At 33.6% G+C, this 144,179-nt stretch overlaps 2 protein-coding genes across 8 annotated transcripts; both read right to left on the bottom strand.

Annotated features, from left to right (window-relative positions):
* Positions 1-1,617: 1,617 nt before the first annotated feature.
* Positions 1,618-61,847, bottom strand: MYBL1 (MYB proto-oncogene like 1). 7 transcript variants are annotated; one of them, XM_074278806.1, is made up of 16 exons: positions 61,374-61,847; positions 45,695-45,800; positions 45,310-45,381; positions 40,641-40,733; positions 36,134-36,354; positions 28,989-29,166; positions 26,323-26,397; positions 25,326-25,427; positions 16,296-16,526; positions 12,265-12,633; positions 11,408-11,550; positions 10,780-10,894; positions 8,791-8,907; positions 8,600-8,707; positions 5,669-5,848; positions 1,618-4,376 (listed from the first exon to the last, which is right to left on the bottom strand). In XM_074278806.1, exons 1-16 carry the CDS (start codon positions 61,391-61,393, stop codon positions 4,248-4,250), a joined length of 2,259 nt encoding a protein of 752 aa, XP_074134907.1. In that variant the 5' UTR covers positions 61,394-61,847; the 3' UTR covers positions 1,618-4,247. The 7 variants fall into 7 exon arrangements, with proteins under 7 accessions (XP_074134907.1, XP_074134905.1, XP_074134906.1 ...); XM_074278804.1 differs by having other exon boundaries at positions 16,296-16,529; XM_074278805.1 differs by having other exon boundaries at positions 25,326-25,430.
* An 8,593-nt stretch (positions 61,848-70,440) lies between these two features.
* On the bottom strand, positions 70,441-107,803 carry VCPIP1 (valosin containing protein interacting protein 1). The gene is made up of 3 exons (XM_074278810.1): positions 104,797-107,803; positions 99,809-99,895; positions 70,441-76,938 (listed from the first exon to the last, which is right to left on the bottom strand). The coding sequence occupies exons 1-3, from the start codon at positions 107,498-107,500 to the stop codon at positions 76,070-76,072; spliced, it is 3,660 nt and encodes a 1,219-aa protein (XP_074134911.1). The 5' UTR covers positions 107,501-107,803; the 3' UTR covers positions 70,441-76,069.
* Positions 107,804-144,179: the final 36,376 nt, after the last annotated feature.

Raw genomic sequence — 144,179 nt, forward strand, 5'->3', positions numbered from 1 at the left:
TCTATGTGATGACAGCTTTTTTGTTTGGTGGTCAGTCATAATGTGGCAATGTAATATTTGATGAAATAGAGAATAGAGAGCTAGAATGAGAACATAAAAATTAAATTGCTCAGAAATCACAGCTACAGCTTAAAACAGGTTATACAAAAAATTTAGCAGAAGAAATTTTAAAAGTGCTCAATTAGCATTGTCTTTCTATACAGTCCTTTTCCAGAGTTAAAAAAAAAAAAAAAAGTACATAATTTTGGATTTGTGGGGAAACTAAAAAGTCTTAAGGAAATGTCCCTGATCAAGAAAGCTAGAAATATGAATTCTATGGAAGAAAGCATGTCATGACCCTCACATTGATGATTAATCCGTTGTCAGGCAGAAACAATATGATTTTGATTAGTAATTCCTGATTACACGTGAATTTCAAGACTTTTTCTCAGAATTCAAGCATCTATGAATAACATTTAATGGGTCTAGTTCCTACTATTACTATTTAAAAGTTGTTCCCTATACATAATTTATACCACTTTTTGCATGCACGTTCATTGGTCATATACCACAGACCATTTCTGTCCACTATGCACCTACCCATAGCCATTTCAATTACCCACAATTTTGATTCTTATAGATTGATATTCCAAGATTTAAGTCATATGGTATTTATGATACCATTGATAATGTCTGCTCTCCCACAGCAAAATTCTCATTAAGTTTAGATGAGATCTAATTACCAGTAGATAGCTAATTTAAAATGCTCATGTCTTTTTTAACAAGCAAAAAAAAAAAAAAGCAATTGAGATGTTACACAGTGGAAAGTGCTTCTAGTTACCCAAGGAAGATGCATTGAAATGAGAATATCTGATTGGTTGACAAATCACATTATCTTTCCCTCACACCAAGGTTTAATCCAAGCAGGAGTGTTATGTTAAAACTAATTTCATAGGTTTGGAGAGGCCTACATGAACTGATGCTAAGTAAAATGAGCAGAACCAGGAGATCATTATACACAACAATAAGACGACTATACAACAATCAATTCTGATGGATGTGGCTCTCTTCAACAATGAGAGGATTCAAACCAGTTCCACTTGCTCAGTGATGAAGAGAGTCATCTATACCCAGAGAGAGAACCATGGGAACAGAGGATGGAACACAACATAGCATTCTCACTCTCTGTTATTTGCTTGCATTTTATTTTCTTTCTTGGTTTTTCTTTTCCTTCCTTCTTGAACTGATTTTTCTTGTGCAGCAAGATAACTATATAAATATGTAAACATACATTGGATTTAACATGTATTTCAACATATGTAACATGTATTAAACTACCTGCTAGCTAGGGAAGGGGTAGGGGGAAGGAGGGGAAAATTTGGAACAAAAGGTTTTGCAAGGGTCAATGTTGGAAAAATTACCTATGCACATGCTTTGTAAATAAACGAATAATTTATAAAGAAAAAAACCTGATTTCATGCTGAGTTTATATGCAATATATTATTCCATAAATGGTTGTTGTGATCAGTTATGGTTATGTCCTAAGGAGGAGTCAGAAAATAAATTTTAAATGTTTTTAGTGAAGCCAATATCATCACACACAAAAGAATAATTCATCAAACAAAAGAAAATTTCAAGTCAGCTTGTACACAGATGTTTTATTTTGGATGTTAACATAAATCAGCATTGTACCCAAGATTCTCTTACAAAAGATTCTTTTACAATTACAATTGTAATTGTTGTACATTAATGTCAAAACCCAAAGGCAAGATGGAATATTTTATATGCATAGCCCATTTCCACACAAGTTTGGCTGCTACATGTTTATCTAAGTTGTTTAGAACATCTTGAAAAATTATAATGCACACATATATACAAAACAGTAAAAAGGTGACTTAAAATATCTGACATGTTAAATATTGACATCTTGCAAAAGCAACAAAAGCAGTTAGCTAAAGGGCTCAACCAATACCAACTCTAATATATACTATGTACAGTAAACCTTGGTTTATAAAATCTGGAAAACATTAATATTTTGGATTAATGTTCAAGAAAAAGAAATCTTCTATTTTTTTTTTAAAAAGCCGATCTTTCCAGATGATAGACTTTGGTGATGTTAGACTATGTGCACCCATATTAGCTATGGTCTTCAGAGAAAAAAAAAAAAATCAATCTACTGCCCATTATGTGCCACTGGCTCACTGTAAATAAAATGACACTTTATAATTCTGCTATGTCAATTTGTTTTTCATAGTGTAACTTCTGCAAGAAGTTCATTAATAACAAGGAATTAATATCCCCAATAAGTTTGCTAACGAAGTCCAAACTGGTTGTTCTATGTGATATCGATAAGGCATAATTTTAATACTGTATATTTTCTGCACTTCTCACTACAGTATACAAAACTGGGAGGGCCAACATGACTCAAGATTTAAATAGATTGAAATCCTTTTAGGTCTACTGCACAGTAGCTACAAATTCAAACTTTTGATATTTCAATTCCTATCTAACATTAAAACAGATGACAGACCCTGGAACTGTTGCTTTTTTCTTTTAAGCCACTGTAACATTTTCATGTTTAGAAAGATAACCAAAGCTCAACCCTTGGGATTTGAGAATATCAGTTCAGCAAGTATTTTCCTGGTAATGTTTGATCCCCTAAAGTTAACTTGAGAACCTGCCATCATTTGATTTTATCTTTACACACAGTGCATATGGTGGTCGCTCTTTCCGTCTCTCATAGCAGCAAGCTGATTCTGCTATTCTCTATAGCAGCATACTTCAGGAGTGGAGAGGGAGAGAGTGTGTTAATTATAAATAACTAAAACTACAGTGTACAATTCTATTTATCTGTCAGTGTAAATTGACAGCACACCATTATACTCTGCAAGGAATTAACTACATAAAATCTCTACAACAAAAGCAAACCAAGACATTCCTTCAAAAAGAAATAAAATAAGTGCAAATACCTAAAATAGGCAACTGAAGCAACTGTTGTAACCTGTAGAGAAACACAAAAGTTTTATAAAAGGACAAAAGTTTTTCCTGTATAAATAAGAGAATAATATTTGCTCTATTTTTGAAATGCTAAGTAAATATTATAAACTTCTAAGTGCAGATAAGACTTGGTTAGGGACCATGGTGCTATGTTGTGTTTTAACAAAATAAAATGCTCAATTTTAAAACACATGTACAAATTATTATGCTAATTTACATGACCCTCAGATATAATTAAAAAAGAAAAAGTTAAATTATAATTTAGTAAAAATTTTGTAATAACTACTTTATAACCAACATGATTTAAAGGGCATAGTGCAATATTTAGGTAGATGTGACATACAGCATAGAATTTGTATTCTTTGCAGGCTATAACTTATTGCTGTTTCAAACTTCAAGGTCCAAACTTGTCCTTAATATAGCTGTTAAACAGGAAACAACATTGACTTCTAGACACCCTGTATACATATAAATATCTACATTTAAGCTTTAAAATGAAAATAAATTATAAAAACAGACTCCTTTCCAATTTACAAAGTTTTCCTGCCCCTACCTACTGTACAATACATTCAACAAAGCTCTCAGCTCTTCTGAGATTTATGAAGAAAATACTGACTCTGTACTAAAAATGAAAAAACCCTTTATTCAACCCATCTTATTTCTAGTACCAATTTCAAATAAATATATTTAACACTGTAGTTAATTTCACTGTTTTTGAAGAATACAAAAAACTAGTAGTGCAACTTTCTACCCTTCTTTTATGTTTCTTTCCACTGTGTTTCTTAATACATAGTAGAACAGAGTGCTACATAAGCAAATAAGCATGTAAGCCAAAGTACTTTCATCAAACTGTGCATGCTCTCTCACACACAGGTCATGTGGTTTCAGAAATCATAAAGTACTTATAACCTACTCTATAACAAAACTGCAGCATCAAAGAGAGCATCAAAATAGTAGAAAACATTTTATGGAAACGAAATGTGAAAAATTTGCTATTAAAATACTTATTCATGTTCTAATATGCTGCTTTTCTTACTGTTCTTTAAAAACAATTTTTAAGATCCCTTAAAATACTGCAAGATTGTTCTGATAACCCCTTACTAAAATGATTTAGCTTTTAGCCTGCCTGATATTTATTTAAAAGATGTGAAAAATTTTAAGGCCATCTTAAAAATGTTTAAAAACAATTCATTGACAAATTTCACTACACTCGAATTTAGTGCAGAATACATAGTAAAGAAATGGCATGCTTTCCACAGCTATCTTGACCATTACAGTATTAATGCCCTGGAAGTGCTGCTTGCTGCCGTGTATGTGCTCAGGTATCTTCTTGCTTGTTCTGTCATTATAAGTTGATCTTCAGTCTTTCCATAAACCACTGCTTCCCATTCACAATTGGACTAAAAAGAGAAACACACATGACAATAAAGTTAAAATCTGCCGCAATAAACATAGCTGTACCAATTCAGAATTTTAGGTTTAAAAGTGAAGTCATTCATTGTCGGTCAAATTCATAGTTCCCTTGGGGGGAAGGGAAGTTTCAGGATGCTGGTTTAAAGACAGTTTCTTAGTAGTTGAGCTTGAGTGTGAAGCGCAAACTTCAGCAATTCCTTTTCAGGCTTTATTGTGTTGAAGTTTGTAAGAAAAGGATGAGCAACAAAGAATGTGATGTTAAGAAATTTGTTTACAATACAATGGATTTCTTGCATAACAATTCATAAAGAATGGCACAAAGTTCATATTTTACTTATTATCATACTACTATGAATTTATGCAACAGAGGTATCCCTGAAAAAAATATGGACAAATTACATTTCTGTATTGAAAATTTTAAAATGCACTGAGCTTGCTATCTAAAATAACCGTATGTGAATTCTTTTATAAAGCTAATAATTGCCTCTTAGTTAATCTGTTTTATATATCCAGACTTTCATATACTGAGTAGCCAAATTTATGGTTCAAATGGCCATTTGCATATTACCAACAACAAAATTCTCCCAAATGCTTCCAAAAATAAGTTTAACTAATATTGTGACCCAGAGTGACTCTTGGACATGGTGACAGGATATACCAAATTGCAAATGTTATTCCTCAGAAATGCTTAAGTATCTAGAAGGATGCTATTTCTGCATCCTCTCAGACATGAAAAGAAACTTCTCTCTTTAATGCCCTCTCACATTTTCCAATGTGTATCATACCTAAAAGACAATTTTCAAGTCTAGATCTGCAGCTGTACTACAGTTGCTCTGCAGCTGGGAAAGGGGTTTTGTTGTGTGACCTGCCTGCCAGAAGCTCACAGGCGTTCACTGCTTTAGCAGAACAATCGTGTAGCAATGGGGTTGCTGGGACAGCCCCCAACCACACATCTTTTCAGGGCTGCATTTGTTATAGAAGGATGGGTGCCAAAAACACAGGCATGAATTTAGTGTACCATCAGTCAAAGAAGCTTGAAAACCACCAGTGTAGAGTCTTTGTTACATCTCAAAGTATTTAACCTACATATACAGATTTGTAAATGACAGATTCTCTTTTTGAAACCCAGATTTAAACTACATTGTAAAATAGCAGTCAGTGCATCCTTTAGTGATTATTATATTGGTTGCAGTTTAGAAAGAAAAGAATTCATGACCAGTAGGACCAAGTTGATAACTGAATATTTTTAAATCACTAAAAAAATTTTATAAATCCATACCTGAAGAGACTTTTCCAATTTGACACCTTTGGAAGTGCTAGGATTTGGTTTCTTTTTAGTAAGTGTGTATGTTTTGTTGGCTGAATTTATATCTTGTTTTTCTGGTGTCAGGTTGCACCTGTTGTCATGTATTTCCAATAATGGTATCATTAATAAAGATGTTGTAAAGATATTTTCTGACTAAAAGGGGGAAAAAGGAGAAATGAAAATAAAATACCTACAACTAATTAAAATTTTAAAAGGGGATAAAATATAAAATTTGAGCTTGAAGTGGGCTTTATTCCTTTCCCAAGAAAGCTTTGTCTATAATATTAAAGATGAGTAATTGATAGGAATTAAACAAAGGTTTCAGAGATGGAAACAAGAAAAACATAGAAATTTATAGTTTTTGAGAACTGCCATTCTAATAGCATCATACTCTAACCATGAAAGTATCACCAAAAAAACACAAATATAAGCAGTAATGGTCATTTTAAAAACAATCACCTACGCTATACATATGACTCTAAAGCAAAGCTGCCATAAAGAATTTTTTTTCCCTACAGGTTTGGCCTAAAACAACCAACAAAAATTCCCAGCACTTCTCATTACAGTAAAAACACCTTATCCTTTCTATAAAGTTACTCATTCCAAATTACCTAATGCTGTGTTCATCAAGTTTGTAGATGATACAAAGTGATAAAAGAGGCATAGTTAATGTGCCAGATAACAGAATCAAAATTTTAAAACATTTCTCTAAACCAGAACAAAGCAACAAGATGAACATACAGTGAAGAAAGATACCTTTCATTTAGGTTTTATTTTATTTTAAATTGGGCAAATATGCCTTAACAATTCAGATGAAAAAGGTCTGAGCATGGTGAAAGTCAATTGTGGCTTCTGAAAAACACACTATAATCCTAGGCTGCATTAAGTATTAGTCCACTGCATAAGTATTAGTACAGTATTTAAGTCAAGGACACAAGGAATATAATAGTCCTATGGACAAACTATGTATGGAATATTATATTGTGGTTATCATATTTTAAGAGGGACACTGACAAACTAGAATGATGTAACTACAGAAAAGGAAAGTCATATTAATATCATGACATTTATGTCACACTTTTAAGGCTTGCAAGATACAATCATTATTTCATTTGATACTTTCATTTCACCCTATGAAGTAAATACTACAGGCATTAATATTCCAATTTTACAAGTGAAGAAAGTAAATCTAAGTGATTTGCCTATGATTACACAATTAGTGACAGATGAAGGAGCTGAACCCAGGTCTCCCTTTATTCCAGATCTAGTCCTCTTTTGTCTACATTATGCTGTCTCTTGACCATGAAACACAAGAAACATTTGAAGAAACCAAGGTTATTGAAGTAAAGAAAACCAGACCAAGAGGTCTTTAGAATTTCTGAAGAATTGTGGCATTGAAAAAATAGATTTGTTCTGTTTGTGACAGAGGACAGAACCAGGACCACAAGATAGAAATTACTGGGAGTCATTTCCATAAAAAGAAGACCCTAAAAGACAGAGGAGCAATTTTTCAACAGAAGGTTATATTTGATTGGAATGCAGCTTTGATGTAATATTAAGGGAAAATCAAAGAACAGATTCACAGATATCCATGCAATACAAAGAAATTAAAGGAAAAGAGTAGACCCCTATGGCAGATTTATGAGAGAATGTGGACAAGAATTGCACATAATGGGTGGCAATCTACAGTATTGTAGAGAGTAACCACATCGATGATATCATAAAACCAATGAAAAAGATCAAAGAAGCTTCCTTACTTTTTTTTTTTTTTAAGGGTTCAATGCAAGAAGAGGAAGGCCAGAACCAGGTGTTTGAGGTGAGGGTACATAACATTTACAGAGAACATGTGACAGTATTCCCAACCCCTCTCCATTAGGGCATCTAGAAGCATGTACCAAAGTAGGCAGTATCAAAGAAAGATTTAAAAAAGTGACAACAAGCATTTATAATTTACTGGTGCCATTACTTTAATCTGCTAAGTGACTGCATAAACTACCTCATCTTTCTGCAATCTGAAAATCTAGTAGTATTACAGCATCTGATAGAATTGAGTAAAGACTTGAAAAGGGGACAAAAACAAAGCAAAACAAAAAAAAATTTTTTTCAGATTATTTTCTTTTCACAACTTGACTAACAATAACAAACTCTTCCCTATTAGAAGGCCTATACATGTATACCCTAGGGTATGGCTTTGTGAAACTCATTTCTTAAAATGCACTTTTATTCCTTGGAGCACTGACAAATAAATAAAGGGGGTGGGAAAAAAATCAAGGGGAAAGAAAAAAGAAATGCAAATATCCCAGGGCTATTTGTGCTTACTTAGAAGTGGGAATGGTGAATTAAAGTTTCCACGAAAAGCTGGATATTTCTTACCTTCTACAGTAAGCAGTAATAAAAATAAACAATTGATTCCTCAGGTAACAATTTGTGACACATAAGCCTGGAAAGAGTTAACTTCTTTTGTTTAAAATGGTTCTTTTTCTTGTCTTTAGTCTTAAGAACTGAAGCCTAACCATTCCTAAAGTCTGACAAATATTCTATAAGTAAATGCTATGTTCCCCTAGCTTTATTTGTATTATTTGTATAATGGCATATCAGCTAAGACCAATATCATGGAGAAAAGCAATGAAAAGCCCTGGTGCCATTTAGTGCTTTTTATTCCAGACAGTAATAAGCTTTAAGTATCTCAAATGCACATGAAACTGGAGGAACATTGATGATTCTTTTAAAAATTCCATATTGAAAAGCACTCATCCACCATTAATTTCTAATATACTTCTAATCCTGGCTACCTAATAAATAGCAAATCAGAACCTGACATCGACAAAAATAGGCAAAAATACCATGAAAATCAGAATTCTTCTAAGTTTCAAATTTTATATATTTAAAAAGCTATTCACCAACCTGCATATCTGAAATGTTGTCTTCTGTTAATAGTTGAGTACCAGGTTCTTCTTTTTCCCAATTATCTAAAACTAATGATTTTCTGACTTTCTTCACAGAAGAAACATGCTGGAATGAACAATTTATGAGGGAAGAATTATTACAGAACAAAATGGATATTGATTTAAAATACTAAAACATTCTGAATTTACCTCTTGTTTGCAGCTCTTATAGGCAGAGTCATCTTCCTCTTTGAGGAATATGTCTGTTCCAGTTTCTTCTTTTAAAACCTCACGAATATCTTCCTCTAAGAAGGCAAGTGGCTGTGACTGGATTTAAAGGATAAAAAGGTGTTCTACTAAAGTCACTCTTTTTCTCATAAACAATCAGTTCCCTTTGAAAATTTACCACTATTTGTATAATTTTCTCAAAACCTAAGAATTTTTTAAATTGAAGAAAATATATACTAAAGGACTACATTTTCTGGCAAAAAAAGGAAACAGTATTTTGAGTTAATAAAATCTATTTTGTGAGAACATTACCTCACCATTTCCTAATCTAATCACACTTTCCAGATATATTTTTTAAGGAAAATATGGGAATATTTTAGAAATGGGAAATTGTGGGAAATGCAATACAAATTGAGCTAGAAAGAAAATTAGCAAAGGAGGATAAATATAGGAAAATTCAAAGCTTTATTTTTTGTAAAAAATATCACAACTTTATTCATCAATCTATTTCTTAGGCTAGAGCAACCTCACTGAATCTGTGAAGTAAAAGTCACTGGATAGCTGTCTTTATTAGCAAATTGAAAACACATTTTTCTTACAAAAGCTTAATACTTTTATTATAAGCTTTATATACTTTAAGGAGCCAATTCCTTCAGCTGACAGAGTTTCCAACTTTTAGTGAAGACCTTTTTACTGGAGATGTGATTTAACTGGTAGAGCAAATTCCAAGATAAAGAAACTCTAGGTGAAGGCCTTCAATTCTCTGCAATTCAAAAGTCTTAATGAATTTCCTCTAGTACTAACCTAAAAAACTAAACAAAATTAAGTGGTTTGTTCAAGATTACTCAGCCCATGTTGAGTATCTCTCTGGAGAAGATACTAATTTTAAAATTACCTTGTACCTACCAACTAATAACTAGGAATAGAAAACTTCCTTAAAGGTTCTTAATAAAATGACAAATGTAATTATAGTTCTCTATGTAAGGAGTACTTTAATTAAATAGCACAGAGATTTCAATTAATCAATATTTCAAGTAGATCAATTAAGAAAATAAGATTAGCACTTGCAAAAACTCTCTCTGGAAATTAAAATGAGATTTTAAAAAAGTCTTACTTAGAGGAAGAGGCATTGAGAAAAAATTCATCTTTTTTTATTTTTTTAAAGGTAGAGCTAAAAGATAACAGGCATCATCTACCATCATTTTAAATAAAGTCTGTTTTAATTCAATTCTTCCCATGAAATTGCATTATTAAATTTCTATTCTACTTATAGGTATTTCTAGTTTTCAATATAAGTCCTAACCAAATGTCACATATACCTCAATATAATTTCCTAACCAAGTTAATTGAATAATTTTAAGCAGTAATCTAAAAGAAATCAGTATTTTAAGTCATGTCTCCTCCCCTCCATTTAATTTCACAGAGGTAGAATTAATTACCTAATATCAATCATTATGAAAGTTTTTGTCCATGATCCAAAACCTTTAAAAAATTATTTTTACAAGGAAGTGCTAAGACATATAATGACAAAGCACCATCAGAAAATTTAAGAAATTTGGTCAAAAGTGCTGTCAACCTGATAATGAAGAAAAGACTATGAGAAAGAGACTATGAGAAGAAAAGAATATGTTCAGATGTGATGAAATTATACAGTGTGGATGTATATGAAAAGAAATTTCCTCTTTATAAAGATAAACTTTTTCAATGGGTTTTTATTTCCCTAGATTAAATGACATCACTCAAGCAAACTGAAAATTCATTGTAATAACACTTCTACTAACAATCATTATACAGTTGGTAACTACTCTTAGATTTTTCCTATCAAACCATTATAATTCATTCTTATACTAAGAAAAAGTCCCTACCAATCACTACACACACACACACACACACACACACATATACACGCGCGCGCTCACGAGTGCACACATGCACTTATTTAATCTGGACTGAAGAAAAATATATACTTACCACAATTTTTAGAGGTCCATATTTTTTCTCCTGAGCAGCAAGAGCATTTTTAAAAGGAGTTGGAGTTCTTGGTGTGGTACCTAGTATAGATCTTCTAATTGTTGGGGTTCTAAATCTATCAAACAGATGAATCAAAATCACATTAAAAATTTTAATATCCTTACTCACATTATTTAACTTTTTTTTTTAAACAAAAACTTTATTGACTACAAAGATTTAGAATACAATAGGGAAGGGCAGTTAGAATTATTTTACTATAAAGTTGAAAGAACAAAAGAGGTCATCTAATTCCAACTTCTCCTTAAATAATGAATCTTATCTATCTCCTCAATGTTACCTAATTGCCAGTTGTTGCTATTTAAAAATTTTTAAATTTAAAATTAATTATTTTAATAATTTAAAGTTAATTTAAAAATTAAACATTAAAAATTTGCTATTTTAAAAAGTAATTCTTCCAACATATAGGACAAAAGAACACAGCTGCTTTTTAAAATTCCTAAATACAATGATTTTATGGGATTATATAAATGTATAACACATAAATTACAAAGCCATTTCAGTGAATAACCACTTTAAAAGTCCCTGCTCACTTTCTCTGAACACTGAATACACTTAAATGTTCACTTACCCTGCATTCTCCTTTTGATCTTTGGGTGTAGTTTCCTTGTGAAGAGGAGTTGTGATAAGTACTTTTTGGCCACAAATTGGGGTTGATGTAAATGCAGGATTTTCAATATTAAGCTGTTCATTTCCAGGGCATGTATTGAAAAACTTAAAAAAAAAAATAAAAAAAAAAAAGAGGGCGGGGGAGAGGAGCACAATTTTAAAATAATTTTATCTTTGAAAATCCTCATACCACTGTTAAAGGAATGTTAACACTAAGTGGCACCTGTCATACAATATTCACATAATAAAAAATGGTCTACATATAGGCCTTCAGAATATGGGTGAATTTTTAGCTTAGCAGAATGCCTGGCACATAGTTAAGTGCAGAATAAATGTTTATTCCTTTGCCTACATGGAAGATTTAAAATAGGGCATGGACAAATATTGAGAATGTGTGGATGAGTTACAATCTGTTACATTAAAGAGAGTGGTCATATTAATGTTATCACAGATTCAATGAAGTATTTCAATACATCAAATATGTGTAATTTTAAATTACTTTCTTCTTCCTCTTAAAATATATAAGATTAGATGTTTCCTCTAAAACAAAGCATAGTACTAAATATTCTTTACAGATATATAACAAAATTAATTCATAAATGTTTCATGCCTTCTCTTGGTTTTTTTTTCATTTTTATAATTCTAACATGTGGCTCTATGATTTCTCAGTTCAAATCAGACTGGAAACTTAGCCCTCGTGTTGTTCAAGAATTTTAAATATGCATTTTTAAATCTAGATCCATGGATTACAATATCAATTTTTAGCATAATCAACAACTACTAAGGACTTCTAAAATATTTAAATAAGTAACACTATACCTGTGAAGGAGAAAATGGTAGTGTTTTCACTGGTGTATGTTTTAGTGCAATATTGACAGCATCATTAAATGAGCCATCATTGAGTTCACCAATTGGTGACTGACCAACTCGCATTCTTCTCTTCTTTCTTAAGATAGTAGGTGGAGTACTGAACTTAGCCACATTTGGGGATACTGAAGGAATAATTTCACTCTCTCCACTACTGAAATTGTTTTTTTTTCCTTCCAGTACAAGACTGACATTAAACTGACATTCCATAGCTCCTTCACTGTGCTGAATTCGCATCAATTTAACTGGGGTGGGTTTAACAGGAGAAGCAGCAGCATCAGAAAGATCAAAACTGGTAACATCACTCCAAGCTACAGGATCCTGCAACACAGTAAGTTATTATTAAAGTTAATTTGATAGGACATTTAGATATAATCTTGAACACTAGTTGACTTTATTCCCAAAGGGTCAATAAAAGCACTTATTTCCATCATTAACAATCTACTTTAGTTGGATATTTTTACTATTTAAGAACAATATCACTTAAGTTCCCAGTTTTACCCTCTTTACAATCTGGAATATTTTAAATATATCACTGACATTGAGAGCTAAGTATGAAAGTATATCAAAACAAATAATGTTAAAAATACTTTATCTGAAAGGGAGTTCCTTGGTTCTGGATGAGCTCATTCTCAGCTTCCTGTTCAGAAGATCTGAAATCACTGCCTGATACAATACACTTCTCAATACTTTAGAAATGTATTGTTTAGTCATGTCTGACTCTGTGACCCCACGGACCCTAGCATGTCACTATGTGTTCAAGTTCTCTGCATGATACTATCCATCACATCCTGTCTTTTTTTTCTTTTGCCTTCAATCTTTCCCAACATAAGGCTCTTTTCCAATGAGTCTTGTCTTCTCATTACGTGGCCAAAGTGTTTCAGATTCTTTATTTGATCTTCTAGTGAATAGCCTCAATTTTTAAAAATATTTATTGATTTGATCTTCTTGAAGTCCAAGGAACTTCCAAAAGTCTTCTTCACCAATACAATTCAAAATAAAGTATTGTGTGGTGTTCAGTTTTCTTTATAGACCAATTTTGATAATCATACATTAATAATGGAAAAACCATAGCTTTGAGCAGAGACTATAGCCTGTGCTGGCCAGGTAATTTGTTTTTTAGTGTGCTGTCCAGATTTGTCATTGCTTTTTTGCAGTGAACTTTGAGTCCAAGACTATAAAATCTAATACTGCTTCCATTTCTTCTCTATTTGCCGGGAAATGAAGGGACTAGCTGTTATGTCTTAGGGTTTTTATGTTAAATTTCAAGCCAGTTTTTGCAATCTTGTCTTTTACTCTCAGCAAGAGGTTTCTTAATTCCTCTTCACTTTCTACTAGCAGGAGGCTATTTTTTACATATCTGAGATTGTTTATATTTTCCCCAGAAACCTCAACTTTTGATTCATCTAGCCTGGCATTTCACAACATATATTCTGCACAGTAGTTAAATAAATAAGGTGACAACATAACAGTCTTCCTGTATTCCTTTTCCTATATTAAACCAGTTCCATGTTCCCAGCTCTGTTGCTTCTTGGCCTACATACAGTGATAATTCATATCTGAGATGTCATAAAACAAAAAAGTGAAAAGAATTTCTGCAAGAAGAAAATCATCCTTTTTACTGAGGAGTTTCATTGTCTATAATCACAGGAGTCTTTCCTTCTTCATATGATGTGGGAGACAGTGATCAATTAGAGCCACTATGGAAACCCCTTCCTTCCAGGCAATGCTGCCCTTTTCAGGTGAGACTTGGCACTTGTCTTGTAAGAAGCTCTCACCAGAAGCAATGTAAATTATTTTAATGTGACCAGTCAAGCTCTTTCAGAATCTGAATGATAGACCAGAGTATGTGCACAGATTTTGAGATCCATGACAACCACAGAAGTTTTGGCAGCAGCATTTTGATAGCCCACTTCCCCTTCATCTGCTCTTCCCCAAGTAATTTCCATTTCCCCCTTTCCCCAACCATACTGTGTAGTTAAGAGGATAAAGCTGTCAACAGTCTAATGTATCCCTTCACTGGGGATGCTAGGAGTAAACTGAATGGACTGCAGCTGGCAATCCAGACCAAGCTAAGCTCAAGAAAACTATTTTGGAAGAAAGGTGTATAAAATTATTATAGTGAAGGAATTTTAATCATAAAAAATTATGTGAAGACTTGTAATGATCCCATATTTTGTATGAACAAGTAACTATCTCTCTTGTATGCTTCACAGAAGAATGTTTCACTCTATTGGCTTGCCTGCATGTAAGGACTTATGGTACATGCTTAGGAGGCTGATGAGATCTGCTAGAAAAGACAGTTCCGGCAGATCCTTCTGTATTGACCCAAGCAGTAGCTACTTATCATGTCTCATTTCATTCTAGCCTCATGTGTAGTTTACTTTATTTTGCCAGAATCATAAAAGTGAAACACATAATGCCTATTGCCACACTGGCAAAGCCTACTTGAGAAACTATGAGGATTTTCTTCCACCTGATTGCATTAACTCATTAAGGATTTTGGGTTCTGTCAAAGACTACAAATACAATCCTTTCTACAAGAATCCCACAGAACAAGAAAATCTGCCTGAAGAATTAAGAGGAATAGATTTCTTCCATCAAAAACAATGCTAAACTTTAAGATATGGTATGAATAAAAGGTATGATCCTTTTCCTAGAGAAGGTCAAGTAGGAAGAGTTACTGGGTTGTTTGTTTTTTTTTTTAGTTTGTTGCCTATTTGGGAAAGTAAGAAAGTGGAAGGGTCAAGGAAGATTGAATTATCTCTAGTTTGTGTCAGAATTTTAACTCTTCCAAATGGAAAGCAAAATCAGTTCTGGGACCAAATGCTTAAACTTGAAATGCTATTCTTTTATAACCTACAAAACAATGCCTAGGAAAATAAATGGCAAGATGATGCAACAAATTAATTTGTCAGTAATAAGCTATTTTGTCAGAGTATTTAAGCTGCAAATCAATTTTGTAATTCAATAGTCGTTATTTTTCTTTTTTAAAAGTGTAAATTCTAAGTAATTTTAACTGTTCAAATATGATTGTAATTTAATACCACGTAATTCTTTGAGTTTTGTTTAAAGATCCAGTCACAGGTACTAAGAAGTGACCTGGGAATCAATAGACACTGAAGTTTATAAAAGCTATAAAAATCAGTCCTTAATCAATAACTAATTTAAGCTAATACTTTATATTTCAAATAATATGGACCCAGGAATAGACTTTTTATTTGCTGTACAAAGACCAGCCTAGTTAAGTTCAAAGAGCATCATGGTTAGTTTGGCTACAGTGATGAATTTTTGGCTCCAGGAATTCATGAAAACTCTACTAAAACATGGAGGGCTTGTGATCTGAGTTGGGAGATAAAATACCCACACAAATGGAAACCATAGTCCCTTGAAATTAGCAATCATTTTTTTAGACAGTCTAACTTTTTAATTTTGTAGATGAGGGAATAGAGACCAAGAGAAGTGAGTTAACCAAGACAAGCGAGGTGACCTGCCCAAGGTCCTTTGGCTTCTCGGGAATAAATATTGGCAAAGGCTTGGTTCGCCAGCACTATGCTCCTGGGCACACAGGTCACTGAATGTCTCTGGGCCTGAATGTCTCTCACCATACTGATCCTCAAAAGGCCTTTCTTTTCTATTTCTGATTTTGTGAAATTTCCCAACTTCTGAAAAGCAGTTATGGCTTCTTTTTTTAAACTATTTTCAGACAGACAGACACAGAAATAGAGACAGAGTGAGTGTGTCATTATCTATTACATTGGTTTGAATTTCAGAATTTTATTTTTAGAAAAATTTGAAACATGCTTTGAAATTGCAACCACAAGAAAAACAACAATCCTCCAATGACCAACAATCAAACAAAAAAGTTTAAGAAAAAAAGAGAAATATACAGTGATAAGAATTTAATATCTATTCTAAATGGAACCTTTGCAAATAAACCTGATTATTGTTTAATGAATTGAATTATAAAATATCAAACTTACAGATTCAATGAGTTCTAATGTCTCTGCAAATTCTGGAATTGTCTGTAGAGATGACAACACTGCATTGGCTTCCACAGCCAGGAATTTGGTGGGTGAATTCTGCTGGGCAGATGCATTCTGATTTTCATCCATACTATAAAACTCACTAGTTTGCTCCTCAAGACTATTTAGAGTATTAGACATGCTATCATCCATAAGGAAACTACCGGACCAGCTAGAAAAGCTTCCCGTCTGCTAAAAATACAAAATAAATAACTGTTATATATCTGTGATTTTAAATGCACATGTATCTAACACATATGGATTTAAAGCAAAAAGTTCCTCTTAAAACAAATAAAGTTCCTCTTTATTTGAGTATATCATTTACATTAAGTTATCATTGTTCTCCAAAATCAGCATCAAAGAAAACAATTTTAATAAATTGTCAATTCTCTAAATGTTACTGTTAATGAAATACTTTTTAAAATTTATAAAAAACATGCTTTCTATTAAATTTTCTATCAAGACGGACCTTAACAGCATACAAAATATAGAATTTCCTATTTTTCCCACAGTCTAGAAAGCTACTCAGAAGGCAAAGTTGATCAAAAATAATTTTAATGGCTTGCTTTAGCCTATATAAATGTGGATTCATATTTCAACATTTCTTAACAGATTTTCAATATGATTTGCCAAAAGAAGTTTCAGAGGACTTAAGAAAGATTCAATGATAGTTCTCTTAAGCATCAAAAATGAAACAAATTCAAAGACCAATTAATTCAAGGACTGTTTTAAAGGGTACTATCTTATACAATTTCATATATAAAATTAAGTTTCAAAACATTTTAATAACTTTGATCTAAAATGTTGATGGATAAAGTAGGAAAGAATGTTACTAATGTTCTTCACCAACATTACAAAAATATTCTAATTCACAGCACTTTGCTTGTGTGTGTGTGTGTGTGTGTGTGTACACACACACACACACACACACACACACACACACACACACACACACACACTATCCTTATACCAAGTTTAACACAGCCAAGTAGCTTCAAAGTAATCAGTAATTGATATTTGGATAAATTCAATATTAATTTCTCTAATCTTTGCAGTTTCTCCTCAAAACTTCCATCAGTTAATTTTTTTCTAATTGCCTATTTCATGCCAAACAGACAGCCATTATGTCTTAAGAGTGCTACCAACTTAAATAGAATTATGTTTTCCCAACTATCTCTTTCCCTTTTAGCTAACTAATCTATTTTAGTACGGATAAAACATAATGAAATGCTTGAATGATTAAATTGATTTTTTTTTTCCTAGAAGCCAAATGGTTGGAATTAGTGATAGTATTAACATCAATAAAGGGGTTAAAAAAGTACAAAAGGTAATGGCAACATAACAGAAAGATTTGCTAAACTCAAGAAACAACATACAGTTATAATCTAAGTATACTTATGCTAAAATATGCAGGATAATTATGTAGACTGGCAAAGTATAGCCCAACATGTCTATTAATTGTATGGAATGGGTTGGATTCAAGACCTTTTACAACTGAATTTTAATAAAAAAAAAATGGATATAGACATTTTCCCTGAGATCAGAAGGGGAAAAAAAAACCTACTCTATTTAAATGATGGGAAATAAGAATTATTTTACAAATTAATCCTAAAAAGAAATATCTTTGAAGTAAATAGAACCTATCTACCCTTTTTTCTGGAATGATTTTTCTTGAGGAAATTTCAATCCAAATATTCTTAAACCAAATAAATAACAATAGTGGATTTTAGATATCAGGTTAATTAATAAGAATTTGTGTAATAATGGTTTTGTTTTGTTAAAGTGCAAATTATTATTTAAAATATCAGAATATGGGGCAGCTAGGTGGCGCAGTGGATAGAGCACCAGCCTTGAATTCAGAAGGACCCAAGTTCAAATCTGGTCTCAGACACTTAACACTTCCTAGCTGTGTGACCCTGGGCAAGTCACTTAACCCCAGCCTCAGAAAAATAAATAAATAAATAAAAATATCAGAATAAGACTAATGTCAAGTCAAATATGCAGTTTTTTTCCTCAATAAGTTCAAAATTTTGGTGTGGTTTAGAGATAATGACATTTTAAATTCTTCCATTCACCCACAGAGGCAGCAGCATTATGTAATGGAAAACAAGTCCACTTCAGAGGCAGGAGGTTACGAGGTTTTAGTTGGACTGCCCAATGCCAGCTCTGCTTCCCTCTGGCAATTCTCTAAGACTATAAATTGCAGAGAAGGTCCAGATTTGCACAAGTAGAGGAAATTTCTTTAGTGGCAGTTCCTTTTCCAGTAAAATCACAGGTCTGTTACTATCTTTTTTTTTTTTTTTTTTTTTTTTTTTTTTGAGGCTGGGGTTAAGTGACTTGCCCAGGGTCACGCAGCTAGGAAGTGTTAAGTGTCTTGAGACCACATTTGAACTCAGGTCCTCCTGAATTCAAGGCTGGTGCTCTATCCACTGCGCCACCTAGCTGCCCCCGTCTGTTACTATCTTATTCATCTAGTTGCCTATAATTTGCAACTTCAAATATAGTGTGCTTTCCCCACAATCACACATTCCAATCCAATAAACATTTAATTAGGGCCTACTATATTTTAGGCACATTATTAGTAATAAAATATTTTAATGAAAATTTTATTTTCAATAAATACTAAATATCTACTGTTTTTAGGAGTCCAGTTATCTATCACCAGTTAGTTCATGATGTCAAATTAATAATTGTGTTGTTTCAACATCTACCTAGTGATAGTCCATAATCTTATTCCCTGTAATCACCCCATCACTGAGCTTTGTGGTTCAAAATAGATTATTGTTAATCACAATCCCAAACCAATAATTAAGATAAACATTTATAATTATTTTAATAAACTCAAACCTTCTTTACAATTCTAATATAGTCACTAAAGAATAAATGTATATTCCTAGGATTCTAATACTACCCCCATCAGTCATATAAGCTTACAACATCAAGCTATGATTTCAATTATCCAGAGTTCAGAAGTTATTAACCTCTCTGCAAATGTTTGATTTCTCTCTTATTTGTATGCAATATTCAATAAATATCCATACAAAATAATTTCTTTTTAAAAAAGTTTTCAAAAAGCCTCAAAATATTAATGATTTTGCATTACTTACACAGTTATATTCTCCCAGTTTACCTCCATTTTTCAATTCAATTATATATAACATCTACTATGTCTAAGGCACCAAGTATCTGAAGCCAAAACAAAACCAAACAAAATGATACCTGATCTCAGGAGGAGAAAATGGGGAAATGGAAGAGGGCAAAGGAAAAGAGTTTTGTACAAAGTTAAGTAAATAGAAATGTGAACAAAGTTAAAGTAATTTCAAGAACAAAGTAATATTTTCATTCAAGGGGTTTTGACCTTTTTTTGTGTCAAGGCCTCCCACTTAGAATGCCTACACTCTCAACTGAAGGAAATGCTAAATTTTTGCGAAACTAGGAGTATCTGTGAAAATAAAGATAAATATCTTTTTTTCCACACAAGACAGATAAACCAGTGCCAACACAAGCAAAATAACAGGTAGCCTCCATGATGATGAGAAATGTTCCAGTGATACATGCATTATGTAGGATAGTGATCACCAGCAAGAGTGAGAGCCTTGAAGAAAGCCCTAAGGGGGAAACCTTTGAAGTCCATAGGATTAGAAGAAATCAAAAGCATAATACTTTTCAGATCAAAATAGGCCAAGGATTAATTAAGGTCAAACAGCACTGGATCCTGATCTAGTCATTTGAACCTTAAACATACAAGAACCCAAGAGTCCCTAATGTGAGAACATGGAGAGTTCACCTCATCCAAAAATGAAACAGGCTATGAACCCTGGCACAAAAATGCCCAATTAAGGCACTAAGTTTAGAGAAATAAAATAATGTTCAACCCACCAAAGTGAAAAATTCTTATAGAAACACTTAAAATAGAAGAAACTAACTTTATAACCGCAAACACTCAAGGAAAAAAAAATCAATTTTCCTAAAGAACTACAAGAAATACCTAGAAGAAATGAAAAAAAAAAAGATTAAAAATGAAATAAAGTTTCTAAAGAAAAAATTGAAAAGAAAACCTAGTTTAAAAGAGAAATGACAACCTCACTCAAGTTAACAGGTTCCCTGAAAACTAGAATCAACCAAACAAATCAATGACAGTATAAGTGTGTTAAAAAAAAAAAAAATCAAAACAACAACAACAACAAAAAAGGTATCTGGAGAACAAAAAGAACAGAAGAAAATTTAAGATATTCAACATGAAAAAACAAATGACTTAGAAAAAGAGGTCAAGAAGTGAAAATTTAGGAATCATCAACCTCCTTTAAAGCTGTGATAGAAAAGAAAAAAAGATATATGCATAAATGAAAACTGGACAGATTTATTGGAACCAGAGGACAGAAAGAACCCACCAATCACCTCCTAAGAAATAAACCCCCCAAAAGAAAAGTCTAAGGAACATCACAGCCAAAATCCAGAGCTACTAAGTTAAAGAAAAAAATATTTCATATTCAGAAAGAAGCAGTTCAATAACTAAGAGTCAACCATTAGGGTCATATAATTTATAACCTCATACAATAAGGCAGTTTCTACTAAAATAAGAGACTTGGAACACAAAATTCCAAAAGGCCTATAACCAAAAAATATTTTAATCAGCAAAGCTGAATATAATCCTACAAAGGAAAAGAGAAATTGCAAACATTAGTGATTAAAAAGACCAGAGTTGAAAAGAAACTTCAAAATACAAACATGAGAGTCAAGAAAAAAACAGAAGTTATAAGACAGTAATATAGTGATAACATTCTAATAGGAGACGAAACAAGTGTTCCAGCAAAACCTTAATGTCTTCACAAAATATCAAGGGAATTAAATGAGAAAAACAGAGGATCTAAGGTGGATTACTTCTGTTCTGAGGATAATGGGAAGGTAAAGTGAACATACATACTCCTGTAGAAAGCTGAAAGAAAGGAATAGAACTTGCTATTTTTCCTGATATATATGAGGAAGATATAAACATAGAGGAAGGGGTGAGTGAAATAAGCATCAAATGGATCTCACTTATCTGAAACAAAAGGTTAAATATACATATGGATAATCATAGTTTGGTGTAAAAAATAAGCAAACAAAAAAGAAGATTAAAAAGCAAGAATGTTGGGCAGAGGAGGAAAGAAGAAAGGAACATTAAGAGGGAGAAAAATAACAGGAAAGAAATAGTTAGAAGCAAAACATTCTACCTGATCCTGAAGGAGGGAATTCAAAGGAAAAATAAAATTAAAATCTAATGGATTGCCCATCAATTGGAGAATAGCAGGGTAATGTAATGAATATTATTGTGCCTAAAGAAATGACAAGAGATTATTTCAAAGAATCCTGGCTAGTAAAAACTAATGCAGAAAGTAATGAGAGGAACTAGGGGAAAAAAGTATACAAGTTCAAAAATATTGTAAAGAAAAAAGAACCTTGAAAGGACTTTGACCACAACAATGACCAACCATGTCTCCTGAAGATCTATGATGATACATGATACTTTCTGACACAGAGGACACATATAGAGAGATACATTCTTGTCCACAGCCACTAATATGAACTTGTTTTCCTTTAGCATTCTTATTTGTTACAAGGCTTTGGAGTTTTTCCTCTCAAGTTTTAACAAGGAGAAAAGTTAAGAACAAGAGAAAAGTTGGCAATAGTGATGCAAAAAAGAGGACCACTGCAACATTTTTTAAAATGCAGAGAACAGAATGAGCAGATAAGCAAGACAGTTTTGAATGCTAACTTGTAGAATTTATTATCTGTTTTTAATAATTAACAAGCAGTATGAAATGGAGAATCAGTTTAGCAATTTTTTTATTGTCCATTGTATATAAAAATGTTTTAAGGGGAAAACAGCTTATAATTTTTTTTTTGATTGAAAGCAATGGGGGAAAAAATTAAACCCCTCTCCCCAACAAAGAGGCGATTAGAAGCAAGAGTACCAATTAGAAGGCAAATACTCTACTATCACTTAGCAATGGGAGAAATGAAATATACAAGATTGGATATGTATAAAACAGATAGAAAGTAATTTCAAAGGAAAAATGTTTGCAGCTAGAGGAGATCCAAAGAGGACTCCTCAGAAGTAAAAATCTAAACTGGGTCCCAAAGAAAGCCAGGGAAGCCTAAAACTATCAGGAAAACCAATGGCCCAGGTCAGAGTTTTGGCAGGAATTTATTCTTAGTAGGTATGACTTAGTAGGTAGGGATAAAGAACCAGCAAAGGGGACCAAGGAGAAGTCAGATAGGAGAAACAGTGTCACTGAATCCAAAAATAACAAATACACTGCTCAGGAGGTGATCAACGGTTTCAAAAGCTATAGCTGTCAAAATTATGTGGACTGAAATAAGTCCATTAGATTTAGCAACAAGCTAACTTTAAAGAGAGCAGATGTAGTTGAATGACAAAATGAGAAGTCAGATTACAGAGAATTTAGAAAAAACTAAGGAAAAGAAGTAGAGGCAATGTTTACAGATACTTTTCTCAAGAAATTTAACCAAAATGGGAGAGAAACAAAGAATGATGATACCTAAGCCAAGATGGTAGGACCAATTAAAGCTGTGTGGGTGGGGGAGAAGGGAGTTTAAATAGGAGAGATAAATGTATTTGTAAACAGCAAGGGAAGGAGCCAGTAAAAAGGAGTAGACCAAACATAAGAGAAAACATGGGAATGATAGTGGAAGCAATCTACTGGAAAAGATGGTAGGTAACAGGATCAAAGATGCATATAGAAGAATTGGCCTTACACTTGGGTGTAAGAGGAGAGTATGAGATGACATCTGAAAAATGAGGAGGAAGGGAAAGAAATGGGATGAAAACCCATGTTTAAAAAAAAAATTATAAAAAGGAGATGGAGGAAGGGAAAAAGGAATAGGTTTAACTATTATCTGTAAGAACTAAGAGATCTCTTAATCTTCCTTGAGCTACCATCTATCCCAAATTCAACATATCTAAAACACTTCCAAAATGGAACTCATCTTCCCCCTAAAACCTTCCCCTTCTTCCAAACTTCCACCATCACTTCCAGTAACTTAGATTCTCAATATCAATTTCATTCTAAATTTTACCCCACATATATAATCATCTGATCTTTCAATTTCTGCCTTTACACCTATCACTTCCAATTCCTCCTCTCTCTACTTATACAATCATCTTAGTTTAAGTCCTTATCACCTCTAACCTCGATTATTATAAAAGCTTTCTACTTAATTTCCCTTACTTCATGTTTCTCATCAAACTATTTAATTCTATCAATGATGCCAAAACAATTCTCATTAAGTATAGATCTGACCAAATTAAATCTAACTAAATTAGCTATAGGATGAAACTCTTCTGTTTAACTTTTGTAGCCTTTCATTACCTGGTTCTAATGGACATTACTTTCTTCTCCTTTTCTCTCATATTCTGCAATCCAGATAAATTGGTACATCATCTGTTCCTCACTTGAGACCCTCCAGCTTTCATCTTTTTGCAATGGCAATGAAGTGTCCCTCCTGCCTAGAAGGTCCTCACTCCTTAGTTTTGCCCCAGCCTCCATTTCTTCCTTTAAGACACAGCTCAAGCACCACATTTTTTTTTTCTTAAATTTTGATTGAGCATGTCTTAAAGCCCTATTTGCCTCAATTTCCTCATCTATAAAATAAGATGGAAAAGGAAATGGCAAACCACTCCAATATCTCTGCCGAGAAAACCCCAAATGAGGTCACTAAGAGTTGAACATGACTGAAAATGACTGAATTAAGCACCACTTTCTGCAAGAAGCTTTACTTGATTTGGCCAGGGGCTAATGCTTTCCCTCCCAAACTCCATGCTTAATTTATTTGTATTTTTTATGTATTCATTTTACATTTATTGTGTACATAGTTATATGTGTATTTATTTTCCCCATTAGAAAGAAAGCTACTTGTGAAGGACTCTTTCATTCTTTGTACCCTTAGCATCTGGCACAGTATCTGTCACAAAGCAGGTAATAAATGAATGCTTTTTTATTGTTGTTGAAGATTGAAGTTGTGGGAATAAGGATAAATAGCCTGATATAAGAAATATTGTGAAGAAAGAATTGACAAATCTTGGAAACTGAATGAATAAGTTAGTTGAGGGACAGAGAAGAGTCATGGGTAAGCTCAAGATTTTGAATCTCAGGGATTGAAAGGATGATTATATTATCCACAGAAACAGCAATAAAAGTACACCCAAAAAAATTCTTATAAAACTTATAATAGCACAAAGAGGTTATATTTTTAATATTTATTACACCAGCTAGCTTTCTTGAAACCATAGAATTGTTGAGAAGTATACATAAAGAGGTTCATATCATAAGTCATATATCTAGAGTTGTGATTGTCAGAAATCACTTAATCCAAATTAATCACTTCCCAAATAAAGAAATTGAGGCTGGAAAGTTATATAACATAACCAAAGTCACACACAATTAAGTAGAAAGCTTTCATAATAATATGGGTAAGAGGTGATAAGGACTTAAACTAAGATGACTGTATAAGTAGAGAGAGGAGGAATTGGAAATGATAGGTGTAAAGGCAGAAATTGAAAGATCAGCTGATTATATATGTGGGGTAAGAGAATGAATAATTTAGAATGAAGTTGATATTGAGAATCTAAGTTACTGGAAGTGATTGTGAAAGTTTGGAAGAAGGGGAAGGTTTTAGGGGAAAGATGTGTTCCATTTTGGAAGTGTTTTAGATATGTTGAATTTGAGATAGGAAGTGGGTTTGGAATTCAGGTTCTCTGACTGCATAGCCAGTACTCTTTCTATCATATCCCTGCCTTGAAAACCAAGCAATCTATCCCAAATGTTGAGAATTTAAGGAGCTATTAGTCTGTTTTTAAATATGAATACAAATTTATTGTCATATTTTCTAGTTGCTGACATTGCCATTAGAATATAAGAAAAAAAAAAAAAAGGCTATAAAGAAGTTAAAGACTCCATTTCTAACCCATACAAGGTTACTCCTTACCGATGAAACTCGCTTTCTTCTAACTTCATTCTCTGCTGACATAAGAAGCAATTCAAGCTCTTTTATTTTCTTTTCCTTATCAGGATCATCATCAACAAATGGCTGCTGAAAGGAGTATTTAACAAAAGCAAAAGAAGAAAGGAAATAGCAAAATAAAAATAGCTATAGTTACACTACTGCCTGTTCCACATTATTTTCAGAATTATCTTCAGGATGCTTAGAAAGCCAATTTAACCAATTAAACCTAATTGTTCTAGGTTTTATAGCAGAATACTAGTAAATGTTTTCAGATTACACATTAAAGAAAAGGTATATTTAAAATGAGCAAACCAATGTTACCAAGGTGAAGCAACTACATTAATTTAAAAAAATTTTTTTTTACATTATAGTGAATTTAATTTTTTTTTATTTTAAGCTGTTTTCTGTTACTACTGTTGTAGTAGTAACTACTTCTGTTACTAATAAGAGATGTATGCCATTGCAAGAAAACACACAGAAGATAATTTGAATTGATCTCAAAAATCAGAAATACTTGGATTCAATTACCCTGACATACAGTGGCAATGTAAGCCTGGGCAAGTCATTTAATTTAACATTTACTCAAAAAACTCTTTCATATTATTTATTTTGAAGCAGTTTCTAATCTTGATTGGTGCAGCATATATTTCCTTACTGGGAGTTCCTTATACCAATAAAATATCACAGCTTTTGGTAAAAAATAAATATACTGATCTCGAGCAAAAATATTTTTATAATTCAATTACTTACAAGTTTTAAAAAAAAGGAATTCTCAAGTTTTTCAAATATTATAATATTTTTAAATTTTTTATTGGGAAATTTACTCTCTAAAACACTTTCACATTACTTCCTTTGACCAATCCTCAAGTTAGGCAGAGATGGTATACTATGCTGGTTATATAGAAGAGAAAATGAGCTCTATCAGATTTGCAAAAACAGTAGTATATCCTTTCCTTTAAAAAAAAAAAAAAAAAACTACCTGAATAAATGCAGAAGAAGTCTGAACATGTTCTACACAGTTGCCTTCTGGTGACACATACTGATAGCCTGGGATCTAAAAATAATCACATTAGATTTCTTAATACATTACATACATTTTAACATTAAAAAATAAACAAACTATCACTGTAAAATATCAGGATTAAAAGTTGGGGAAAAACTCTCAAAGTTTCTAACCAATTATTTCCTATGTATTAACTGAACCTTTACAATTCACCAATATAGAACATTTTGATAAATTAATTTACTGAATGAGTCAATGGAAGTAAAAAAAAAAAAAAAAAGGTTATTTGGAGGTCTAAAATATGCAATTTTAACTTTTGATCTTGAATTTCATGATTTCTGAAAATTATGTCCTTAAATTAGAACGTATGTTAGAAAAGATTTTTGAAACCTTTCCTTGATTTAATGGATAGATCTGAGGTCAGTCTTTGGCCCAAATCAGCAAATTTTACCTTTACACAAATTCATGTTATTCTTCCACCACAAATTTTGAAAAGCCCCCATTTTGGTAAGGTGGGAATCCTGCAACAACCTAGCATTCCAAAAATTTATAGGGACTGAATATGCTTATATCACTAAGAAGAGGTCAGGCTGAAAAGATAAAGACTAGAGACAAGGCTTCACCCCATTCCATTCCCAATATAGAGAGAAATAAGTTTTAAAAACATATATTTAAAGGAATGTTTGTCCGAATGCTTGAAGGAAACCAGTAGAAATATATAGCACTATAGACACTCTGATAACACATTAACTGAGGCTTCTTTTACTTCCCCTACACCTTTTCTAATCATTGTGGAGTTATTGGAGAATCTATTGCAACAAAAGAGAATATATATATATATATGAATTTTTTTTAACTTATCTAGATTCCAAAGGAATTTATTTATGGATTCTTTCTTACTTTTTTGATGGCTAACACATATGACTACTTGCTATACATAGTCCTTCCTCCATATGAAGTTTCAAATGCCTCTTATTTTTTTTCAAATAGGATTGTGGGAGTTTTTTAAATTAAAATCTACAAACTCTTATCTCCAATTATGGTTTTTTAAATTATTTGTATCTTTTTTCTTAAATTCAATTAATTTCTTTAATAGCTTAGCATAATACTGGCATATACAAAGTAATTGTTTAATACTTTATTTAGCAAATGCATATTTGTCATTCTAGTTGAAGAATAACATATAAGCTTGAATCTAAGTAAAGGACAGGATATACAGGTTTTAATCTAGTAAAGGAATAGGATATATCAGTTTAAATCTAATTGAGGAATAATATCAATTCATACTAATAAAGAAGACTTGAATAGAAAATAAAATATGTGTCTATGGGCAAAGTAGTGTACATAAAATATAAATAATATTAAACTTAAATGTCTGAACTAATAAATTACTACTTATGTACTTTATTACTTCAAAATATCTGTGATTTCAAGGGCTCAGATTGCAACTCTATACTTTAGCATAAGTAGTTTTTACCTAAAGTAATAACCTGCTGGTGTTTAGCTAGCCTAGTGCATATATGAAGGACTTTCCAACCCTGTAGTACTTATCTGAGCTTTAGCTCAAGTGGTTTAGATCCAGGAACCCAATGTTACTTCTTTACTATTTTAAAAAGGATTTCAACAGAGATCTATTTTTTATAATTATCTTTATCTTTATAAAATAATATATCATTTTCCTCTAAAATTTCTTTCATAAATTATGGCTAAACTTTATTTCTACTAAAAAGAATAAAAATATAAATCTGATGAAATAGAACAACTCTAATTACCACTGATATCTCATTTTTCAGAAGGCAACACTTCAGTCTAGACTTCATCTATTTTTTTATCTTATGGATTGACAGATATCAAGAAAGGATTATATAAGAAAAAAATTTATATTCTAAAATTTTAAAGGTAGGATATTAGATATGCTTTAATTCACAAATCTCCTCTTTACAGATGCAGAAACTGAAGCCCAGAGAGATTTATTTATCAAATGCTAAGTAGAATATTATTGTAGTTATGCAATTTAAGGGGCTTTAGGAACTTCCCCAATTTGTTGAACTGTCTCAGTAAATTTACAAACCAATTTGAAAAAATGACTTATTAAATTCAATCAAGCAATTAGTTATGTGGGAAGGGAAACATTCAATCAAGAAATCAGTTGCTGACTAAATTGAACTGGTATTCCCAACCCTTGCCAGATATTCATAAAACCTGATATTTAGAGATAAGGTGAGATGCCATCAAGACTAAAATACAGTTTATATAGACTATAAGTCAAATTTGCCTATCATTCATCCATCCTACATAGATCAAATGAACTACAATATATACATACCACTTTTAACTAGGTAAGATCAAAGCTTTAAATAAGGGGGCAAATTTAAAATAATATTTGTCTATGAGAAAAACATACTAAAAATAAAACTATCCACTAATATCTAGCTAAGATTATCACCTGTAGCATTTATCTCTTTTACAACTTTCTTAATCCCTCCCCCCTCTCAGTTTGGAAACTTAAAATATCTATTCTCTTTTCAATACTATTAAATAATATTGGACTTGCAATATTGGACCAATAATATTAAGAAAACAAATCTCTTCCTATATAGCAACTAAACCATTTAAAAAGTAAAGATATTAAAAATATGTGCCTGAACAGGTATGTAAAACTGATTCTGGGTTTGCAAATGGTCCATAGTCGCACAAGGTTTGTGTTGAAGTTTTGATGAAGCGGATCGCTCCGATTTGATTCCATCTTGTAAGTAGCCTTCCTGTTCCACTTTTCTTCGCATAGTAGAATTCCAATGATTTTTAATAGAATTATCAGTCCTAAGAAGTGATAGTGCACAATTAAAAATAGGGGAAAAATGGGGTGGAACAGGATTTTAAGAATTTTTAAATTTTAGAAATTATACAAATTATTTTAAAACTTAACTTTTTACAATTGCTGAAAATAAATGTTTTATTTAAAAAGGTCAAACCAGAACTCTAGAAGAAAATATATAAATATTTCAAGTTCAAAATTATGTTAACAAGATGGCATACTAGCCCTGGAATCAGAAGGATTAGAATTCAAATCCAGCCTTAGATGCTGTGTGACTCAATCATTTAACCCCGAATGCCTTCAAAAAAATTATGCTAACAAGGCAAAAGGACAATAAAATAAATCTTACAATGAGGAAAACACTACTTTGTAATAAGTATTCTATTATCTAGAAATAAAAATCAAGAAGAGAGTTCTGCGTTATTTATTTAAAAGTGAATTATAAAACTAAAATATACTGAATAAACAAGAGGTAAATTTATATGATCAAAATAAAAAACATGCATATTAATATTTGTAATTTACCAAATGAGCAACATTTTGCCTATTACAAACATCTGAGATACATCATTGCTTATTATTGAAAGCTAAATAATTAGTATAGCTAATATTTATATAGTGCTTACTATGTGCCAGGCACTGTGCTTATAAGCATTTTATAATTATTATCTCATTAGATCCTCAAGACAACTCTAGGAATAAATACTATTTATATGCACATTTTACAAAGGAGACTATATTTGGCAAACTGCTTTCAATTACCTCAAACTGCTTGATACTGCAAAGAAGTCCATCTACCTCTTTAATACACATATTTTTCCAGAAATATTACAAAGTTATAAGTTCTAGGATACCACAGTCTCATAAGAATTTAAGTAATTCAAGGAAAATAAGACAGATGCATAGTAGGTATAAACCAATGTATTATCAAAAGCATTTTTGTAGTAGATCACAAATAATGGGGAACTCTGGGTGAGGTACAAGACCCTTTAGTCCAGTGGAACTCTGCTTTAATTACAACACAGCTTGTCATGCTCCCTGACTTCTCAAGAAGGCCAAGATGCCCCTAGGGGCGATGGGGAACCAAACCAGACACATCAGCAGAGTTCCACTGGACTAAAAAGTCTTATACCTCACTCAGAGTTCCCCCCTATCTGTGACCCTCCACACATTTTGTATACAGGAATAGGGTACAGGAATAGGATATGAGATAGTGAAGCAATCAGAATTAGAGATAATAGATGGATAGGTCAACTGGATTTGGTAGCTTCAAGACACAGAACAAGAAGATGCTCAATATGTTGGGCAAGATTTTTTTCCAAGAATGCATAGGTTAAAAAAGACAAGAATTACACAGGAAAAGAAAGTGTAGAGAAACAGTGAACTACATCTGTGGTAGTAATTAGCAACAATGACACCTCAAATACATCTATGATTTTATTAAAATAAGATTTTAAAGCTCTTTGTCATGAGGATTTTTTAGGTTTTGAACCAAAAAGTTTTTACTACTACTTGCATTATATTGGAGGGAAGCTGAAGGGTTCCATTTTTGCATATTCTCACTATTCAAGAGGAATTATTTATTGGAGGAAAATGAAATGGTAGAAAACGCAACCGATTAGATAGACTTCACAATTCTTATCCCCAATTTTTTTCTTTTTTTTTTTTTTTGCTGAGGCAATTAGGGTTAAGTGACTTGCCCAGGGTCATATGGCTAGGAAGTGTTAAGTGTCCGAGTCCAAATATGAACTCAGGCCCTTCTGACTTCAGGGCTGGTGCTCTATCCACTGCTCCACCTAGCTGCCCCATTTTATCCCAATTAAAAAATATATATATATACATATATATATATATATATATATATATATATATATATATATATATATATATATATATTTTTTTTTTTTTAAGTTAGAGATAGCAAGGCAAGACTGCAAGTGTCAAAAAAATTATAATCAAATATTAATTAATCTTCTCATCTGAAATAAAAGATATTCTAGATCATAGATCAATCTACAATCAACCAAGAAGTATTTAAGAATCTACTATAATCTGTAATAGGTACTGGGAATACGATTAGAAAAAAAATCCTTATTTTCAAGGATGAGAAGAAATATTAAAGAGACAAGGATCTTGGTAAGAAAAGATAATGTTTTTGTACATTAAGGCTCAAGGAGAAAAATTCCATTTTTTTTCAATATATATACCTTTTACTGCACATTCATTAAATATTTATTGATCACTAATATATACAAGGCTCTATGGAATATGCAAGTCCAAGATTTGAATTTCTTCCAGAAAGAAAGCAAGATTTATGTATATATCAAGTATAAAATGGTCTCTACATTACAGAAGGTACAAGACTTTCCATTTAATCTGGGGAAATAAATATTCTTTAATTCAGGAGAAAAATAAAGGAAAAAACAAACCTGTTCCCACAGACTTCTTAAGAATGAAGTAGCTTCTAATCCTCTCAAGAAATTATCCAATGAGAAAAATTATATTAAGTACTTTTACAAACTAAAAGTTCAACTAAACAAACTATTAAAGTGTCAGTCATTATTATTACAGCATAAGGAGGATCCAGAGTTGCCACCAAGAGGCAAGATTTCATTTCAGTTACTGCATTAAGAAGAAATGTGTCAAGGTGACGACAGAGGCAATTCCCTGTAGAAATGGACATAAGTAAAACTATATAAAAACATTTAGAAAGTATTCTTTTGGGAATGAGATGATATATATCCTCTTGAAACTTATCAGAATGAAAGACTGTATCTTCTGGTGATTCACATGTAAATGAATAAGAAGAATTAAAAAAAAATAATAATGAAATACTCTCTAGAGATTTTGAAGATCCAGGCTGCAAAGTGAAAGATATATGAACAGAATATATGAACAAAACTTGTATTTTTATAATTGTAGCCAGCTGAAGGTAGAGAAAAGAAGCTATGAGAAGTAAATAGCTAAGAAAATAAAAAGGGAACTGGAGAATCCAAAGAGGTAATGAAAAACTTAGAATTTTCCAGTCAAAAAAGGGTAATTCAATACTTCTAGGATCTATGATTTCCTTGGACTGAGGATTTCCTTCACTGATAGATGGACTCAATCCATCTATGACTCAAAAGAATTTTTTTTTAAAGAATTGTTTTAAAATTTCATTGCAGTCAACCTACTAATGAACTTCAGAAGACTTAGCTAGTTTGGTCTTCAAGGATCAGACACACAATTCATTAGGTTATTAGTCTTTTTAGCTTGATAAGACTTACCTTACTTAATAGTTATAGCACATTTCAGAACCCAAAGTCACTTCCATGCCACTGAGGCATGAGAACAGAAGTTAATGAATATTCAAAAAATATACAATAATTACTTACTTTAGAAATGCATAAATTTGGAGAAAAAACAATGAAGAGCATTTGAAATAAGAGAAATAGAAATGATATGTTGGGAATATTACTACATAAAAAGCTACAGGAAATGAATAAGAAATTCCTAATGTGCATAATAAAACTGGCAGATATAACATAGTGGTTTTAGGGGATTTCAATTAAAAATGCTGTATGTCTCTATTAAAAGTTTAGAATACTTAAACAACACAGGACTTAGATTTGCTACTAATTTCATCTCTCAAAATATGATAAATTAAAAAGCTACCTGCTGAATTGGACTTGATTTTGTACAATAAGAGGGAACTTATCAAGAGTACTAGAAATTAGGAGAATCTGGGGAACTTATTATTCATCATAAATGATGAAAAACTCATTTGTCTGGCATATTCAAAACTGTGCTTAAAGGGGAAAAAACTATTTGACTTTAAAAAGATTTTAAAATATTTAGATATAAATTTGATAGGATCTGTTGGTCTATGATTTTAAAAGGGATCTCTCACTTCAAGTGAGATGGGAGGCTCTATAAAGTGAAACTCTAATAATAATTACAAATTACATCTATGACAAAGGGCTAAAGAGTCTAAGAACACTGAAAGACCTGTGGGAACTTTTTGATGACCTATTTTTAAATGAACATAGAAAGCAAACAGAATCAAAAATACATAAATGAGAACTAAGAAAGAATGGAGTGATCCTATAAATTTAAGTGCAAAACAATAGAAAATGTTTAAGTAGAATTTAAAAATAAGATTAAAGAAGAGAGAGAATTCCTGTTTAAGTGACTAGGATGATAACAAAGAGAAGTAAAACTAATCAAATTTTATTTCGCTTCTATTTCCTCTATGAAGGAGAATAATATATGGCCTGGAAAGGAAAGAACAAAAATGGTTAATATGAGATTGAAATATATAATTAAGAAATAGACGTAAACTAGATCCTTAAATAGGTTCCAGTCACCTGACTTGGGCAAACTCCATTGTTACTGTACAGTCATGTCCAACTCTTTGGTATCCTATGCATCACTGTCCATAGGGCTTTCTTGGCAAAGATACTGGAATGGTTTGTCATTTCCTTTTCCAGTTGCAAACAGAGGTTAAGTTACCTGCCCAAGGTCAGATAGCCAGGAAGTTTCTGAGCTTGGATTTGAACTCAGGTCTTCCCAGCTTTAAGCCCAACATCTTATTCAATGTGCCACCTGCCAGACCAGGGTATTGAAAGTATTTGAGAACAGGGATTACTGAACCACTGCTGTTGATGTGGAAAATAAGAGAAGTGCTGCAGGAATGAAGATTAACAAAGATTTCAGAAAACAGTTGATAAAGTGGAAAAATATAGCCTGGCAAACATGAAACTGATTATTGGCAAAATATTAGAAGATTATTACAGGGATAATTTAGAAACACAGAGAAAATATTTCTAACCCTTTACTAAAAAAGAATGCTATACTGAGGGTCATGATGTTGTTCAGTTTTTTTTAGTCATGTCCATCTCTTTGTGATCCCATTTAGGATTTTCTTGGCAGAGATAGTGGAATAATTTGTCATCTCCAGTTTATTTTCCAGATGAGGAAACTAAGAAAGAGGGTTAAATGGTCCCAAAGCTACTAAAAGTATCTGAAGTTAGATTTCCTAGTCTCATCTGCTGACTCCAGCCCACTATACCACTCAGATGCCCCGAGGGGTATTGAGGACCTGGAGTCAAATCCTAATCAGAAATTCATTACCTGTATAATCTTGGGCCAATGAGAACCTTTTTGAGTCTCAATTTCCTCATCTGTAAAATGGAAATAATAAAATTCCTCTAGTATATATCTTACAGGGTTTTGAAATATTTAGATAACAAGGTACTGAACAGGTTTTAAAATGTTATATAAATGTTAATAATATTGTTATTTACCACAGTTGAATGACTGGACCCAAAGAATGGTAAAAATTTATCAGCCAACATCAACCTGGAGAAAAATTCCTTAGAATGCTATAATTTGGTCTTGTTCAATAGTTTTTGTCAATAGTTTTAGCTAAGGCATAAATAGTACATTCATCAAACACACAGATAGTACAAATCTGGGAAGAATGGCTAATAAATTGGATGACAAACTGCTTCAAGAATGAAAGCTATCTTGACAAGCTGGAAAGAAGGGCAGAAATTAATAAGATTAAACTTATTAGGGATATAAAGATCTATGTAGAATTAGATTTAGCTCTACAGAGATCTATTTGTATGTCTAATCTATATAAATAGGCTATACTTGAATTCAATTGCACAGCCACAGGATGAGGAAAAATACTGTTAGAAAATAGCTCATGTGAAAAAGTCTTAGGAATTTTTAAATAGACATTCCATTTTTCATTAGAAATTGACAAGCTAGGATATGTGAAGATATAGTTGGGCAATAGAAGGCCCAATAGAACATACTGGAGAAAGTAGAAAATATGAAATTTAGAGGAGCACACCATAGTAATCATTAAATATCAGGAAGAAAGATGTAGATTCTTCAGACAGAAATGACTGTGAGGCAGATTCCTATCTTAATATGATATGAAAAACATTTCCAAGGTGAACTGGATGACCAATTGTCATTGCCATAAGTAGGAATCACAGTTCATGAAGGTGTTAACACTAGACAAACCTCTGAATTCTTTTTCAGCTCAATGACTATGAAATGTGTGTAAGGCAGAGTTCACAGTGGAATAAAATAATGCATTAGAAGATGGGAGTTTTTATTTTGGTTTTGATAATCACAATCTCTTGAAGCCATGATTTCCTCATTTGTCAAAAAGAATGACATATCTATCTATTCTCTTCTTAGGATTATAGTGAAGATCAAATGAGATAACATTTGAGAAAGTGCTTTTAAAACTATAAAATGCGATACAGATCTAGCATATTTAGATGTTTAGACCAGAAAAACTACTTCTAATATGAATTCCCCCTCTCCCCAACAATTTTATATTTTTGTAATGTCTCAAATTATTTTTAAAAATCTGAAGTGTTTCAATTCTACTGAGCTATGCATTAGCATCAAGAGAAAATTAATGCAATAACAAATTTTTAAACACACACACACACAGCATCTAAGCTTTTTGTTTTAACCAGTATATTGCTAGTTACAGAGCTGATACTGTCATTATAAAAGAAGTAATCTTTTGTATAAGAATTATATCTAAGATTTGAATTTTTCCCATTCCCATTGAATCTATGCTTGTCTAAAAAGTATCTGCTTAATACCGATCTGTTATCAGATAAAAAGAAAAACAATATATACATCAAAAAAATCAGTCTTATATGCCTAATTGCTACTGAATTGGTTCTAATACTACTTATTTGAAAATTATGCTTACAGTATAAAAGTATTTACTTACAGTAAAAAATACATTAAAATGAAAAACCCTAAAAGATTGCTTACTTTTAAAAAAAAGTTTAATTTTAGATTAAGATCCATAGAAAGCTTTTGAAGATGTTACTATTTAATTTTTCCTCTAAGTTTGCTTTGTCTTATAATATCATGACAAATCTTAATAAAGATTACGTTTCATTACAGAAAAAAAACAAAAAAAAAACACATATACATTTGCATAAGCACCTTCCAGGAAGAAGTTTGGCGATTTCAGCCCAACGATTTCCCAACCGTTTATGTGCTTCATAGATTATTCTGTCCTCTTCTTCTGTCCAGGAAGACTTCTTTACTTCAGGATTCAGATGGTTATGCCACCTCTCTCGACATTGCTTCCCTATTCTTCCTTTTAAATGTTTTGCAATTAAAGACCAGCGCTTTGGGCCATATTTCTGAACTAATTCAATAACCTGAAAAAAAGGAATATGTTTTAAAAGTGGAAACAAAAAAAATTTATAATTAAAATTTGAATAACATCACTAAAAATTTAATGCCCAATTGAAAAGCTCAACTGTAACTAGCCCAACAACTGTGAAAAGCACTTCTTCAGATTTCCAAAATGAAAATATGATTAATACAAGTGCTTATAGTTGATCATTGACTAGAGAAAATGTTTAATCAAACTGTAGTACATGAATGTAATGTAATATTTCCATAATGTTTAAAAAAAGAATTCACAGGACCATAGTAAAACATGAGCTTAAGTGAAATAACTCACTTATGATACACACAAGATTAAAGATAATAAATGAAAACAAAAAGAAACTGAATACTGTGTAATTATAAAGACAAAAAATATCAATAAAAATATTAAAACAACTGCTTTAGAAACTAAACTTGATTTGTTTAAATTTACTTACTATAACAACAGTAATGACATAAGAATTTTTCAATCCGTTAAAAAAATTTATTTTCACTAATATAATTAACAAATCACTTTCAGAGTTTAAAGTCCTTAAATTTCTCCTATTCTATCAGTAGGTGTTTTCTAAATCTTAAAAAAAAAAATGCTAATCAATACCCTCAACCCTTCAATTAGATTAGTATTGAAAATAAAAAATTAATATGACTGTCTACATCCATAACCAGCTACACCATTAAAATGAAACACTAAATTAGAGTCAGTTTTTTCCTTCCCTACCCTCCCAACCCCAACTTCTCACCGAGAATATAGCAGAGTGAGGCAAAAAAACACTTTTCTCAATGGTTTATGTTATCATTAAATTCCTGCTCACAAAATCTTTGTCTGAAACAACTAACTGCATTGTTCAACAATAATATATTGGTAAATATCTATTCTTAATTACAAAATGCAAAATGGCCATGACAATTAGATGGCATATGCACTGTTTCAATCTTAAAGGTCTATGTTAGTACTTCTCAAACAATAGATTGGTGAAGCTCTTTGTAATTATTTAGTGGTATTAGAAAATATCACTAATCAGGAAAAGCTAGACCAATGTTCTCAAAATGTGCCCATTCTTCTCCCCTGCCAGAATTTACTATTATTATATTATCACATTATTCCCCATATGGCTCTCTCCATAATATCCCCAATCTCCTGAATGAATAAGGGAAAATGAGATTATCATTTTCTATTTCTTCACAATTTAAATATCTGACACAAATTCTGAAATAAAAGTATAAAACAAGAATGTATTTTATGGGACAGCTTCAATCTAGTCTATATCAAAATGGTATCAGGAGACTAAACTGATTCTATGGACTACCTTGAGGATTTGGTGCTTTCTATATAATGGGAAGCAGGGGAAGCAGGGGAAGCAGGATTATATGAGTTCAAATTTTGCCTCTGACACACATACTAGTCTTGGAACCATGGAGAAATCACTTAACTTCTCTGAACCTGTTTCCTCATCTGTAAAATAAGGAGAATAATACCCACACCACCTAGTCCTAGGGCTGCTAAGACTTCAAATGAGAGAATATATATAATACCATGTAAATATTAAAACACTACATTTAAAGCATTAGACATTTAGATATTTAATTGTGTTTTTTAATCTAAAGTGTCCTTTCTTCATCGTGTAAGACTACTCTAACTGTAATCATCCATTAATTATCATCTTAGGGAGATAATGCATATGTTTACATGTATATACACACATATAAATATTACAAAGAAAAAAGGGAATAGAACTTGGAGTCAGGAAAAGATAAATTTGAATTCTAGCTTGGTCACTTACTAGATGTGTGACTATAAAAAAAGTCACTTCCCTATGCCTTAGTTTCTTTATCTGTAAAATGGAGATAATACTATCTCAAAAGTCTGTTGTGAAAAATATCAATAAGAATTATTTTTATTTTTCCTATAGCTAGAAACAACCCTCATCCTCTGAATTAACAAAGCACTTTGGACTTCAGATTAAAGTTAAGTATTTTTACCCAGTTTTATAGAGTCTTGTATAAAGTTATTTACATTAACAATTTTTATTTATTTATTATTTACATTCACAAAGACGGATTATTTCTTATTCTCCTTTGTGTCCTCCTTAATGCCTAAGGGCACTCAAATGTTTGCTAAAATATGAAAAGGAAGAAAGAGATTCAGAAGTAGATTTAAAAAAGACAAAAAAGACAGAAGTCTAGAATGAAAAGGAAATGAAATACTAAGAAATTGCATTGTCATCATTATTACAATTTTTGGGGACATTTGCTCATTGTGATTCCCACTATCCAGTATTTAATTAATTATAATAGAACTGCATTTTTTGCTACTGTATTTTAATCTAAAGTGCCCCCTTCTTTATCTGATAAAAGGCTGCTAATATTGTAATAATCCATTAATTTTCATCTCAAGGATATAATGAACAAAATTTTGTTGTGAACAATGCCTACTATATAAAAAAAGCACTTACACATATAGATTTAAAAGCAGAAGTGGGTGTTGTTTTACACATTAGATTACAATTCCTGAATAGTAAAGTGAATATTTATATATCAAATCATACTTTCCCCAATGATTTCCATTAGAGTTAGAGATGCATTTCAAGATAAGCGTACACACTATAAAATAAAATAATAAAGAAAATCACATTCAAGGATCCTGAGCACAACTTCAAAGAGGATATTTTTGTCAATATACAATTAACTTTCCTATACAACTTTTAGAAGGAATTAATGAAATGAAAATTCAATCCATATGATGACAGCATAGTTGTTAATTCAAGAAATTTAACAGAACTCTCTAAATTAGAAAAAAACAATGGAAAAAAATTATAAAAATATAATTCAAACAAAACAGATAAGGTCTGTTTTACTCTTAAAAGAAATTTTAAAATATACAATGATATAGAGAGGCAATATGGTAAAGCAGAAAGAACATCAGACATTCTGGTGACTTTGGGCAAAGTCACAACCTTTTAGAACATTACTTTCCCTGTCTACAAAAAAAAAATCTGATGGTTTGTTGTAATGACCTTTATGAACAAAAACATACAAATAAACACACATGTGGTATTATATTACATTTCTATTCAGAAATATTGACTTTGATTTACATATTAGGGATCACCTAATCTAGTCGCCTCATTTTACACATGAGGAAAAACTCAAAGCACTTAAAGATTTTTATTTTTTATTTTTTTGGTCTTAATGTCTCACAACTAATAAGTAGCACAGTAAGGATTCAAAACCACATCTTTTGAAACTCTTCCCCAGAGTAATCTGTGATTGAATATTAAGGAGGAGGATGCTTGTGTTGATGGAAACTTTCTCCTAATTGAATAATAAAGATGGTATGTCCCAAACTGCAATAGCAGACACAGAAGAGCCCAGGCCATTTTCAGGTCAGCTAAATCCAGCATTACCCACAGATCTATCTCCTGTGCTCCAAGCCATCTTATTCCTACCATGGAACATAGTACACACTGATCAATGTGTATTAATTTTTACTCTTGTTTAGGTAGTTATAAATGCTATAGGAATAACTAATTTTTAGATAATTCACATGACATAGCAAGACCTACAATATGAATTTAACAACGTGACAGAAAAAGATTATATGGTGGTGTTCTTATTTAAGTAAAAAACTGTCCTTCAGTGAAATATGCAAGATATTCACTTTGAAGAATATACTGACCCCTCTAAAAGGTAATCACCAATCTGGTTCTCCTATCTGTTTTGTGTGTTTGTAATCAAACTGCAATCACAACCTCCCTTTGGTTTCTTTTGGACCAAGTTAAACTTTGAAGACTTTCCAATCTAGCACTGTCAATGCCCCTAATCTCCTTTTAGGTTCTCTTCTACTCTAGTTCTTTTATCTGACAAAACACTCTCTGGATTCAAAATTCCTGCTTAGTTTATTGTTTTATTATATTAGATTTGTTTTTCTTTTTTCTCTTTTAATGGCTGACAATAAACTGCAAATGAGACTAAGAAAAGGTGAACAAACTATTAAAAATTGACTCCTCATCACTATAAACTAATGAAAAAAAAGGTCGTATATATAGTTACCCTCTATTTAATGAGATATAATATGAAGAAACCTACATTTCAAAAGAATAATATGTACTAATATTTTATTTTGTAGCTTAAAGGAAGACTAAGACATGAAATCAAAATAAACTGATATTTTGTATAACAAGACTACAAATAGCAAGTAGAAAAACAAGATCTTATATAATTTTACCTACTATTTCTTCACCACAGGGGGGGGGGGGAAACATGAATTTATTACCCTCTGATCTTCTTCTTTAGTCCATGGACCTTTGATTAATTCTGGGTTTAAAACTTTCTGCCATCGATGCTGACACTGAAAATCAGATCGGTTCTGAAACACAGTTTTAAAATTATTTAACTATGAAATACTTTCCTTCCCACAACAGTATTTCCCCAAACATGAAGGGAAACCTAATCTCAGAAATCCTACAATTTGACAATAATAAATTTTCACACTTAGGATTCTTATACTGATAATATTTTATGCACACACATATGTATTTATATGTACAAGTATATGCACCTGTGTATATATGCACATATACATCTATATATATGAGAAGTTTTATGACTAAATATTTGTTCTCTTTATCCCAAGAACTTAATCTATACAAATGTTGAATTAGGATGAAGTATACATGGTCATCTCGCTATTAATCTACTCTGAAAGCAATAGGACAAAGCTAAGTTAACTATTACAGAGACCTGGGAACCAAAATTACAGTGCACAAGCATGTAGATTTCAACTCAATGAGAGCAAAAGATAAGGTAATATGAAGGACAACAAAAGAAAAAGGAGACAAATTGGTTTGTTGATAAAGGTAGTCTTGGTCCTGGCAAATGTGAACATGTATTCAGTAATAATCTATGATAATACTTTACTTCTAGGTATGATTTTATAAGATGCCAATAAATGCTTTCTAATCACAGCTTCAAGTATATCTTGAAACAAGGTAGATAAATTCTCAATTCTAAAATTCAAACCAACATAAGGAATATTATCAAATGAAATGAGCTCCTGTAATATAGAAAATACAGTTTCTTAAAACAAACCAATTTGGCAAGAAAAAAAGTACCAAACCATGTAAGTCAACAAGAAAATGACTTGCTCAATTAGAAAATGGCAACATTACAATACAAAGTATTTGGATTTTACTATAATTTTTAACTGTATTAAACTTTTGTTTCCAATGTATCTCTCAAATACTGGCGTTAACATATTTAGAGAAGAGAAACAGATATTTTAAAAACTTCAACAAGATAACTTTCTACAATTCTTTAATTGCAAATTATATAAATAATATATATAAATAAAAATTAAATAAATAAAAATACACAATAAACATATAAGATTCAATTAAATGGAATTAATGCATCAGCTCAAGTCCACTACAGTAGTGTTCCTGTCTCAATCAAGACCAAAAAAAAAAAAAAAAGGCGAGGGGTGAGCTGATAGATGTAAATCACAGCAGGTAGAATTTAGATATAAAAAAAAAATTTTTTCCAAGAGAGGAATTTTAGACTAGCTATACAAAAAAAAAAATAGGAAAAGGAGTAAATATGGGAGTATATAGCTTCCTGCCTCTCCAGATATTAAGAATACTTGTCATAAAAACAAAGAAATGTATGCAGTTTGGAATTCAATAAATATTGGTTTAATTTTTTAATGTTATAATTATGACCCTTTTTTGGATTAATTTCAATAGACCCGAATTTCTCTTTTTTCAAAACATGTGGTGTTTCCTTCATAGTAGACATTGTCATAGTTTAGTAGTTACTAAATTAGTACTTAAATGCAGTACAAATAGGTGACTCAGTGGACAGAATACTAGTACAGGTATCAGGAAGAATTTCAAATCTGGCCTCAGACACTTTACTAGCTGTGTGACCCTGGGCAAGTCACTTAATCCTGTTTGCCTTAGTTTCCTGATCTGTAAAATGAGATGGAAAAGAAAATGGCAAGCCACTATAGTATTACTGCCAAGAAAACCCCAAAAGGAGGTCAATAAGAGTTGTGTCCAACTGAAAAATGGCTGAACATCATAAGAAAGTACCTAAATGCACTGTATTCTTTAACATTGAATTCTAGTTTTATCACTGTGTAAAGTGGGATAAATCACATTTATCTCTGTGTTTCTGCCATATGTAAATTGGAAAAAATATATGCTGCTCCCTGTTGTATAGGGAGTCTCAGGACCTTTATGTCACCAAGATAAAATATTTTAAAACAAATAACATATATGAGACACATGTGAAATTGCTTTTACAAGACCTACCTGGGAAAATTTGATCACTAAGTTTATTAGGATTATATGTAAAATATGAATGAAAAAGCATAAAGATTTTCAGAACAATAAAGTGCACGCATTTTGTATCTTCTAATTTGTCAGAGATTTCTTTTATTTACTTTCTGACTCTCATTTATGTTCTGAGTACTTGGGTAAAGAAGGTACATTAAAAATATTTTCAGTTCAACAAACATTTATTAAGTAAAAATATAAGTTTTATTACTTTTACAACTTCTCACAGCATTTGCAACTATTTCATTTTTACTTAAAAGAAGCACAAATACAGTGTTTTACAACATTTGTAAATATCATGATTTATAAGGTATATTATGCATTTTATGCCACATTGATTTGCATTTGCCAGAAATGTAAGAACCTTTTAGTCTTTCATAATCTGCCTCCAAATTAGCAAAGCAGATCTAATTTTTGAAAAAGCTGACCGTGCTATATAAAATAACCAAACCCTGATGCTTAAAAATCTTAAGACATAGTTGAAATAAAATTCTTAGTAGTTCTCCTAGTTTTTTACTAGCTTTCAAAATTTCTCTGCAATTAAGTTATTTATCAAATTAAAGTGTCCCCCTATTTCCCTGTGTCATAATGATGAAAGAATAATAACAATATTCTCAAGATATACAATATAAACTTAATTATAGTGAAACTAATTTAATTCTAAAATGCATCATTTTTTTTAAAAAGTCAATTTAATTGAATGAGAATTTATTAATCCCTCAATACATGCAGCATATTATGATAAGTGCTGAAAATGGAAAGACAAAATCATCAAAACAATTCCTGCCCTCAAGAGCCTTAAGTACTACTTTGATGGGAGGGAAGGAAGGAAATAAGGCAATACATATCTGACTAAAAGAAAATTCAAGCAGGGAGAGGACACTAACAATTAGAGGAATCTACAGAGCTTTCCTTTAGAAGAGAGCACTTCGTTTAAGCTTTGGAGGAGGCTAAGCAATTTGATGGAGCGGCTGTGATAAAGTACTTTCTTTTTCTTTTTTTTTTTTTTTTTCTTCCTGAGGCTGAGGTTAAAGTTAAGTGACTAGCCCAGGGTCACACAGCTAGGAAGTGTTAAGTGTCTGAGATCAAATTTGAACTCTGGTCCTCCTGAATTCAAGGCTGGTGCTCTATCCACTGCAACACCTAGCTGCCCCTGAAAAGTACTTTCTAAGCATAGGAGATAGCCTATTTAAAGAGAGAAAATACCAAGTTCCAGTTAGCAACAATAAGTTACAGTTTGACTAGAAAAGAATATATAAAAGGGAACAATCTAATCTTAGAAAGAAAAGCTAGAGTCGGAATTGTGAAGAGCTTTATTTTTACTTTGAATTTTACTTTAAATTACTGAAGATTTGTCAAATAGAGAAATGCACAGAATCCTGATTCAGAAAGATTATTTTGACAGCAATGTGGAGGAAGCATTAAAGAAGGAAAAGTTTAGGGGCAGAAAGACCAATTAGGAGGCAAATGTAATACAAACATACTGAGAACCTGAATTGGAGTAGCCCTTGTTGAGGGGGCATAAAAAGAGAGATTTAAAAGACGTTTAAAATGAGCTGAGCAAGTCTTAGGAGTTGATTGGACATAAAGAGTTTAAGGGAGAGTGAAGAGTTTAAAATGATGAACTAAGTGATTGGAAAGAAGGTTGCAACCCTCAAGTAAGGAAGTTTTACAGATTAAGAGGCTTAAAGAGCAAAGATGTTGAGTTCAATATTGGACATGATGTAAACTGTGTCCCCTTTAATCTTTGTGGGGACCCTGATGTAAACTGTGTCCCCTTTAATCTGTGGGGGAAGGGTTGGAAAAGCCCTAATGTAAAATGTAGAAGGGTGGTCCTGAGCCTCAAACTCTCTCGGCCTCTGGGAGGGGACCCACTATCTTCTATCCATAAGGGACAATCCCAGATAAGTAATCTCATTCAATTGGAGATCTTGGCTTGGGGAATAATTACCTCCCTCTATGGAATGGAAAATTAGTCCTTAATTTCCGCAGCCTCTAACCTCAGCCTCAAACCTCAGCAGGCTAATAAAAGACTACTACTCTGAACCCCGAATCTTTGCTAATGCCCTTCTGGACTTAGCCTGCTGTGTCTCAGTGTAAACCTTTGCAGAAGTTCTAACAGGATTTTGCTCACTGATGAAGATATTTTCTTCTCATTGTAAACCCATCTTTGCTATAGTCCTAACAGGATTTTGCCTGCTAAGAAAAGCGTAAATAAACCCATTCTTGACACAAACCTCCAGCCTGTATTCACTAGGGTTTGCAAATTCTTTCACAATGCCTGCTATCAGCCAAAGGGGATCCCATTGCTGTCAGGGGATCTCTCAACCCTCAATTCTCACACCTCAACAGACAAGTTGAATTTAAGATTTCTAGGAGGCAGCTGATGCAGGACTATGGCTCAAGAAAGAGGTTAAGGCTAAATATATAGACTTGGGAGTCACCTTCATAGAAAATGGTAATTTTCAGTTGCTGGGAGAATCTGCATTTAGTAAATAATGTATGTTCTTTGAGAAATGTGCTCAATCTCAACTACATTATTTGGTTTAATGCTTAACATGTCTAACCTGGTATGACAGCAAACAATTTAACAAATATTTCACTTACTTGAAGGTGACTAGCAATTAGAGTCCAATCATCTGTTCCATGTTGTTCTACCAATTTCTTTAGCTTGTCATCCTGAGAAAGAGATGCAAATTAGAATTCAACAAATTCAAGATTGAGAACAGAAACATTTCAGTCACATTATTGCTGATGGTTATATCTGGAAGAAAATGTCCAGACCAATACAATTGTACTCTCTGCTGATTTGATCTTTATATTAATATGAGGCTATTCCTATAGATACTTAAGGCAAGAAAAATATGCATACCATTGGTTTTAGGGTGTGTTTTTTAAAAACATCTTACTCGTATATCAAGCACTGAGCAATAAACATAAGTATAAAATACAGTCTTTCCCCATTCTACATAAAATTCATGTCAAACATTACCTCATCCCTTGTCCATTTTACTCTGTTCCAGAGCTTCTTCAATCCTTTTTGCTGTGGTACTTCATAATCATGATCAGCATATTGAAGGTCATCATCTTCATCCTCACTATTAAAGTAATACAATTCCAAAAATCAAGTTTTGTTTAACTTTGTAAAGCCAAAGGACTTAATAAGATATCTATCTATATATTGTTGCTCTTCTTATTCAAAAGAAGATATTGTTATTGCTACCTTTGTGTGCATAAGCAAACCATTAGATTAACATTTTCAGTCTTCTGCCTTTCTTTGTTGTGAAATGCAAACTTGCTCTAGACTTAATTTCTTCTTTTTTTTCCTTAACATTTACTCAGTAAGATAATATTATAAAAACTAATTAAGTCCTTACATAGTACAAGAAGATAAGGGCAGGTATAAATAATCTTGTATTCTCAAGATTCTGATTTTCTAGAGTGCTTGAAAAAGAAAGAACCAGTGACCAGCTATGACTATTGAAAGATTTCTTCACCTCAAGGGGTTCAAAATAAGGGGGGGGGGCGCAGAGAAATTTTATATAAATAAATATATATATATATATATATATAAAGTGTGATTTACACTATTGAATAGAGAAATGTAAATTAAGACACACACACCCCCAGATTGGCTAAGATGACGGGAAAAGGTAATGATAATGGTGGAATTATGAAGTAATCCAATCACTCTGAATAACAATTTGGAATTATGCCGAAAAGGTTATAAAATTGTGCATAGCCTTTGATCCAGCAGTATCACTACTGATCTGTATCCCAAAGAAATCATAAAAGAGAGAAAAAGATCCACACATGCAAAAATGTTTGAAGCAGTCCTTTATGTAGTAGCAAGAAACTGGAAAACTGAGTGGATACCCATCAATGAGAAAAGGCTGAATAAATTATGATATGTAAATATAACTGTTCAATTGAAATGACAAGCAGCTGATGTCAGAAAAGCCTGGAAAGACTTATATAAACTGATGCCGAGTGAATCAAGCAGAACCAAGAGAACACTGTACACAGTTACAACATTATGTGACAATCAATTGTGACAGACTTAGTTCTTCTCACCAATAAAGTGATTCACAGCAATTCCAATAGTCTTGGGATGGAAAATGCCATCCACCTCCAGAGAGAACAATGGAGATTAAATATGGATCTAAGCATAGTATTTTTTTTTCCCCTTTGGATCTGATTTTTCTTACACAGCATGACAAATATGGAAATAAGTTGAAAAGAAATGTATATATTGAACCTTTATCAGATTACTTGCTATTTTGGAGAAGAGAAAGGTAAATAAAGATGGGAAAAAACTTGGAACACAAAAGTCTTACAAAAATGAATGCCTAAAACTAGCTTTAATTGTATTTGGAAAAATAAAATACTTTTTTTTTTTTTGTAAGTGTACTTTAAAAGGGTCAGGAATTTACCTCTACATAAATGTACTTCTTGAATTTTACCCAATATTTTTCCTCACCCAATGTTCTTCCTCAATTATAACGTAAGTTCCTTAAGTACAGGAACTTTATATTTGTATTCCCAGTGTTTAGTCCAATGTTTGGCACATAGTAAACATATTTGATAAATGTTTATTGACTAATTGATCAGAGATGACATTTTTTGGTGATTTGTTTTTTCCATTTAACAAGAATTCTTTTCTCCTTTCTCAACCCTTTCAGAATTAGAAAGAAAAACAAAACCTTTGTAACAAATACAAATAGTCAAGTAAAATAAATCCCCACACTGGGCAAGTCTTAAAATATATGTCCCACATATGACTTTATATCCATCATCTCTGTTAGAAGGTAAGCATTGTGCTTTCTCATTTGTTCCCTGGAACTATGGCTTGATGAGAATGCTTAAATCTTTTAAAATTATGTGTCTATACAATATTATTATTGTATAAATAATGTTATATATTGTGCAAAATAAATGTATATATTGTATAAATTCTATAATTATTGTACAAAATATATAATGTGTATTTTCCTGGTTTTGCTCATTTCAGTCTACATCAGTTAATGCAAGTGTTCCTATAAAACCACTTCTTTTATTATTTCTTATAATACAATAATAACATTCCATTACACTAATAAATAGGCTTAATTTATTCAACCATTTCCCAGTTGAGAATACCTAGTTTTTGGCATTGCTGGGTCACATCAGTATGCAGTTTAGTGATTTGGGGAAGCATAGTTTTAAATTGTTTCCCAGAAGAGCTATACCAATTCACAGTGCACTAATGTACCTGTTTTTCCTGCTTAAGGAGCTCCTGCAATTGTCATCTTTGCTTATCGATGGGGATAAAGTAGAACTTCAAAGGGTTGCTTTATCTGGCATGTACCTAATTATTAGCATTTGGAACATTTTCCCATATGGTATTGATTTCAAATGGCTTGGATTTCATCCTTTAAAAACTGGTTTACTGAATCTAACCATTCTGGAGAGCAATTTGGCAGTATGCTCAAAAAGTTCTCAAAACTGTACATACCCTTTGATCCAGCAGTGTTACTACTGGGTATCCCAAAGAGATCCTAAAGAAGGGAAGGGACCTGTATGTGCAAATATATTTGTGGCAGCCCTTTTCATAGTAGCTAGAAACTGGAAATTGAATGGATGCCCATCAATTGGAGAATGGCTGAATAAGTTGTGATATATGAATGTTATGGAATATTATTGTTCTGTAAGAAATGACCAACAGGATGATTTCAGAAAGGCCTGGAGTGACTTACATGAACTGATACTAGGTGAAAGGACCAGGAGATTATTATATACTTCAACAGCAATACTATATGATGATCAATTCTGATGGACATGGCTCTCTTCAACAACGAGATAAACCAAATCAGTTCCATCTGTTCAACAATGAAAACCACCAGCTACACCTAGTGAAAGAACTATGGGAAATGAACATGAACCACAACATAGCATTTCCACTCCCTCTGTTTTTGTCTGGCTGCATTTTTTGATTTCCTTCTCAGGTAATTTTTACCTTATGTCTAAGTCCGATTTTTCTTGTGCAGCAAAATAGCTGTATGGATATGTATACATGTATTGTATTTAACATATACTTTAACATATTTAACATGTATAGCTCTGCCTGTCATCTAGGGGATGGGAGGGGAAGCAGGGGAAAAATTGAAAAAGAGCGTTTTGAAAGGGTCAATGCTAAAAAATTACCCATGCATAAATCTTGTAAATAAAAAGCTATAATAAAAATAAAAATAAAAACTGGTTCACTAATGCTAAGTGAAATGAGCAGAACCAGGAAATCATTGTACACAGCAACAATAAGATTATACAATGATCAATTCTGATGGATGTGATTCTCTTCAACAATAAGATGATTCAGACCAGTTCCAATGACCATGTAATGAAGAGAAGCATTTACACCCAGAGAGAGGACTATGGGAACTGAGTGTGGTTCACAACACAGCATTTTCACTCTTTTTGTTGTTGCTTACTTGCATTTTATTTTCTTTCTCATTTTTTTAAAGTTTAACTTGATTTTTCTTGTGCAGCAAGATTATTGTATAAATATGCATACATATATTGGATTTAACATATATTTCTACCATGTTTAACATATATTGGACTATTTGCCATTTGGGGAAGAGGGTAGAGGAAGGGAGGGGAAAATTGGAACACATCATTTTGCAAGGGTTAATGTTGAAGAATTGTCCATGCATGTGTTTTAAAAATAAAAAGCCTTAATAAAAAAAATAACAAAAAAAGAAAATCTATTTAAAAAATTTTAAACTGCTGTTCATATTCTTATACCTTTTATCAACTAGCAATTAAAAGATTAGATCAGTCACTCAACCCTTACTATGAAATTGCCAGATGTTTTTTCTCCAGAGATCTAACTTAAACCTATTACACTGAATAAATAGGACTTTTGATTTGGGAGATAAATGGAAGTATGCAAGAAAGTAATTTTACAGTAGAAAACATAAATGGGGAAGGGCAGGAAAAGATATAGTGGTGGAGATGATGGCAAGGATAGATTGAGGGCCCTAGGCACCAGGGAACAGAAGATGTAAATACAGCAAAGACAACCCACTTTGTAATTTTCCCTAAGTTAACTCTTGGAAAAAAGAGATTTCCCTTGCTTACTTTCACAAGCAGCATAGAAGGTGTTATAAAGGCAATTTTCTGCAATGCTGATAGAGAAGAAAACAAGTCTAGAGACATCTTTGATGAAATGCTAGCCCAGAGAAATCTTCCTAAAACTAAAGAATAATATCTTAATACATCTATTACTATTCTTATCTACTATTCACCTCTCACTTGCCCTGTAATAATCAAGAAATCATTAATGCTTTTTATGCCAGTACTCTCAGTGATTCCAAACTGCTTGATGTGGTTCAACTTTTTAACACCTATGTTATCCTAGTGCTGCAAATACTGGGATACCAATAATCTTAGAAAAATCAAAATTCTAATAACTAAAGGGAAAATTTTTTTTAAGCTCTGGTTATTATACATAGATTTCAGCATAATCCTAATGGTGACTTTTGTATGAAATGTGGTATAAAAGATATCAAGATCAAATATAACTAGAAAAGGAGGAGATAGTCATTTATTAAAAATAAAACAAGCACAATAAGTTTTCTGCCAAGTTGCAGAAGTGCCCTTGTCTGAGCAAGGAGCAATGATTTGTGACCATGGGAACGTATTTTGGCCTGAGAATCACAGCATAGTTGCTTGTAAGCAGGGATGTCTTACCAGGGAGGGCCTCTCACCTGTGAGTGAGTTGCTGGATTGGCTCTCCTCCCATTGGCAGATATCATCCATACGCAAAGCCCATGAGCTGCTTCTCTAAATGGTGATTGGGAGATTGGGGATTGCCTACTGTTCATGCACTGATCACGCCTGCAAAAATGTATATCAACAAGGCTGTATGACATAATAAACTGGAGCTCTTTTCACACTCTGAGTCTCCTGCCTCATTCATCTTACCTTTGAGATCAAAGGGCTTATATTCTTTGAGCTCTTAAGAGGAGGCAAAGCCAGAGAGCTATTAAAATGTTCATTTGACCCAGCAATACCACAAGGTATGTATTGCAGAGATCAAAGAAAAGGGAAAAGGACCAATATGTAAAAAAAAATTATAGCAGGTCTTTTAGATGTACCAAAGAATTGGAAATTGAAGGTATGCTCATCAACAAGGACAGTGACTGAACAAGCTGTAGTATATGACTGATGGAATACTAATGTGCAGAAGAAATGACAAATGGGATGGTTTTAGAAAAGTCTGGGAAGAATTACATGAATTGATGAAAAGTGAAGGGAGTGGAGTTAGAACACAGTACACAGTGACAGCAATATTGTAACAATAATCAAATGTGAAAGACTTGGTTATTCTGATCAGTACAATGATTCAAGTCAATTCCAAAAGACTCGAAGAAAACTACTATCCACCTCCAAAAAGAACTAATTCAATGGAGATTGAAACATAGTGAGGTAATAATTTAATATTTGGAATGCAAAATTCTGAAAGTGAAATCAAAGGATTATTAATTTAGAGTTGGAAGAAACTTTAAAACTTTCCTGCTTTCTCCACTATACTCAAATAGGGATATTTTCTTTACTATCCCTCCCCTTTTTAATTTTCTTTTCTATGTAGTCTTTTCTCTTTAGAAGGTCAATTCCATGAGGGCAAAGGCTGCATTTTATTTGTATTCTCTGTGCTTAGTGGCTAGAGCTAGTGTTTAATAAATTCTTCATGACTTGATCTTACTAAATTGCTACAGTTCCTCCTCCATTTGAGAGATGGCAGAGAGAAGCCAGGGAAGTTCATGACTTGCTCAAGGTCACATACACCATAGGAATAAAATTCAGAATCCAGACTACAAATTAATTCCTTTTTCACTTCACAGTACAGTATTATTATATAGTATTATTACTGCTACTGAGATATAATCCTGCAAAACTGATAAAAAAAAAAAAAAACAGCAAGCAGATGCATCGCAGTACTCTCCAATATTCCTTGCCTTTACATTTCCATAATTTTACAATTCAGAGCAAGTTAAATGTTTAAAGATTCTTCAATCACTCTCCCATAATGCCTACTGATTCTCTACAAAGGATATAAGGCATTACTGCATTCTGATTTCCTCCCTGTAGGCAACACTGATAATTACAATTGATTCACCCTCACATATGAATGATTTCTTTTCTTTTCTTTTTTCCTTTTTAAATTGAAGCTTTTTATTTTCAAAACGTATGCAAGGATAATTTTTAAACACTGACCCTGGTAAAATCTTATGTTCCAATTTCCTCCCTCCTTCCCCTCCACTCCCTCCACTAGATGGCAAGTAATCCAATAACATATCCTTTTAAAAGAATCATCATGCCTTGATAAATATAGAAATATGTTTAGAAGAATTACACATATCTAATCTATATTGGGTTGGAGAAAAATTTGAAACACAAGGTTTTGAATGATCTTTAAAAATATGTATTTGGAAAAAATAAAAAATTATTTAATATGTGTGTGTGTGTATATATATATACATATATACACATATAATAAACATATATACAATACACAATCTGTTACTTTGGTAAACCAAACAATTTAGATACATTTTGGCATGATGGCTATTGTCATCAAGTGGGGGAAAAAAAATTCAAGTATTCACTATGAAAGGAAGGCATAGCCCAGGCTTTATTCTTTCACTGTCTTTTCTCCATTCTGTTTATACTTTCTATTTCTATTAATTTATCTACATTTAATAATTATTTATCCCACAAATACCTAAATTTTGATCTCATATGAACTATTGTCTAGCCATGTGCCAATGTCTTGTTTATCAGCTGCAAATTTTTTAACCCAAGTGTAAAGTTTTATACTAATTTGTCATTATTAAATGTGTTCTATCATTATATAGCTGTTCAGAACCTCTTTGAAAGAGGGTTTGGAAATATAAGATTGCAAAATAATTTGTCAAAAACTGCCTTGTAGTGAATAAAAAAATAATTTAACTGTCCAGTAAAAGATTAGATAAACAAGATGCAAAAGGAATAGTGTTGTAGCCATCATATTTTGTAGAAACCCAAGAACACAAAGTAAAAAAGCAAGAAAAAAAATTATTCTTGGAACTTAGGAGCAACATGGCAGAAAACAGATTTAGATTGGTATCTTCTACCACATACCATAATAAATTTCAAATGGATAACAGAATAAAATATGAAAAAGCCAAATATTAAAAGTCAAAAAATGTAGTAATTTTTCTTTCATACTTTTGGAATGAATGTCAGCAACTACCTATGAAATATCATAAAAATAAAATATATAAAAAGTTTTCATATTAAAAATGTAATTGGAAGTAGAAAATATAAAGATGGGGGAAAATAAAGCATCTTAAATCAAAGTGTGACATCCAAAACTATAATTATAACTCATTCACCAAAAGATAGTAGTCAAAGAATGTAAAGTTACCAAAATAAAAATTAGAAATTATAACATAAAAACTATCAACAACTATATTAAAAATGTCCAAACAATTACTAATAATGAAAAACATCAAGTAAAATAACACTTATAACCTGTCAAATTTAATTCCATATGTTTTATTAGCACTTACTAATTGTAAGGCACTAGATACTAAGGATACAAAAATAAGCCAAAAACAGTTCCTATCCTCAAGGAGCTTACTACTTCTACCATAGCAAAGAAATTCTTAATCTGGGATCTATGAATCCCCAAAGGACCTGTAGATAGATTTCCATAAACTTGGATGGGGGAGGGAAATCACATCTTAAATTGAAATTTAATAGGCTTCCTTTGTAATCCCTTTTATTTTTATGTATTTTTAAAACATTATTTTGAGAAGGGGGTATGTCCTATATACCCCCTTCTCAAAATAATGTTTTAAAAATACATAGCTAGATGGCTAAGTGAATAAAGTGCTAATCCTGAAGATAGGAAACCCAAATTCAAATCTAATCTCAGACATTAGCTGCATGGACAAGTCACTTAAACCTGTTTGCCTCAATCCACTGCAGAAGAAAATGGCAAATACCTGCAGTATCTTTGCTAAGAAAAAAGAATGATCCATGGAGTCACTAAAGAATCAGACATAACTTAACAAAAATCACTATTTCATGACACAAAAAAATTAAGAACCCTCATGTTAACTGAATACAAACATATACAAAAACAAATTCAGTACTTGCAGAATTGTAGAGGAAGATAATTCTGTTGAGAAAATCAGGGAAAATTTCATGGAAGAGGCACCAAAGTTTAGTTTGGGTTTCACAGTCAGCAAATATTTGAGGGAAAGACTATATAGTAAAGGAATCAAATAGGAGTACAATAGAAATCTGTATGTTGTTCTGAAACAAAATGTATCAACAAAAATTTTCTTTTAAAAAGAACCATTTAGGAGTATGAACCACTTCATAGAATTCCCAATCCCTCTATTTTTGTCTGGCCGCATTTTTTTTATTTTCTTAATTTACACTATTTTAAAGTCCAATTCTTTTTGTACAGCAAAATAACTATATGGACATGTATATACATATATTGTATTTGGCTTATACTTTAACATATTTAACATGTATTGGTCAACCTGCCATCTGGGGGAGGAAGGAGGGGAAAAATTGGAACAAAAGGTTTTGCAATTGTCAATGCTGAAAAATTACCCATGCATATATCTTGTAAATAAAAAGCAAAAAAGAAATAATAATAATAGTAAAAAGAACCATTTGGGATTCTGTTTGTCTTACAGTGTTAACTTTCTTGTATTACTTAATAAGCAAATCATATATGGTTCACCTAAGTCATTAATAAAAATGAGCTATCAGTGCAAACTAACCAGTCTTTATCACTGGACTTGACCTATTTTTGGAGATCTAGACCACATGACATTTCTACCTAGATTCAACAGTATCAAATTAAAACCATTATTTCCTCCCAAATCCTCTACCTCTTCTGATGTATCTATTTCTATAAATCACTATCATTTTTTCAGTCCCCACCATAGTGATCCAAGTCATTGGTCCCTTGTCATGACTTTAAAAAGTTGAGGGGGGGGGGAGGTAAGGGGGAAAATGGTGGAAGGGGATGTTGAAGATGAGAAGCTTTTGAATCCCAAAACTAAAGATCTTGGCCTACAATCCTGACAAAATTCTGAAACATCTTATTAAAGGCATGTAAGCATTTTAAAAATAAAAGGACATTTGCCAAGAGTTATCATGGCTTCACCAAGAACAGGTCATTCCAGGATATTGTTATCTTTTGTTTTTGTTGAATGTCACAAAAATTACTTCTCCTTTACACTTGCTTTTTGGATTTCAGTAAAGCCTTGACAAAGTCTCTCATCCTATGTTTATGGACAGTATAAGAGGCAGCATAGCACACTGGGCTTGGAGTCAAAAGGCCAGACTCTGGCTCTGAATATGACCCGGGTTAGTCACTTATCTATCATCTCTGGGTTTCAATTTCCTCATCGGTACAATGAATGAAACTCTAGGATGCTGTGATACAAGATTCAGAAATATGGGAATAGTATGAGTGACTATATCCAAAGAGATCCTCAAAGACAACTAGATAATAATAGAAATAAGATCATAAAAATGTTTGCCTCAATCGGGGACATGTTAAATCAAATCTCCTCTATTTTTCTGCCTTTAAATAATACACACACACACACACACACACACACACACACACACACACACACACACACACACTCTCTCTCTCTCTCTCTCTCTCTTTTCACATACACATTACAATTAGTCAGTCCTCTACCAAGGCAATATTTTCTTCCTAAATAAATTCAGTCAATTACCAAAAGGGGTAGATGTTAAGCTATTATTAAATTAGAACAAATAACTAATCAAAAATAAGGGAGGGGGGGGCAGAAAGAGCACAGCAGAAGAGCAAAATCATTTTTCTAGAGTTATAAAAGCAGAAATAGAACTTGAACTCAGTCTTTTAATTTCCATTCAGAATTTAGTTCTCAAAGGTACTATGATTTGATACAACTGGTGTGGAGGAGAGGTACAGGAAAGATTGTTATAAAAGAAAATACTAATTTTATAGTTAACCAGTCTGAGAATAGAATCTTAAGTAAAAATTAATAAGGTTATCAAAGAAGAATAAATACAATATTGCTTAATAAATGCTTAGTGATTAATGAAACCAGTTAACTATGATTTTAATTTGAGATCATCAATATAATTATGCCTCTAGAAACTGGAAAATGAATGGATGTCCAGCAATTGGAGAATGGTTGGGTAAATTATGGTATATGAATGTTATGGAATGTTATTGTTCTGTAAGAAATGACCATCAGGAGGAATACAGAGAGGCTTGGAGAGACTTACATCAACTGATGCTGAGTGAAACAAGCAGAACTAGGGGATCATTATACACTTCAACAATGATACTGTATAAGGATGTATTCTGATGGAAGTGGCCATCTTCAACATAGAGAAGAGCTAATCCAATTCCAATTGATCAATGATGGACAGAATCAGGTACATCCAGAAAAGGAACACTGGGAAATAAGGGTAAACTGTGAGCATTGTTTTTTTTTTTTGTTTTGTTTTGTTTTGTTTCTCTTCCCAGATTATTTTTACCTTGCGAATACAATCCTTCCTTTGCAACAACAACAACAACAACAAAATTAGGTTCTGCACATATATATTGTACCTAGGATATACTATAAGATATTTAATATGTATGGGAATGCCTGCCATCTACAGGAGGGGGTGGAGGGAAGGAGGGGAAAAACTCGGAACAGAAGGGAGTACAACGGATAATGTTGTAAAAAAAAAAAAATTACCTATGCATATGTACTGTCAAAGAAAATGTTATAATTATAAAAATTAATAAAAAACAAAATTAAAAATATACATATATAATTATGCCTCTACATGTAAAAAAATTGAGCAAATAGCTAGCATTCAAACTTATCCTTTATATTCTATCTTTAATTGATACTAGTTATTCTCCTTAAAGAAGTACCCATCAAGGTAGCTAAATACCTAATGTAGAGTTAGTGGAATTCTGGTTATTTCCTTTCCAAACAAAAATAAAAACAACTTTTGATTTAAAAGTATGGATATAACTAATTTTCTGGAGATTTTGAAGATTATAACTTTAGATCTTGAATAAAAAGTCCCCATGTCTAAATACTTTTTAGTTAGTAATACACTGGCTTCAAGTGTGAAGGTGTGATTTTCATCTCATTCCAGCAAGGAAGGTGACTAGGTTCATTTATCAAAGTGAAATTAGGCCATCTTGTGGCCAATGTTATGTATTGCATTCATATAAGAGCTGTCATCCCAACCAACACCAATGTGTAGCAAAGGACTTGTCTTCACATATTCCAAAGTGATCCTTTTGACTAAATATCAGAAGCAAACTAAATATTTAAAGAGGTTATAACCAACCATGTAAAAACTAAATCTTATTGATTAAACTAATAATTCAAGTCCCAGTAAAATAGCCTGAAAGTCAGGGCAGCTAGGTAACGCAGTGGATAGAGCACCAGCCTTGAATTCAGGAGGACCCGAGTTCAAATTTGATCTCAGATACTTAACATTCCTAGCTGTGTGACCCTGGGCAAGTCACTTAACCCCAGCCTCAGGGGGAAAAAAAATGGCCTGAAAGTGCAAAGAAAAAGAAACTAAAAGTATGTGTCTGTTCAAAGATTTTCATAGCAGTATTACAGGCAGTTGCAGAAAACTATTAAAATGCCTAAATGCATAACAGGTAAAAGGGTGAAATAAACTGTGGTACATCTATATGCTAGAAGGCCAAAATGCAATTAAAACCAATAAATGGGTTGAATACAAAAAAATCTGAAATGACCTTTATGAAATAAGAGTAGGGATGGGGAGCAGAATCAGAAGAATAAATGATATACTAACTACAACAATATAAAAGTGAATTAGAATGAATAAAAGAATGGACAAAATCTTGATGAGGATTTAGGAGTGAATGAAAACTGATATTTTACACTTTAAATAAAAATTTAAATAGTTACTTTGAGAGCTAAATTGATCTTCAAAATTAAATTTCTAACAAAATATTTAATTAAAAAATAAACCTTACCAATAAGAGACTCTGTGTAAGTGTATGCGTGCACACACACACTCATTTTATTGATGAAAAAAGTCAGAAAACTAACAAGTCAGAAGACTTGTCCAAGGCTAGAAAGATAGATAAAACAATGACTAGAAACCATTCACCCTTTTTCCTATTTCAGAGTTCTTTTTTTTTTTAAACCTTATACCACAGGCAGTATCATATACAGGGTATTGAAAGTCACCCAGGAGTCACAAAGTACTGGATTCATGTTCTAACTCGGACACAATAGTTGTGAGACTGTGGGCAAGTCTCTCAATGACCTAATAAACTGTCTCAAGACAAAGTTGCAGAACACTTGCAGGCCTATATCAATAGGGTGTTAACTTACAGAAGTTCAATGAATGAAATTACAGGTCAGACCACAAGCAAACAAACTACCAACCTGACTGGAAATGTTATACTGAGAAGTGCTTTCTTTTCTCTCCTCATATTATTACTCCTCCCCACTGAAGGATTTGCTATTGCCTTATGACTAAAAGTGATTTCATTTCTGAGAAATTTCAAGTGTGACTCAACCCAAGTTAATAGTAGAAAAGTTTTCTTTTAATTCTTTGTCTGTGAAGTTTTATACATTTGCAAAAGTTTAAGAATTGAATGACCTCTTATGGTTATGTTAGATGTTTTATCAATACTTGTAATTCTACCTATGCATCAATTCACTTTGAAAGAATAAGATCATTGAAGAGATAACTGAAAGAAAACGATAACAAAAAGTGCTATTTCCTGATGCTTAATAATTTTAACTAATTTTCTGATGTTCATAAAATATTCATATCAAAAGTACCTTCTATATGTCACACCTGAGGTAACACAAGGTCTTCACTTAAATTGTATTTTTTTACAATTTGCATTCAACTATGTGATCTTATGCAAAATGATTATGTGATAAATATATTTTAACTGTTAGTTACAGAATGCCTTTGGGAGATGTGCTACATTAAATCATTGTCTAAAAAAAAAATTCCAATTACAGAAGGAAGGAAATAATCTGCTGTGGCATCTATCATTACAGATAGTAAACACTTCCTATGGATGATGAACAAGGGCACACTTCCTCATTTTATGGTATATTAACTTCTAAGCTAAATAAGTTATATTTACATACACACCAACTAATTTTATTCTAAATATTTATGGTCCAAAGCACCTTATTACAATATAGAAGCCTAAGAAAAACATCATTTTCTGTAGCTATTCTTGCATTCCATTCTCTTTCACTCTCCCCAAGAGGTATAGTTTCTTTTTTGTTTTTAATCTAAGTTTAATTACTGTAAAAGATTTATGACAGTTTCTATTATTTTCTATCAATTTAACCTCAGCAGCTTCCAACTACAATTTCTATTTTAACTTACTTAATAGCTAGTAAGAAATTAAAGTCAACAATATAACTAATGTAATCAACATGAGAAAAGAAACAAGGTAAACAAGATATCTTTATATTTTATACTTTGTATACTAGAAATATGAAACTTTCCCAACTATAAGATGGTAACTTATATTTTTTGCTATTATGTTTGAAAACAAAAGAATCAAGTCCTTTGATAACTTTTTCACTCACAAATGATTGATGGAATTTGAGTAAAAAGAAAAAAATTTAAATAAAATTAATGTCAAAAATAATAGATATAAAAGCCAGATAAATAGAAATTTAAACTTAACTACTATTTATTTGATAAACTCACTTTATTCATTAGATTACCATTTTTTAAAAGAAATTTATTTTCTACAAATTCAATCTGCTAGAGTCAAGGTTACTTCAGGGTCCTGAAATTCTAAAGATTCTTTTGCTGTTAGTTCTCTGTGTTCAATGTTTTGTAGGTTTCTGAAAGTAGCTTCTGGTTTTTAATTTTTGTCCCTCTCAGCATTCTATGTATAAGGTAATCAGTGATTTTTCCTATATTATAGTTACATACCACCATGAATAAATGTATGATGTAGAGAGGAGTGCTAGGCTAGACCAGATGATATATATTATCCTTTCCAATTTTGATTCTGTAAAGTAGGAGCTTAAGAAATTACATTTCACTTTTTAAATAATATAAGTTGTAGTAATAATATGTGTGATTTTTCCCAAACTGTGTTTTTAAGGGGACCAAAAGTAAATAAGAATATTAAATGTCAGAACATCACCCTCAGGGCAAATCTGAGGTTGTTATATAGCTGGAAAAAAATAAAAAGACATTCAGATTGCTTAAAAAAAATCTAAAACATCTCTTTCAGGTCACTAAACAATACCAATTAAAAAGATTAATTTTTTTTTTTTATTTACACAGTTTAGGGGCAGCTCCAAAACTTTAAAGAATAAGGACACTAAAGAATAAGACTAGGTCTTGTCTTCTACTGAAATAATTCATCCTGTTGTGAATTCTTCAATAACAAAAATGTGTACTTCATAATATATGTTTAACACCTAGGTAGTCAGAGACATAATACATTCAAATATTAACTATCAGAAATACTGTTTTACTTTGATACCACAAGCAGTCTGAGACTTCTTTACAGAGAAAACTAAGGATAATAACAAAAGAAGAGAATACACAAGTGATTACAGAAATTATAGAATCTAGAAGATAAGATTTTTAAGATAGCCTACTCCAACTCCTTTATAGATAAGGAAACTGAACCACAAAGAGAGGTTAAGTGACTGGCCCAAGATCACAAAGGTGCAGCAATAATTGTGGACCTACCGACTTACTCCAAGTCCATCACACCTTTCAGCCTCTCAAATTCCCTTGGACTCTTCTGGAATTGATGGCCAAAAACCTCTCAGACCCCTAGTCAATTATCATACCCCCAAAACAATGAGTCCAATTCTAAAGTGGTTTTCTACATCCTTCCAGGGAGAAAGTTCAAGGGAAAGTGGCACCGTAAGCTCATTAGAACATCTGTCTTGTAGTACCAGTGGGTTCAGTCAGTCATGCAATTAAATTCATTAAGGCCACGATATCCACTTAGGAGGCAGTAAAATATGCTGATGTGGCATTTTTTTTTATGAAGCAAAGAGACTCATCATTCAACTACTTGAGGTTGTAATCCCCCCCCCTTTTTTTTTACAGCACCTTGATTCATATTCCGGTTGTCCTAGCAGAATTAAAGAAACTCCGCCCTCTTTTCATCTCCTGGAGTATTTTCTGAACCGAAGCAAAGAGTATTTTACCCAGGAAGAAGCCCCTTGCAGGATTAGGTGTTCTGACAGCTGCCTGAGCCCCCGAGGATGGGGCTGGAGAAGTTTAACCCAGAGGCAGTGGGGGGATCCTGGGGACTAGGATGGGCTAACCACCCCCCTGGGGCAGCCAGAGCCGGGGGAGAGAGGGGGGGCCAAGGTCATTTTCACTTTTTAAGTATTTTAATGACAGGGTCCACCACCCACCACCCACCCCACAATCTCCCACAGACCCGCGTCTGAGCCAAAGATGGGAGGAGGAAGTAAGCGGGACGCGGGGCTACGGAAGGGGTCACGGCCGCCCGGGGGGAGGGGGTATAGAGCGGCGGAGCCCCCACAAGCGGAGAGGTGAGGCGATGCCTAAGGACGTGGGCAAAGGGAAAGGAAGTCACCCACCTGCGCGACCTTTTCGCCATCCTTCAAGTACCGCATAGGCACGGGCAGGACAGGGGACGCGGTTGTGCCTCCTCCAGCCTCAGACGAGAACGGGCTTTTCTCCCACCCTCTCTCCTGCCTTCGCTCCCTCCTCACCGCCCCCCCTCCCCGGACGGAGGGCGATGGGGCGAGTCCCGCCGGGGACGGGCGGGCGGGGTAGGAGGGGGATGGACTGTGACCTCCCCACCTCGCACCCTGGGGCTCCCGGGTCCCGCGTCTAACTCTGGCCCGTCCTGGTGAGGGATGCCAAAGACATGTCACCGCAGAGTGTTGCCTCTTTCCGCCTCCCCTGCCTGGGTCTACGCCTGCTCTAGGTCCGGTTCAGCGCCCGACCCGACCGTCACCCCGCCCTGCCCGCGGCGAGCAGCTCTGCGGGGCGAGCAGCCTCCTGCAGCGGGTTTTGTCAGCACCGCCGAATCTCGCGCCCAGCCTCCCTCTAGAGCCGCCGTTTGAATCTGCGCACGCGGCCCCGAACCTCATTGGCTGGGGCAGCCGCACGCGAGCGGGGTGGGGGAAGAGGTGGGGCGGGGAGAGCGCGCGCAAGAAGGGGGGTGGGGGAGAGACCTCGGACCGGAGACTAAGACGAGAAGAAAAAAAATCTGAAAAGGCTATGGGGTGAAGAGACTCAGGGGGTACAGAAGGGGGCGCCTGGAGCCTGAGGAGAAATGACAAGGCTGGGCTGACTGGGCGAAGCCCGGGAGACCGAGAGCGAGCGGGAGGTGGGAAACTTTGGCTCCCACTAGGGGACGGAGCACGGGGGCACGGACGCGCATGGAGATCTGGGAAAGCGAGTTCCTGGCGTTTTCCCGGGGGCGGGGAATTGCGGAAGCGAACTCGGCCCTTACCCAGGCGCTGTAGCGCTAATTCCGAGGCTTCAGCAGAGCCAGTTTACGCAATCCCTTGCCCTTGTAGCCGCTGCCTGCGGTCTCTTCGCTTGTTTCCTTGCTGGGTGGGCAGCCGAAACTGGCTCCTGGTAGGTAAGACGTTCCGACACACACCGCCATGCGGGAGTCAGGCGTGGAGCTGCGGGCGTGGCTGGTCCTCCCGGAGCTAAATGGAAATTACCTCTAGGACCTGAGCGCGAGTCCGCGTACCCCAAGGAACTTATGCCGACCGTCCTTTAACCTATCTTAGAGGCTAGCAAGTGGGTTTATTACCAAATTCAAAAAAACCTTGCGCTCTGAGAGGAAGATTTCTAAAGCAATTGAAGCTCCCATTTAATATATTTTTTTAAGCACCCTCTATTTTCTGGGGACATTAGACTACTAGTAAAGTCATTCGACTTTTTTCTTACTTAAACGTAAATATAGAGTACTCCAGAAGTCAGATGTCACTTTTCATCGGCAAGGCAGCATGCTCTATTGAACTACTTAGAAAAACAAAATTTGCGTGCTATATTTGCAAAACAAAGTTGCAGGTGCAAATGGACGTTGAAAGGTCTTTTTACCTATCTGACAAAATCTAAAACGGTTGCACTTTTTTAAACTCTGGGTTTCGGGGAAGCCTTTTTGAATTAGAAACTGGCTTTACAATTTTAGCTCTATTTTAAAACTTCCCTTTCGCTCAATATGCCGTCATTCAGTAAATGATTTTTAATCCACGTTAAAGTCCTAATTTGTAACTCAGCTGATGTCATCCCCTACCTGAGGCCTTTCCTCAATACTATTGCCCACCCTAAAAATTTTGTATTTACAATAGAAACTCCTTGGGCTCAAGGACTGATTTCATGGTTTGTTGTTTGGCTGAGGTTTTGTTTTTTCAGGAGGTAAACCTTAATCATAACATGCTTTTTGATGTCTTCTACGTTCTGTTATAATCTGAAAAATATATTTTAAAACAGTTTCATCTAGGACTGGTTGGAGATTAATGTTCTCAACCATTCTTCTGATCTTAAAAGTTCTGACTCCCTGGAGAAAGATAAGAACACCTTGCCAAGATGAGTGAGGTGGTACAAGGAAAGATTGTTAGATTTTATTAGAGTTAGAAAGACTTGAGTTTGAATTCTGCATCTAGCAATTACTAACTATATGTTCCAGGAAAGACACTTGACTTCTATTTGCCTAAGGGATAAATAGCCCTTGCCTCCTGAGGTTATATGAGGATCAAATGAAATAGGATAATTTTAAGAGTTTTGCAAATCTTAAAATGTTTTGCAAAACCTTGTTTTTGCAAACCAAGTTATTAAATGCTTCATAGTTACTATTATAATGTTCATCAAACCTTAAAGCTCTTCTACATAAATCAAAGTAGGCTTTATCTTAACCTCTTACCCTAAATTTCCTTGAGGCCCAGCATTCAAGTGGTGGAAGATAGTTTTAGCCAATAGTACCCTAGTTCCCTTCCAAGACCTGCTCACATTCACTATTTATTCCATGCTACCTACAGAACAAAGTGGAAAGGTATACTGGAAAGGAGAAATTTTGCACATGGTGATCTTATATATCTTCTTTTCTCAAATCCTTCAGTTTTACAAATAAAGTAACTTGATAATTCCCTGGCATGCTCTATCAATTTATTAAACACAACTTAAATGTTTTAGCAGAAAATAATAAAATTGGCCCATTAAAAATCAAAACTTTTTAGAAAATGCTCGTTGTTATTTTTGGAGGTGTTAAATATATCAGACAGTCTTTCACGTGTGTGTGTGTGTGTGTGTATGTATAAAAGCCAATATTTACTATTTAACTGCAGAAACTCATCAAGAGAAAATTATGAATATATGTTTCAGGAAAGGAAATAAGCATGTATTTACTATGTTCTAGGCATCATGGTAAGTGCATTACAAATATTATCATGTTTCATTCTTACAACCACCCTACTTAGGTGAGTGCTGTTATCTCCTTTCTACAGTTGAGGAAATTGAGGCAAACAGTGATTAAGTAGAATCATTCAGCCAGAGTCCAGTATTTACTTTGGCTTTTAAACCCTAAAAATCTGGTGATCCCACGATGGGAGACTGATTATAACACACTGTAAAAGCATTCTAGTATATATGCAAGCACATTAAAAATTGCCACATTTTTAAATGCTAATCTTTTAAGCCTCATTCTGTGTTTCTTTAAAATTGCTTAGAATCCCCAATCCTCCCCTTCTCAAACTTAAAAAAATGTTAAAATCCTACTCAGATGCACCATCATGGTGTAAAGCTGCCACTGAATTACCAATGCCATTTAAACAGAGCACAAGCTCAGACAGGTCCTCCCAAGTATAGGTTCAATTAGATTGTAGATCTATAACCTAAGACCTGGTTCAGAGAATGTCACCAGATTGGATGATGAATTGTCTGGCCACAGCAAGTTTCAAAAATCTGCCAAGTGATAGAGGGACTGCATTGTCTATGGAGAATGACCACACCAATGAAGTCACCAATTCTTTAAGTATTCAAATAGTTATGCTTTTATACACATATATAAATAGTACTCATTAGCCTGTTATGCCAACATGATATAAATGTACAGATGTCTTGTTACTATGTTATCAACCACAGTTACTATGGGGAGGTGTAAACAGAATAATAAAAAGTTGACTAGCTCATGTTCTTGATGCTCATAAAAGCACTGTTTATTTTCATATATATATATGTATATATGTACATATATATATATATGTATATATGTATATGTACACATATATAATAACAGGAAGAAACTAATCACCGGTAGGTATGAGAGTAACGTTAGTCTCATAAGTACCATCTTCAGCACTGCTTTTATGGTATTGTAAATAGGAGTATAAACAGAAACCCCTGTTCTTGTCTTTCACAACTGCAGAATTAGAATTCCTATTTGTAGAAATTGAATTATGGAGATATCAAAAATATTCATCACAGATATTTAATTTAGATAAAGGGAGGAGCATAGCTCCCAGGATGCCTATGTAGTGGTCCGGTATTTGGGGTCCTCTGATTTGAGCCCACACCAACCTCTCTGAAGATCTTTTATTTATATATATGTTGGTTTTTAGTCCTCAATGTCTTCCTCCTACAATTAGGTCAAGTGATTTTTGCTTATGATACTTCAAACTGCTTATAAGGCATACCAAAAATCCTCTTTAAAATGGAATCAAGTTCCATTTATGAATAAACAATTAAGAGTAAACATTATGAGTAAACAATTAAGAATCTGGATTTACTTCAAAATGTAATTTTATAAAAATATACATTTTAATATATTCTGGTTTAAATTTCTAATCTTTTAATTTTAACAAAATAAATTCAATGTGATCATACTTTGTACTATAGACAGGGTCAAATTGACCATCCAGATATACATATAATTTTCATTAAAGAAACATAACTTTAATACATTTTTCTCCTAATTAAAATCTCCTCATAGTTATCTGCAATTAATCTGTTATTCATTTCACCTAACAACCAAGAAAGCCATTGCTATACTAAAATCTTGTAGGCTAGATGAAATTGAGAAATAAAATTAGTAATGAGTTACTGGGCATAAAGGTACAGTGTCTATATACCTGCATGTAGCAGGACTTTAATGTTCAATTAAATACTTGTGTTGGACTAGGACAACTAAGAAGCAGAGATAGAGCCATGCTATTTCATAAAATCAGAACTGCATAATTTTTCTCACTCTTACAGTTATTATTACCAATTTTTAACAGCTATTTTAAAGAGTTCCATATATAGTTACCACAGTGATATAATGAAAAAAGAATACCAAACCAGGAGTCAGGCCTGAGAAATTTGAGGCAATCTCTCCTCATTGGGGGCCTCATTTTGCTTACCTGTTTGTTACATGAAGAGATTGAACTTCATGATCTTCAAAGTCCTTTCCACCTCTAAATTCCATGAATTCTGAGTAATCAAACACCAGTATTAGGAGACATCAAAAGTATATTATCGATCTTTATGTAATTTAAGAGGCAATGTGGTGTAGTGAAGAGAACCCTGAACTAGAAAACAGGACTTGGGGTCAATCTCTGAAAAGAACTTGCTTTTTGATCTTGTCTAATCACTTAAAACTTACTCAGCTTGTTTCCTCATCTCTAGGTCACTAAAAACTCAAGATACCTCTGGTTCTACCAAAAAAATTTTTTTCTTTGATTTACTGTTTCTCCTCTTATTTTTTTCCCACTATAATCAAATCCCTTGACCTTTATTATTTCCCCCATTCCTGACATTCATTTTCTCTAAAATTCAGACACTACATATCAAGACACAAAACAGTCTTTCAACAACTTTTTTTTTCTTTACAATACCTTTGGGATAGAACACAGATTAGATGATAACCAAATTCTTCCCCATAAATGTCTAGCATGGTTTCAAATGAGTGAATAAGGGTTCTTTTGGCAGAGGCGGAAATGGGACTAGGTATAAGGAAAAGGAAAGAATGTCTTACTATTTATTGCCCTTCAATTTTCTGAGCAATACCTTCTAAACAGTTGGAGTACACTCCTCTACCATATTTTCTGCTATTCCTTTTCATTTCTAGTCATTAATAAGCCCCAAATTAGTATTGTAATATTCTTGGTCGTAATGGGCATGTTCAGTGTTAAGATTTCAATCTGTGAGGAAGAGGGCAAGATGACAGGAGTCTCAGTCTTATGTCCTACAGTCCTCAGGACATAATACTTGAAACATGTTTTTACAAATTAACTTAAAAACATGAAGGGGCATTATTAGTCAATTTTTGTTATGACTTTTTCCCAACTTGTTTTTTTTTCCTCTATTAGCCACAATCCATCCATCTAATCTCAAATTTATAATCTTATCCACTAGTTAAAAAGTGATAAGGGTTTCCAGGTAGTAGGAATTACTAGAGAAAATCTGAAGCTATATCTATTAAGTAGGCGATTGAAGTTACCATATCTTTAAAAAGGTACATATTAATCATGTCATTCATCTAAAGCCTAACACTCAACATGTAAGCCCTGCTGATACTGAGATTTTACTCAGTAGGTTAGGACAATTATTATCAACCTACTAGGAGTAGAAAAACTCTTATTTAAAAAAAAATTGTCATTGGAAACATAACCATGTATCTCACTTACTCCATGCCCAAAGTGTCTCAATAGTCCCTAATCCTGTGGCATGAAGAATAAAATGCAAATTCCATAGAACTGCTATTTCATGTCTTCTAGAATGTTTCCAACCTACTTTGAACACAATCTGCCTTTCAGCCAAACTGAATTACCAGCAGTTGCCTTTTGCTCTCTGTGCATTTACCCAAATTATCACCAATACTTGAAACATTCCCTCCATACTGCCATCTAGTGAAATTCTTCAAGGCCCAGCTGAAGTGGTACCTTTGAAGAATTTTTTAGACTCCCATTCAATGTGACCTATTCTGCCTATTTTCTTGTAGAATTTTAGATATCTTATTTGAGTTTATATTACCTTAAACCATACTTATATTTTCTTATCTCTCTCTCCATTTAATTACTTAGTTATCTTTTAATCTCTAGCACTTATCACAGTATCTAGTGCATAATAGACATTTAACAAATGTTTGCTGGATTAAAATTGAAATTTTCATAGTTTAATTTTTAAGTGAAAAAGTCAATTTTGAGTATATGAGAATTTTATAATTCTTAAGTGACTCCTTTTTTATTTAAGGTTTATCACAAGAAAAACATGCTTTTGGCATGAAAAGAATACAGATATCAAAATCCCAAGAAAGTGATTTATTCATCCAATAAACATTTAGTACCTACTATCTGTAAGGCACTGTGCTAGTTGTTAGGGATATTCCTGCTAGACATAATGACATGAACACATATAAGTACTAAACAGTCAGGGGATGATGAATGCTATGAAGTTAACAAATGGGAAAATTTCTTATAAGAAAATTTGAGGACAGAATTATTTTAAATTTGCAAATTGGTTCATCATATTTGTTTTTGTACATTTTTAAAAAGTCTTGTGAAGCTACTCTTCTCACAACACCAAAACCATTAAAGAGATTGTTACTTAGGAATCAAAAGTCTCAAGTTCCTTCCCAGAAAGTTTAGTGGACTGTGCTCCACTAAGAGAAACTAAAAATCTTAGCTCAATAATACCTACTGGATTTTCTAAAAAGTTATTTGTCTCAACTAAAGTCATAAGCATTTATAAATACATTTACTAGGCAAGTAAAATATTTTAAGGACGACCACACTCTATGATGGGTAATTGTATAAAATTATCAATATTTATAATATGCAGAATATAGAATTAAGTTCTCCTGGGAACATTACTGAGGGGAAAAGATCAATAGCCCCATTTAGTATAGAAAATAGGTTTTTTAAAATCCCCAAAATCTGTACTATTAATATGAAGGTGAATTTAAACATTGATTATCAAATTTATACTCTATACCTGAGATGTTCACAACCTCTCCTAAAAGGAAGAGAAATGAAGAAAATGAAGCTGCCCATTATTGGGAGAAAAAAGAATGGGTCAAGGTGAAAAGGCTACAAGATGCTGGGAAGTGAAGCTGAAGAAAAGCTATAAAAAGTAATTTTCCCTAGGTCTGCAAAATAGAATTGCACCAAATTTATGTAGATTAAAGTAAGTCTAAAATATAATTGTAAATCCAGCCTCAGACATGGAATACTTCCTAGTTGTGTGACCCTGGGCAAGTCATTTAACCCCAATAGCCTCAGCTATATATATATGGAATTGCATAATTTAAAGTGTGATTTTCAGACACTTCTAAGTGTCCTAAGGACGTGAAGTTGACAAATTACAGAATCTTGAACTATAACATTAGTATAGAGAGTTCATGTAAATCCTTATCTCTTTTGGCAAGTGTTAATAACAAAATGACCTGCCATAGCTTTCTATTTATTTGCAAAACAAGAACAAAGAACTGTATAAGATTTCACCCCTTTACTATACAACTATGTAGACAAAGGGGCTTATTACTGTAAATCTGAATTATAGAAAAATAATGCACATAATTCATGTACTCACTGGCTTATGAATACACAATTAGCATCAGTTTTTCTTTTTATATTTTAAGTCTAATTATTCACTGCAAATTGAGACAAACTTATTAATATTTACTATTGCTTATTAATGAATTTGGGTACTATATATTCCTTTAAGCATGTTATACAAGAGAAGTTGAGATTGAACTACACAGGACTTATACCACCTATTTCATTCCTTACCCATCAGTGCAACACATTATCATTTATATTAATACAGAACAGCCATAAAAACACCACCAAGGAGTAATTTTATAGCATGTTTCTTGTAATTGTTCCAGTCTATCAACAATGTTACCAAGTTCGTGTTCACCTAAGAAAATTATAAATGACAGTCCACAAGCAAGATTCATTACTTTATAGCCTCATTTTGTAGTATTTTTCTTTCCCTGCAAGCAGAACTGACCAATATGTGAACCTGACATAAATTCTGAGATTTTCACACATTTATTTGACCTCAGGCCAATGATTATTTAAAAAAAAAAAAAAAAAAAGAAAAGAAAAGAAAAGAAAAAGCCGGCCAAGCCCTGGGTTTAATATGAAAAAACTTCAACACCACAAAGTCTAAGCATCTTCACATTGCTGCTTTGAAAACTATATACAATGTTATCTTGATAAGAAAATAATTCCTTCAGGTACCAGGAGAATTTTTGTTTTTTATGGGGGGTTTTTATTGTTTTGTTTTTTAAATGAATGAGGTCCCTGAGGTGATGGTCAACTAGATCTGAAATATATAGTTACAAGGAAAAATTATTTCCTTACCATTATATATATATATGTGTCCTCTGAGCTGATAAGTTTTTTTGATCCAACTATACTGTCTTGTTAGCCTTTTCCCACTTTGAGACAAATAGCAGGTTCTTAAAGCCTGATTAACTGGCAGACTGATTTTGAATAGGATACCAAATGACCAATTGGTAAGGCAGCTGGTCTAGGTTAAGAGAGCCATAAAACAAAGCTAACAGATCCACTTAATGATCTAACCCATGCTTCTGACATTTATTGTTGTGTTCTCATTAAGTGAGCTTAACTAGTCATGGGCTTTTCTCTAGTTAGTAGAAAAAGGTAAAGGATTACAGTCATAAAACCATTATATAAATTTTTGAAGATACATCAAATATCAGCTTTATTCTAATAATTATCAACCATAAATGACTAAATAAAATTTTAGGCTTAATGAAATATCAAGTGATTTGAATAAGTTATTTCCCTATGATTGCTACTTTATCAAACATGCTAACTCAACACTATTGCACTATTTATTCTGATGGGCATACAAAACAAATCGGAGGCAGCAAATTAACTTATCAAACGTTATTATTCTAATGTATTTTAGAACTTGTTATTGTTTAAATAGACAAATGCAGGATTCAGTTTAGCTGAGATGGGAAAAACATGTAGCCTAATAATTCCATAGCAACATTCTGAAAATTTTTCATGTCTAATCAAGTTTTATAAAAAAAAATAACACAAAATCAAAGTCCTTACTTTAAAGCAGGGATTATTAACCTAGAGTCTATTAAATTTTTAAAAATATTTTTATAACTATTTTAACTAGTTTCCTTTGTTATCCTAATTTATTTTATGCATTTAAAAACATTATTCTGAGATGAGAGCTCAAAAGCTCCATCACAATGCCAAGAGTTCAGGACACAAAAATGGTTAAGAATTCCTTGCTTTGTAGCATACTGTCTTTGCTATTGTGTGGTATTTCAGAGCCAATATTACCAATATTTTATGGCTACATTGCTAAACTTTTTTTTGCTCCTGATTTAAAAATTAGATTTTAAAAATTCAACAATTAGATCTGCATTTAGAAAGAAAATGTTTTAAATATTTGTCTCTTTATAATACCTAACTTACAGAAAAATATAAAACAACCTTTGATGCAGTAACAATTATTTCAGATTATTCAAATAGTTTTCATCTATCACATATTAAGGCATAATTCCAAGGAAACTTAAGAATTAAAAATGATTACCAAAATTTGTGAAATGTGGAGAAGGTGGGGAAAAAAGCAGCATGTTTTAACTTATAATTTTAATATAGCAACCAAAGAAAACTCCAAATACTGTACAGTGAAGTGTAATATGGTACACTATATACTGTTATAATACACTATCATTACATTACAGATTTAAAAAACCCAAATGTAATTAATACAGCAATCACAAATAAAACAAATCAAAACGTGCTAGATAACAATCAGTGCTGTGAGGGATGGTGTAACTTCTATGCTAATTTCTTTTAGTCAACACTTAAAGCACTTGCTGTCTTCTAAATATATACACTATGACTTCTTATTTATACATATTTTAAATAACATTTTCCTCCAAAAAGTGCACTCATTCGTTCTTGGCAATAATCCTCAAAGTCAAATAAACCTGAAAATACTAATAACCTTTTCAGTCTTTTATTGCTCTACCACAGGCATAAAGGCTCAGAAATGGGATTCTGAATTTTAGAAAGGATGCAAGATCTTAAAATGTAAAATACTAAGTAACTGATATTGACAAGGAAAAATAACATCAACTAAAAAGTTCTAGTTTTCCTTTTCTTTTACATGACAATAATCATGTTAATATTGTAATATAAAAGCATAAAGATTCCATAATTTTTAAAAATTCAATGTCAAATATACAAGTAATGGCATTTTCTTCAGTAATTCACATTTTGTCTGATTCCTGCTGTTTTGGAACAAAGCTAAAACTCCCACGATTTATTATCCTAAACATATGAATTAAAACATTTAACACTTCTATGTATTGTCAAAAATGGCAGAACTTGCTAAGCTATCTGGCAAATCTCATGTTGTTAGTACCCTTTGTTATTTTATTCACTAAGCATACATTTAACTATGATGATTTTTTAAAAAAACCAACAGTTCCGGGTCTTCTGGTCCTCAAAATAATAAAATTCTTACAGAATTAGTAATGATGGGCATTAGAACAAAATAATTTAGCAAAACTGATCTAATAATCACTAGCAGTCTTACTTCAGAATATCTATTTTGTTACTAATTTTAAATTTTATAAATAATTTTAAAAGGCCATCTAAATTCAAGTTGTAAAATTTGGCCCAAGGGGGAAACGTAACCCAAATGTAAATTGAGAATTTTTTTTTCATCTCAAATTCTTCTCTGCAGTATTTTAGTAATGAACCAAATCAAAGTACTCTTGAATAAAACAAAATGATATAATGATTTTAAAAAATAAAGATTTTATAATTGCATAAATAAAAAGTTCAAGTCAATGTCATGTTTTTGTATGATTAATATGAGAAGTGGCATGTTAATGTTGTGCCTAAAGAGTCAGACATTCCTAAGTGTTAATTTATAGAAAAATGTTGGCTAGCAGCTTATATGAGTAATTAACCATGTAAAATAATACTGTTATAAACTTCTCCATTTTATAGCTAACAAATGATATATCAGTGATGCTCAACAGATGTCAATACTGACTGGTATGTGAAACTACCAAATGATATTCCCTGAGGTACAATGCCCTGCAAAAAATTACTGCTCACCTTCCATTAAATTTGGTACTTTCAAAGTTTCCAAAAAATCTGCTGTTTTTCAATTCTATCTCAATGGTAAGCAGTAAGGCAGATTTGGGGGAGGGGAGAAGACAACCAACCAATCAACCCCTATACTGCTGCAAAGCAAGAAGTTATCTTCATATCTTCCACAGCCAACAAAAGCTGCTAAATTTCTTACCTACTTAGAAACTTCCCAAGGAATATTATAACTATAGTGAAAAGAAAAACAATAAATTTCAGGCTTTTAAACTTATTCTTAAATGTATCATCTTTTCATAGTTCAAAATTCAGTTAATAATAGATATTTTCCTACATGGCATTGTGCGTGCAATCTTGTTGTTATATATGAATTTTAAAAATTCAACTGGCTTCCCCATACTCATTACCAATATTCTGGTTGTTTTCAGATATCCCTGAACTTGGACCATTAACAACAAACATGATAAGTTTACCTATAAGAAAGATAACTGAAAGGGAAAATATGTAGAAATTAATTTAAAATTTTAAACCAAACTAAACACTGTAAAATAAAACTTAGTTTGAAAAGTTAACCTAAAGTTATGGCATAACTTCTAAGAGGACATAAAAATGCAATGACCACTGCAAGACTTTCCAGTTCACAAAGTAAAAATTTGGTGATCATTTACAGTGATTCCCATGCTATCATAAAGGGTAGGACTAAGATAACAATGCTAAATTCTACAATAATCTATTTGATTATTGTACACGTAAAAGAAAAAGGATGACTGTAATTAAATAGAATGAGACAAAATAATTATAAAGAACCTCTATTTACTGTGAGATTTAGTGAAGATCTGTCATTTTGCTTATCTCTATCAGGCAGCACCTATACCATTCAAGACCTCATCTGAGGGAAAATCATTTCTAGGAATCTGATCACTTCAGAGCCAAGCTTTTTATTCTTTAAACACAAGAGAGCCCAAACTACTGATCTAATGTCCATACATCAGTGTAATGTAAGCAGCCATGCTGTAGCAACAGAAATTAATAAAATGTCTGAGATTATGACCAAACTCCTGCTTTGGCTTGTACATTCTGATTCACATTAGATATGCATGAAAACTTAATGAGAAGTTAACTTTGTGTTTGTTTTACTTTATATTCAAACCGAATTTGTAAGTCATCAATCCAACACACAAAGTCACAAGTGAAGAAAATATTTTTGTGTTAAAGAAAAGGTGATTCTGTGATTTACCTGGAAGCAAGGAATTACCTTGTTAGACAGTTTCCCTGTGGTAAAAGAAGAGGAAATGTACATTTTAGTGACCAAGAAAGCCAAAATAATTATTGTGGTTAGATACTGTAGTCTGTAGATTTATACATGAGTTCTTATACACAAATGTGAAATGTTACTTGGTGGTTATATTTCACACTTTATGCAAAAATAATACATACTATAAAATTATTAGTTTTAAATCTCCCTCAACTTACTCTCTGATCTGCAGAAAGACAAATTCTTCTAAGTAAAATTTAGAAACCAAAAAACCTGAAAGTTTCCAAATTAAAAAAAATAAACTTGATAAAATTAACCCAAACATACCTCACTCAGTTTAGTTTTAAAGTGTTCAGATTCTCCAAAATTAAGTGACTTCAAATGATGTACTTTCACAAAGAGAACCTTTTTTTTTTAAACCGAGAAGCATTAAAGTGCCTCAATTCCTTATGACCAAAAAAAAAAAAAAAAAAAAAAAAAATAGATTTTAAAGTTATGATAGGATAACCTGTGGATTTTTTCCAAATTAAAATATAATTTTCAGGGACCCGTTTTACATGTACAAACAGAAAGAGTCAAGCCTTCAATGCTCTAGAGGAGAGACTATTAACATAAATTTTGTCTTTCATCTATTCAAACTCAATTTCAGTGAACAGAAGAAGAATGTAAAAGCAAAATGCACATAACAGAATGCAAATCTGCAGAATAAGAGGTAAAATAGTGCAATACCATGTCAGGATAAACATTCTTTGTCTTATGGAATAAGCACGACAGCTGCTTCTCAAGGAAGCTGGCACTAAAGATTTCATGAATACACTAAGTGAATGCCAAGTTGCTCAAGGTATAATGCAGCAAAATTTGCATCACAAATTCAAGTGAAGCCAACAAATAATGATCCTATGGGCACCCCAAAAAAAAACACCCCCCCAAAAAAAACAAAGGAAACATTTCCTGCTTCCAAGAAATTTCAACAAAGACACTTAGCATATACAAGTTAAATACCATTGATCAAATTTTTAGAATAAAGCAACTCATTAAAGAATAATTCTCATTTGATAAGTTCTCTGTGACTTGACAAATTTTGAAAATTGGAGATTATGTAACTCTTATCTACCATTATCTATTGCACTTCCTACCACAACACTCTCTAACCAACCTTTCTGTGAGATTAAAAAATTAGGTGGCATTTGCCTTGCTTAGGATTCAGCAGACAATATTAACATGCTACCGCTTACTAATAGAGCACCCTACTGGCTGTGTTGATTCAGACAGTAACATAACGGAATCAAATTCACTTTATCATTCTAGAATAGCTTTTTTTGTTTTAACCTTGCTCAACTGGCAAAAAAACTGTGTATCATTACAACCTATTTCCAAGTTATTTTAATCAAGAATACATACTCTATGAATGTGTTTAAATCTAAGGAAATGTCAGGTTCATATAAAGTGTCTAATATACTGTATTATGAATTTTAATATACAGTTCAGTTCTGGTTGTTCTCAGATTTACATAAATGTATTTTTACACTATAATAAATGTCTGGGATAGTTATTTGGAATAACATTAACTTTAACAAATTTAATTTTTGCCCAGTTCTAGCTTTTTCAATAATCTTAGATACTTTTAGCAAGAGAACTTTCACATGTTTTAAGAATTAAGACTCTCATGGAATTAAAATTACAAAGAGTTTTCAATTACCCACATCTATAGCAGAAACTCATTCTCAGTGCATCTTCTAATAACTAATTTACAGGTAATTCAGAGCCAGCCTGGGCAGGAGTATATTAAAAGCTATTGCCAATCACACACTTGCTATCATGCACTGAATAACAAGATATAATCTTTGAAGTATACATACAAGATTTTTTTCTTTTAAATGACTAATCATGTATGTGGTCCAGCCAACAACATTACATATTCACAATAAACATTCTGCCCTTATAAGCCCCTCACTAATCAAGAATGATCCATTGGCTCAGTTGCATTAGTCATGTCAGCATCTTGACTATCCATCTCTTCAGGTTCCTCCACAGAATTTCCTTTTTGTGCTTTTGATCTTGTGGCAAATGTTGTTCCTACTGCACTTGCCACATTTCCACCAGTTGTTTCCACATTCAAATGTTCAGTACCACCAGTTACAGTAAAAGATTCAGGTAAGCCAGCCTGAAAACTCCCAGATTTTGTTGATGAACTTACAACTTCTTTCCTTTGAGGAAAATCAGTTGGTGACTGCTCTGTGTTCTGATCCCTCAAGTGCCTGTCCATTGAAGCCTGGATAGATGAAACCATTTCCTGCAACTTTTTTCGCTGGGCTTCAATCAAGTTAGGATCCAGCTGCCTGCTGTCTCTCATTGTTACTACTCCAGGAGCTATCCGAATAAGCTCACTGTTACTAGAAGGTGCTGTGAATACAGAAGGATCTGGTTTTGCAGAACTAGAAGCAAAATCTGTCGCGGTACTATGTTTTCTGACAACTGGACCTTCTCTAGCTCTCTGCTCGAGGTGGGGGCTACTGGATGCAGTTCCAAGAGAATGCCCTTTTCCTTGGAAAGCAGTCACATTATGAAGTTGTTCTGATTTCTTTTTCACTACTCCACCACTACCTAATTTCAAAAGACCATGTGATGGACTTGATTCTCGACTTCTTGAAGTAGTCTCTGCTCGAACCTGACTTGCAGCCTCTTTCACTAAATCTTCAACATTAGGACCAATGGGAAAGTGCCCTGCAGTATCCACACACAATTCCAATCTATCTTCGGAAGCATTGTAGACAAAGGTTCTACCAGGAAGATGTGGGAAAGTGCAATGCTTGCCATCAGTCATACCTGTGAAGAGAAGAAAAAAGTCAGAAATTTAATTTCTTCAATTCTTATTTAAAAGATTAGTAAAAAAGCATTGTTACCTCTGAAATATAGTGAAGCTTAACTACATTAACTCAGTAAATGGTCAGCAGCTTTATGCAGCTTTTCTATACCTATTAGTTGAAAAACCAAAGAATTAAAAGTAACAAGGACATCCCATCATATAGAAAATAAACTTAAAATATGTATTCATAAGCCTTTTATCCACTTAAAAGAAAAGGAAAAAATGATAAAGGAAAAGAAAAAAATATGTTAGGGAAATATGATTCAATTGTCTAAAATTCAAATTATATCATTTTTATCAACACATAAATGGACAGTTGCCTAAGACCATACTGGAGAATTGGAGTATTTAATTTGTGGAAATTTATGAACCTCATAGGAACATAACATTGGACAGGGAGATAAAGAGAAAAAACATGAATGAAGATAAACAAGAAAAAAATAAGGCAACACAGTGGTAAGAATACATAATGGAGTCTGCGCCAAATAGGCCAAATAGAAGAACTAGATGATGCAATTCACAACAGGGTACCTGGAGCCAGCTTACTTGCTATTCTTCTATTTCCCATCTCTATGATATAGCACTGACACTGACATCCCTATCCCACCCCTACCCTAAATATCTTCTTTTTATCTCAGCCTCTGGATTATCTCTGGCTTCTGTCATGACTCAAGTCAAATGGCATCTTCCAAAGAAGGCCTTTCTGATTTTATTTCTATCTCCCAACTCCAAGCCACTTGAGCCTTCTGCTTTAAGGTGACAGTAATGTATACCTATTTATTTACAAGCTGTTTCTGCATTGGCACATAAATTCTTTAGGGGCAGAGACTTTTTTTGTATTTTTAATGTTCTTTGCATCTCCAGCTAAATTTAGCCCTTATAGTATCTAGCATATAGCAAACACGTAACAGATGTTTATTGATTGACTGACTATGCAGTTCTCCAGAATTCTGATGACAAAGGAAATGTCTAAAGAGAACAATGTGACTAAACAAGAGATCTCATCAAAGGTACTCAGACTTTTGAAGGACAGTGTAAAACACGGAAGGAGGAACAAATATGAATATTAAAAATTATATTTAATAATACAGGAAAAGCCTCATTGATCCAGGAAGCCAAAAAGAGTCAAGGTTTGCAATAAATACTCAAAATAACAACAAAAAAGGATTTCTTCAGCTATAGTGGGTCAAAATTAATATGAAAGAGAGATATATACTTGTTGCAGAAAGATACGAGGGAAGAACTACTGAATTCCTATTTTGCTGCTGCTTTTTTCTATAAAGGAGAATGATTATCAGACTGGAAATTATAAAATTTGTAAATGTATAAAATTTTAATACGGAATTAGAATTCAAAAACATAAAAGAGATAATAAAGTGTCTAATTGCCATTAATAAGTATAAGATTTCCTGGTCCAGTGAAAAGTACAAACCTGGTAATGAAAGCACTTACAGGTCAGTAATTTTTCATGAATCCCAACAACAAAATCAAAAAGTATGTTGTATTATTTGAAGTGGATAAATATTATCTCAAATGTTGAGAACTAGGTTTGACATCAGGGGACCCTGGATTCAATCCTACCACAGTAGTACTATACTTAGGTGACCTTAAGCAAGTCTTTAACCCCTTTTCCTTATCAGTAAAATGATTTAGTTATTAAATGCATGGCCTAAGGCTCTTCCAGCTTTATGAGCCTCTCGAACAAATGGCCAATGAAAATTAAGTCAATCCCTGGCAAGATCCTAGAATTGTTCTAGAAGGGTTCATTGGCTTGTGATCTGGTAGAGACAAAGTGATTCCTTAGAGGCCAGCATCCCTTCATTAAAAATTCCATGACAAACTTACCTTGTTTTCTTTTCTGGAAGGGTTACTATACTAATACACTTAGCACTTGGTAGGTATAGAACCCTTGGGAAAATCCTGGAGGAGATAGCAAGGTGACATCTGAACTGGACTTTTAAAAATGGGCAAGAATTTTTTTAAAAGCAAAAAGAGAGATTAGTCTAATTATAATGCACAGTGTTAGCAAAGGCAAAGAAATAAAGTAGCATGGGACACTCATCAGAGGACATCTAAACTTGAGTCTTCACTTCACCACTTAGCTGTCTTTAGAGAGAAACACCAATGCTCTGCTAATGGAACTGGACATCTATTCATTCTGGAAAGTAATATAAATAGACTAAAATATTCATATTCAATGATTTCACTATAAGATATAATGTTCTAATGAGGTCACTGAAAGAAAAATTCCATAAAAATTTACATGTGAACACCAGTACTTTTTAGTAGTAGCAAAGAACTAGAAGCAATGTAGATGTCCATTAAACAAATAAACTGGGAAAACAAACGTAATGGAATATTATTGTGCTGCAAGAAAAAACTAACAGTATAAATACAGAAAAGTAAGGAAAGACACATTGACTGATATAAAATGAAATAAGCAGTGCCCCCCTCCAAAAAAAATTCCAACATTATACAATTAACAGCAATGTAGAAAGAACCGTAAAACAATCAATACCACATATAGTGAAATTTTAAAGATCAACCTTGTCCCCAACACAGATATATGAGAAGCTATATTTCCCCACTAGTCTTGGTATAGGTTCTGGTCCATAGATGCAGAACATTAAAAATAACATGAAATTTTTTTCCCTAAGAATTGGTCTATTTTGCTCATTTTTTCCCTTCTTATTCCTTCTTTTATTTATTTATTTTTTTAAGAGATGGTTTTCTTGGAAAAGAGAATAAAAATTTATTTTAAAAATATACATATATATGTATATATATATATATATATATATATATATATATATATATATATATATATATATTTGCCTATAGAGATGAGAAACTGAAAAGAATTCAAATTGAAAATGATAAGTGGAAGAGAAGATAATTCATAAAAATCCATTAAGCCAGATAACACAGAATAGCATGTACGACACAAAATTATTCAAAATGAGGGGCAGGAATAAATCTTACATATTAGATATCTAGGCTAATAATAAAGTAAATTATTTTAACACAAGGTAAATTTAATCTTACAAATTCTCATGATATGTAACTGGAATATGACTATGTTCAGAGATGCTGGGTTTGTCCTTTCTCTAAGAGGATCTTGGTATCAGGGAGATGATACCATTGGTGGTTCCAATGGTGGTACCATTGATACCAAGTGAAGTGGATTTAAGTGAAAGAGGGCTATGCAAGGTTTCCTGCCTCATTTTCCTCTAGGTCTAGTGGCTAGATATAGATTAGGACAACTGCAAATGGCTTTTGAGGCAATGGGAGACCTGGGCCTTTTTAAGCTAATGTTCTCAACAGGTCTCAGTTTGACTGAAGCATCATCCATTCAGTGATTAAGACTTGTTATCAATTGGGCAAAGAGTCTCCTCTTTCCCCTAGTCAAATAAATAAATAGGAGGGAAACAGGGTTTCTGGCCAAAGCAGAAATGACTGCTTTCATTTACATTCAACTTGACTCAATCAAGACCCAAACAATGACCAAATGAGGCTTGGCCTGGGACCTCTAGAGGCTAATCAATGAGAATCAGAGTGGTTTGGGTTTAAGGCATAAGGATCATGTTAGAATTTGACATGCAAAAAGTTGATAAAATAGAAGTGGTAGAATAACTGAACCAAATATCATTCAAGAGAAAAATCCACAAACTACAAAGGAAAAGCATAGTACGGAATATTTGAATGAGAAACAATGGAAGAAGTAATAAGTTATTATGGTGAGACTACTTAAACAAAATAAGAAAATGAATGTATCCAAGAAACTCATTACAAACTGAAATGGAGGCAACAAAGGGTAAAGATAGAGAACTTCAATTATCCAAGTATCTTCTCAAACACTCCCTTTTCTAATAGTAGAGCAGATGATTAATTCTTGATTTGTTTTACAATATTTCATTTTTCTTTTTTTCTTTTCTTTTTTTGCATTTTGTATTTTCTTTTTTTTTTTAATTATAGCTTTTTATTTACAAGATATATGGACAATTTTTCAGCATTGACAGTTGCAAAACTTTTCCCCTCCTTCTCCCCACTCCCTCCCCCAGATGTCAGGTTGACCAATACATGTTAAATATGTTAAAGTATAAGTTAAATACAATATATGTATACATGCCCATACAGTTATTTTGCTATACAAAAAGAATCGGACTTTGAAATAGTATACAATTAGCCTATGAAGGAAATAAAAAATGCAGGTAGACAAAAACAGAGGGATTGGGGAATTCTATGTAGTGGTTCATAGTCATCCCCCAGAGTTCTTTTGCTGGGTATAGCTGGTTTAATTCACAATATTTCATTTTTCAAAAGATTAATAAAGTGTATAAAAGGAACTCTTATTCTTAACAGGATTCTGATCAAAGTGACTGCCAGAGTGGAAATGATAGGAACTTTATAAAGAAAAGACTAATCTATCCTAGAAAGTTCATGTCATATAAAGGAAAGGGAAACCAGGCAAATCTGAAACATACTTAAAACTTCAGTCAATTTCAAATTGTTCAGTTTCAAAGAGTTCAGATTGAATAGGTTCCCAGAACCTAAAATTCATAAGAAAAAGATGGAAGGATTGAATAGGAAGAATACTATTCTAATGACAATTTCAGTAAAGAGCAGTATAATGAGACCAATATGAATATCCAAGGAATATACACTGATCAAGTTAGATTTTTAAAGGGCAAGAAGAGAAAATGGAAATAAAGGCAACAATTGAAAATGTTAATACTATGTCTAGAGGTCTAAACCTCAGAAGCAGCTGAAGCTAGTAATGAATGCTAAAAAAAAAAAAAAAAAACTTTAAAAAAAAGCTATGTTGGAGGCAAGAGTAACATCAGTGAAAGAATGGGACTGCTATTTAGAGGAAACAGATGTTAACAGGTGGGGATAGGGCATTATTTTACTCCCACTTTTTTTTTTCCTAATAAAAACAAGAAAGAAAACAAAAAGAGGTTACTGGAAGGTAAAAAAGAGAGAGAGAATAGTATCTAGTTGATCTCAATTAAGTTTCAAATACATAGGCTGAAATAAACGTCATATCTGTTTAAACATATGCTACACACATCCAAATAAATTAATATCTTTCAAAAATAGAATAGTCCAATTGAACCTAAGCTGTTGTTGGTGATTTTTGAATAATCATGAAAAAAAAATCATGGAAAAGGAATCCCAGAATTGAAGACAGCCAAATGTCAATTTTTTTAAAAAGAAAAACATAAATTTTTCAAACTACAGAGAAGTAAGCTTTACTGATACCTGGAGGAAATTAAAGAATGTATTTTAAAATTAATAAACATTTAGAAGTAAAAGTAGTAATCACTAAGACCCAATATAAATTAATCAAGAAGAGGTCAGACCCAACTTTCTTTTTTTGACAGAATTACTACACTAGTGGACCAGGTAAATGCCACATACAAAGATTTTAGAAAACATCTAACAAAGTCTCTCATGCTTGCCCTCTATTTGTAAATAAGATGGAGAGACAGGCCAAGTGATAGCAGAGTTAAATGGATTTAAACTGGTTAAATGAATAGACCTAGATCCTAGAAAGTTGTAATTTCAAGAGTTTTAACTAGCAAAATGGATAGAAGTCTCTACTGGAGCATCAAAGAGATCTAGTTTATCAGTGATTTGGATAAAAGAACAAATTACATGTTTATTAAACTTAAAGAGAACAAAACCTGAAGAGGCAGTTAAAAAACTAAATAGCAAGATCCAAAAAGATAAATCTAAAATTATGAAATTTAATGAAATAAATAAATGTAAAACTTTGGGGTTAGTAATAATCCAAGAACAGGATATGAAACAGTGGCTAAACCACAAATCTGTGTATAAAACTCCAGCAAACTTAATGGACTTCAAATTCAATACAAGTCAACAAAATGACATAACAACAAAAAAAAAGCAAATGTCATTTTGAACTTTACTGAGAGTACTGTTGTAATATCCCTGGTCAGACTACATCTAGAGTACTGTGTTTAGTTGTATGTGCCACATTTCAGGGAGGTAAATGATAAACTGGAATAGGAAATGATGATAAGAATAGGAAACGTACCAGACAATAACATGAATTATGTCTAGTGCCTGCTGCAGGAACTAGAGAGATTTAGCAAAGAAGAAACGCTTTGAACGACTGTCTTCACAAGTATTTGTAGCTCCTTCATGTGGAAAAGGAGCACAAACCAGTCTTGAAAGTCTGACTTAACAACAGATTCTGGAGGATAATCTAAAATTATGTCTAAATGGACATAAAACTATGCATATCTTTGTACCAAATAATAGCACTACAAAGTCTATATCCCAAAGAGATAAGAAGTCAAAAAGGAAAAGAACTTGTATGTAGAAAAAAATAGAGGTGGCAAGGAATTGGAGATTGAGGGAGTATCCATCAACTGGAAAATGACTGAACAAGAAAGATATTTTACATGATATGTATATGATGAAGATTTTTGAAGGAATACTATTTTACTATAAGAAAAATGAACAGGATGCGCTCCAAAAACCTGAACTTACAGAAACTGATGCAAAATGAAATAAACAGAATCAGGAGAACATTGTATACAATAACAACAATAACCCTATGATGATCAACTGTAAATAACTTAGCTGTTCTCAGCATACAAATGATCCAAGACAATCCTGAAGGACTTAAGATGAAAATGCTATCCATCTCCAAAGAATAGATGGAGTCTAAATGCATATCAAAGCGTTTTTTTATTTTTCTTAGGTTATTTTGTCTTTTTCTTTCACAACATGAATTAAAAGAAAATATTTTGCATGACTCTACATGTATAAGCTATGTCAAATTGCTTGCCTTCTCAATGAGGTGGGGAGAAGAAGGGGGGAGAGAATTTGGGACTCAAAACTTGAAAAAAGGATATTAAAGTTGTTTTTTTCATGTAATTGTGGGGAAATCATATATATATATATATATATATATATATATATACACACACACACACACACACACACACATAATATGTGTATGTATTGTTTATTTTGAAAGCAATAGGTAGAAGTTTCCGAGAGGCACATTTCAATGAGGTTCCCAAGCCAATATTTAGCCATACTAGATCATTATAATAAATCTATTTCCTTCTTTTGACAGACTTGGAAAGGGATGTAACAGTCATCCGCCAAAGTCATACTGCAACTTAAGCTAAGGTTTTTTTCTTACTTTTTCCAATTAAACTATTTATCATTTTTAACTCCCCATTTCTTTAAGCTTCTTCTAAAAATATTATTAAATTATATTAAGCTGTATGCACACCAAGGTTATGTGTAAAATGTCAAAATTAAGCAACTATTTCATATTTTCAAGATTTTTTAAAAACAGAAAAATCTAAGTAAGTTAACAGTATCTTTCAAAAATAAATGAAAAAGACATAAAATTACAAAAATCCTGATAGGGTAATATGATAAAAGCTTGTATATCAAGCTTGTATATAAGTAGGAATATAAATCTAAATGTAGTTGTATTCTTTTCTATTTAATCAGTAAACAATTATGAAGCAAATACTGTACTTTCTACTTAATAATCCTTGTCCTGAAGGTATTAAAAATCTAATGCAGAAGAAAAGCAAATTAGCAAGGGGAAAGAAAGGATACTGTTTCTTTTGTGAGTATAAGAAAGGAAAAAAGTTGGATAATGCTCCTGAGAGGTTTAACATAACTGAAGAGAGCTTCTGTCTAGAGGGATGAAGTCTTAATGATGTGGGATATTAAGTGATATATTGCAAATATTAGGAGGTATATCTAATTATGGGTTTCTGTTCATTTTAAAGGGAACGCCTGACATCCATTTTTTAATATAAGTTTATAGTATATATATGTGTGTGTGTGTATATATATATATATATATATATATATATATATATATATATATATATATATATATATATATATATATATATATGTTTAGAGTTTTCAAAGTATTTATATATAAGATTTCAGAATAATTGGGATGTATTAATTGGCTCTTAATACCACAAAATTGTTATTATAAAACAATTATATCAATTTTTCATTACCACACTGATCTAGTCCCTCATCACCTCATCCCTGAATGCTTGGAAATAGCCTGCTGGTCCCAGCCCTGAAATCAGAGGACCTGAGTTCAAATCTAGCCTCAGACACTTAATACTTCCTAGATGTGTGACCCTGGGCAAGTCACTTAACCCCAATTGTCTCAAGAAAAAAAAAAAAAAAGCTAATTCCTTTAATTCCTCCCCTCAATCCCTTATCCTTTCAACAATCATATCCAATACCTAGCTACAAATAACATTTCCCTTTCTTGCTTGCTGTAGTCTCCATGTCATCTAACTATAATAAACATGCTTCTCCAATACTAAAAAAAAAAAAATTCCCCTCAATCTTTCAACTTCTTTCAGCTACCAACCACTGTTTCTCCTCCCCTTTTATCCAACTTCTGAAAAATGGTCTTTATTCTAGGCCTCCACTTCTTTACTTCCTTATTGTGTACTATTTGGTTTTTTGTTTTGTTTTGTTTTTAATTGGATTTGATTCTTTATGACCCCATTTAGGGTATCCTTGATAACATTACTGTAGTGGTTTGCCATTTCCTTTACCATCTCATTTTCCAGTTGAGGAAACTAAGACAAATAGAGTTAAGTGTCCTGCTATGAAGTGCTAATGGTAGTTATTAAGCAATTAAGTGACTGAGGCCAGTTTTTAAATTCAGGAAGATGAGTCTTCTTGACTCCAGATCTGGGACTCTGTCTACTTTACCACCTAGGTGAACCTCCTACTCTGCCCTAAACCTCTTTGCAATCTAGTGCCTATCTCCTAAACACTACTAATACTGCTGTCTCAAAGGTCATCTCCTATCTGCCAAATCTAGTGGCCTACTTTCAACCAGAAAGGCTTCTTCATTCTCCTTGACTTCAGGACAATGCTGACACTATCATACTCTCCTACACTTTCTTCTTTTAAATTCAAAAGCTTCACTCTCCTTATTCTTCCAGCTTTCTTCATTTGCTTTACTGACTTCCCATCTACTAGGATGGGAAGTTTTTTAAACCCACGGTTTAAATATGGGGTTCTATAACTGAATATGGGGATCACAAAAAATTTGGCATTCAAAAGCTTCACTCTCCTTATTCTTCCAGCTTTCTTCATTTGCTTTACTGACTTCCCATCTACTAGGATGGGAAGTTTTTTAAACCCACGGTTTAAATATGGGGTTCTATAACTGAATATGGGGATCACAAAAAATTTGGCAACAGTAAAAGGTATCAAATATTCTTCCAAGATTTAATTCTTTATGTAAAAATAAACAAGAACAACAATCTCATTGGTATACACATTCACTTTCATCTTTAATAAGTGGCAAAATGATATTATGCCAAGTAATTGGTTTAAAATAAATTTCTTTATGATTAATTATCTATCAATTATTGTTTGATTTGTAGAACTATTTTATATACATATGTATATGCCCAGGATCACATAAAAAATTCTCAGACAAAAAGGAGTCATGAATGGAAAAAGTTTAAGAAGTCCTGTTCTAAATGACTCCTTATTGAAGAATTGGTCCCTGATTCTCCTCTCTACCCTTCCCTTTATCAATCTCATTGACTTTCTTGGCTTCAACTACTGTTGCCTTGGAGAAGCACATGCCTAAATACTTAATGGGTCATATAGCTTCACCAAGATATCCTACTGGCACCATATACTCAACATGACCAGCCTGAGTTTATTATATTCTCTCCAAAACTGCTTCTTTTTTCTGATTTTTCTGATTCACGTAAAATTTCCTGGTCAGAGAAAAAGTCTAAATTACTATTAAAAGATATGTTAATATTATGTAATACTACACATATATTTTATATATTTCTGAGTTTCTAACCTTTTCTGTTTGTGATTTCTGCACAACTCTCCAAAAATTCCCAATTAATTTCTTATGCTGACCCATAATATATCAAAACCACGACAAAGAAAGTTGAGATGTGGAAGGGATAATGGTATTTCTATCAATAACACCATTTATGATATTCCCCATATACTCATTGTTCCAGGAAATCAATAAAAAAAAAAATTATTTAAATACCTACTGTGTAACAGGAACTGAACTAGATGCTAGCATACAAAAACAAAAAGAAACAGTTCCTACCTCCATGTGCATACAACTATCTGCGAAACAAAAACAAAGTAATTTGGCGAGAACATGGTAAAGTAGATAGAAAGTTAGTCCTAGGATTCAGATAAAACTGTGCTCAAACACAATCTCTGACCCATACTGACAGTGTGGCCCAAAACAAATCATTTAACCTTCCAATGTCCTAAGTAATGCTCTAAGGCTCAAAGTTGCAAGTACCTGAACTGTACTGCTATAGAGAATTTTCAATCATCTTGACGAAATCACAGAAGTCATTAAAAAACAAACAAAAAAAAAAAAACCAGGGGACAGTTAGGTGGCACAATGGATAGAGCACCAGCCCTGAATTCAGGAGGACCCGAGTTCAAATTTGAACTCAGACACTTAACACTTCCTAGCTGTGTGACCCTGGGCAAGTCACTTAACCCCAGCCTCAGGAAAAAAACAAACAAAACAAAACAAAACAAAAAACCCTAGAGTAAAGTAGAGCAGCTCAAGGTGTGGTCACTCAGTCAAAAAGTATTAAGGGCTGACATGGTCCCAAGCCTAGTGCTAAAAAGCAGGGATACAAAAAAAAGAGAAAAAAGACATTCCTTATCCTCAAGTTGCTGCTAGGAAGCAGCATTTGAACTGAGCTTTGAAGGAACTAAGGATTCTAATAAGTGGAGATAAAGAGGTAATCATTTCAGGCAGAAGGAGTAGCCTAGGAAAAGCACAGAAACAGGAGATAAACTATAAGTAACAGTAGGAAAACTATTTTGGTTCTATACAGTATATGAAAGAAATAACATATACTGAAACTGGAAAGATAGGTTGGAGTCAAGTTATCAGACGTATCAGAAGAGTATGAATTTTATCATAAGGGTAACAGGGAAACACTAGAACAGTTATTGTTGTTTTAACTACTATATACTGTTACATCACTTTCATTTCCAAATATATCCTTTCCCTCTCACCTTCCCAGAAAGCCATCTCTTGGAAGAAAAAAATTTAAAAAAAATTCATCAAACTTAACCCAACATATCACTCAAATATGATAACATGTCATATGTTGTACCCAATCCCCTTTATTTCTACAAAGAAACAAGGAAACATTTTCTAATCTCATCTTCAGTTTCAAACTTGGCCTCATGATAATTACACAGCATTCAATTTAAGTTTTTCATTCTATTTAATTCTTAAAAGTCATTGTTGATATGTTTTCCTGGTTCTAATGAACTTTATTTTGCTTCTATTTGCATGTTTCTTTATATTCTTAACATTTGTAGTTTCTTAAAGCACCATGGCATTGCATTACATTTACATATTATAGTAAGCATTCCCAATCAATGGGCATCTACTTTGTTTCTAGTTCTATGCTGACCAAAAAAAAAAAAAAAAAATATATATATATATATATATATATTATAAATATGACTTCCTTGGGATATATACTCAGTAATAGGATCTCTAAGTTATAGTTATAGAATTTTTTAATCATTTTCTTAACAGCTCAACATTACTTTATAGAAAAGTGGACTAAAACACACCTTGACTAATAGCATAATTAGAGAGCTTATCTTTCTATACCCATCAGTGAACTTGGGGAGAGGACAAAGTTAGGTTTGGAGAAGAATTGAACTCAATGGTTTCTAAAGACTTTTACAACTTTAAACAGATGATCCTCTGATCTGTGGTCTATAAAAGCTGTGGGTTTCCTACATACCTATTTTGAAAAACAATGCCTGCTCATTTATTCCTCTGAAAAGAAGTTTTGTTTATAGATGCCAGACCTGAGAAATGTAATTGTTAGGAAAGGTGAGAGTAAGAAAAAGAAAGGTAAGAGAAAGGAGAGTATATTGCATTGAGCATTTGAAGAATATTGGCACTGACTCCAGCACCATGGAGAGATGCCAAGCTGCTAAATGTGGTAGTGCTGTTTATGATTTATATGTATATCACACTTCAAAATCAAGTGAAAAGAAATGTTTATCGTAACCAAATTGTTTTTTTTTGTTTGTTTGTTTTGAAGGGGGAAGAGTTCAGTTTGCTCTTAGAAATTTTGTATTTAGATTTTTTTTTTAAATCTAGTGTTTATCTGATTTCATCAACTAGACTCAAGTTCCTCTTGTGCTTCTACATCGCCTTCACCAACTAACCTATATATACAAAACAGACACTCAAAATTACTTCTTAAGTAAACTACATTCCAGTTAACTGAGGCTTCTACTATGTATCTTGTTCTACTTTAAAACAAAGATTCAACAATTCAAGACTTCATTTTATAAAAAGAAAGGTCAGACTAAAAGAGATTAAATAATTTGTTCAAGGTTATATAGCTTATTTTAAAAAAAAAAACAAAAAAAACTGAAGACTAGAACTCATGTCATTTGCCATCTAATCCAGTTTTTTGAACAATAAGATTATAAAGGGAAAGTTCCAGTGGTTTATTAAGGAAAAAAGGTAAATGTTCTGGTTTGTTGTTGTTGTTTTTAATTTATCCTAGGTCCACAGTCATCGATACTATGAAAATATTTAAAGTATCCATCATTAGTAGTGTCAGAATGGAGTAGAACATCCATGTTTTATCAAAGCAGTTCATTCTTACAGACTCTGGATCCCAACCTTCCCCACACCTTTGGTTTTACTCTTTTTTTTTTTTTTTCTTCTTCTTCTCCTTGTCTACCAACTGATTAAGGCACAATTTGTTTAGATAAATAACCAAACTACAGTAGTGTGAAGAAATTTCAAGGGGGGGGAAAAAATCTGAAAGTAGCTTTTGTAAGACTATCTTGAAACCAGTTTAAAGCCCTTAAGCGTATCAGACATACCCTGTCCCAATTTTGGGAACAAAGACCATTCTTCTAGCATGTTACCTTACTTTTTTTCTTCTCACCTTTAAAGGTGGTTAGTGTAAGGTATATAGAAAAAGAATGGATATATTTAAAATATTTGGATTAGATCTCAATCTACTACTTTATTACTCTGTGGCCTTGGATAAGTTATTTAAGGTCTGTGAGCCATAATTATATAACTTGCAGAATTCATGGATCAGACTAGATGACTTACTGCTCTAATATTCGGAAGAGAAATAAAATGAGCTCCCAATTTCACTAATATTTTCCTGTGGTTAAAAAGAAATGACTTTCCAAGGACACTTCTCCCTTTACTCAGTTGTTATCTTTCTGTCTCCGTCCCCAAGAATCCTTCTTTATTTTTTCTGTGACTGAGCCATAACTATTCTCCAACATTCTTCTAATATTACAACCTGGAGACTTGATCTTCTAGTCTGCCCTTTGTTTTGGGGGTCTTGGTGTTTCCTAGCCCATCTAATTTGATTAGCACAACCTGCATATTCTTTTTTTCACCATTGCTGCCTGCCTTTGTTTTCTCTCAAAGCCTTTTTGAGCTTTGGACTATGCCTTTGTCCTATCAAGACACTTAGATTTCTGGATAAATTGGATTAAGGTCCTTTTTCCAGCTCCTATATTCCACTTCGGTTTTGTGATTTTTTTTTTTTTTAATACTGTCTCTCTCACTCAGAGAATTCTCAAAATGCATCAAGTTCACCATTCTCTTGGAAGTTCCTTCAATTCTCTAACATTTGGAAAGGGAATATTTTGACATATCAGTGTTTAATTTTTCATCTCTACCCTGTATCCTTAGAAAAATTAGAATTACATAGAATGTAAGTTACTTGAGGATAGGGAATATTTCATCTTTTTGTCTTTGTATACCCTAAAACACAGCATAGCATTATTATATAGTAGGTATTTCACAAATACTTGTTGAATTAAAACAACAGATTATATAGTTTCATGGCTATATAATCATAACTACATATATATGCATATATATAGCTATACAATTCATACAGCTACACCTAATTAACCTAATAATATAAAAGTGTTTCTTCATTTCTAATCCACTTATGTTGATTATCAAAAAAAGGATAAATGTAAATTCATTTTGTAGCCTATTAACTTTAAAGCTAACTTATAACATGGCGCTTTTTGTGACATTAAATTGTGACTAATAGTCATACAACTCATCTGCTTTCTATATTTAAAACCATCACATCTATATACTAGCAGCTGGCATTTATATGATGTTTATAGATTAGTTGTCAAATATAAGAAAGGAATTATTTAAGAATAAAATTTAAAGACTACCAATACTTTGGAAAATTAAATATACCCCAATATGGAATGATTCCCCATCCCCACTGAATACCAACTAGGAAAAATAGTTTACAGAACAACCACCTAAACTTATTGTCCTCCCTGAATGACAAATCTATTTCTTAGCCTTCTAAATAAATAAATCTGGACTTCCCTAGGGCAAGAGATAATATTAATTTCTGAGTTCCAATCTTTATACTTACTTTCATAACTTTCTGCTAGATAACAGTAAATTAACTTCTTCTCTACACAAACCAACTGTGGCTATTAAAGAATAAAAATTATTCTTAGTAATAGTTTCTAATATCCTTTTAACTCCCAACTATTACAAAACCTAATATAGTGAATGCCTTTTACCTGACATAGCCAGGAAATGGGCCATTTTGATTATTGTGGTGCAAAAAATTAACACATAAGTATCACATATGGATTACCCAAATTCAAAGAGTGAAATTACCTTTACATAAATAATGAACATAACTTTTACAATTTAGAAAGGTAGTTTAAAATCCTATAGTATGTTGAATTTTTTTATAAACTTCATCATCATACTGACCCAGTACTTACAATGGCAATAGTTCAGTTCAATCCAGACCACTGGATATATGTGAATGTGTATGTGTCTGTGTGTGTGTGTATACATATACATATAAACACAATACATACATTACACACATATATATGTAATGCACATATGCAAATGTATGTATATGTGCATAAATAAATGTGTAGAGACAGTTTTCCTAAAATGAAAGAATATAGATCTGACCATGTCACCTTCTATTCAAACTCCAGTTCTCTACTGCTTCTAGTTCAAATAGAAAAAATATAATTCTACTTCTGTTTGTCATTCAAAGCTCTTCTCAATCCGACCCCTTCCAAACTTTCCAGTCTCTTGCACAGTACATCCTCTCTATGGTACAGCCATACTGACCTACTTGTTATTCTCCTACTTCCACTCCTTATGCCTGAATAGGGCATACAGGGAGGCAGAGCCAAAATGATAAAGTGAAAACTGAATAAGGCATACAATATTCCTCTACATTTCTGACTCTTGAAATCCTTATATTCATTCTTTCTTTCTTGGAGGCAATCAAGGTTAAATGACTTGCCTAGGGTAGCACAACTAGTATGTGTCTGAGGCCAAATTTGAACTCAGGTGCTTTTGACTCCAGGACCAAGATTCGATCCACCATGTCACCAAGCTGTTCCCTTGGTTTCTTTCAAGACTCAAATCATCATCATCATCATCTGCTTAAACCTTCTCCTGGTCCCCTAGCTGCTACTGCCTTCTCTTTAAAGGTCATCTTGTATCTACTTTATAAGTATCTTGGATGGAGCTAAATATATACATGTTGCTCCCTTCATTAAAACTAAGATTTTTGAAGACAGGGACTATTTCAATTTTGTCCTTGAATTCTCACTGTTTGGCAGTGATTGGTACATAATAGGCACTGAAAAAAATGCAAATTAACTAATACAATCCTTATCCTTAAACATTTTACAATTACATTGAGAAAATAAGGTTTATATAGAATAACTAAGCTAAAAAGCAGGAAAATATGTGATAGAAGTATAATTTGAAGTCAGAAATGCAAGGAAAAAACATCACAAGTTTAAAGCTGGAAGGAACTTAGAATTTCATCTGGTCCAACCTCTTGTAGTTTGTCCTTTATTCTCAAAGAGGACCATGACATCAGGGAGGTGATGCTGACAGGAAAAAGAATCAGATATAAATGAGAGAGGCCTGAGCAAGCTCACATGCTTCACCTCCCCTTCCAGAGCAATGAGTCCAGTGGCCATTTAGAGCTCAAAAAACTGAAGATGGCCAGGAATGCAATGAGAGACCTTGCCCTTTTTTGGCTTAAGGTGTTCAACAGGTCTCAGTTTGACTGAGGATGCATTCATTCAGTGATTAAGACTAGGTAAAAAAATTGAGGCAAAGAATCTCTTCTTTCACCTAGTCTAAATAAATAAATGAATCTGGGAGGGGAAGACCCTCAGGGTTTCTGGCCAAAGCAAAAATGACTATGATTTATATTCAATCTGAGTCAATCAGGACCCAAACAATGACCAAAAGGGGCTTGGCCTAGGACCAATTTGTGGCTAATCAACGAGAATCAGTCTAACCTCTATTTTACTGTTGAGGACACATAGGCACAGAGAGGTTAAGTAATTTGCCTAAGGTCACACAGGTCATAAGTGGACTATGTTAAGAAAAGAAAGGATCTTTGGTGACTGAAAATTATACACTGACCTGATTTATCCTAAAATGACACCTAAATTAGAATGTTGGAAAACACAAAGTCTAAGCTAAACTGTACATACTCTTTGATCCAGCAGTGTTGCTACTGGGCCTGAATCCCAAAGAGATCACAAAAAAAGGGAAAAGAACCCACATATGCAAAAATGTTTGTGGCAACCCTTTGTGTAGTGGCAAGAAACTGGAAACTGAGTGCATGCCCATCAGTTGCAGAATGGCTGAATAAGTTATGGTATATGAATGTTATGGAGAATTATTGTTCCATAGGAAATGATTAGCAGGATGATTTCAGAGAGGCCTGAAGAGACTTATGTGAGTGAAATAAGCAGAACCAAGAGATCATTGTACATAATAACAGCAAAATTATATAATAATCAATTCTGATGGACGTGGCTCTTTTCAACAATGAGGTGATTCAACCAATTCCAATATAATTGTGATGGAGAGAGCTATCTGCATCCAGAAAAAGGTCTGTGGGGACTGAATGTGGATCACAACATAATATTTCCACCTTTTTTATTTTTGTTTGCTTGCTATTTTTCTCTTTCTCATTTTTCCCTTTTAGATCTGATTTTTCTTGTGCAGCATGATAAATTTGTGAATACTTGCTATCTAGGAGAGAGGGTAGAGGGAAGGGAGGGAGAAAAATTTGGAAGATTTTAAAAGGGTAAATGTTGAAAAATATCTATGCATATATTTTGAAAATAAAAAGCTACTGTGTTTTTTTTAAAGTTTGTTATAAGACATAGAAATTATACATAATATTACAGACACACACATACACATATACATATAACTTTTATGTAAAAGTAACCACAAAAGTTGCTCTGATGTATATTAAAGTTTCTACAACATTAGAATATCAAAGAAAGAAGAAATGAGGAAATGTACTATATTGCCTTTCCTTAGAGGAATGTGGGATCATGGGTATGGAATGTTGGATATGCTGTCAGATATGTTTCAGAGGTCTAATTATTCATTATATAAAATAAAGCATCTTTGTCAGTTTTTATAGCCAACTTAACTCAATTATATCAAGCTTTTATATTTCATAACTATCTCATCTTTTTAATTTAAAAAATGCATTTTTTCAAACTTTTCTCTTTCCATTTAAAAATTTTTTATAATACTATAACTTACTACAATCTAGGTAACTATATAACTTTCCTTTTTTTTTTTAAAGTAGAGGTGAGAGGCAAATCTGTACCTGTGATTTCATACCTAGTGTGGTAACTCCTCAATGTAGGTCAATGACTCATCTGTAACTTAAGAGTCTTAGTTGCCTTAGGGCACTAAGATGCCTTGTCCATAATCACATAGTTCATGTGAGAAGCAAAACTTTGAACCCAGGGCTTTGCACTATTTAAAAAAAAATAATATTCTCTTTTCACATATGTACAAAAAACTTAACAGAAACAGTATAATTAAATAAAAAGCCAGTCTGAATTTGTGGTTCAAATTCAAAGTATTTTTAAAATGCATTTCACTAACAAACATACAAGCTATCATACTTTTGCCTGTTGTCACACAGAAAAATTAAACTTTCTGAAGCACACAGTGAAAAACTAAAATCTTTGAAAGTAACAATGAAAAATGGCTCATACTCAAGATTTTATGGAGTTCTCATCATTTCTCATCTAGTCTGCCCTCACTATAGCTTCCTAATTGGCCTTATCCACATTCCAAATCTTCACATAGCTGCCAAAGTGATAGTCCTCAAGCACAAGTCCAAAAGAGTCACTTCCTTGTTCAATAACCTTCCATGACCCCTTATTACCTCTGTCATCATATGTAAATTCCTCTGTTTGGCATTTAAAGCCTTCACAGCCTGGCTCCAACCTACCTTTCCAGCACTATAGATTATACTTTCATGAATTCAGTGGTCCAGCCAAACTGTTGTTCTTCCTGTTTCTCACTTGACACATTATCTCCAATTTCCATGACTTTGCAAAGGTTGTCCCCATGCCTATAATGCATCCCCTCTCCTCACCTCTGAATGAATGAAAAAGTATGTATTAAGCACTTACAGATGGCCAGGCACGATGCTAAGTAGTGAGGATACAAATTAAAAAACAAACAAAAAACCAACAAAACCCAGAAATCTTCAGCCCTCAAAGAACTTTCATTCTAAGGGAATACAACATATAAAGAGGAATACTGGCCAGGAAAAGGAGAGATTTTATGGGACAGAAAGAAAGGAGGGATGGGGTACAAGGGAACAAGAACATAGTAAAATTGCTTGATGGGATGTGAAGTTGAAATATGATCTGTTTATCTGAGGCCAATCAGTACAGTAGGTTAATTTGTATAAGCAGTCATCAATCAACCACTATATGTGTTTCTTCTCAATAGAAAAAAAACTTCCTTAAGGACACAAACTACTTCATTTTTATTTTTTGTCTCCCTAAGATATAACTGACACAATAAATGTTTGTTGGTTAATTTTATTTCTAATCCAATTGACTAGATTGGGGTGGGGAGGGAGAGGTTACAGCAGAAAAAACACTGGCTCTACAGTCAGAGACCTGGGGTTCAAATTTTGCCTCTGATGCTCATTACCTGTGTGACCTTAAAACAAATCACATAGTCTTCCTAAGCCAAAGTTTCCTTAACTATAACATGAAGGAGTAAACTAGACTGGCTGATGTCTGAGATCCCTGACTCTTACCTAAGATCCTATGATATATCTTTGAAGCATTTTTGTGTCTTTCCAAAACTTCCTGTCTATACAGTTTTATGAAAAGATTTGATTTTTTATTTTAGGACTGACTGCTTTGTTTAATTAAATTCTGTATTTTTAGGATGCATCTTTAAAAATATAGTGAAATTACAACTGATGATCTCTCTCTAGGAACTGATATCAGACTCAATGTAGATACCAAATGGCTTTAGCCCACTCCAAATCAGAATTGAGCAATCCATCAGCCTCTGCCTCCCTGGGAACAGGGATTATAATCATTTGCCACTCCATCAACCCCAGTACTTTTTCTGTAACTTATGATTTTAGAGAGTTGCCAACTAAATGATTTGCCCAGGTTCACATAATCAGTAGTTGTCATATGAAGGACTCTAACCAAAAATCTACATTCTCGCAGACAGACTATAGACATGACAGAAAAGAATGCCTCTACAAATAAAAATAATATTAATACACCAAAATTTTTGTAGCAGCACGTTTTGTGGTTGCAAAAAACTGCAAATAAAGTGAATAATGTAAATGCCTATCATTTGGGAAGGGCTAAACAAATCATGGAATATAATGGAATATTACCGAGTTGAAAAAACAATAAATATGATGAATACAGAGCAGCTTGGAAAGACACAAAGTGATGAAAAGAAACTAAACAGAGCCTGGAAAACAATATATACAATGAATTACATCAATATAAATAGAAAGAACTACAATCAAAACAGAATGTTATAAAATTAAAAAACTCAAAGAAGATCTAGAAGAATTTCCCCCACTACTTTAAAGAGGTTAAAGTCTGTAACTTATGTATGTCCTAATTTTTTGATAAATTGATCGTTTTTGCTGAGATTTTTTCTTTAAAGAGAAAGTTCTTTCTTTTATAAGGGATGGTTCTCTGGGAAGTGAAGAGGGGAAGGATCCAAAGGGAAAGCAGAAAATATAAAAACAAAAATATGAATAAAAGCTATTTTGAGTATTAAAAATATATCCATATATAAAAGGGAGCTAAAGTACCTAACACAAAGAAAGTTAAATTCTCCCTTGCAATTTATTTACATTAACTTTCTTTGTCAAGTTAAAATTGGTAAACCCTTCCTAATTATCACAAATCCTGAATCTTGAAAAAAAATTCAGACCTGCACTTTAATATAGTTAGTGCCAACCTGTTTCAGATTCTATAACACAAAATTTAATGTTTCCTTACAATTCTAAGTATAAATTAATGGTGTTTTAATAGCAAAAAATAAGCATAATTTAACATAGTTCTTCATCCTTATACAATCTTGTAGATTTTTTAAAAGAGGAGAAGCTCTATTGTCTCCAAAGTATTTAAGACTATTTTTAGCTTTATAAATACTTATAATTTATAAATATTTTTGCTTTTTATAGTCAAATCTTTTGCTATTGGAAAAATGACCTAAAACATACATAGTCCCCTTCTTTCTGAAAATGCAGGGGGGGGAAAAATGAAGAGTTGCTGTTCTTTCCAGTAGATATTTTCCCCACTTTTTAGGTTGCTCAATAGCGAAATAACTACAACTTATTTCTATCAGGTTAAGAAAAACAACTTTTTTGGTAGGTTAGTGTGATTTTCAAGAACTGATAATAATGAATTCCATCAAAACTAAATGTAACTTTAAATTTCTTCCATTCAAATCTTAGGGACCCAAGAGAATTGCAGAGCAAATAAGTCCACATTATTTCTTCAATCACTCTACCTAACAATGGCACAACTAGTCAGCTGCTTCTTCAAGCTTCATACCATTCTGAAGAGAAATATCATATCAATAAAGTTCTATTAAAATTAATTACTTAATTAGAATAATGTTTAACCTTCTCCCCATACTTATAAAAACTTGATTTAAGTTAGTACACATTAAAATTGTATCATTCCCCAGAGAACCACCTTCATTCATGGTCATTTGGATCATCTGATGTTATAATGAACATATTCATATTAATTTTATTAATATATTTCAACTTTTAAATTATAGAACTACACTTTTATAGCCTGCTTTGTTACTGTTTTTGATTAGTAGTTTCAGTCGTATCCTACTTTTTGGGATCCCATTTGAAGTTTTCTTGACAAAGGGACTATAATAGTTTTATGATTTTTTTATCCAGTTCATTTTACAGATGAGGAGCAGAGGCAAAGAGGGAAGTGATTTGCCCAAGGTCACAGAGCTAGTAATTACTGAGGCCAGATTTGAATTCAGGGAGATGATTTCTATTGACCCTGTACTCTTATCCATTTCTCCACCTAGCTGTTTTAACCTCTGTTTAGTATAGCATAGAATCTAGAGGATTTTTTTTTTAATTTTATTTAGTTAAAATATTTTCCCAAATTCCAAAAATAACACCAAATTTCTTCCATACCAAAAATGAGTCAAAGCACAAAGATCTCAGGATACTTGTTATTATGGATCTAATCAAACTATGATAGCTATACTACATGCTAATTGTGGTATGGTTTGGGGGTTTTCCAGGGTAAAGGGGAGGGTGAAGGGAAATGGAGCTATATAAATAGAAAATAGAGCATACAACGATCTTTTGGAACACTGGAAGAAAATTATAATTTGTCAAGTGAAACTATCCCATATGCATTGACCGATCTACAACATACATTGCTATCATTGTTTTAATGACAAGACTACAAGAAACAGATTAGGAGACAATCTTTTAGGGAGATTCAATTACAAATGGCTGGGTTTAATGCAACAAAATTTCAATAATTTACTTTTTTTTTGCCATATAGCTAAGAACCCTCATAAGAATAAACATTAAATAGGTATTTCAACCCAAAACATAATCAAGAAAAAACTAACAAAATGAAAATATTACTTTAAGTGGAATGAAAACTATAATGTAAAGTTTAATGGGACCCAGATAAGCCAAAAAATAAATGGTGATTCATAAGACCAGAGCTCCAAAGGATATAGAAGCCTGGACAATGTCTCTAGAATTCAGAGAAAGGTTTTAAATGTTAGTGAGCAAAGGAGAAAAGGATGTGTGGCCTATGACTCTAAGCATATGTGTATATGTATATATAATACACACACATATGTATATATATGTATACACATATAATATTGCATGTTAGATTAAAGGTGGAGGGAAAAGTTAATTAGCGATTAACAAATTTGGGCCAGAAAAATTGCAAATATAATAATTTATGATTATATTTTTTTAAATGCACATACTTTTTGGTTCTATTTCTATCACTGGCTTTGCTAGCTTTTTATTCTATAACCATAACTTTCTAATTTGGGGATATAGCTATTATCCCATGGACTTTGTCTGACAAGAGATTTAAAAAAAAAAAACTACTTAAATTTCCTGCTTCTGGCACTTAACAATTTTTAGATAAGGAGAAAGTAAGAAAGATCAAATTATTTAAACATTTTTAGCGATAAGACAAGAAAAATATCTGTCCAGCAGACATCAGTGTAATAACACATTAACTGATCTGACTGTTACATATTGATAATAGCTAAATTCCAGATTTTTTTTAAAGGTATACCCATTTAAATGCAAACTTCCCTATTATAAACATGACTTGAGTAGATACAAGAATAAAGTTAGAAATAAATTGTACCCATGGTTTTCTTCATTATGTTGTAGAATACCCCACCCTGTTGGAACAAGTGAGGAAGTCCCTTCGCATGAGACCAGATATCTTCTCCTGTAGAACAAAAACAGATTCAGAGTCAATATTGGTATCAGAGTCTATAATACCTACTAGAATTCATTTTATTATATCAACTAGAACAACAAAAATAATTATTTTAGAATGAGATTTTTTTGATGAAACCATTTTATATATATTCACAGCTAAAGAAAACAAAAAGTTTAAACTAGATGATCTCTAAGGTCTGTGGCAACTCCAATATTCAAAACAAAAGATTGTCCTTACAACAGTCCTATGAATTATGCAATGCAAATATTATTATTCCCCCATTTTACCCATGAGAAAACTGAGGTTCAGAGATCAGTGATTTGCCCACTAAAAAATGTGAAAACTAATAAGAGTTATTTAGCAATATATAAATGTGAGCAACTACTATCAACTATTGCTCAAAATAAAAGGGCCAAAAAATAAAAAGCAATTACTTCTTTTATAACTTCCCCTAGCAAAAGTTGCTTAGTGCTACATAAAGCACTCATGATTCTACTTCTGTTCTTGCATGGACTGCTCTCTTTTCTCATCTCCACCTTTAGATTTTCCTGGCTTCCTTCAACTCCCAGCTAAAATCCTACTTTCTCTAGGAAGCCTTTCTTGATCATTTCAACCTTAATTGAAGCCCTTCAATAGGCTTTATATGTTTAATACAGTCTCTTTTCTAACTCACCAAAAGCATTTTCTTCTTCCTACAGAAAACGCATATCTTGGACAAATTCTCTAACTCCACTTATAATTTTGTCAAATATAAATGATATTAATGAAAAAGTGAGAACTTGGGTTAAAAGCTAATCGTATTCTCAAGAGACCCATACTTTGTAATTAACTGCCATTTTCAATACTCCCATACCTTCTCTGGCTCTTGCATCAGCCCCAGAAATCCAACAGAAGGAATTATTAACCTTTTTTCCCTGTCCCTTCTTACTTAAATTGTCTATCAGATATAAATATGGTTGGAAAATTAACAATTGGATTTTCAATCAATTTCTAACAACCACTTTATAATTTTAATTAGGGTCAAAATGGTATAGTTGAAAGACTACTGGATTTGAAGTCAAGTAGCATAGGTTCTAATCCCAGAACTGCTTATTATAGTCTACATGACCTAGGTATGGCACTACATTGTCCTGGGTTCCATTTTCCTCATCTGTAAAATGAGAGTTGTATTTGATGATGTCTAAAGTCCCTTTCAGTTCTAAATCTACCATTCTATGATACCATACTTTTAAAAAAATTCAATAAACAGAACCCACAGTAGTGGCATGCCAAGTTCTAATCTAATTCTTACACAAATGAAGTGTGTATCCTGAATAACAGTAAAAATAGTCAAGGACTTAAAACTAACTGCAAATTCATAAACTGAATACTATAATTAAGATCTGATTATAAATTAAAGTTTGAGACCTAAAATTAACAAAAAATAAAAATTTTAACTATTTTGTGAAACTTAGTGGTGAAAATTTATAATTCAACATGTTCTAAGACTCACCAAAAAAATGAATATGGCTATGAACTGAAGAATCTATAACCACTAAAAAGACATCAAAATACAAATTTCTACTGCAAATAAGGAACATGTTTCTGCTACAAAAGATTTTAAAGATTAATTAAATGAAGAAAGTAATGTAATTTATTCTCTCATTTCCATTCTCTAACATAGATTATTTAGCTAAAATAGTTCCCAGGAATCATCTGTTTGCCTTTCTCCTTAATATACCCAACTTCTCAAGTACATCCTCTCTATGCAATCAATGTCAAAACAAAAAACAACAAAAGACAACACTGTGCAAATGCATCTTAAATTAGACACAAACTTTGTTAATGATATTTTATGCAAAGTTATGAAAGTTTCCCTGCTAGAGGAGTACACAGAATAATCCACAGAAAGCCTAGGGAAAGAAAGTGAAGTACAATGAGGCAATAAAGTGTCATTTTAATTGTAAAATTGCCTTTCACCCAATATTTTAAAGAAAAATTCAGAAATATAGTGAATATATTCATGTACAAATACTTCTACAGTATTCCCAACACTGGCTTTGTAAACTTGCCTGTGTCTACACAATTTCAAGGGATTTTAAGATATCAAAAATCATAGTAAATTAATATCACTTAGAATAGAATCCACACTGCTCTTTGGGAGTTGATATGGAATCAAGAAAAAGTTTATAAGTTAAATAATGGAAACATCTCTCCTTCCTAAAAAGTTTATAGTCACTGATATGAAAATTGATAAAACACAAAAGGTATACCACCATTTTATACAATTCTAAAATAAATTATTTTCATTCTCACTAAATTAGCATGTCACTTAAAACTGAATAATACAAGAGCAGTGAAACTGAACCAATAATTCAATACAGTACACTAAGTAAAATTTGGATTTAGAAGGCATTTTAATACTGTACTCAACAGTATCAAAGGATGCACAATTTACCCACTGTTTCATTTAAAGACTGTGAATAAACATTCAGATGAAGAGATGAACTTTATCTCATAAGACATGACATTTTTCAGGAAGAATCCTGAATTTTTTGTTACCTTTTTTATTGGTACTAAAACACCACACTCTATAGAAAAAAGGTTAGCTCTACACTTTGGCTAATAACCAATATTAATCACAGGGTAGATGCACCTGAGAAAGGGATGCTTTTCTGATGCAACTATAATGAATTTCATATATGGTTATTCTGAACCCAAAAATTCTATAAAACAATAACATGAGTCTCTTGACTATTAATCATCGACTTTTTTTTTTTAATGGAATATGCTAAAAGCTATCTGTTTTAATATAATATCTTTACATCATCTATTATTTTTAAGGGACATTTTTCAAAATTACATAATGCTGATATTTGAGGGTTTTATAATTTTGCTACATGGAAAATATGTTAGACTTTACCTAATAAAAGTTGTAAAGTCACAGGAATCCTTCAACTCAGGATGGAAATTAAAACGAAGTGTAGTAGTAAAGTGCCAGAAGCACCATAATTATCACCAGCTTTACTCAGTTGGAGTCATTTAAGAAATAAAACATCCTTCAAACTTTGTCTCCATCCTGAGCTCCATTATTTTATAGCCTCTTCAGTCGAGGAATCAAGTGTTCTCCATTCTTTACCAAACATACTCAAGATAAATAGGGAATGTTAGAAAATGTTAGAACTGGAAGGGACCTTAGATATCATTTAGACCAAGTGCTTCATTTTACAAGTAAAAAAGGAAGGTCAAATGACATGTTCAAAGATACATGTAGTTAATGACAAAGTTAAGATTAGGACTCAAAACTATAAACACACATCAAAAAAATGTAAATTTTATTAATATCTTATGTTGCATTTAAAGTTATAATAAATGGCCTCTTGAAGTTCAACAGAAAAAATACTGGATTTGGAATCAAAAGACTTGGGTTCTAATCCTGCCTCTGCCACTTACAATTACAATTTTGAGTAATCACCCTAGCTGGACCTCAGTTTCCTCATATATAAAATTAGAAATTTTAGAGTAGATAACACTTAAAATCCCTTTTGGTAACAAATCTCCAAACTTAAGTTTCTATATTTAAATATAAAAATTCATTGAAGGGGATGTTTATAAGCAATAATGCCATGTTTAACTAATATTTGTTTTCTGTAAACTTAATAATTAAAGAGTTACTCTAGGTCTAATTCAACAATTTACACTTCCCTTCAAATCCACTGAATTAGAATCCTTTCTGTAAAATCATTAAAAATTTGGAGAAGAAACAAACTATGACAAAGTTTTTGTCTAGGTAATTTTATAAGATCATGAGTCGGCTTATAGAAAAGTTTGGACTAGACTTTAAATTTCCTAAATTAATACTCTGTCCACTAAACCAATGCATTAATAAGATTTTAGTTTCTGTAACTTTTAGAATCCCAAAATTAAAATTTCAGGAAGAAACCTGGGCCTCTCTCTAAAAAAAAATAAACATTTAGTAGCATTTTGGTGAATAGAACCATTTATGACACTATGCTTGTAGAAATCAGAAATCTTCCAAGAAAAACAAATTAGGAAGTAATAGAATCTACATTTGTTTTCTTCATATCATATCACCATGTATAATGGTCAAACTACTAATTAAAAAAAAAAATAAGACAAATCTAAATTTGTTGGCAACATATCACTGCAATGCTATAAACCTTTCTATTCAAACTTGCTAGAAAACAAAATTATTACCTAAAACTTTAAATTACATTTCACTGGTAAGAGATTTTTCATTAATTTCAGCTGCATCACTGGAAAGGAAGTTATTCTCTCTCTAATATATTTCAAAAACAACCCTACCACTAACTACCTCTTTCTCTCTATGGCACTTTCATTACAATCAAAGACAGATTTACTGAGACTAATGAAAGACTTAAAAGCTACTAAAAAAAAAAAAAAAAAAAAAAAAGAGAGAGATGTGAACAGGAGGTAAGGACAGGAGGTAAGAATTGGAAAGAAGTTAAGAAAACACCAGCATTGAATTAGATGGGGGTGGGGAGGAAATATCAACACCAGAAACTGCAATTCATCAGACAGGAAGTCCTGAATCACCTGACCTAAGCACAGGAAAACAAAACTAATTTAAACAAAAATCAAAGGAAAAAAGGTGGGTAGACTCAACTCAACTGCCATCTAAACCTTCGAAGAAAATGAAATGCCAGACATGATATTTAAAAACTACTGCAAGTACAAATTATGTTGTTCTAAGGAATCTAAGACAGCAAAAGCACGTCTTTGCAATCTGGGTATTTATTCAGGCATGTCAAAGACCTAAAGCAAAACTGTGTTTATCCCAAGCATATATGATCTGATTTTCAGTCTCAGGGTTCTCAAGAACAGAAGGGGGCATTTTCTTCATTTTACAAAGAAGATATATGCTACATAAAGTAAATTGATCTTACCCATTAATGTTGCCAGAAGACACAAGGAGTACATTTCCTTGTCAGTCTGCTCCTGAAGTTCCTTAGAAGATATTTTGCTAGTAACAGCAATATCTTCATGTTTCACAATGTGTGCGGAGTGTGCTGCACTGGGCTGACCACCTTCTTCTTTACCTTTTAGTATTTCTATTGTTATTCTATCACCATGTTGTAAGGGCACAGGCTCCTTTTCCATTCCAGCTTTGGGGGGCATTAGCTCTTTAGGAGGAAAACCATATCGAATACATTGTAAATATGGAGGAATATCAAATTCTCTGGCTATGCTTTCCTGAAGTTCAAAATAGGTTGTTGAGGGTTTGAGTGTAAGCATTGACTGCCGGCCATCATTTGTTGTTATACGGATCTTCTTCTCCTTAGTAGATACTGGTGAATAAGGGGTCTTGGTAGGTGTAGCAGGAGCAGATGATGGACCATCACGAACGATGCTTGGGGAAACAGTTCTAGGTTGGGCTTTTTGTTCTTGTTTTAACTTCTCAGTTTTCCGTTTCTGCATTAAAGAAGCTTGTTCCGTAATGTTCTGTTGAATAGTTCTTTCAGTTTTACTCATATTTAATTCTTCCTTGTGCAAAGTTTTTGTTTTCTGCCCTGTAAGAATAATTTTAGTTGGAAGTTGAGACTCCAAATCTTGACCATGTTGTACATCTTCAACTCTCTGAACATGAGCACCATCAATATTTACAGGAGTGTAGTCATCAGGATTCTTTTTGGCTGTCTGATGCAATATGGTGTGGACAACTTTCTGAACTAGAATTTCACTCCCAAATTCACCAGGGAAATGTTTGGTAACAAGTTTCATTGCAACATCATAAACATTACTATTCAAAGACACATCACTTTCATACTGGAACCAATACACTGTTTCTCTGACCACTCTCCCACTCCATTCCAAAGTAATAGGAAAAGCTTCAGGCAGATTGTCATATTCTTTACCTTCCCAAAAATGTTTGAATCCACAACCACATTTGCCTCCAGTGGATCTAGTATTAGTTCTGTCTCCATCCAAATATACAACAGAACCATCACCTCTAACTCGTCGAACTGATGTACCATGGCACCAATTACAAGCTGTTAGACTACTTAGATTGTAGTCTGGTACCAGAACATCCTTCCCTGAATCATATGAGCACACCAGACTATTCAAAGGGAAACTATAATTTTTGTCAGGTCTCAGCTGTCCATGGGTACTTTTGGCAAGGTTATACAATTTTCCTCCTGGGCACAACCACTCAGAAGGGACATGGAGTTCAGAAAGGGCACCACAGATCAAACACTTGTGAAGGCGATTATCCATCACTGCTTTTTTTGCAGCTGCTGTTACTTCTTCAGGTTGAATTCCTATTACCCCAGTTCTCCTATAGAAATATTGATGAACATCTGCAACTAAACTAGGATGAATACCATGCTTGTCCATGAAGACTTCTTCCATAGCAGCCACAAGTCTCAGTAAATATTTGTCCTGCAAACTTCTATCTCCTCCAATCACACACCCACCATCCTCCTCAAGTTTAATATATTTTTTAATGAGGTCCTGAGGCACTCCCCATGCTTTAGGAAGTAGCTTCATAGGCAGTTTGGGTAAAGCAGCCCCTTTTATGCCAACCAAAGGAATATAGTGGTTTCGGCCAGAGCTGCTCCATGCAATGCAGATTGGTTTGTTCAAATGGCCATCTCTACCAGTGCACTTCTCTGCAGGGATGAGTCCAGGAAGAAAAGTGGCAGAATAGTCCCCAGAGCTTCTCATGCCACTGAGGGAATCCAGGAGAATAATGGGCCGGTGTAACACATTGGCAAGGCCAAAAATATGGATGTTCCTCAACCCCAAAGGTACACCCTCAGGTGGCACAAAAAGGGGGTCACATTCGTTGATAATGTCCTCCCACTCAGCAGCATCAATGAAGTCGTGAAAGAGGGCTTGATAACGAGCCAGGTGCTGCTGAAAGTGCTGCTTAAGATTCTCTCTCAAGGCATGCCAGAATAGCTCCCGGCCCACTAGAGCCCGGGACACAGCATGCACCAAGCAGTGTCCGTCCCCATCTACATGCACTGGAATCAGGCACTCCTGACTCCGGTTGGCCCTCTTAATGTCCTCCAGGGTATCATGCAAATAGAGCAGACTTCCAGATCGGTCCTTGCCATAACCCACAGTGTTGACATGCTCAGGCTCAATGAGAAAGGCGCGGTCGCCCAACAGGGCGCAGTCAAACAACTCGCCCTGATTCATGTCTCTAAGGAGCTTAGCCCTGCCCGTCTGTTTGTCCATCCCATATCGGGCCAGGATGGGCGACAGCAGTTTGCAATGATAGTTGGAGAGGCCCAGCACTTTCACCAGCTCCGTGTTCTTCTTGGGGGCCCCCGTCACCCCGAGCAGCGCGTTCCGCAGCAGGTTGTGCAGGACCACGTCCGGGTCGGTCACCTCCTCCACCCCCAGCAGCTGGTGCTGCTCGTGCCGCTGCCCGCACTCCGTGCACTCTATGCTGGCCGAGCCAGAGGCCGGGAAGAACAAACGCGCCTGGCACTTGGGGTCCGGGCAGCTCCCGGACAGGATGCGTCGGTCCTTCCGCTTCGCGAGCCCCCCAGGAGCCGCCGCCGCAGCGGCGGCCGCCGCCGGCGCCTCTGGAGGAGGAGGAGGAGGAGGGGGAGGCGGTGGCGGCGGCGGCTGAGACATCGCTCTCCGCTCTCGGGTCTCGCTCCGCGCCCCGGGCGACTCCTCAAAGGCTCATAGCCCTGACCCGCACCGGCCCCGTTCAGCCCGGCCCAGGCCCCGGCTCGCCTGACTGGCGATTCGCTTTCCTCTCCTTATCAGCCCCACTACCGACACCTAAGTGAAGGCGGAAGCTCAGGACGCGGCTTCTCTAATTGCTTCTTCACTGTCGTAGCCGTTGCCCCGAACGTAACGGCCTCCACCCTACCCCGCACACTCTCACACTCTCTCTCCCTACCCCTCTCTCACACACAGACATACACACACGCCCTCCCGAGGAGAACGCGCAGGCGCGGCCTTCGCTCTGCCCCCTGGGAATTAGAGTCTACCAGCAGTATGCTCTGACCTCAGGATAATGAAGGCTTGGGCCGGGTCAGGACTACGAGTGCCGTGAGGCAGTGCGGCTCAGAGCCCGGCGAAGAAAGAAGAGGAAGGGGAAAGTATAGAACTATGTTAATGCAAGGAGAAAACAAGATGTTTCGCTTTGCCTGCCGGGAGGTGTAGTCTAAGGCCGCTCCCTGGTCCGCCTGAAGGCGCAACCTTGAGCCACCGAGGGACCACATTTCCTAGGTTGCCCTACGGTGGTACCTGTTGCACTTCCCTACCGCTTTGCAGGATTGGGAGAAGGAAGGGTGCCGGTGAGGACCCGGTTTTATTTGCCGGGAAATAGAAAGGAAGTCTTTTGTATTCACAACACCTTTAAGTGAAAGTATGGGTAGTTCGAGGTGGAGTTTTGGGGAAATGAACAACCAGGGAAATTTTAGGCTGAGAAGGTTGAAAGGAGTTGTGGACCAATGCGGGAAGAAGAAGAAAAGAAAGGTTTGGGATTTCCCTATGGGCTCGAGGAGGGGGGAGAAAAGGGGGGTTTCTCCCTGGTCTTTCCAGCGTCTCAGCTCTTCCTATTCATTCCCTCCTCCCAACCTGGGCGGGGACGCCGGAGGGAGCCTCTAGCTAGGACTGTCTCTCCGGGAAATGAGTTCAGTTTCTCTTCCGATTCTTCTTTTCAACTCACTACATAAAGGTCAAGAGAGCTGAGTCATTTGGGACCAGGGAAGGCGTGGGCTGCCAGGAGAAGGAGGGGCAGCCCGGGCCACCACCTGCTCCAGGGAAGAACGCTGAGAATCCGACTGACTACCATCCGAGCCAGTCGAGCCTCGGTCTCCAGGTGGAGTGTTTGTTTACCTTTAAAGAGTTATTACGAACGCTTGCCACTAATTAGGATCGCGGCCACGGTCCTCTGCGCGTCTATCCTAATGAACGTTGATAAATCAATCTCTCTCCCTCCCCCTCCTTCCCTCCCCCACATTTGTGTGTGAACGTGTACACTTACAAATATCTGATCTATCTATATATCTATCAGGTTCACGAACTGTGCTGTCATCAGCACTTCACTTTTCTGGAACAAAGTTTATCTTTATGGAAATGCTGATGTTGCTTTCTGGAGACTTAGATAAACTGCCTGAACGTTTCTGTAAGTCTTGGCACAAAATGTAGACAGAAAGTACCGAGCTTGAGGTCATGTGAGCTTCAGAGGCTGCCAAGGAAACTGCCGGTCCTATGAGCTGCTTTGACTCGAGTCACATGAATATTATGAAATGAGTGCTCTGGGAGGCAGTTAGTTGTTCCCCCACTAGGATCTTGTTTTGATTCTCAACTAATTTAGCCAAAAAAGAAAAGAGGCATGTGGATCACAAAAGCAAAATAATTCCTGTTGTCTCTTAATTCTTCCTTTTTTTTTTAAAGCCCAAGTTATCTTTTTTATATAGTTTTACTATTTCACTTACCTTCACAGAATTCATTTTTAAATGCATGCAATTGGAGTGATAGTGCTCCATTGCCAAACTTTGCCAAGTTAAATAAATTCTTCCATAACTAATTGCTGAGAATTAATTCACTCTATTTTCTGTAGATGTCTGTCTCACAATGCCTGGCGCGTAGTAGGTATTTACTAAGTGCTTGTTGAATAAATGATTCCATTTTAAAAATCTTGTTTCTAAACAATTGTGATGTTGCATGTATTTTTTTAAAGCATCGCTGTAGTTTGTACAGTTATATGATTGCTTGTATATAATCAAGTAATAACTAACAAGTAGTATTTTAAGGCTCTAAGCATTTTGCATATAGTCTTTTGATCAAATCTTAGGTAAGTAGTAAAACTGATTAAAAACGAGCAAGGGTGCTGTAATAACTTCTTTCAAGAATCATATTATGCTATATTAATTTAGTAATATTTAATTTTTTCTGTATTCTGAATTATAAAAATAAGATAAAATATAATTGTTTAAAACTGACTTTCAGGTTTATGTTTTGTATATAAGTATGTAATATTGTGTGTGTGCATAATACATAATGGATAATACCCAATATCCTATAAATAAATAAATATAAATAACACTTATAGCATACAGGCTTGAAAAATATAACTTTTAGATAAAAATATTTTATCTGTTTAAATAATTTTTAGAAGTTCCAAATCCTTTTTAAACAAAAAAAATCATTACATTGCTCTTGAAAAAATACTTATTACAACCCCCCTTACCACTATTTAATCAGTTTTATTACTTGCTTAACCTCCCTAAAGCACTAAGATTATCAGAACTTTATTTAGTCCCTTTTCCTAAATTCTATTACATGAGTTGTCAAAAACTTCCACAATATCCTAGTAGAATAACTAATAATATATTTTATTCACAGAACTTCAGATTTAGGTAGGCTCTCAGCCGTCATCATCCATGTTCTGCAAACTAATACTGAGCCAAAACTGTTTTCTTTTTCAAGTAATATTTTGGTCATATGGCATACTACCACATTTTCTTAATTTTCAGCATATATACATATAAGTATAATCAAGAGGATAACCACTGAAATTAAAGAAATAACTTGAACTAGTTACTTCTAATCTAGAATTGTATCAAAAAATACTTCTTGGAAGAAGTGCTTTCTAAAAGAAGAGACAGATCTTAGTGTAAATTAATTGTATAGGATGTTCTGCAATGAAGGAATGTCTTCAAAACAGGCTAATAAAGAACAGATTAGGCCATAAGGGTTAGCAATCCTCTTTCTTTTCTCCTTTCCCCTCCCATATATTAAATGGGTTTCAGGAGAGATGATATTAATTTATTTCCCTGGCCTAAGAGATGATCTAGTTATTCAGTCTGTCAGGCTGAGGCCAAGTGACTTTGCCATGGTAACCAATCCAGAGCACTATCCAGTCACCTTGACCCCTGAACTACTTAGCTATGTGGTGAAAGGAAGAGAGGAAAAAAGGATTCCAGCAAGACAAGATAGGTTTTTGAGTCTCAGTATCAAAGGAAATATTCTACCTATTGATGATAAGGAAAGGACGTAGAGGCAAGAGGAAAGGGATAAGTCAAGAAATATCAGTTCTGGGAATTTTCAGCCTCTACCTTTTAGAGTTTAATGCTGTTTGCCCCCTCTTTGTGGCAGTTGTCTATCTTCTTAAATCTCATAGAATTTTGTAACTCTCTATTTTTTAAAAAGTAGCTTCATGTTGTAGTTTCCTGCTGTATTGTTAGTTCCTTGAGACCAGTAGATGTCCTTCCCCTGGAAATACACCTTACACACAGATACTTAATTTTTTTTTTTTTTAATAAATAGTTCGTGTTGATATAATACTTGATAGTTTTCAAAGTACTTTCTTCACAACATCTCTGTGAGGTAGATATTACAAATAGTATCATCTCTATTTTATTTATCTATTTAACCAAAAAGAAGCCTAAAACTTAAAAGTGCTAAGTGATTTGCCCAAAATGACCCAGCATTATATAATAAAGTAAGCACTGAAGCCCATGTATCCTACATTTTTTACCAATTGTACCTAACAATTGGATTGAATTTTTCTTTTTTTTTTTTATTTAAAGAGTTTTTCATTTTTCCAAATCCATGCAAAGATAGTTTTCAACATTCACCTTTTCAAAACCTTGTGTTAACAGGTTTTTCTTCTTCTCTTCCCTGCCATCCCTTCCCATAGATAGCAAGCAATTCAATGTAAATTAAACATGTGCATGAATTGAATTTTTCCATGTATCAATAGGACTCTATTTTCTTTTGCAAACCATTGTTTCACAGGGAGAGAAAGAAGTAAATCCAAGGCCCCAGTGAGATAAAAGGGAACTTAATAATTAATTTCATTTAGTTGACTCTTATGTTTTTAAGAATAAAATTTCAGTTCATAAGCTTTTGTAATTAAGAATGAGGAACACAAAAATTGATATTATGCAATGAATAATAAACATGCTTCATTTTCAATTCACAGCCAATTAAAGGGAAAAGGCTGAGAAATAAAGAAAAGAATAAAAGAGAAGTAAAGTAGACTAGGGATATGAAGTAAAGTAGACTAGGGATATGAAGTTAAGCCAAAGACTTAAATTTGAGCCACCTCACTCCTCTTCTAGGCTCTTTAGCTTCTGGCAAGTTCTTGTTAAATACATATGGATTTGTAACATGATATAATAGTAAACAAAGAAAAAAAATAAATATTATTTGCCATTTATTATGTAACAAACATTGGAGATGCTGAGTGAAACATAGAAAATCATAGATTTAGAACTGAAAGAGATTTTATAGGTCATTTAGTAATAATCCCCTCATTTTGTAATTTAGGAAACTAAAGCCCCACATTGTCTCTCCCTTTTATGGTCTCAAAAGCAGGAACTATCTTTTGCCTTTCTTCATATATCCTCAGTGCTACTTGGTACAATAACTGGCACATCCTCAATAGATACTTACTGAATGACCAAATGATTTGATGTTTATAGATTGTAAATGTTGGAGCCAGGAAAGGAAGATTCACCCTTTAAGTACTTCAATACTATATGTGATACTTCCTGCACATATTCCTTTGATATTTCAACAAGTCTATTTCTCTGAAATATGAGTGGCCTGTTATGTATTGATTACAACTCATCAATACCTCTTTATCCAGCATAGCTCTTTTCTGTGTCTTTTATATAAATCCTCCATAGAAGATCCATTCAATATCTTAGAAGACTTCCTTGAATTCTTTTCCTATTTTGTGTATACCAATATAACATGTAGGCTATCTTTTGTCCCTTCTTTTCCCTACATAACAGGCCCACACCAGATATGTTTATCTTTAATAGTATTGTAATTCACTCAGACCTCATCTATCATTCTTTTCCCATGCAAATCATTAGCAGAAATATGCTACATTTTTCTGAAATTCTGTGGTTGACAGCCACATTGGATTACCAGAAAAAAATTGGTATTAAAAGAGTTGGACTTTTTTAGAAGTGGGCAGCCAGATTCCATTAAAAGTGCTATACAAGTTTCCCAAATGCACTGGAGCTTGATCCCAACATTTCTGGGCCTGGTTCTATATAGATAGAGAAAGATATAGATAGATCTGTAATACCTGTGCAAACTTTACTAAGTCATATACTAAAGTTGTATTCCACTGTCACATGACAACATGAAGGCAGATCTCAGGTATAAAAGGCTATGCTAGTAAAGCATAGGGTTTGGGTAAACAGTTTTCATGCTAACCTGCTGAACAACTCTGTCTTTTGACCTGGCATTCATAGAGGGAAGATCCATGCCCATTCTGCTCTCTGTAATCACAGGATACTGGAAGAACAGGTACTTCTCTTGTTTGATATTTAGCAGATTGATGCCTATGTCTCCCAGTACCTTATCCCCACTGAGCTAAATCTTCCTGTGTTCCAGTCCCTTGCTTCCATGGCCCTCAAGAACTCCAGTTCTATTATCATATAACAAGCTCCATCTTAGATCTTTTCTTATTTTTTCCCTATCATTTTGTGTTCCTATAAATCATTTTCTCCCTTATCAGTGCTAGTTACTTGTCTACTATCCCTAGACATAGTAGGCAAATGAAGATTCATGTTCTGTGTTCCCTATCACCTCTTCCAAATTCTTCCTCTGTCACTGTTACTCAATAAGCTCTCTTTTGGGGTTCACTCCATTTGTTTATAAACATATATATGGGACATTTAGATGGTGCAGTAGATGGAGCATTGGCCCAGGAATCAAGAGAACCTGAGTTTAAATCTGGCATTAGACACAATACTTACGAGCTATGTAGCCCCAGTTGCCTCATACACAAACAAAAAAGAATGAATATAAACCTATATGGAGTCTGATTTTTATCAGTTTTCTTAACAGCCTCCAGATCATTTTTCTTCATTTTTTAAGGTATTGAATATCTAGTTCAGTTTTTCCATTCCAACCCTTGCCCTCAAACTTAGAAATTTCAAAGCTTAAATTCATGGAGATGGTACAGGTATGAGCGATAAAGATATTCAACACATGATCATCGCTGTGGGTAGCTGTTGTGAAGATATACACACCATGGAAATTAAGGATGTTGATGAACTGAATGTCAGGAGAATTTGAGGAAACATCAATATGTATACAGAAGTTTCTAAGTGCTCCCAAAATGGTCTAATTCAGAGCAAAGTCAGTGTCACCACTCTGGTCTGAGCTCTGCAAGTTTCTAACCTGGATTTAAGTCTGAGCCAGAGTAGACTACTGCTGGACTTTACCCCTATTAACCAACTAGAAAGCTCCGTTGACTCAGAGCAGCAGAACTGTAAGCTCTTCTTTGGTCTGGGAGGTTCACTTTGGTTCTTCCTTTGCAATCTGGACTAGAATTTGAAAGTGAAACTTTGCTTTGTGCCTAAAGTTTGAGCCACAACACTTCTTCGAAGCTAGCTCCTGAACATCCTTCTTTCTCCATATATTGACCAGGGCCTTCCTGTTGTAGAATATCACTGCCACATTTAGATTCCCTTCTATTTTTGTCCAGGATCTATGAGCTGGGACTGAGTAGTGAAAGAAAAAGCTTCCACTTGTCATAATCACAGGCTACTAGCATATGCCTAGGAGATGGGTCTGAGCTCACTCTTCCCCCAGTGTTGTAGTGCTCTGTGTACATCACAGTATAGTGTGCCCCTTGCCTGAGTCCAACTCCACAGACCTCCCTGCCTGTCTCCATAGGCTGAGTTAGATTGGACAGAGATCTCAAGCAATGCCTTTTCTGGATTTCCCTATCAGGATTTGGTTTGCTTCACTTTCTAGAACTGTTAGAAAGAGTGTGTGGAGAGAAGCTCATGACATTCCTTCCTACTACTCCACGATCTTGGCTATGCTTCAAGTGAAAAACTTTGTATCCATAAGTAAAATGGATCATCTCAGGAGGTGGCAAGTTTCCCTCATTGGAGGTCCCCAAGAAGAAATAGACATTTCTAAGTTCATCTCCTTTTCAGGGATGTCATAGATATGCATCCTGTTTAGATATTTAGTTGGACTAGGTGATTTTTGAGGTCCTTTACAATTTACATTCTAATCAGTGGTCCCTGATTTTGAGACCACCTAGGAAAATTCTAAGCAGAAGGAAATTATCTGGGATAAGATCAATAGAGAAGAGAGAGCCTGAAATGGAGTCTACTTTCTACAGAACTCTGCAGAACCACACAAACTCAAATTTCAGCAAACCAAACTAGTAGCTTAGTCTTCAATAAATCCAAAGATTCTAGTTAGTGAGGTCAAACTCATTATTTGACCAAAATTACTAAGAAAACAGAAACAGTCTGGCCAAAGTTATGTTTAGAGCAACACTTCACACACTATGCTCATATGACTTGGATATAAAAGGTCACATAATAAACAAATCAGAGTAAAAGAGAAATTACCTTTTAGACTTGTGGGTAGGGAAACAGTTCATAACCAAACAAGGAACAGAAAGGATCACAGAAAATAAAATGGACAATTTTGATAACATAAAATTTAAAAATTTTCCACCAACAAAATCAATGTAGCTAAGTTTGAAAAGGAAATAGTTAATAGTAATGAAAAAAACAAAACTTTAAAGCAAGTTTCTCTGGTAAAGGTCACATTTCCAAGGCATATAAGAAAATGCTTCAAATGTATAATAATAAGAGCTTGTCTGCAACCAGGAAAGGATAAAAGGATATGAACAGAGAGTTTTAAAGGGGAAAAAAAATCTAAGCTGCTATCTTTATAATAGGAAATGCTCCAAAACATTAATTATTGGAAATATGCAGTTTAAAGCAATCCCGATTTTTCTCTCTCATGTCCATTGTATTGACAAAATTGAAGGGAAAGATAAATGAAAAATGTTCTTGGAACAGAGCAAAAACATTGATTCATTGTTGATAAAACCATAGCAAGAGGTCACAGTGCAGTGTAGAGAGTCAGAAAGACCTGAGTTCATATCCAACTTTAGACACTTCTTAGCTATGTGATCTAAGGCAAATTCTTTGACATTTTTTTGCCTGTTTTCTTAACTGTAAAATAAGGGTAAAAGCACTGACTTTGAGGGGTTGTCATGAATCTCAAAAGAGATATTTATAATGCATGTAGCACAGTGTAAGGCACATAGCAGGCAGTATGTAAATACTTAGTCCCTTATTGATGAATTAGTACAGTTGTTTTGGATTAACAGTTGGGAACTATTCTAAAAAGTTACTAAATTGCATAATCTTTGACCTAGCTGTACCATTACTAGTCCTAAACCCCAAAAAGCCAAAAAAAAGAGAAAAAAGACCCTAAAAATTGAAGACCAAAGGGGTATTTTATTAGGGAATTGTTGCACAAATTATGATCTGTGAATGTGATGAAAAATAAAAGGTATGAGGTCAAAGAAAACTGGGAAAATTTTTATGACTTGATGCAGGGTATAGTGAGAAGAACCTGAGTAGCAATCTGTATGATAAGAATATTGTAAAAATGAACAACTTTAGAAGATGTAAGAACTTGAATCAACACAATTGATTGACCATGACTTCATAGGACCCAGGATAAAGGTGTTACCTAGTTCCTCACTGAGGTGATGCAGAATGAAACATTTTTTGGATATAACTAATATGGAGATTTGTTTTGCTTAGCTGCACCTATTTGTTATGTTGTGTTGTTTTGTTTTGTTTTGTTTTAGGGGGATGATAGAATAGAGGCAGAAAGGAAAAAAAAAATTAATCAAAAAAAATTTTAAATCAAGCTTCAATAACATCCAACTTGGAAAATTGCCATTTTTATCATTATCTTAGTTCAGTTCCATTCAAAAAACATTTCCTCAGTGTCTTATTACCCATAGGACAAAGTTTAGACAGGGCATGACCCTTGTGAATTCAATTAAATTCAACAACTATTAAGTGCTTGCTATGAACAGGATACTAGCCTATCTTTTTTTTTTTTTTTTTTTTTTTTTGAGGCTGTTTTGAGGCAGTTGGGGGTTAAGTTGCCCAGGGTCACAAAGATAGAAGTGTTAAGTGTCTGAGGCCAGACAGTCCTAAATTCAGGGTCAGCGCTCTATCCAGTACTCTATCCACTGTGCCATCCAGCTGCCCCAAGATACTATTCTATCAATCAGTCAGTTTTAAACTTGTATTAGAATCTCATCCTGCTGCAGAATACCTAGAAAAACAGACATATTCTCAGTATTGTGTTGGCCATGGGACAAAAATCTGTGAAAGCTTCAGGGACTGTATCATAGAGTTCTAGGAAAAAGACAATAGAAAGAAAATGGAGACAGTGGATAAAATTTGGGTAGGAAGCTGGGTCATCTCCATCTTGCATCCATTAGGATTTTGTAGAGTTGCTCAGCATAGAATTCCCTTCAAAACTGAATAGAGGCAGTTTCGAAACCATTGGGCCAGCACACAGATTAACAATTCAGCTACTACTACTGTAGAATGAACAGAGAGTGTTGGGCCTACTGGGCCAGGTTGGATAGAATGACCCTTCTTGACCCAAAACCAGATTCTTGTTCCCATTGTTAGAGAATTCAGTAGCTCTTAATTTTATCACTCCTCTGGAGTCGTGCTTTACTTTGCTGCAAGTAAAAGAAATTAATACAGAAAAAAATCTGGTTTGAGTGACTGAATTAAGTTAGCAAGTATTCATGTTTTCCTCTTTCCCCATTGCAATTTGTGTCCATTTTTTGCCATTGTTTATTTTAGTGTTATAATAAGTATATTAGTGGCTACTAACATTTCTTTGTATGTTCTGCAGGTGATGGAAACTGGAAACCAACAGAGTCTGGAAAAATGTCCAGAATATTTTGTGGATGCAAGCACCCACATTAGTGGGATACAACTGAACAATAAACTCTTCCCTGGGAACATCTAAAACAGGCAATACTTTCTGCAACTAAGTCAGCTCAAGGTGATTACATAAGGTTAAATAAATGGCATATATATATATACATGTATGTATTTAATATTTTAGTGAGGTCCAAAGTCTAGAACAAAAGGGATAGTGTAGATTTGAGGGAATGCACTAAATTGATATCACCTGGCTTTCTCTACTCCAAACATCAGAGCTTGTACCCATTACAAGAAGGTACCATTTTAATTTCCATTACATATTCAAACATACCATCCAATCATGCATCTATTAATGATATCCCTGTGTTAGGTATGTAGAATACAAAGAAAGAAATTAAAAAGTCCCTGTGAGGAGCTTATATCCTTCTAGGGAAGGGAACTGTAAGCAGTTTTATGTCATGAACTCCTTGATCTGGTCAAACCAAAAGACCCCTTTTCAGAATAATATTTTTAAATGCATAAGATACATAAGATTACAAATATAGATATATATACATACAAATAGTTATATAGATATATAAATATACATATATGTGCACACATATACTGTTCTAAGGATTACAAATAAATAACAGATAAGACAATTTAAGAACTTTTAGGAAGGAAATAGTTCTACCAATAGGAGGCTCAGGAAAGATTTTTCATATGAAGTAACACATGAACTGGATAGTGACAGAAGTTAAAGATGAGAAGAAAGTACCACATATACTTTTGTATAATATGCACAGAGGTGAATATGGTATGTTAGATGTATGATACAAATAGGTCAATTTAATGGCTCTTTCCAATAATGAGATAATTAAGATCAGTTCCAATGATCTTGTGATGAAAAGAACCATCTACACCCAGAGAGAATACTTCGGGAACTGAGTGTGTACCACAACATAATATTTTCACTCTTTCTGTTGTTATTTGCTTGCATTTTGTTTTCTTTCCCAGTTTTTTTCCTTCTTGATCTGATTTTTCTTGTGCAGCAAGATACCTATATAAATATGTATACACATATTGTATTTAATATGTATTGGATTACTTACCATCTAAGTGAAGGGGTGGGAGGAAGGAAGAGAAAATTGGGAACACAAAGTTTTGAAAGAGTCAGTGTTGAAAAATTATCCATGCATATGTTTTGTAAATAAAAAGCTTTAATTAAAAAAAATAGGTCAGTTTTAACATATTTAGAATATGGGAAAGGAATTAAGTCTGCAACAGTTAGATTTTTTTTTTCTTCTAAACATATTTCCACATTTATCATGCTATACAAGAAAAATTGGATCAAAAAGGAAAAAATGAGAAAGAAAAAAAAGCAAGCAAACAACAAAAAAAAAAGGTGAAAATACTATGTTGTGATCCACATTCAGTCCCTATAGTCCTCTTTCTGTATGCATCTCTCTCTCTCCATCATATGTCCATTGGAATTGGCCTGATTCATCTCATTTTTGAAAAGAGTGAAGTCCATCACAGTTGATCATCACATAATCTTGTTGCTATGTACAATGTTCTCTTAGTTCTACTCACTTCACTTAGCATCAGTTCATATAAGTCTCTCCAGGTCTCTCTGAAATCATCCTGCTGATTGTTTCTTAGAGAACAATAATATTCCATACTATTCATACACCATAATTTATTCAGCCATTCTCCCATTGATGGGCATCCACTCAATTTCCAGTTTCTTGCCACGACAAAAAGAGCTGCTACAAACATTTTTGCACACATGGATCCTTTTCCCTTTTTTATGACCTCTTTGGGATACAGATTGAGTATAGACACTACTGCATCAAAGAGTATGCACAATTTGATAGCTCTCTAGGCGTATTGGGAAGGTTAGATTTAAATTGTAATGAATATAAATATCAAAATGAGGAGGTTGCATTTTATCCTATAGGTAACTGATAATCACTGTATTAAAGGACATTGGGTAACATTACAACATAATAAGAGCTGTGTTTTAGGAAAATTGTTTTGGCAGCTGTGTAGAGAATATAGTGGAAAGAAGAGAAGCTAAGAGTCTAATTAGTAGGCTGTTGAAAATCCACTGGAGAAAGAAATAGCAAACTACTCTAATATCTTTACCAAGAAAACCCCATGGACAGCATTAGCATTCTGTAGTCCACAGGATCATGGAAAGTCTGACAATGGCTGAGCAATAAGAAGAAGCAGTAGTCTGGGGGAGGGGTAAGTGCCTAAGCAAGGGTGGTGGCCTTATGAATGGAGAATAGGGGACAATGGAAGAAATGGAGTGGAAGTAGAATGGTAAGTCATGGCTATGGCTTATATTGGGGTGAAAGAATAAGGAAAGGAAAATTCAAAGATACTCCATAGTGAACCTGGGTAATTATAAGGTTACTGATCTCTCCAAAAGAAACAGGGAAGTCTAGAGGAAAGGAAAGTGGGAGTGGCAGGAAAAAAAAACTCCGTTTTAAAGGTGTTAAGTTCAAGATTCCTTGTGGAACTAATCACTAATTCAGTTCCTTGTGCAAGCATAACTTACTCTCTGAATGAAGGATTGTACTGTTGAAGGAAATATAGTGTTACCCCCAACTCATTACATTGATTGGGCTTGAAACAACATGACATTAGATGAAAGACTATTATAGTGAGAGTAGAAAGAACCTCTTAGGTCATTAGAAACAAAATTACAGCCATGTTTCATCATTTTAATGTAAGATTTGGCTCTAATAGTAACACTACCATATCAAACAATATATTAATTGTAATTAATGACTGTATAGTCATTAATATAGCATAGTAACTAATGCTATAGAGTATACATGTATTTTCCATGTTTAAGTTTCAGTGTTTTAGCCTTAGGGTTTTTCAGTAGAAAATCAGTTTCTAGAGAGCGGAGACTATGACAATTTTTATCCTTGTATTTGAAGTTAGCTAGGCTAACTTTGATTCTCAGACAATATAGTATTAGGAGCTCTAACCCATGGAAGCGACTTCATAAATAACAACTCAGGTTATTTTCAGAACGTGAGGGGAAATTTTAAGTATCATTCCATACATTTCACAAATGAGGAAACCAAGGCTTAGGATAAATAATTTACCAGAATTATGCTAAGTTAGCAAGTAATCAGGCCAGGTTGCAAATATAGGTTTCTTCTGGCATCTGCTGAATCATGCTGGCTCTCAATGTTTGTTGTTGGTGGTTGTTGCCATTGTGACACGGTAACACATGATTGGAGGTAGGGACAGAAGGAGCTGGCATGGTGAGTGAATACTCTTCCAAATCAGGGAGGCCTAGGTTCAAAGCCCTCTAATAAAGCTAGATAACCCAGTGCTCAGAGACTATAAATTGCAGAGAATTTGCCAATCTGCATTTGTGTGTATTTTTTTTGGCATTTTCCCTTTACCAATGAAATCAGAGGTCTTTCACCTTACTTAACAAGTTAAGTGACTTTTCTAGGACTATATAGGTAAGAAAGCCAGGATAGGAAGCTAAGTCTCCAGATTTCAAATTCAATATTCTACTCACTGTATTAGCAATTATTGGAAAGTCTTAAACTCCCAAATTTTGAGGTTTAATTTAATGTAATACCTGTTTTTATCACTGGATATGTTTGCCACAGTTTATTTTAATCAACATCATCTCTCATTTCAGCATTGAAGCTCAATTTATTCATGAGCAAATACCAGGCATTTTCCTAATCTATTCTAATGACTATGTAAGTATTGCATTTATATAAATCAGCAATATATAAAAATTACCATAATTTTTTGGCTCCTGTAAACTTCCTATGTCAATCCTAGAATGGTACTTAGTTTTCCACATCCTTCTAATTAATGTATGAGTATAAAAAAGTAATGAAAATTAATCCCTCTGAAGCCAATTTCTTCAAGCCCGTATTTTGTAGACTATACTAGAAGTCATCATACTTGCTTTAGTAATGCTATATTGGGACATTAGCACTAGGTGTCAGCAGACCACAACTACTCAAGAATGAATGCCTGAACGATCTGCAAGAAAAGTCCCTAATCATTGTAATAGACTAGACAAGCAGTCTGATATAGTAGAGAGAGCTCCAGCTTCAGCATCAAGAACTCATGGCAATCCCAAAAGACTTTGGATAGAAAATGCCATTTGTATTCAGAAAAAGAACTATGGAGATTGAATGTAAATCAATACATACTATGTTCACTTCTTTTTTCTGTTTTTTTTTTTTTTTCCTCCTATGGTTTTACTCTTTTGTTCTGATTTTTCTCTCCCAACATTCTCAAACATGTCTCCTTTAATCTTTGGAGGGGGCCAGATGTAAACTGTGTCCTCTTTGGGGGGAATTCCTGACCCTCAAACCCTGGGAAGGGTACACCTTTCCTAGACAACTCACATTTAATTGGAAAGCTCAGCTTGGAGCATAGTCAGCATCCTTTTGAGTGGCTCAAACTGCTCCCCAGCCCCAGGCCAAGATATACCTATATAATCAAGGGTTTGTTTAACCCATCTTTGCCAAATTCCTAATCAGGAGTGTGCCTACTAAGAAAGCTGTCTTTTTAATGTACTGTTTTCTTAACCCACCTTTGCTAATTCCTAATCATGAAGGCCCACTGATGAAGATATTTTCTTCTAGTGCAAACCCATCTTTATGATAGTTCTAACAGGACCTTGGCCACTGAGAAAACTGTCTTCTTAGCAAGCTGTCTTCTTAGTGTAAATAAATCCCCTTTTTGCCACAAACTTTGGGTTTGCTAATTCTTTCAAAAAGAATCTGCACATCGACCAGAGGGGATCTCTTACCCTCAATTCTCCATCTCATCAATACCATTAGACACTGCCTTCAGAGTACTGGGCTTCCCCGGATGAGTAAATGCCATGTTCTCTGTAGTTACTAAGGAGTGATATATCTTCTTTCCTTAACTCTGCCCCTCCTATAGTGTAGTGCCATTTCTTTTCCAGGAGTGTGTGGATTTGTGGGTCTACCAATTAATGAGTATGAATATCCCACTAACCTCACTCTCAGAGCAAAAATGGCTTTGTTCCAACTTTGGAACTTCATCATTCTAGGGAGATAGGGGAGAGGTGATTCTTGAATGTAATCAGCTCAAATATTCAAATTCTCCTTCATGTTAGCAACAATGAATAATGTTCCTGTTCCATTTATCCCAATGAGATCAACTAACTCTTACAAAGATATTTATTTCAAAGATTAACAATATTGTTTGACAAAAACAAAAATATGTTTCCCTCCCCCAGTACCTTGCAGGGTGGGGGGGTACAGTCTCCCTTCTACCACTTCAGTCTCTGAGGAGAGCAGTCTCAGACTTAATAATTTCTACATAGCTTGATCCTATCAAGTTCCTACCAATATAAGGCATGACTAAGATGAGTCTGCCACTCCTGCTACCCTGGCTCCTGAAGTCACTCCTTGCTCCTTAGAGCATCTCTTGTAAGCATACAGCAAAACTCAGCATTCAATTGGGATCCTCCCAGAATCTCAGTCTTAGTGTCTCCCAAGTCCTAGAGGTTTACTCTTTCCTGACTTTTTGAAACAAGATCTGAGCTCCCTTCACCCAAGAAGAAAGAGCAGACAGGTAAAGGGCCAAGATGCATTTTCTCTGGATAATTGAGAAGGAGAAGGAAGAGGGCAAAAAAGGTCTAAGGACTCTCACTTGGAAAAATGACTGTCATTGGCTTCTATCAGTGAAAGGTGTCTAGGGCAGATATCCAGAAAAAGCAAAAAGTACCTGAGGCTCTGCTGATTCCTTATGACAGCACTTCAGTTCTGGCGGCATGGCCAAGTGAAAAGGCTCATCTTAATCATTTGGTTAGCAAATTGGAAACCGGTACAGAATATCTAAATTACTCAACATCTTGACTCTCCTGGAAGCATGTTCCCTTGCCCCCATGTGGAGAGTAATGTGAGATATTCTGAATTAAGAGATGTTAATGCTGAACCTCCAACCACTAACTTTCTTTGGATTATTCTGTTTTCAGTGATTGTAAGTCACTTAAAATTGGCATAATGGAGTTAGTTCCCCTAAAGTAACAGACTCAAAAACTAGAATACTGTGTACAGTATTTTTTGACTCCTAACACAAAATGGATAAACAAACAACACTTATATCAGGGGACGATGTATAATAAAACATGAAATCTTAAAATAAGTAGCTGAAAATCCATTATTTCTCTAAACCAAAGCTGCTTAAACTATGGGTCATGACCCCATATAGGGTCACAGAAATGAATGTCCCCCCTTTTTAAAATTTCAATTTTAAGTTATAAATTCCCTCCTCTCTTCCCACTCACTGAGAAAGCAAGTAAAATATATCCTTTACAAATGTGTAAATTGAACCTCCATATTCCTTTCACTCTGAATATAATATCATTCTCTTGCTTTATTTCTGTGCCTATCCCTAGCCCCATTCCCCACTACCTCTTCTGCATAATTGAGTAGGTGAGAAAGGTATTATAACTATCATTAAAATATATTTTTATTATTTTTGTAATATTCATTAAAAAAAGATATTAAGTGGCACTATTACACTCAGAGCAACTAGGTTAAGTGGATAAGGATGAAGTAATATGAAACCATCTCTTTATACAAAAGCTCAAAATTGAAGTGTTTTCAAATCAATGGCTATCCCATTTTCTATTTGTGATTTGATATAAGATCATGTCCCAGAGCCTATGACTGGACATTCCTTTTCTAGGGATAAAGATGTTGAGTTCAGTCTTTGAGGATCATATAAATTGTATCTGTGCTACATACTTAAGTGTGTGGGGGGGAGATCTATGTTTTACCCACGTAGATATATTACCACATGAATTTGTCTAATTATGTCAGAGAGGAAGATGTAAACAGAGTATTTCTAGTTTCCTCCACTTAATCTTTTCCAAGGCAGACTTTGGTTCCTGCCAGAAGGGAAAGTAAGAGTTTGGAGCCAGAGGTGAGCCATTCAATTCTCCTCAGAGAAAGGATACCAAGCTAGAAGTATATCTATCTGCTTCCCTAAATATTGTTAGTCTTAGGGAGATGCTTTTTTGAATAATATTTCCCCCATTACTTTTTAAAACCATTTAAACATTTATTTTAAATTTTTTTCAATTCCAAATTCTCTCCCTCCTTCAGATGCAAAGTGATTTGATATTAGTTATACATGTGTAATCATACAAAACAGTTCCATACTAATCATATTGCAAAAGAAGAAACAGTCAAAAATATACACCAAAAAATGTGAAAAATATTATGCTGAAATCTTCATTCAGAGTCCATCAGTTCCTTCTCTAGAAGTGGAGAGCATTTTTCATCATAATTCCTTTAGAATTGTCTTAGATCAATTAACTGATGAGAATAGCTAAGTTATTCACAGTTGATTATCTTATGATAATCAACTTACAATGTTCTCCTAATTCTGCTCACTTCTCTTTGCATCTGTTCATATAAGGCTTTCTAGGTATTTCTGAAATCTTCCTTGTCATTTCTTAAAGTACAAAAATTTTCCATTACAATCATATATGACTGTTCAGCCAGTCTCCAAATGATGGATGTACTTTTAATTTCCAGTTCTTTGCTTCCACAAAAAGAGTTGCTATAAATATTTTTGTACAGTTGGGTCCTTTTTAAGAAAAAAATCTCTGCAATACAGACCTAATAGTGATATTGCTTGATCAAAGACTAGGCGTATTTTATAGCCTTTTGGGCATGATTCTAAAATTGTTCTGTGAAATGGTTTGATCAGTTCACAACTCCATCAACAATGCATTATTGTCCCAATTTTCCTGTATCTCCTCCAACATTTATTATTTTCTTTTTCTGTCATATTAGCCAATCTGATAAGCATGAGGTGGTTCCTCATAGATGTTTCAATTTGGATTTCTCTAATCAATAGTGATTTAGAGGATTTTTTTTTTATATAGACTATATAGCTTTGATTTCTTCATCTGGAAATTACCTGTTCATATCCTTTTAACCATTTATCATTTGGGGAATGGCTTGTATCTTTACAAATTTGACTTCATATATTTGAGAAATGAGACCTTTATCAGAGATGCTGTAAATTTTTTCCCTCTGCTTTTCTGCTTTCTTTCTAATTTTGGCTACATTGGTTTTGTTTCTGCAAAAACTTTTAAATGTAATCAAAATTATCCATTTTACATCTTATAATGCTCTCTATTATTTGATCATAAAGTCTTCTCTTCTCCTTTGAGTATTCCTTGCTCTCCTTATTTGTTATCATTAATATCATTTACTACTGATGTGTGATATTAATAGTATCATTTATAGTATCACCTACATTTAAATAATTTTCCTATTTTGACCTGATCTTTGACCTTTGCCGTATTGTTTTCCAATTTTCCCAGAAGTTTTTGCCAAGTAGTAAAGTACTTGTCACAAAAGCTAGGGAGGGTCTTCAGAGTTTATCAAACACTAGATTACTATGGTCATTTACTAGTGTGTATTGTATGCCTAATCTATTCCAGTGATGATTGCCACTTTATAATACTTTTTGACATCTAATACAGCAAGTCTACTACCTTCCTTCATATTTTCTTCATTCTGAAGGAATTAATTTATCTATTTTTAAGGTTCAAGTTGAGTGCCTGATAATGAGAAAGAAGTTTCCCAAACTATCTAGTAAAGATTGGCTTTCCCCACAAATGCCAGAGCCACAATGATTGTATCTAATAAAAAGCAAATAAACTCATTTATCCAAGCTAGTATCAAACAGAAATCAGAGAAGATAAACAAATGAGGATATACGAGGTAATACACATATGTTGCCCAAAGGAAACTTCTCTGAAGTTTCTAGTATAGAAGGCTGAGACAGGGACATGATCAAGGTGCCAACTCCTCTATACATCAACCTTCTTTCCAGAATCTTTCTCTCCCATCAAGAACCTCTTCTTAAAGAGAATCTAGAATCCTGAATCTTTTCTCCTGAAACTGGAAGCCAGGGAACCAGAATGTCTCTTTTCCCTCAAACTCTCAACAATCCAGACAGTAAAATAATCTTCACCACAGTTTTATGCAACTGTTATAGATATTATTTCTCAGATTTACTTTATGATATATAGAATGATGAATTTAGAGCTGTAATGGACCTTAAATGATATCTAATCAAACCACTTCATTTTTATAAATGAACTGAGTTTCAAAAATGTTATATGATTAGCCCCAAGATCACATATGTAGCAAGTGGCAGAGCAGGGATTTGAAAACAAGTCTGGAACAAGTTCCCCTGCATCCCTGGTCCCATAGCAACAAAGGGCCCAACTTTGAACCCATATGTCACCACATACAGATATTTTACACAGGCTTCTATAGCAGAGTTCTGAAAGCCAGAAAACTCAGAACCAATAGAGAGAGAAACGCAAAAGAAAAATAGATGAGTCACCACATCACAAAAGAGTCTCTGAAAGTTTTTTGGAGCTCTTGTCTCTTTACTCCCACACATTCATATGCTACATAATGAATGTTGCCACAAAGTATTGGTCTGACAACTGTATGCTGATGGTGTACAATCTTCTCCAGGATGCACTCCTAATTCTCCCAGACTTTTTCCATGATGTCCAGTGTAGACTGGGTATCTCCATTTTTTTCCCTTTCCCCACTAATGTTAGATTTCCTTTTATGAGCTGTCTTCCCTTGTTAGAATATAAGCTCCTTCAGGATGGGAAATGTCATTTTCTCTGCTTGTATCTGTATTCCTAGCCTTGTGCCTGGCATATGCACTGGTGTTTGCCTAGCCAAGCCAAACCAAACTAAATTACTTTACTAATAATTAGTTTACTACAGCTACTCTGTGAGGTCAAAGTTATAGGTGATATTTCCATTCAACAGTTAAAGATGTAACACATGCCTCCAAATACAGGTCAGCCCTACAACTCATGATTATGGGCTTTGGTGGAGTAGGTTTAAAATTGGGGGCTTCTTAGCATGTGTCTCTTAAACACTTGTCCCCACCTAAGTGTTTCCTTTGGGAACATCAGAATTTGTTTTTGACCAAAGGGCAAAAGACTTTCAGTTTCAAAAAAAAAAAACTGAAATGAACAAAATGATGACTATAGTAAAGATACAACAAAACGACAAAAACAAACAAACAAAAAACAAGAGCTCATGCCTGAATTTATAAACAACTTATAAACAGTCAGAATAGTTCTCTTTCCTTCCATGGTAACTTCTGATTCACAAGGACTCATATTTAGGAGTAATACTTACGATCACAAAGAGAGTTGACACTTCTCCCTTGCTGCAAAGCCTACATAATTCATGGAGACTATCGATCATCAATAGTCATTGTTTGGGTTTTGATTATTTTCTGTTTTTTATTATTATTATTATTTCTGTTTTGGTCAAACTCTGAGGGTCTTCCCTTTTCACTTTGATTTTTTTAAGTAGACAGACTAAACCATTTTTTGGCCTCATTTCTTACCTCAATTTCAATTGTTGAATGAGTATTACCTCAAAAAAAAAACTGAGCCTTTATTTCTCTCAAGGCTGAAATCAAGACTCCTCCCTCATGGGCTAGTGCTAGATATTTTCCTCTCCTTTCTCCCCATCTGCAGTAGAATATAGGAGTAGGAACTTGAGAGTAGGAACTGTCTGTCTTATTTTTTTGTAGCATAGCAACTGGCTCCTAGTAAAAACTCAATAAATATTGATTGATTGAATTACTGTGGATAGCAGCCCAGTTAGAATTGGGAAGAGGCAGGTCCTTAGCTGGAGGGTTCACTCCTGTTTTAATCTGAGCCTAAACTTTGATCCCTTCATTTCTTCTTGAAGAATGATGACTTTTCTCCACACATTTTACATGATCAGTTCAATGAACATTAGTACTTAAACTATAACTCTTCTGGAGTAGTCTTTGTTCTGATCAAACCACATCTGGTTCTGTGCTGACTTGATTGGTGGGACAAAGAGGGGGAAGTGACTTGTGTGGGAGGAGTAAGAGAAACTTGGGTGGTGGAACTCACACTCACTTGCACTCGTGACCTGGCTTTGGAGGGGACGGTAAAGATCAAGAATAAAGACGTTTAGTGATCCTAACTCCAGCTGAATTTGTGCTTGACTCTGGGTGCTACATTTTAATAAAGATATTGATAAGATGTCCAAAAGAGAAAAGTGAAGCTGTTGAAAGCCCTTGAGGACCATGTCATCTGAAGATCCATTAAAGGAGTTGGGGATGCTTATCTGATGAAGCTAACTCAGGAAGAGGGAGGAATAATGGGTATCTTCAATTGTTTGAAGGGTTATCACAGATGAGAGATTAGAGTGATTCTTCTGGAAAGAAAAACTAACAGGAATAGGTGTTTTTTGTTGTTTGGTCCTGTTCAATTCTTTTAACCTCATTTGGGTTTTGTTTTTTAGCAAAGATACTGGAGTGATTTGCCATTTCCTTCTCCAGCTCATTTTGCAGGTGAGGAAACTAAGGCAAACAGTTAAGTGACTTTCTTAGGATCACAGCTAGTAAGTTCCTAAGTCCAGGTTTGCATTCAGTAAGATAAGGTTTCCTGACTCCAGACCCTATCCATTTTACCTAGCTGCCCAAGAGTAATAGGTTGATGATAAAAATTCAGGTTTGGTGCAAAGGCAGTATTTCCTAAAAATTAGAGGTATTCCAAAATAAAATGGACTGCCTTAACAAATAACAGAATTCTTACTCTGTTTGAGATAAATTAATAAAAGAAGGTTTTATGATTCCAATTCAGGTAATAGTTGAAGTGATCTATATTATCCTTTACAACTCTCAAGTTCTATGATTTTGGAATCAGTGTCCACTTGGGTGGTCATTAACTCCTCTCACACTTGGGAATAAAGCTAAGTTTTACTTACAAATTCATAAAAATTGATGCAATAGATGCCCAGGCCATCACAGTCAGAAAGACTTAACAGTATTGCCCCACACAGGATTCTATTTGGGAACGGTCAAGAGTTTTTTTCCCACTCATCCGTCAGTGCTCTCTCCTCAAATTCTTGGGCTGCATTGCTTATTCACAGGAGCTTTCCTACTGTGGTAGTTATCTTTAAATCTACCCCCTTAAGCTAATAAGGATCCTCTTGTTTCCAGTGCCTCTCATCACATTCCTTTCTGTCTTCCTCTCACTCTGTCTATTGGACTCCTAGTTCCAGATGGGACTCCCTTCCCTAGAAGCAATCCCTTTCCCTATGTGCCCCCAAAAGTTTAGCGATTCTGTTTGTATCCAGCAGATGGCACTTATCACCTGCTTCCTGATACTTTGGTCTCATTTTTTCAGTTTATTGGGTCTTCTCAACTCCTACAGATGAGGGGAGTCATGTTTTTCAGGGGACCAGCTCTCTAATATTGCCTCATATGCAATATGTAAAATTTTCAACAACTTTTGCAAGAGAAGGTAAGAAATAATTTGGAAAATATTATCTAGTAACAATTATAAACTAATAGACTCATAATAAAAGAAGAAAATAAAGTTACAAAAGAAATTGAAAAAAAAAAAGGCTTGGGGTAGGATTAGAGTAAGGGAGTAAAAGGTTGAAAAGTTTTGACTGGAACAAAAAGAATAGGATAGAAAGAATCCTTACTATTCAAACTGTATGAAGGAAATATTGCAGATAGGACCTTGACACAAAAACCTTTTCAGTGAAAGGATCCCTTACATGTTTTGGGGTTTTTTTTGTTTATGCATTTGCAGGTCAAAAGAGCCCTATTTCCAGTAATCTTAATTTTATATACTATCCCCAGAACCCAGAATCTCATACAAGAAATTTTCAAATCTTGTATCTTGCAAATGGATTTCTGTCTTCAACCTCATGTAGTTTAATGGTGATTCATTATATTTGCCTCCTTTTAAAATCTACTCATCATGCTCCCTGTTCAGTCCTTCCTACTGTACCTCAGAATTTAGGAGAATAATCTATTTTCTTCAATTATCCTTCTATCTATGAATTCCTCTCTTCTCTTCCCCTACCCTAATTATTCAAATTATTTAGGGACATTTCCTGGGTCATCCTGAAAAGGGAGAGGATGTACTAGCTTTTTCTGGCACATGTATCTTTGTGCTGGGAAGAAATAAGGAAAAGTAGTCTCTGAGAAGTATTTAGAAGAGAGAATTTTAATGGCTTATTTTGGGGACAATTTTAAGAGAGCAGGAACTGTTCTTTATATATATATATCACAGGCCTTGTTCAATGGCTTGCACTTAGAATGTACTTAAATACTGTCAATTCAGTACATTAATGACTGAGTGAAATGCTCATCAAAATCTCTATGATTTCTTCCTAAGTAGATCTGTTCTCTGGGCTACTAGGTGATATAGTAGGTAGAATGCCAGATCTGAATCCAGTTTCAGGCACTTATTAGTTGTGTGACCTGGAAAGTCATTTAACCCTGTTTCTTCATCTGTAAAATGACTGGAGAAAGAAATAGCAAATCACTCCAATATCTTTACCAAGAAAACCCCAAATAGGGTCATAAAAAGTTGGACATGACTGAAAGAACTGAAGAACAACAAAGATCTATTGCCAAGAAAAATAATCTAGAATAAAATCATTCAGCATGTCAATAAGTCAAAGTAGTAGTTTGTTCAGCCAAAAGTTAACAAAAGGTTTCAAAGTTAATATGCCACTTTATTTTATGGAGTGACTTTAGAGAGTCTTAAGTATGTTCTTACAGCATAACCCAAGTGCCAAAGTGAAAAAGCAAACTTGTTATTAATGTGTTCAGTGAGCAGGGAAGGATAGCACACAGTGTACTAAGAATCAATAGCTAATTCTTCATATAGTTTGAATAGTAAGGATCCTCATTAGCCTATTCCTTTTGTTCCAGTCAAAACTTTTCACCCTTTTTACCCCCTTACTCTAATCCTACCCCAGGCCGTTTTTTTTTTTTTTCAATTTCTTTTTTTTTTCTTTTATTATGAGCCTATTCATAATTGTTACTAGATATTATTTTCCAAATTATTTCTTACCTTCTCTTGCAAAATTTGTTGAAAATTTTGCAGTTTTTGTACTAAAAAACCAATCTTAATGATATACGCCCTACTGTGATCTTCTTGCTTTATTCACTACTTCCAAAGAATCAGTTCACCAAGACAAACAAATGTTTAAATCAAATTCATCTGCATGGAATAATTTAGGTATTGTTCTGTCAAAAGATAAAATTATGTCTTGTCAGATCACTCTAAAAGTCCTATTGCTTGGTTGTTTTTAATCTGACTCTTCATGATCCTAGTGGGGGTTTTCTTGGCAAACATACTGGAGTAGTTTGCCATTTCCTTCCCTAGCTCGTTTTACAGATGAGGAAAATGAGGCAAACAGGAGTAAGTGACTTGCCCAGGGTTACACAGATAGTAAATGTCTGAAGCCAGATTTAAACTCAGGAATATGAGTCTAACTCTAGGCCCAGAATATGTTGTGCCACCTAGCTACCCTAAAATTCCTAGGATTCTCTATTACTTACATAAAAAGAAAAAAACCTAAATGAAAAGAAAAATAGAGTTATACATGGGTTCCCTTGCCTTGTTCCTCAGGGTCAGAAATTAACTATTTTGAATATTCCATTTGGTGCCTAGTATACTTTGGAGTTCAGTACATTTTAATGAAGAATGAAAGCAACTCCCAGCATTTGGCTTGTATATAAAAGCTATTTGGTAAAGGTATTTATGTCTGACTTTTAAATTTTATCATCTCTTCTCAAGTTCCCCACCTGCTTATTCAATGTCATTCATCAACTATTATTAAATTAACAAGATCTGAAAATAGCCCAGAGAGTCTCAAACCTTTTTAAAGCAATTAATTCCTTCAGTCTGCTGATTCCAGATCTCAGCCTTCTTCATTTCAGAAATTAGAAACTTCTCTCCACCTCCAAATTTAACTGGAGGTAGAGTAAGTCAAATAAGCCAGAGCTGCTTTAGCTTCAAAACTCAAACTTTGTTTGTCTGTAGAAGAAATCCAGATTAAACTAGTACTGGCCCCTTATTATTTATAAAGGGGGGTTGCTTTCTCACCTTTATTGAAATTACTCATTATTTTAGAGAAACTGATTTTATTGTGTTCATTTCATTTCATTACTTCAGGGATTAGGCATAGAATACTGTCGTTTTGATAACATAATGAATAGCCATTGAATATTAATGACTTTTGAGCCATTCTAATTTGGTTTGGTTTCTAAGCGAGATAGAGAAAGGGAAAAGAACCAAGTGGTAGGGGAGGTAAGGGAGCTGGAGGTGAAAGATAAAAAAACCTCATAATAATTTAGTTTGTGAGAATTTAGGTAATTTTAAAAAATAGTACCTGTGATTTCATTGGTTATAGAGAGTTCCAAGTGCATGAAGACAATGCAGATCCGCACTTTCTCCACAATTTACAATTTTAGTCTGGGGGCTCTGAGATTAAATGACTTGCTTGGGTCACTTAACCTGTAAATATCAGAGGCTGGATTTACACTCAAGACTTTAGACTTTGAAGCCAATTCTTGATCATGGCATCTCTATATGTAATCACAATAATCTTAAAAAGTTTTGTGCCCATATTCATGAGATACAAAAATTCATAAAGAACAATATTTCCCCCTCTTCATTTAAAATTTTTATTTCAAAAAAGTGTCTCCTTAAGTTATTCAAGAAACAGATGGGTTGGGGGTTTTTTTGGTAAGTCTTTTTGATAATGTCTTTTATTGCATAAGTGAACAACTGAATGTATTATCTGTTATGAAACCAAACAAGAAAAATGCTTACGGCACTCAAAAGGATGGTTTGGGTTTTTTGGGGTTTTTTTTTTCTTTTTTGGTGTTTTTTTTTTTTTAAAGTATGTTCAAAGCAAGAAAAACAAGGAAGGATTAGGCCCACTCCATGGGACAGATGGTATAAAGTTAGCAGATGACAAAGAAAAAGCAGAACTTCTCAGCTCTTAATTTGCTTTTGTTTTCATTATTACTCCCACTGAAGTCTTCTTCCAGAGCTTCATTGTGGTGTGATACTGCCCATCCCAAAGGTGTTAGAAGTACAAGATTTAGTAGTTCTTACAAATGCAAGTCGACAGGCATTTATCAAGAGTCTACAATGTGCCAAGTCCTGTTCTAAGCCCTGGGAAAGGAAAAAATAAAAAGTCTCTGTTTCCAAAGAGTTGTGCAAACAGCTATGTAGAAACAAATATACAGAATAAAATGACAATACTATCATTAACTAATTTTTTGTGGAATATATGATTTTAGGTAAGATTTGAAAAAGCTACATTATGCAATAGACAGAGAATTCCAGGCATGGAGGACAGCCAGTAAAAAAGCCCAGTAGGAAAATGGAGTATCCTTTGTGAGGAACAATAAAGAGTTGGGTGACAGTGGATTGCAAAGTGCATGATGATTGGGGATAAAGTGTAAGAAGACTGGAAAGGTAGACAAGGGCCAGGTTATAAAACCCAAATGGAGGAGTTTATATTTGATCTGAGAAGTAGTAGATAGTGACTGGATTTTGTTGAATAGGGGAGTGTCAGATTTGTACTTTTGGAATATTATTCTGGATAAACCAGAGTGGAGAAAGGCTTGAAGAAGGATGACAAAACAGAAAGCTGGTGATAGTTTGAGGACAGGCACATTGAAGGACAATGTATACCTATTTTCTGAGGATTAGCTTAAGTTTGGAACAATATGTTAATGAATTGATTGTCAAGTTGATGGATTTTTTAAAACTACAATAGCTCTTAAAAACCATTTACTAAGGAAGATAGGCATTAAGTCTTGCCTGTGAAAAATGCTGGAATTCTAGTACTATCACTCATATATACTATAAATAGTCAGTAAACATTTATTAATCACCTACTACATTCCAGGTACTATGCTAAGTTCTGGGGATGCAAATACCCCAAAAGGTAGGAATGAAGAAAGTGAGAAAGGGAAAGAAAGAAGAAAGAAGGAAGAAGAGAAGAAGGAAGGCAGGAAAAAGGAAAGAAAGTATGACCCTGTTCTCAAAGAGCTTACATCCAAGGCAATCCCAACAGACTCTGCATCCTGAAAAAGAACTATGGAGATTAAATGTAAATCAACAACACATTCTATGTTAACTTTTTTTGTTGTTTTTTTCTCTTTTCTATGATTTTTCCTTTTTGTTCTGATTTTTCTCTCTCAACATTGATGAAGCAATGTGTACTTAAAATTAATTAAATAACTCAAAAAGCTTACAATCTAATGGGAAGACCACACACACACACGGAAATTGAAAGGAGGTTAGGGAAGATACTCTAAGTGGAGGAATAGGGAAAGGAAATGATAGAGAAATTCCAAAGTAGTACAACTAGATTGGAAATATCTGTGCTAAACTCCATTCTTAAATGGAAGTTTGGGAGTTCAGGATTCCACCTAATCAGAGAGGCAGTAGGTAGTGAGGAGGTAGAATAACAAGAATGATGGGAATTTGCAGGTTTCCTTAGTTCCAGTCTAACTGACAATCATCTGTCTGATAGATAGATAGATAGATAGATAGATAGATAGATAGATAGATAGATAGCTCAGGTTGCTCCTTGATTTCATAAGCTCCAGTAGTTCCCTATCACTTCCAATATCAAATGTAAAATCCTTTGTTTGGCATTCAAAGCCTTTTACAATCTCATTGCTTCCCACTTTTCTAGACTTCTACCTCATCTCCCCCCTCTTTCCTCCTCCCCCCCAGTGATACTGGTAATGGTGTTATTCCTTATACGAGACCTGCCCTCTCCAGAATCTGGGCATTTTCACTGGCTGTTCCTCAAGCCTGTAAGGTTCTCCCTCTTCATTTCTGCCTTGTGGCTTCCCCAGCTTCCTTCAAGTCCCAGCTAAAAAATCCATTTTCTACAGGAAGCCATTCCTGATGTCTTTTAATGCTAATGCTTTCCTTCTATTATTATCTCCAATTTATCCTGTACATCTCTCTCATTTGTACATAGTTATTTTCATATGGTTTCTCCTATTAGATCTGACTGTCTTTTGCCTTTCTTTGTATCCCCAGAACTTAGCACAATGCAATTAATGATTTTATCGAGATCAATAATTATTCTGTATAAATATAAATAAAATATAATATGTAATAAATATACATATCATTATATAATTGTGTGAAATTATATAATATATATAATAAAAATATTATATATAATTATGTATTTATACTTATAATGACTGGTTTTTCTTAAAGGGCTTATCTCTATTTAGATCCAAGAATATATGTGTACATATATACATATAAATACACATTTATATATTATATAATAATATGTAATTATTATTATATTATTATATATTTATATGTATTTATAAATATATATATTTATATATACATATAAATATATTATATATTTTATAATATGTTCATGTGTATGTGTGTAAATCAACAAAAGGTATATGTATATAAGTCTGTCTAGGTTTATAATATCAGAATGCAGCTATGATTTTGTCAGACTTCCACATGGAATCTGCTCTTCTTATTCTTTCATGTTTTAGCATATTCTAGCTTCCTCTCTCCTCTAACCACTGACACCACCTTGGTATAGGTCTTTATCATCTTATCTTGACTATTTGTTTACTGCTTGGTCTTTGTGCTTCAACTCCCTAATATAGGCTATTCTTTATTTAGCTATCAAAGAGATGTCTAAAATGTGGATCTTACCAAATCACTCCAGTATGAAAAATAAAATCTTCAGGTATTGAAGCCTTGCCTACCTTTCCAGTCTCCTTTTGTATGTAAGTGTGAACATCACTTCTTTAAACACAAACAAATGTAATTTCATAAACTAAAGATAGTATTTATTTGAGAAATTTTTAGCAATATTTATATTTTAAGACAAAAAATAGTTTTCAGTCATGTATAAATGGCTAAATTTAGGCAGAAGAGGTGAAAATATTGATGACAATGTACTACCATATTGTAATAACACCTAAAATGGCAAGAAAAAGAAAACATATTAAATCATTTTTGCAATATAGATTTACTTCTAATGATTAGAAGGAGATGGAAAAAAATCTTTTTTGCTTAATTTATTGTAATGTCCCTTCTGGAGGTCTTTGTTAGGGCTCCAAAATGTAAAGTCCAGACTAGCTCTCTGGAGGATTTCTGGACTAGCCTTGGTCTTAGGTGGAGGAGTGATGAAGGCAGGAGAGCCACCAGGAGGATCTCTGTTTCTCTCTCCATCTTTTGTGTCTCCTCTGTGTCTGGGTCCAAGCTTGAATCTGAGTCTGAGATCTCTCAGCCCTTAAGAGGCTCATGATACCTCAGTATGATTACATCATTACATCACACTAAGCATATGCCACTAAAGTGATTACATCATTATATCACAGTAAGTATATGTGAACTAGAGAACTATTGTCTTAATCACAATGAGTAAACACTCTGCTGTAAGTATCCTTGCTTCAAGTAGAACACAGGTGGCCATGACCTCCCTGACTTCTCAGGGAAGGAGGTGAGAAATTCCATAGGAAAAATGGGGAGTCAAACCAGACATTGTCAGCAAGTTCCCTCTGGGCTGAAGGGTCTTATACTTCACTCAGAGTTCCCCTACTATCTGTGGCCCTCTACATCTCTCACTTTCTTTTGTTTTACTTGAAACAGATATACATAAATCCATCAGCATGGGAGGTATTACACAAGCACATAGTAATATAACATAGGCTAGTAGTGATGTAACAAACAACATGAATCAACATGAGGAATTATACATGTCCATAAGTCCTAGAAGGAGGATATATAAATAACAATCATACATACACCTCCTTCAGCAGCCAAGAGATAGTCCAAAACAAATCTGTTGTCCATCACTTCACATATCAGAGAATCCAATGATTCCTGAAGGTTTTGAAGTCCTGCAGCAGTTTTATTGACAAGTTTTGATATTCATGAGTCAATTGCCCTACACATTGGGTTAACAGTAATGCTTTTTCAATGTAGTCAGACATTTCTTGGGTCCTCTCCTTTGTTTCCAGGCTTTTCTCATTTTCTGTCTCTCTCTGAGGGACAAGGAAAATACAGCTCATTGGCATTCTTGTGATTCTTTCTCCATCTGTAGAGATACAAGCAAACCCTCTCCCCCAAGCAGTTAACCTATCTGGTCCCTTCCAGTCACCACTTCCTGGGTCTCTCCATATCACCTGGAGATTATCTAAAGATAGTGGAGCTGCTCACACTGGACACTGCCCTTCTGTTGGGTTATAAAACCTGTCTGCCGGAGCCAGTGCATCTTTATCAAAAATTTAAAAATTAATAATGTAAAGAACTAAATTTGGAAGTTCTCTAGGGTTATCTGTGGCTCCCTCCTTTTTTTTTTGTTCTTGGAGTAGTGTCTTGATGTCTCTGTTTGTCCTCTCTACTATTGCCTGTCCTTGAGAATTAAAGGATATGCCAGTGGTGTGTAAAATCTGATATTGTGCACAAAAGTGTGCAAAATGTTTAGAAGTATATGCAGGTCCATTATCTGTTCCTATTGCTTGTGGCACACCCATAATTGCAAATGCAATTCAGTGACCACTCAGGCTGTCTCTTTTGCTGTTGGTATTGCAAAAGTAAATCCTGAAAAGGTGTCTACTACAACATGGATAAGAGACAGACAACCAAAAAGATTTATAATGGATCACATCCATTTGCCAAATTTCATTGGGTCTCAAACCACAAGGATTCTTCCCTGGAGGGAGTGTAGGAGCATGGAAAGGAAAGCAAGATGTACAGGCTTTTGCTATGATCCTAGCTTCCTTGAATAGCCTGATGATATTTAGAATGAGATTCTTGGGCTGCCTGAAATAAAGGAGTATTGGCCAACATAATTAGAAGACTATCTGCCTTTGAATTTCCATAAAAAATAAGACCTGGAAGTCTACTATGTGAGTGGACATGCAAGATATAAATCTTACCTGGATGCTTTCTCACTTGCTCTTGAAGTTCCTAAAAGAGCTGATATATAGTAGAAGCTACAAATTTATTTGGGCTGTGGCAATTCTTTGTACCACACCTACTGAATAGGCCAAATCAGATATTGTATTTATATCTCCTGGATAATAAGTAAGAGCTAGCATGATTGCATACAATTAATTCTGCTGAGTGGACTGAAAAGGAGTTCTGACTACAGAGGTGAAATACCTACAGAGCTGTGAATGTTATCATATGGGGGACAAGTCAACTTCACCTAGAGAACCATTACCTCATCAGTCACACTGGGTAAGCACCCTGCTTAAAGTAGAACACAGGTGGTCACACCCTCCCCAACTTCTCAGGGAGAAATTCCAAAGGGGGGGCCAGCTCGGTGGCCCAGTGGATAGAGCACCAGCCCTGAATTCAGGAGGACCCAAGTTCAAATCTGGCCTCAGACACTTAACATTTCCTAGCTGTGTGACCCTGGGCAAGTCACTTAACCCCAGCCTCAGAAAAAAAAAAAAAAGAAAAGAAATTCCAAAGGGAAAATGGAGAGCTAAACCAGATATTTTTAGTAGATTTCCTTTGGGCTAAAGGATCTTATACTTCAGTCAGAGTTCCCCCAATATCTGCGGCCCTCTACAATTTATAATGAAGCTTTGGTCATGGAGAGCATGAAATTAGTCAAACCAAAAAGACATCTAAATACCAAGCATGCAGACTACTGCAATAAACCAAAAGAATATTGTGAACAACTTTTAAAATCTTCAAATAAAGAAAAACAATTTTTCAAAACTTTATTATCAACAAAAAGTATTTATTTGCATCTTATGAAACTATTTATTTAATTGCAAAAGCCCTATGTCATAGAAGATCTCATTTTACTTATTGCAATTAAAATGTCAGAAAGTTCATAGCAAAAAAGAGGGAGATGAAATTAATAAACTTTATCAAATGATACTATTTCTGAAAGAATTTCTGAAATTAGTAATGACTAGTTCTAGTAGCTTATTACCAGGTTTAAGGGCAGAATAAAGTTTGCAATTCAGTTAGATGAAACAACTGATATTTCTAACATGGCATAGTTGTTAGTTTGTGTGAGATATTTATGAAGGAAGTATGTATGAGGAATAATTGTTTTGTCATTCTTTAGAAGGGAAGATATATATATCTTAATGCCATTGAATTTTTCACAAATGAAGATTTACAATGGAAAAAAAATTGCATTGCAGTCTACAGATGGTGCTAGAGCAACAATGTGCAAGACTGTTGAATTTGTAGCAAAAATCAAAGCTGGTGGCAATGAATATCTTTCACTTTTACTCACTATGTGATCCTTTGGGAGGCACTCATAGCCAAAAAAAAATTATCACCAGAGTTAGCTGTTGTGCTTCTCAAAACTATCAAAACCATTAATTTCACTAAAAGTCATGCCCTTACCAATTGTTTGTTTTTAAACCTTTATGAAGATGCATACTCCAATTCTAAAAGCTTATTACTATATGCAGAAGTAAGATGGTTCTCAAGAGATCAAAATTTAAACAGATTACTGAAATTGAAAGGTGAAGTTGCTATATTTTTGACTGAGCAGAAATCTAATTTTGTTAACTTTTTTTCATGACTTCTGACTTTCAAAACTGTGTAACTTGTTGGATTAAAAAAAACTCAATGATTTAAATATGTCACTTCAAAAAAATTGTAATATTTTTATCTTAAAAGGTAAAATTCAAAGTTTTACCAAAAAAGTTAGGCTTTAAATTTATGGTATGTGATTGTATAGAAAGCTATTATGCTGTATAAGAAATGAAAAATCTGGGAAATAAGAAATTGGAAAAATCTGGAAAGACTTGTATGAACTGATACAAAGTGAAGCAAACTGAACTAGCATAGCAATTTATATTATAACAACAATATTGTAAAGATAATAAACTTTGAAAGACTTAGAAATTCTGATCAAAAAACAAAGACCATCTACATTTCCAAAAGACTCTGGATGAAACACACTACCCTCTCTTGAAAGGTGATGGACTCAGTACAAATTGGGGGGGGGGGCGTTGTTTGTTTGTTTGTTTGTCAATGGGGAATTTGTTTTGCTTAACTATCCATGTTTCTGACAAGTGGTTTGCTTTTCTTTCTTTCTCATTTGGGAATTGTAAGTTGGAGAAGAGGTGGGAGGTATACAAAGTGGATTTAGGTTTACTGAAAATAATAAAAATTTAATTTTAAAAATGGGTAGGTGAAAGATGGTGGAACTAATTGCTTAAACGTTTGGTAGATTTTACTTGTAAATCCATTTGGTCTTGATTTTATTTCCTCTTTGAGAGTTCTTTTATAGTTTCTTCTATATATTTTTCTGAGATTGGTTTATTTAAGTCCTCTATTTCTAGATTTGTTAATTTGAGCATTTGGTATTTTATATTTTATAAATATTCATCCATTTCATTTAGAATGTGTTTTATTTACGGATAATAGGGAAATTTTTCTAATAATTTCTTTCATTTGTTTCACTGATTATAAATTCACTTTTTTCATTTTTGATATTACTACTTTGGTTTTGTTTCTAAAAATATTTATTTATTTAAAACTGAAACACAAATTTGAAAAGAGAAAAAAAAGTACACAGCAGAACATGAGAGGATTCAAAATATGAAACTATATTTCCATTTCAAGAAAACCTATATTTAATAAATAATACCTATTATGTTCAAAGTTGACTATCTTTTCTTTTTTTTATTCTCTACTGTCCACTTTTTTACTTTATTCTTTTCTTCTTCCCCCCAAGTCTCCTAAAGGCTATCATTAAGCACAGATATATTTATATATACATACATGTGTCTATAGATACACATACATAGATATCTATAATCTATATATATACTCATACATTTATATATATCTACACAAGAATATACTATATTTGTTTCTTTTCTGTTTCTCTGGAGGTGAATAATATCCTTCGTAAGTTTGTCATTCCACATTTTTCTAAATTCACCAATTTATTATTTCCTATACTACAGCAATATTCCAACCTTGTGTTGTCTAGTTATTTTAAATTGTCTAAAACAATATTGATTAATATGGCTCACATATAGTGTAGTTTCCCAATTTTTCTCTTTTGAGTAAATCTATTTTAGTTTTAACTTTGCCAGAAATCAGTGATTACTACCCCTGCTTTTTTTTTTTTCTAATTCTACTCCTGTTCATTATTATTATGTTTGTGTGTATTTCCTCATCTGCTTTACTTCAACCTGCTACTTTGCTACCTAGTACTAATCTACTCCCCCCCTCCAAGGATCCTTCCCTTATCTTCTTGCTCTTATCCTTCCTCTCCCTGTTTATTTCATTTCCATTATTCTATATACTTTATACATTCCTGTTACTTCATACACCCTTCTTTATCCTCTTATCCTTTTCCATTTCTTTATAAATTTAGAAGACTTATATCCTTCTAGATCTATCTTTCTATACATATATATTTATATGTATATGTATATATATATATATATATACATATACATATATATATGTGTGTGTGTATATATATATATTATTCCCCCTTTAACTCATTCCCTATGTGAGGAGGATTCCAGAACTACCATCCCTCCTCCCCATCTAATTCCTTTGTGTCAGTTCTTCCTCTCATACCTCATTTGTATAACATAATGACTTAACTTTTCCTACATGGTTTTGCTTTTTATAAAAACATCATAGTCACCTTTATCTCAAGCTTTCTTTCAAACTACCAAATGACTAATGATAATTTTAGACATATGTTTACATTTCCACATATAAAACATTAACACTTTGTCCTTATTAAGTCCCTTGAAATTAGTCTTTGATGTTTACCTTATATTTCTCTTGGATCTTTTATGTCAAATTTTCTATTAGAATCATGACTTTTGGCAACAAAATACTGAAAATCTGGCAATTTATTGAACATCCTTGTTGCTGTTGTTCAAGACTATGCTTAACTTTATTGAGTATGATTTTTTTGCCCACAACCCTGGTTATTTTGCTCTTTAATATATAGTATTTCATGACCTGTAGTCATATAATAAAGCTATTGCTAGGTGTTATATGATTTTAACTATGGCTCTGCCATATTTGAAAAGTTTTTTTCTTATTGCTTGTAATATTTTCTCCTTGGCCTAGGGGTTTCAGAATTTGGCTATGATGTTCTTATAGGTTTTCCTTGTAGGATCTCTTTCAGGTGATCAGTGGATTTTTTCTATTACTACTTTCCCCTCTTATACTAACACTTTAGAGCAATTTTTTTTAATTATTTCTTGTACTATTGCATCAAAATTCTTTTTTTTTTTATCATAGCTTACAGGTAGTCCAATTATTCTTATGTTTTCTTGATCTGTTCTTCAGATCTGATTTTTTTCTTATGAAGTGTAGCACATTCTTTTCCATTTCTTTCATTATTTACATTTTATTTTTATTAATTTTTGGTCTGTTATAATTTCACTACTTCCCTTTATCCACTTCTAGTTTTTAAGGTATAATTTTCTTCCTTACGATTCTGGATCTCCTTTTCTAGTTGGTTGATTTTCTCCCTTTCCTCCCTTCCTCACTCCCTCCCTTCCTTTCTTCCTTCTTTCTTTCCTTCCTTCCTTTTTTATTAAAGCTTTTTATTTTCAAAACACATGCATGAATAATTTTTTAACACTGACCCTTGCAAAAGAACTGATCATCGTATAATCTTGTTGTTGCCATGTGCAGTGATCTCTTAGTTCTGCTCATTTCACTAGCATCAGTTCATGTAAGTCTCTCCAGGCCTCTTTAAAATCATCCTGCTGATTGTTTCTTATAGAACAATAATATTTCATAACATTAATGTACCATTATTTATTCAGCCATTCTCTAAATGATGGGCATCCCCTCAGTTTCCAGTTTCTGGCCACTACAAAAAGGGCTGCCACAAACATTTTTGTACATATCCTTTTCCCTTCTTTAGTATTTCTTTGGGATATAAGCCCAATAGAAACACTTCTGGATCAGAGGGTATGCACAGTTTGATAACTCTTTGAGCAGAGCTCCAAACTGCTTTCCAGAACGGTTGGATCCATTCATAATTCCACCAACAATGTATTAGTGTCCCAGTTTACCCACATCCCCTCCAACATTCATCATTATCTTTTCCTGTCATCTTTGCCAATCTGAGAAGAGTTGTCTTAATTTGCATTTCTCTGATCAATAATAATTTAGAGCACTTTTTCATATGACTAGAAATGGCTTCAATTTCTTCATCTGAAAATTGTGCGTTCATATCCTTTGACCGTTTATCAGTTGGAGAATGGCTTGAATTCTCATAAATTTGAGTCAATTCTCTACATATTTTAGAAATGAGGCCTTTATCAGAACCCTTGAATGTAAAAATGTTTTACAAGTTTATTGCTTCCCTTCTAGGCTGATTTTCTTTTTACAACTTTTTTTTTTAAATCAAATTAGCTAGGGTCTATTTTATTTCCCAAAAAAAACCCTAGCTTCCACTAATAAAAGTATTAACATAAATCATTGATTCTTTTTTTTTTATTATTTTTAACTTTGTTTATCTCTTCTTTAGTTTTCAAAATTTCTATTTTGGTTTTTAATTTGTTGGTTTTTTAAGGATTTTTTTAAAAATTATATACCCATTTCATTGACCTGCTATTTCTTTCTTTCTTCTTTATAAACATGTTTAGAGATATAAAATTATCACCAAAGACTTTTTTTTTTACATCCCAAAAGATTTTGG

This window comes from Sminthopsis crassicaudata, chromosome 1, assembly GCF_048593235.1.
Source record: "Sminthopsis crassicaudata isolate SCR6 chromosome 1, ASM4859323v1, whole genome shotgun sequence".
Lineage (NCBI taxonomy): Eukaryota > Metazoa > Chordata > Mammalia > Dasyuromorphia > Dasyuridae > Sminthopsis > Sminthopsis crassicaudata.

Excerpts from the sequence above, each read along its gene's own strand:
- VCPIP1 (XM_074278810.1), bottom strand. The coding sequence starts at position 107,500 with ATGTCTCAGCCGCCGCCGCCACCGCCTCCCCCTCCTCCTCCTCCTCCT. Across the intron at positions 99,896-104,796 it reads TCTTCTGGCAACATTAATGG|GAGAAGATATCTGGTCTCAT; the intron begins GTAAGATCAATT and ends TTTGTTCTACAG. Across the intron at positions 76,939-99,808 it reads CATAATGAAGAAAACCATGG|GTATGACTGATGGCAAGCAT; the intron begins GTACAATTTATT and ends TTCTCTTCACAG.
- MYBL1 (XM_074278803.1), bottom strand. The coding sequence starts at position 61,393 with ATGGCGAAAAGGTCGCGCAG. Across the intron at positions 26,398-28,988 it reads AGTTTTACATACCTGTTCAG|ATCCCAGGCTATCAGTATGT; the intron begins GCACATATTTTT and ends GATTATTTTTAG. Across the intron at positions 10,895-11,407 it reads GATCAAAAGGAGAATGCAGG|ATTTAGAACCCCAACAATTA; the intron begins GTAAGTGAACAT and ends TCTGTTTGATAG.